General features: G+C 46.5%; 1 protein-coding gene and 2 long non-coding RNA genes across 13 annotated transcripts; 2 read left to right on the top strand and 1 right to left on the bottom strand.

Annotated features, from left to right (window-relative positions):
• Positions 1 to 4,766: 4,766 nt before the first annotated feature.
• Positions 4,767 to 97,193, bottom strand: SEPTIN11 (septin 11). 11 transcript variants are annotated; one of them, XR_014775144.1, is made up of 11 exons: positions 97,010 to 97,193; positions 49,290 to 49,404; positions 39,130 to 39,325; positions 32,064 to 32,250; positions 29,930 to 30,091; positions 25,624 to 25,720; positions 24,691 to 24,859; positions 15,602 to 15,734; positions 13,490 to 13,671; positions 7,758 to 10,055; positions 4,767 to 5,176 (listed from the first exon to the last, which is right to left on the bottom strand). XR_014775144.1 is itself a non-coding variant. In XM_084760179.1 (11 exons), the coding sequence occupies exons 1-10, from the start codon at positions 97,034 to 97,036 to the stop codon at positions 7,801 to 7,803; spliced, it is 1,293 nt and encodes a 430-aa protein (XP_084616305.1). In that variant the 5' UTR covers positions 97,037 to 97,193; the 3' UTR covers positions 4,767 to 5,176; positions 7,758 to 7,800. The 11 variants fall into 11 exon arrangements, 10 of the variants coding, with proteins under 10 accessions (XP_084616305.1, XP_084616308.1, XP_084616303.1 ...); XM_084760179.1 differs by having other exon boundaries at positions 7,758 to 7,825; XM_084760182.1 differs by having other exon boundaries at positions 7,758 to 7,822.
• LOC311585232 lies at positions 82,847 to 86,046 on the top strand. Its single transcript, XR_014775154.1, has 2 exons — positions 82,847 to 84,705; positions 85,293 to 86,046. It is a non-coding gene; the product is annotated as an uncharacterized lncRNA (long non-coding RNA).
• A 203-nt stretch (positions 97,194 to 97,396) lies between the features above and the next one.
• LOC311585228 lies at positions 97,397 to 106,318 on the top strand. The gene is made up of 2 exons (XR_014775148.1): positions 97,397 to 98,287; positions 105,833 to 106,318. It is a non-coding gene; the product is annotated as an uncharacterized lncRNA (long non-coding RNA).
• Positions 106,319 to 108,582: the final 2,264 nt, after the last annotated feature.

Raw genomic sequence — 108,582 nt, 5'->3', positions numbered from 1 at the left:
GACACAGTTCCATGTTCATAAGGTGTATGATATGAATGGGACCTCCCTTCCACACACTTAGATGCGTATAAAGCTGGAGTCTGCATAACTAATCTATAATCCAGAAGCTGCAAACTGCAGAAGTGGGAGGAAATAGGACTTTAGCTACTGATCTTCAGGTTTCCTAATGCTGATAGCAAACTGCTGCATGTGTGGTCCTTACTGCTTAAGTGGCTGAGAAGAGAGTACTGCTGTAGTCTGGGCAGCCCAGGCAATAGTGAGACCTTAAAAACCAGTAGAGCCCCGTACATACATGTAACCAAGGGGCAGTTTGGTCTTCATGTGGGTCCCCTAGTAAGTTGAACTGGCTGCTGTGACATGGGTTGTTGCCTGGTTTTGATCACTTCCCCCTAGTGGAGCTGCCTTGCCTGGCCTCAGTGGATCAGGATGAACAAAGTCCTGGTGCGACTTGACGTGCTGGGTAGGTTGGTGGGGGGGAGGGGTCCTTTTTTCTGAGGAGATGGGGAAGAGGGAGGGGGCTACGATCAGGATGCAAAGTGACTATAAAATTCAAAACAGTGGGGCTGAAGTGGCTCAGTGGTTTAGTTTACAGCACTTACCTTGCAGATAACCTAGGTTCAAATCCCAGCACCCACATGGTGGCTCACAACCATGACTCCAGTTCCAGGGAACCCAGTACCTCTTCTGGCTTCTCTGGGCATATACATACATGCAAGCAATACACCTGTATCCATATTTTTTTTTTTAATTAAAAACCAGGACAGTGAGTTTGGAGTATTGTTTTCATGGGGCACTGAATTTGAGCTGCTCTCCTTTCAGCAAAACCTAGTAACTATCTAGAGCCCTCTCTGCCATTCTCCAAAACCCGCTCTTTAGAACTTCAGCCCCAGACTGAAACAGCAATGGTAGCCCTGTGTTAAGAATGTTCCTGCTGTACTCTTAGTTCCTGAGGCGTTGCTTAGCAGACTACCACAGGTGGGATGCTTGAAGTCCGTGTGTTAAAATTGTTGCCTCCTGGTGGTTAAAAGATGCACTGTCCTTGTGAGGACCACTCTACTGCTTGCCCGCCCAGGAGTACTGCAGTGACTGCTCTCTGTGCTCTTCTCATCTCTGCTTTGCTCAAGATCCTGAAGTGAAACTGGCTGTCCTTGAGCATCACTGCCCAAAGCAATGTGATGGCCCTTCTCCCTTGAGGAAAGGTGGTTAAGCTGTTGGTGCTCCTCCAACATGTTCTCCAGGGGAAAGGGAGTTACTGTGCCAAATGGTCTCAGTCATGGGGGTAAATATCCTCAGATCATAACAAATTTGAGGGTTGGGGATTGTTTTCTAAATGAACTTTATCTTCCAAGTCATCTTAGATCTTCACCTTTTCTCTGGCAGGAAGTTCTAACAGGGCTACTACCCCTGAAAGTGCCCAGATTCTTGAACCTATGCTGATGAGATCTATGCCCGTTATGCTCGAGTTCTGGCCACTAGGTGGTGCTCCCAGGAAGAACCTTAACATTGTGGAGAAATTGAGTTGTTTGTGCTGACTATGGTACTAAGCAAATGACGTGGTTACCAGGTCAAAGGACAACTTAGAGCATTGGGGTCCCAAGCTAGTGCTCAGATCTGCCAGAACACTCACTGAGCCACCTCATTGGCCTTTGTGGTTTCAGTTGTACATGGCTTAGGGCGTACATGGTGTGGGAAATTAGCAAGGGGCACATAGATGGCTGCATACTAAGTCTCAGGCAAACAAAAAACCCAGAACCACTTGTCATCCAGTGTCCTGCTGAGTGAACCGTGTGTAGTCCCACAGAGGAGACTAGAAATAATTAGACTGAAAAGGTGTGAAGGTGGCCAGATCCCAGAACCTTGCTGTTATTGGTTTGAGTTGGATTTAACCAATCATTGAGACATGAGAGATGACACATAACTATCCTTAAGGAACTAGACGGGAGAATTTCTATTCCTGCTAGGTTTGTTTCCCTGGGTTTGGGGTATACTAATGCGTAAGATGCAGGAATAGGACAGAGATTATAAACTCCTCCTTGACCAACTGTTACTCTTTCATTGAGAAGGTGTAAGAGGTAACCGAGAATGTTTTATCTGCTATGGAAGCTTTTGGGTTAAGGGTAAAAAGAACACCTTACCTTGACTCATTATAACCTTCACAGTCCATCAAATACCAGAATTGCTCAGCTTACTGTGTTCCATGTAGCTGAGCAGAAGAGAAAACACTAATGCCTCTATAATACACAGTGAACTTGCTCTTCAGTGGTAACAGCTTACCTTGTTAACAGTAGGCTATTCCCGAATGAAAAACCATGTTAGCAAACAGCCGTGAAATGTGCTGGAGGGTGGATGGAGCCTTGTTGCTTTTCAGAGCAAGATTTGTCTTTGATAGAAGAGTAAGGGACATGGCATTCCACTTTCCTTTGCTCCACACTTGCTGTGTTCAGGAACAGTGTGGGTAAGTACAAGGAAGTGTGTGGCTGCTCACATGGCACTGAGTAAAGTATCAGAACGGGGTGGGGGGTGAAGAGTAAATACAGCTACGAGAGCTGCTCCTGCTACTCTGCTGAATCCAGCTTTTTTTTTTTTTTTTTTTTTTTGAATGTTACTCCACCCCGCTCATACACTTAAGTTGTGATTTGTAGGAAAGGGACAAGCTCATGGTGACTGCTTCTGCTCCACACGTTTGGGGGCCACAATTTTCACTTTCCACAGTGGACTGAAAGGCACCGCCAACAGTGGGGCAAACATGGATATTTTGCATCTCGTGTTCTGCCCACATCCATAAGATTGCACTTAAGAGTTGCCAGTCTATACAGTGGTGAGGCTGGAGAAGGGGGACTTGGGCATTTAGGCTCACAGCCTTCTCAAATGAACATACATTCCTTCCTTCCCCTAGTCTGGGTCTGGCAGCTGCTTGCTAGCGACTGATGGGAACAGACTACATGTCACCATAGGCATTCAAGCACATGGATCTTAGAAGCAGCCACGGTGCCCTGTCATCCACAGCAGAAAGATGGCTATCTGCAAAGCAAAGGGCTTTTTGTGTAGGTCATTAAATGTAGTCGTAGTTTGGTACTTCTTAGACGTCCAGAAATGTTTGCCCTGAAGCCTGTGTCAATCATAAACAAAAACAACTCAAAAGAAAGTTTCTTACGATTGGTACCTTGATGGTGAAATGTTTGGTCAAACATAATGAAATGAGATAAGGGTGGTTTTTTTTGTTTGTTTCCTTTTTAAAACACTCCAGCTCAGCTCACTAATTCAGGACATTTCTCTGTCATAATGGACTGTGCTGGTCTCAAGTAGAACAGCCAGACTACACCTGGATAAGCAAGAACTAGAAACTGCGTAATTTTTTTAAGTTTGAGTGAAAAATAAAAAGGCTGTTGCCAGCAGAAGCAGGTTCTAGTGGCTCAACTCCCTGCTTTTCTTTCCCACAGTTTAGATTAGGACAAGAAGCCCGTGCATTTATTATTGCCAGTAATTGTCCTCGGCATAATTTCACAGGAGGATCCAAGGACCCGCAGCTTTGTCAACATTTGAGAAAAGTAACCACGTGAAGCAAAATGCTGGGCCAATGGCAGTCAGTCTTAGGAGACAGACCACAAGGTACTTGGCCAGTGATGTCAGCAACCAGGTTCCCTATGGCCAATGAATGGAAGCTAGCCTGCCTGGAACTTCCTGATCCCATGACGATGTCTCCACCCACTTCTCACCTAGGGTCTTAAGAACAAAGGGAAGAACAATGAGACTACACGCTCTTCTTAGGCAAAAATCCTGCTATCTGGCTGGATTTTTAAACATTGCTCAAACTATGAAACAGAATGCTTTTTAAAACAAATGAACAATGGTATAAAGTTGATATTAAATGATAATAAAAAGTGAATAATAAAGTGAATCATACATAGTGGTTTCAACATGGCCTCATGTTTAACGTAGCAAAATATATTCTGGCATCAGAGTTGGTACCCATATCCCTTCCATTAGTCACAGCACTTAATGTCTGCCACTGTATACTGTGAAGGGATGTTTGCGTCACTTCCTAGCTCCAGTAAGACTAACTTTACTTACATTTAGAAATACTTTCTAGGAACACAAGCTGCTTGCCAACAAATTCATGCTCTAAGGGACTTCTTCCCAGGAATAAGAGTGGCAAAGGACTAGTGTGTCTTCACTGTCCCACAGAAGCACTGTACCCTTCTCAGAGGGGACAGCTCAAAAGGATCCTGCCCCCAGTGGCATGAGCTACCTCCTATGGAGATGGAAATATTTTAAGATGCAAACAAGCAAAGCTATAGACAAGCAGTGAATTTGGAAGGTAACGTCAACCATTCTTTACAGACAGGAATTCAGGTAGTTCGATTAGACAGACACAGGAGTCTGGAAGTTGTTCTCTGACTGTGTCTGAGAGGTGACCATGATTTAAGTGTTCTAGCCCCGAGCCTGACTGGGCACAGACAGGTTAGCATGAGAAATCACAAGCTCGCTGAACTGGCACAGGTGTTTCTAGATGTGGGTGGGTTGTAAGCGGTCTTGTGCAAACACTGATGCCTGGCAGGCCTTTTTCAGACACTGTGAAGAAAGCCATGTGAGTCCCTCGGAGAAGACAGGAACTGAACCTTTGTGACCAATGCAGCTTCCGGGAAGGGGCTATGTGCACATTTAGTGTTCATTCCATGGTTTAAAAAAGAAAGAAGAAGGAAAAAAAAAAAAAAGCCCTGAGCGGAAGGCAAAGTGGAGCTCCACAACAAATATAAAGGCAGGGATGGGCCAGAAAGTATTTTAAGATATCTTTAAATATAAATTGAGCCCCAGAGGCAGAAAAGTCATTTACCCAACACTGGCACAATTCAAACATAATTAAGACTTGTAGATCAAAACTTGAGTAACAAAATGGAGCATTTTAAAATTGCATCTAAGATAAGAACATATTAAACAGAACTTCCCCTTGTAGTGAGCTTAGCACTGGCATAATTTGATACCAAAAGTAAGTTTGAATGACAAATACAAAAAAGCAGGACTGGCTAGTTGGGAGTCCCCCACCCCCAAAACAAGCAAAACCCCCTCCCCAAACAAGTTATGGAAGGGATGCAGGTAACAGAGTCAAGTGGAAAAATGGCTCCTGACTTTAAAAGGTAGGATGCCCACTTCTTTCTCTCAAGAGGCAGATGGTCAGCTGAAAAATAAAAACACCGTATCAATAGGACGTTCCAGAGGAAAAACCGCAGCCACCTCTGCGCATGCAATAGCAAATTTTTTTTTTTTAAACCCCAAACCAAAACAACCCACAAAACTAGCAGAAGGCAGCACAGGTTGCCCACTCTGAGGACCTGCTGATGGCTAAGGATCCTGCTGGGGCTGGTGGGAGTTGCCCACAGGATGGAGACCAGGGGGTACCATGTGCTATGTTTGCCACACAGGTGGTAACAACCTCAAGTAGAGGCCCATGCTCTCTTCAGCCCGTAGGTCTTAGCTTAGGATGTTCGAGAAAATGGCAGCTAAGCAAGAGGATTCCAGCCCAAGTCCCCAGGGTTTGGGCCTAAGTGGTCTACTTCACTCTTTTAATTAGTTAATATGACCGTTACTGGTTTTGGTAGTTGAAGTCACTTCGGTAGCCACCGAGGGCGGTGGTTGTAAACAGACATTGACAGACACAAACAGCAGTGCAATATTTGACCCAGACTTTAAAGAACGGGAGGCGATGGTGGAAATGAGGTAACTCTTCCCCAACTCGGGTGGACAGACAGCTCCTGCTCTTCTAATGCTGTCCATTAAGAGAGAGTAGGGCTTGGCAACGGGATGGCTACATAAAGAAGAAGCTACAGAAGAGAAAAAAGAAAGGTTCAGATTCAAATTGATTCTTAAAGCCAAAAAAAAAAAAAAAAGAGTGCTTCTCTACAACCAGCTGTGAAAGCAGCAGTGTGTCAACAAAAGAGCCAGTGTCACCATGGTTGGGGTGGGGTAGGGTGGGGTAGCAATGTGGGTACCTGGGGGCCAAGGGAAGGGAGGATGCCTCTGCTGGATACTGAGTCATGGATGCACTGGGTAGGCAGGGACAGGAGGCCGAGTGTGGTGAGGAACATGTGAGCTAGGGTACACCACAGGGCAAGTGTCTTGGAGATGCTGGGCCATCCGGACAGCATCAGTGAAGCCCACCACACAAGGCAAGGAAAGCAGGAGACAGCGGCCATCCCCATTTCATTATGTGACACTAACAAGCACATGTGTGTGTACATAGGCGTGTCAGGCAGGGACTGGAAAGAACTCACAAATGGGCACACACAGAACAACGGTTGGGTAAAAATATATTTCCCCCCTTTAAGTCTTGGCACTAGTGATATATGCATAGGTCACCTGTCACCACACTACGTTAACAGACACCAGGTTACTCAGTGCGCAGCTGAGCCAGCACTTCCGTACTGTAGGAACAATATTCTTCACATCAATACAGTTATTTTAGTTCTTAAAAAAAGACAAGGGTCTAACATGCAGCTTACATATATGACAATCTGCATTAACACTGAGATTACACAACAGTTTAGAAAACATTGGTTATCCTCAAACAGGAAAAAAAAAAAAAAAAGACAGTTCTGCAACTACAGTTTAAGGCATTATCAGCATATTTTATGATCAAGAAATTGACAGTTCTAATGCTGCTCACAGCTTAAATTTCAATTTATTAAAAAAAAATTCCCTTCATACCTACCTACATACAAACTAGACTCTGTAGGTCACGATTCAGCTAATGACTCCACAATAAATGCCCTGGTGATAGAATTAGGACGTTTGGAAACGGATACCTGGCAACTCCAGACACTTGTGAACGGCAAAGCCAAGGGGTTCAAATGGATGGTTCTGGTAGGACCACACAGAGACAGTAATGATGCGGGTGGGGGACGCCTGAACACTGACTCTGCAGAACGCTTAGGGGTGTGTCAGGAACGTGAGGCAGCCAGTTCGTCCATTAGAGGCGCACAGGATGGAGAGGAAGCGGGAGGTGCTGCTGGTGAGTGGCATAGTGAGGGAAGAGAACAAGAAACCCACGCCCAACAGCAGGGAGAAGAGGTCCCCTGGCCGAGAGATGCCCACGCTGGGAAAACAATCCTGAACTGGCACTCAGCTCGCATGCTGGCCATTCCCTCGTCGTCCGTCGTCCCCCCCCCCCCCCCCCCCCCCCGCCGCTCGTATGACAGTCACAGGGGAGTACAGTCCAGACGGAGCAAAAGATGCTCACTGTGCTTGGGGCCCAAGATACAGAGAAAGAGGCCAGCCAAAGCGGTCCGACAAAAAAAATAAATAAAAAGAATGACCACTGGGCATTTAGTACAAAGGAGAGGCCACCAGCCTAAGTTTATCACACGTAAGGGACCAGACAGGTAGCCCGGCAGAGGCGTCATTTTCTGCATTTGTGTCCAGTGGATGGTGGGGTTTTCTCTCCCAGCTTTATCCCGTGCCACATTCAAAGGCCCACTACGTGACCTGCACGATGCTACACAGAGCAATGGCTGCAATCACCAAGCATTCCCCACTTTCTCTGACATTAAGAGGAAGCATACATTGTGGGGCAAAAGATAAAACATGGCTGGGATTGATGCGTTTAGGTTAAAAAAAAAAAGAAAGAAAGAAAGAGAGAAAGAAAAAGCAACTACTCAAGACTGTTAACCCCGGGACACTTTCCAAAAGAAAAACTCCTCTGGGCCATTTGTTTTCCCTCGTCGGAAACAGAAAGGTCTCAGAGTTCTTGCTCCTGTACTTACATGCAAAGGCGAAAGCACGTCCAATTACATTGGAGAGTATCGCTTATTCCGTGCAGAGCCAGGGACTACTGTGAAGAAAGGCATAGATAGGGAAAGGAAAGAGCACGCAGTAACAAGCTACGGGAGGCTTGGGAGCAGTGGGAGTAAATAATTTCAGAAACAATACTTTAAAAATTAAAAAAAAAAATAACTTTTTTAAAGGATTCTGTTAGCTTTTTATTCCCTGACTCTCCGTAGAATTTGTTTGACTGTGAAAAAAAAAGTAATGCAAAAAAAAAAAAATCTCAAATCAATAATCTTCGCATCAAGAAGTTAATTGGATTTTTTTTTTTTAAATCTCATCTTAAAAGGCTTTTAGGGATGCAAGAAATTGAATGCAAAGGGGTACTTTCTATTACAAGGCACAAAAAACGCTCGCACAAGCCGTGGCTCACACACAAGCATGCAACATAAATGCTCAAGCTCTTGTGTGGTGCCCGGTGAGGAAGCAAAGGTGGCCACAGTTAGCCCACATGCCGTTAGTACCTGCTGCTCCTCAGCTAGCTGCGAAGACGGGAGCAAAGCCAGTGTCTACATAGGAGCTCTTCCTACACCCATGAAGACGGCTGCTGCGGCTGCTCTGTGGCTTCTGGGCCACCCTGGTTTGCACCCCAGTGAAGCCAATGTCCATACTTAGCTTAAGGAAGCCTAAGCCAGTTTATGAAAGGGCTCTGTCTGTTTTCTTATGACCGGGAGATAAAGAAAAAGATAACAGAAAAAAAACCTGCCTGGGATCAGATAGCAACTGGCTGGACTTTTTTTTTTTTTTAAGTGTGTGTCACAGAGGGGGAAAGGCAGCATGTTTTATCCCATTTGTGTGTAGCTGGTGACATTAGGGAAATGCAAAGGCATAAAAGACTGGGTTCGTGAGAACCGTTATGACAGAGGGGAAAGCTGGGGATCTGGTTAGAAGCGGGCAGCCAAGCAGATGACAGGATGAGCACCAGAAGGGAAAAAAAAAAAAAAAAAAGGACGCGATAGACAATGTGCCCTTTTCCCTTCTTACACAGCAAGTAGGCAGGGCATGTCCTGACCCAGGGTGAGGTGACACAACCCATGGCCCCAGAGATAAAGCAGGAGGAACTTGTCCACAGTGAGGGGACAAGTGAGGATGATTCCTTAGGGGCAACTGAACCTCAACGTCAGCAGGGAGCAGGAACTGAAGCCGGCCTCGGCCTTGTCTGTCTCTACTTTGAGTAAGGGCTGCACTGTGTTCACTGCCACCCGACCTTAACCTGAGGTCATCGGTTCAGACTCGTGCTACAGGCGGTACAATGTATAGTCGGTTTTCTAGTTGAAGCTGTGGCAGTTTTCTCATTATGATTCATTCAAATTTCTATTACAAGTAGCCGTATCCTGGAATCCGCCTCCAGGCCTCCCCTCAGCAAATGCAGGTGTGTGGGGAGGGGGGCTGGAGGGTACGGGCGGGGAGTACCCCCTCCCTGTATGTGGGAATCCAGCATCCTTAACAGCAGGTACCCTAGCTAAGCAACACCTTACAGTGCCAGGCAGGGAGACGCTAGTGGAGGTGAACACAAGCATGTTTCTTCTGCAAGTCCACAGCAGCTTTGGCCAGGCTCTGAAGTGGGCATTCAGATGCAGACTCCATCCCTAAGGCAGTGTAAGCAAGACCACAGGGTCGGGCCAAATAACCGAGTGGTTAAATGAAAAAAAAAAAAAAAAATCACACAGGCAAAAGGCTATCTACAATGCCTGCTCACCTCTCTGCCTCCTTTCCCGTCCACCTTTGGTGCGTGGCAAAGCGTGAAGAAAAGACAATGGATTCAGGGGCTGTGCAGGCATGAGACGCGCATAACCAAGAAAAGGCAAGTGGTTGCCATGGCTACCCAGCGTCCTAGTTCAGCGGCTGAGGCGGTGCTGTTTTCACGTCAGACGTACAGGGAGCATTTTACACCCCACTTTCCTTGGTCCAAAGCGACATACAAGTGACAGCCTCGCCTCCTGCTGCCACTTGGAACAGGCGTACAAGGCAAATCATTGACTTTCCAGAAACAACGGGTCAGCCACACGAGCGTCTGCTGTTATCCCCTTGGTCTATGGTTTTTCCACCACCTGACAACATTCAGCAAAGATGAGCTAAGAGCTACTGGTATTTGGGGGGTGGGGGGTGGGGGGTAGGGAGGGGAGTAAAACAACGAAACCAAACAGGACACAGATGACAGAGGTACACTATTACTGCAAAAGCAGGTGAATGCGGGAGCGTCCTTTGGCTTGCCAGGCCTTTATGCGAAGCTTGCACTGCAAGTTAAAAAACAAAACAAAACAAAAAAAAGTTAGAAATGATAACAAATTAACTGAAAGGAAAAAAATCAGGAGCGCCAGCACCAGCATTCAGTGATGGCGAACGCTCATGCAATGATTATGGGACTGACGGAAATTAAACGGCAGAAATCCAAGTAGGCTCTTCTACGGGAAAAGCAAAAGCGGACCGTGAAAACACTGAACAACAGTTCCCTTTTGCATGGAATTTATGTTCACGGGTGACTGCTTGAAACCAAGGCATGGTCCAGTGGAAGGAGCCACTGTTTAGTTTGTCTCCTCAAGTAATACAAAACTAGTGTCTGTGAGGAGCGGAGATCACACTGGGACTGAGCAGAAACCTCATCTTCTGCTTCCGGGCTGTGGGAGTCAGAGAATAAACATATAGTAGGTGTCTCGTATAGACGACTTGGAGAAGAGATCTAAAGCAGCTTGCAGACTGGAATACAGTGGATGGAGGGCATGTTATTACTGGCCTGGCTGGGCGGGGCTGAAAAGGAACACAGTTAGAGCTACAGCGATGCCACGGGCTTTCCCCGCCTTATGACCAAAGCAATGCCAAACCTGAGCTCTGCACAGCTTAATTTTAGGTAACTCCAAAACATGCAACCTTATTACTTAGCAAAACCAAACCAATTAAAAAAAATTGTTTAAAAAAAAAAGGGGGGGTGGGGGGAGGTGAGTAGCTAGCGGTAGAAAGTGCAGTCATTGGGTGCCGGTTTACGACAACGACACTGATAGGTTTCTTTGGGGTCAGACGCAATCCAGCAAATGCCTCCTGGCAACTCTGTAAATCGTTTTCAGGAGAGAGAGGGACACTGTCCACTAGGCAGTCCTACCACAGCAGTGCAGCCCCGAGCGAGGAAAGTGGCTTGGTGGCCAGGGATGACAGAAAGTAGGGTCCAGCTAATGGCAGTGCCAGGGCTAGTTCAACTTTTGTAACCTTAGGGAATGTTACATACTCTCATGCCACTTACAGGACAAGGAGAGGTATAAAGCCTTACCTATGTTTTAAAAAAAGGAGTGAGTTGTTAGATTAGGGAAAAGGAGTTTAAAACTATTAGAACGTGAACTAAGGCTGGCAGTGGGGTGCACGGCGGGTGGAAGAGCGCCCCCTTTGAAGCCTTCTGCTCAGCACAGGCAGCTCTTAAGAGGCTTAGGGTAACGCTTGCACCTGCTGCAGCCACGACCAGGATGAACAACCCTCCTCTCTCTGTTCAAAGCGCTGCTCTGGTTGCCCTGGTAACTGTCTTTCTGTGGTCCTCTCTGGCCAAAACCTTCCACTGCCGCTGATAATAAGAGGGCCAAGTTTCTTATTTCTTTTTTTTTTACTTTTTCTTTAAAAAATAAAAATAAAAAATAAAAACTCAGCCCTCCAACCAGCCTTTGTTTTCATTATGTAAAGCATAAGTATGGAAAAGGGTAAGAAGCAAGAAGTGACACAAAAACATATGTGCCACTGTCAGTCACTGAACCTGGTGACTATTGTGACCCAAGTGAAACACCATCCATAATGAACGAGAATATATAAATAAAGCTAAAATAGATTTTAACACGGTCGTCATGTAAACTATAAAAGCACTGTACATTGGTAAAGGCTAGAGTGGGAAGGAACAGGCCAGTGTATTCCAGCACTACTAAGTGGAGGGGTCTAATGGGGGTACAATAACCATCGCTTCTTGCAACTTTTATTGCTAAAAGGCACATCCAGTATACATGAAATATTCTTTTAACATTGCTGGTCTTTTATAAACGTTTTTTAGTCTAAGACTTGTACCTCTACCTACACTTTAGTGCATCAGGGTAAGAAAGCCTACCCTTTGGGCTTCCTAAGCTGTGAATCAGCAGTCTGCCCCCTCTCGTGTATGCACACAGACAAACACACGCGTACACAAGTGCATACAACATTTCTGTGGGTTTTTTTTCCCCCCAGATAAAGGATTTGGATCAGAGTTCAGTGCCGAATGGCTTTGACTCCGGCTTACCGTGTGGGGCGCCACTATCATTGTTAGAAGCTTTCTAACACAGAGCAAGAAAGAGGTGTATTGAACTAGCCCATCGGGGCAGTGGCTTCTCTCCGACTTAACCCACTCTAGCCAGAGAGCGGGCAGCTGCACTCCCTTGATGACCTGGGCCTAATACCCACCTCAGTTAAAGCCATTTGCTATCTACACAGGTCATTTCTGTTACTGCTTGGACCAGTTTCCTGTCTCTCTTTTCTCTGGACATGCCCTACGGTAGCCTCAGAGCTTGCAGAAGCAGCATGTGCAGAGCATGGTTTACTAGTCTTTCAATGTCACCATATAGTGCAAAGGCCACAGTTCATTCGGGGCAAGCCCACTGCACGCGAGCCAGGACCAAGTGGCAATAGCGCTGGGCTGGCTTGCCTTCTCTTAGACAGTCTCAATCAGGGTTGCTCAGAGACTCAATCCTAAGGGCTACATTTTTTTTCAAAGAAGGAAATTCCTTGCTTGCATCAGTCCCACCATTTTTGTTGTAACTTAGCTGCCAGCTTTCCTTCCAGCACCTTAGCATCTAAGAACCAGAACCCGAAAGTAGGCCCCTTGCCCGTACAGCTACACTAGCTCAGCAGGTTCTGGGAAGGACGGTGGTACCCCAGGGCTTGCTCTGGGGCCATGGAAAAGGTCTCCAAGTGCTTTCTCATCAAACCCACAGCTCCTGTCACAACCCTGCCCCCTCTGCTCTTTAAGGTGACTTGATGGATAGCTACAAATCACAGAAGTTCAAAGAAGTGCACCTCGCCTCTAGTTTCCAAGAGCTGCTACTGGGGTGCCACAGGAGGTGATGACTCAAGAGCGGCCTCTGGCCCTTTGGCACCTGAAATCAAGGCTATATGGAAACTGCTCGATGCTGGGGTGACAGGACTCTGCTAAATGGAGCGGGGGCAAGGGGCGGAGAGGAGCATTCTGGTTGAATTTCACAATACGATAATCCTCCAGAAAAACTAGCACCCACTAGCTGCAGTTAGGAATATAAAAAATTCAGTAGCTGGCTTGCCACATAGTCTAACAGAGCAGAGAACCCACACGGACAGTGCCAATTTTAGAATGCTCTTTTACCAAGAGTCATGAGAAATCCTCCAGCGGCACTACGAGAAAACTGCCTGTCTTTGAGCCTCCTAGCACTGCTACAGAAGCTACGGGTAGCTCACAGGCTACTCCGGGCCTGAGTGCTTGCGGTCACCATAGTGACGGCTATAAGTTAATCCTTTGTACCCTTAAAAAAAAAACCTCTAAAACCTCTGTCTTCTTCCCCGCACCGTAGAGAAAAATACTCGCTTTTCATTTTTTTTTCTGGCGACAGACCAGTTCCCAGTCTGTAAGTAGGAAAGGCAGACATGCAGGAGGAAGAGACTGTTAGCGGTCCCCAGGAGGCGGGCGACACCGGCTTACTTTTTCTTGTCCTTCTTGGTTTGCTGGGCCCCAGACTGCTGGGCCTGGGACTGCAGGAGCTGTGCCGCCGCCTTCTTCTTCTGGAAGTTGTTCACCTCCTCTTCAAGCTCCTTCTTCTTGTCCTCCACCTTTTTCTTCTCCTCCTGGTGTGTCCGCTTCAGGAGGTCAAACTTTTCGTGAAGCTGAGAGGGATAAAGGAATAGAAATCTGAGCGGCGTGGCCTGTATGCGCCTGCGCAAACTCAGGATGAGCAGCCCATGGCCGCTCTTGCCTTGTGGTGCTTTGAACAGCAATGGCCCCCATAGACTCACATAGCTGAATGTTTTTGTTGTTGTTGTTTTGTTTTATTTTTGGTTTTTCGAGACAGGGTTTCTCTGTGTAGCCTTGCCTGTCTTGGACTCTCTTTGTACACCAGGCTGGCCTCGAACTCACAGTGATCCACCTGCCTCTGCCTCCTGAGTGCTGGGATTAAAGGTGTGCGTCACCACACGCACGCGGCGATCCATCAGTTTTGAAAGCACAAAGATGACCGGCAAGGTGGCTTAGTGGGTAACGGTGCTTTGATGCCAAGCCTGACTGAGTTTAATCTCTGGAATTGACATGGTAGGAGAAAACCAATTTCTGCAAGTTGTCTTCTGACCTACCCGTGCACACATACATACACATATATTTTAAATAATGTAATTATTTTAAAACACGAAGAAGGTAAAAAATTAACCATGATCCTAGTAAGAGAGTCACCCTTGTGACAAAAGTGGTTCTTGTTCCTGGGCCGTAGATAACACAGTGTTCATATATGGATGTTATTCCCTCTCTCTCTATACATTTGCACACATATATGTTTTAGCTATATACATATTAACTGTTTAAATGATAAGATGAAGAACTTTCAGCTTTTGGCCAAAAAAAGATCACAGTCACGGGCACCACTCAGTGGTAGAATGCCAACCATGTAGGAATGATGCTCTGGTTTCATTTTCAGAACCAAACAACACCACCAGTCAGAAACAAAACCAGAAGGGGGCGGCATGTCACCAAACTCTGAATTTTGTCTCCTCATCCACTTGGTTGAGGTCAGCTAATAACGCCTCGATTTTCCTTTCTCCACAGCAAAACCATCTTAAGCACTTATCTGCGTAAATGGCTTCTGTTTTACAAGCCTCTTAAAAACTATTTATTTTTAATGCACGTATGTGCTTTGCCTCCATGTATGTCTGGGCATCACTGTGCCTGGTACCCATAGAAGGCACTGGCTCCTCTGCAACTGGAGTTCCAGATGGTTGTGAGCCACCAGGTGTGTGCTGGGAACTGGTGACCGGTCCTTGGGAAGACCAGTCAGTGTAAGCTTCACTAGTCTTTAAAAAAAAAACAAACAAAAAAAAAACAAAACAAAAAAACAAAATAAGATGCAAACGTTATTTTTGAAGAGTATTGAGCCATAGGGAAGTGCTGTAGTAAAATCCGTATTAACAGTGAGGCTGGCCTGGGTGGGGAACCAGGCGGACTTGGAGCATGTCATAACAGAAAATGTTCTGGCACAGGAGCAGTGGGCATGAGTGGGGAGTGTGGCCGAGACCATAATGCAAAGCGCCTCTACTGTTTAGCTCTCTTAGTTGGCTGAATCTCAAATCTCACATTAGAAGACTTACAAACTGAGGAAACTCAAAGCTGAAAAGACCACATGATCAGAGTTAGAGACCTATGGTCTGGTTTTAGCTTTGTCGACTGCAAAACTCACTCAACTTTATGTCTCTCACTTTACCATCTGCTAAATGGGGAAAAGAATATCTGGTCAGCTGGGCGTGGTGGCACACACCTTCAATCCCAGCACTCGAGAGGCAGAGGCAGGCGGATTGCTGTGAGTTCGAGGCCAGCCTGGTCTACAAAGTGACTCCAGGATAGTCAAGGCTACACAGAGAGACCCTGTCTCAAAAACAAACAAGCAAACAAACAAACAAAAAAAAACAAAAAAAAAATCTGGTCAGTAATCCTTGCCTGGAAATAGCTCTTGTGATAAAGGGGATCCGCTTTGTACCAGTGCAAAGTCTCATTAATTGCAATGTACCGACAAAATAATGCCAGTTGCAGCCTCCTGGAGGACAGACAGCTCACCTCTTTCTCGGCCTCCTTAAGTTCCGCCTCTTTCTCCTTCACTCTCAAGACAAACATCTGTCTCATCTCCTCCTCCTTCTTCTGCAGTTCTCCCAGGAATTCGTTCCTTTTTGCTTCATACGTCTCCTGAAGACTATCAAAAAATCCACAAACCCAAGACAGGGCGTAAGACCGCGTCACACAGTTCAGTTCATGCCATCTCGCCCTCCCTCGTTCCAAAAGAGATAGCTGCTGCTTTACCACACGAAAGCTCATATAAAACGCTTTAAACGCTTTCTTCCTATTCATGCTGAAACCGCAGAGACAAGCACGCCCAAAAGCACAATGCTGTGTCAAAGGCCCGCAGCTAACCGGGCAGCTACCGCGCAGGCGGGGCCTAGTATCACTGGTGAAATGACAGGAATTGCAGCCACACAGAGTGGCCTCACCAGGTCCAGCTCTCTAGGCCCCTTCCCAGGGGTTATAGACACAGTGTACTTACCTCCATGGGGTAAGACCGCAGATGAGTGGGAAAGATCTTAAGAAAAGCACTGGACATACAAGCAGTGCTTGAGAACACCCACACCCCCCACACCCCGTGCCCCCTGTGGCCCCCCTACCCCCATGCCAGTCAGCCCCCTCTAACCTCCAAAGGTAAAGAGACTTAGTGAGAGGAGGACCCTCTAAAGGTGAGGGTGGGAAACCGCCCCTCTCAAACCACAGCACAGTTTCAAGTGGTTATAAGGAGGTCTTGTTTTCACTTTGACTCCTGGACTTCCCTTCTGAGGAACTCAAGAGTTTCATACTGCATACGGTGACTCAACTACAGTGCCCTTGGTAACACAAAGGACACGCCCCCGCCCCCACCTCACAGACTACAAAGAAACAGTGGCTGGTGTTTTCAGGCACTTCCTTCTCTCTGCAGTCTCTCTAGATCAGCCGGATGGTTAAGAGCCTGCAGGTAGAGTCCATCTTTATGTAACACAGACCAAATTTACTTCAAGGGCGCACTATGGACTACATAGCAACTGTGGATCCCCCCAGGCACTGTGTAGTGCCACCCACAGAATTCACACCGGTCCGTCCACTCGGGTGCAGGAACACAGTAACAGTCACACACTCATAATGAACAGTACAGTGAGGTAGGACGGTCACATTTCTATAACTGATAACCTCACTGACTCACAGAAAATAAATTCTTCCTCCTCCACACCCTCTCTGCTGATAATCAAGTGTTTTGGGTTTCAGAAGTTCTTTTTCCTTTATGAGACAAAAACAAGTTGGATACATTAATATTGGCTAATATTAATAACAATGTTTAGATTTCAAATTTAAGAGCTATACTCAGAGACCTAGGATTGTATCAACAGCTGACCTTTAAAATGACTCCATCAGAAATAATAAAAAAATAAAAATAAAATAAAATTCTGAATGTAAAAAAAAAAAGACTCCATCAGGGGCCTGGAGAGATGGCTCAGTGGTTAAGAGCACTGGCTGTTCTTTTTTGTTTGTTTGTTTTTTGTTTTTTGTTTTTTGGGATAGGGTCTCTCTGTGTTAGCTTTGGCTGTCCCAGACTCTCTTTGTAGACTAGGCTGGCCTTGAACTCACAGCAATCCACTTGCCTCTGCCTCTCGAGTGCTGGGATTAAAGGCTTGCACCACCAGCCTGGCTTGACCGTTCTTCCAGAGGTCATGAGTTCAATTCCCAGCAACCACATGGTGGCTCACAATGATCTATAATGGGATCTGATGCCCTCTTCTGGCCTGCAGGTGTACATGAAGGTAGAAGCACTGTATGCATAATAATAAATAAATAAATCTTTTTAAAAATTACTCCATCAGCTTGTAATAAATTCTTTATCACCTTTATTTATGCATCAGACTTGCACAAGGCAGCGGGTAACCTGGCTCTATTACAAAAATCTTATAGGAAGCTCAGCTTCAATTCAGTACAACGGATGGACCGCTCTCTTTAAGCAATAAACCTTATACAGAAACAACCCCAACTTGTGTTCAGAGATCATGACCTAGCTTCCAGAGAAGATCCTCAGAAGTTGTGGAGTTGAAATAGTAAGGAGGGGCGTTGCACGTTACTCCTTCAGGGGATTGGTCATGCACAGTGGTCCTCACCCTGGCAGCACCCCAGGGCCACATCTTAGTGCAGTTTCTGAATACTGATACACATCTAGCTCTACTCCTGAGGATGCTGGTTCTGAACAACTGGCCACAGCCAAGCCATCTGCTTTGGAATGACTTCCAGGTGATGACCTGCAACCAGGTTGATGACCGATGCTTTTCTTCAGTAAAAAAGAACCTTGATTCTGTGCGTGGCCCCTAAGGGTGCCCGGGAGTATCCATACCTGCTATGTATTACCTTGGAGCTCCTCGAGCTGGCTGGGCATGGACTCTGAAGTAATTCAGACAAGAACCCGCTTCACGTGAGGAGAGTTTTCAGAATGCCCCGGCCACATCCTGTACAAGCGCAGCCTTATGCGGGCCTTAGAATCTGAACCTATTCTTAAACTGTGGATCATGACCCAGTTGTGGGTTTCTTGTTTTGTTTTGGTCTTGGTTTTTCGAGATTGGGTTTCTCTGTGTAGCCCTGGATGTCTTGAAACAACTCACTCTATAGGCTAGGTTGGCCTTGAACTCAAGAGGTCCATCCGCCTGCCTCTGCGTCCTGACTGCTGGGATGAAAGACACCACACCCAGCCAATCATAGGCTTTAACCAGTGTTACAAGACCAGGTTTAAGAGGCGTGGGTAAGAAAATAGCTGAGTGTACTACAGATAAGAGGAGCCAGCATTCTGCCTAAACAGTGGACACTGGATCACACGGCAAAGTGTTTTGTATGTGGAAAGTTCAATCCAAACTTGGAATGCCTCGGTCCTAGACAAAGCCGGAGGGCCACACTGGCCCCAGGCAAGACTAGCCCCAGCCTTGAGTCTGTTAAATGCTGCCATCCTGGGACAAAGGATGAAAATGGGTTCAGCCAACGCCGCTGAGTTGTATCGCTGTATCCTAGGATACGAACCAGCTTTCGGATGCTAACATAGGAAACGATCATAGCAGCTGATGAGACAAATGCCCAAAGCCTAAACCCAGAGACTCAAAACTGCTGTAAGTCACTTAGGAATAACACAGAATCATACTCCCCACACACCGCTGCCTACTGAGCCATGAACCGGAAACACCATAACCCTCCAATGGATGTCTCCGGGCATGGACCCTACCAGCTCAGGAGAAGTTGCCTTTCCCCACTCATGGGCACTACAGTAACAGCATCCTTGGCAGTTTCCAGCGGCAACCACTGACTGCCTTTGCTGAGTGAGACACTGTGACTATTTCACAAGGTTTTCAGCTGGTCTCAGGGATCTACCTTTCCTTTCAGCAACCCTTAGGGCAAGGTCTTCTTTGCTGGCATCAAGGAAAGAATACAAATGTAGTGATTACAGGTATATACAAGGGTAGTAATGTAGACACCTGACCTCATCCTCAATCTTAGAGGTTCATACAGAATGATTTTCTCCCTGTCTGACTCTCCGGGAACATGATGGAAGGCATGCGGGGGTCTGATCATTCCTACCAGGACTTATGAAGGCTTTATACACACGCATGCATTAATCCTTATAATAAGGCAACAGAATAAATATCTTCCATTCCTCGTCTTACAGATGGAGGGATGTGGACACGGTGGTAGCCTGTAGGCATAAGGTCACTGTGTAAACCTGGCTCCCCATTGCTCCCCAGTTATGTCAATAAGGCAGCTTACAGCCAATCGATGCGCGGGGGAGAGAATAGGGCTGGACTTCCTGCCAGCCAGGGGAGGAGGAGTTAGGGGAGAAAGCGAGGATTGAGCCATGGGTAGAGGTCCAAGGAAGATCAAGAGGAAGGAGCTGGAGCCGATGAAAGCAACAAGTACAAGTATGGCTGGGATGTTTGCTGGGAGCAGGACAGGGTAGCATAGAGGGTTAAGAACAGGCTTAAACTGCTCAGATTGCGCTGTGGAGCCTTGTATTGTAAGTCTCAATTGTTTGTGTGATAGCCAAGTTAAGAGAGAAACTAAAGCCGGGCATGGTGGCGTACGCCTTTAATCCCAGCACTTGGGAGGCAGAGGCAGGTGGATCTCTGTGAGTTCGAGGCCGGCCTGGTCTACAAAACTGAGTCCAGGGCAGCCAGGACTTTTACACAGAGAAACTGTCTTAACAAACCTAAACAAACAAACAAACTATATCTATATCTATATCTATCTATCTATCTATATATATATAGAGAGAGAGAGAGAGAAACTAAGAGAAACAACACTGTCATATAAAAATAACATCACTAGCAGTCGCTTGCTTCGGCTGCACTACGAGGATGTCAAGGATTGAACCTAGGCCATTCAGTGAGATGGGTGCCCCGCCCACTTTCCACTTGGCTGGTGAGCCAAGGCCTGTGCACTCCTAAAAATAGGCCGGGGGCTTTCTGAGTCCAGAGAGAAGGGTGGTCCTCAAACATTTTCTGTGAGTCAGAGAGAAGATGCTACTTAGATAGGAGGGGTGAACAATTTGGACAGGGGGTATATCATAAAGGGCAACGGTGTCTCAGGAAAAAGCTCAGAGATGCAATGACTAGTCTCCATGGTAACCTTTGTCCCTCTAACTTATCCTAATATCCAGCCAGAAAGAGGAGAGGAGGGGGCAGAGGGGGACAGAGACCTTGGTCCAGAGAAGAAATAGGTGCCCTGGCTGGTGGAACTGAGTCCCAATGCTACAGACACACACATACACACACACACACACACACACACACACACACACACACACACACACACACGCAAATGGGAAAGGTGGGCACAGGAAAGAGTGGCTGGTGCCCAGGTACCCAGGTAACCTTCTAGAGGACAAGAAAGGCAGCCGTCTAACTCTAGGTGGGGTCAAGGACAGTTCCAGGGTCACAGGCAAGCTCTGGTAGTCAAGTGCTGCCTGGCCCCATGCAGCCCTACTGTGTGGTCTCCCACTGGCTCGCCACGGCTTCTACTACTAGACTCGGTGGCTCCGATACATACACATTGGAAGGCCATAGCATGCTTAGAGAGAGGACTAACTTCACTGTACTGCCTTGTAGGAGACCTCTGCTTAAAGAATTTGAAATAGTGTTCAGCCCTTCACTCACGCTGCTCTAAGTCACGCCAAGTTCACCCGGGGAGGGGAATTCCCAAGCACATCTGGGAGTATTTTCATCTTGAGTGTCTGAGCTAATGAAAGCTAGTAGTAATTAGTTTAAGGTTTTAGCTTCAATGAGTGCTCCTCCCCCCACCCCCCCACCCCTGAGACAGGGTTTCTCTGTGTAGCCTTGGCTGTCCTGGACTCGCTTTGTAGACCAGGCTGGCCTCAAACTCACAGCAATCCTCCTGCCTCTGCCTCCCGAGTGCTGGGATTAAAGATGCGCGCCACTATGCCCGGCCTTTAAGGTTTTAACTTCAGTGGATGATTTGCTGTGAAAGAATCAACACTGAATTACTAAACAAAGACAGTGTGACAGCTCTGATTGTGCTGTTGTTCTCTTTCTGTTTGTTTCTTTATTTTTGTTTTTGTTTTTGTTTTCCTAGTAAAAAACGGCTGGAGACCAATCCAACAGAAGCATCTCAATTTACCTGAATGAAAAAAGCCTGAAAAGGCCAGACCTGGTAGCGCACACCTTTAATCCTAGCCCGGGGAAGGCAGGGGAAGGTGAATCTCTGTGAGTTCAAGCCCAGCCTGGTCTATATGGCAAGTTACAGGCCAGTTAGGATTACACAGTGAGACCATGTTTAGAGAAAAGAGCCTGCCAAGACCCTGGTGTGACGTTGGCCAGTTACTGGGCACTTGAAGTGTGGTGAAAACATTGACATTTGAAGAGGGGAGAACCAGACCATCCAGGAATGGTGCTGTCGTAGGTCAGCTGTGGCTTCTGCCTATCTTTAGCTCTGCTCCCCTTGCTACAGGGTCACCCACCTCCTCTCACCCTTCAGTGCCATCCCAAGGGCACAGGGACTTCTGCAGGCCCAATACTCCCCCAAGGATAGAGACTGAGCTCCTAAAGCAGTGTTTCCAAGAAAGGGTGTCACACTCATGTCACCCTGTACCAGCATCAGGTTCCTGTGGTGATTCTTCCCACAGCAAGAGGGACATCTAAGTGAGCAAGGGACTGTACAAAGAGGAACCATCTCCATTAAATGGAAACCTCTATCCTAGTTACTGAGGTAATGGAATTAATAGTTTTAATTAAATAATAATAATAATAATAACAACAACAACTAACACAGAACACAGAGAGACCTTGTCTCGGAAAACCAAAATAATAATAATAATAATAATAATAATAATAATAATAATAATAATAATAATAATTTTTTGAGGTAGGGTCTCTCTGTGTAACAGTCCTGGCTGTCCTGGAGCTTGCTCTGTAGATCAGGCTGGCCTTGATCCGCCTACCTCTGCCTCCCAAGTACTGGGATTAAAGGAATGCGCCCAGCCATGAATTTACTTTTAAAAGCTCTATTTTTTTCTTTGGGGGAAAAAAAAAAGTACAGGCTTTGGTAATAACGTATAGGTATAAATATTTTCCCATTTCAACATCTAAGAAGAAATAAATGTAAGGCCTGTAGGAATGGAACTAAATGGGAAGAGGGGACATGTCCACGGCGTGAGTGTCCTCGCCAGTTCTGAAGCCCGGAAGATGAGGCGCCCTGAGTGGCAGGCTGACTGAACCCTACTGGACCTACCCCACCGCACATCCTCCAGGCAGACCCTTTCCCAAGGCTTGTAGGAGCTGCCTCCATAAAAAATGCCAGCGACAGAGCCCGCAGGGGGGGGCTTGATGGCAGGAAGGCAGCCCTGGCCATCTTGGTGAAGGGGCTGGTCTTTTTGATGAAAGGCGGACAGGCCACCAAGCCCTTCCTAGTGGTAGTGGGCAAGAGCAGCATCCCAGAGCTTAAAAGAACGCAGGTGTATGGAATGGTTCTTAACACAATGAGAAACAAATCACCTCTAACAACCTGGCACGCAAGGAGTCTAGGCCATGACCCCGGTCCCAGGGTTGGGAGATCACAGCCCAGGAAACAAGTCCTGCCCTCTCCATCCTGTCTTTGTTACTGAGGCTTGACTGGCTGGCACGCAGATGTGCCCATTCACTTGTTATGGTCTCAGCTGCTTTCCGTGGAGACGGGCGGAACTGAATAGCTGTGATAAAACTGAACCAGTAACGAAAGTCCCCTTGCCAAGTCTAGTCTGTTCCCCGATCTGGCCCAGGTAAGTTAAGGACATGAGTGAGAACAGAGTCAAGACTCGAACTCAGGCTCCTGAAGCACAGTGTTCCTCCACACTGTCCGCCCGTGAGCCTCTGTGAGACTTGCCTCTGTTCTCAGCGAACACAGACATGTGTACGGGAGCGCACAGTTGCACTGTGTGGTGGGGCTGAACTTTCTCCAAAGTGTTCCCAAGAGATAACGCCTCCACCAAAGGGCTGCTTTTGTGCATGGTAACAAATACTCTGTATAAAGAGCATGTTTTGCTGGGTGTGGTGGCACATGCCTTTAATCCCAGCACCCGGGAGGCAGAGGCAGGTGGATCACTGTGAGTTCCAGACCAGCTTGGTCTACAAAGTGAGTCTAGGACAGGCAAGGCTACCAAAAAAAAAAAAAAAAAAAAAGGCATGTTTTTCATCAGACCTAATAAGCCAGGATAGGCTTTATTTTATGGGGTTATGTCTGGTAAATACACTGTAAGTGCAGAGAGGACTTGCTCCACTCGCCTTCACAGAGCCTGGCCCTATCTGGTTGAAGATAGTTTCCCAAACCTGCAGGACTTGGATTAAGTGATACAAACTTGGTTGGAAGTTAACTTCCTGGCTAGCCGGCCTCTGTGAGACTTGCCTCTGTTCTCAGCGAACACAGACATGTGTACGGGAGTGCACAGTTGCACTGTGTGGTGGGGCTGACCTTTCTCCAAAGTGTTCCCAAGAGATAACGCCTCCACCAAAGGGCTGCTCTCAAGCACTGGCGGCCTCAGGTTCTTTGGCCGGCAGTCACTTCTAGGGCTTGTAGAGTTCAGAGTGTGTTCTAGGAATAGCCACTAATGGTGGGGAAACAGGTCGCTCAAAGGCACTGTGGCTTCATCAGAGGAGGCTCAGAGCGCAGGCAAACCTCATGCTGGCTCCACTGAGATCCCTAATAGGAAACAGTTTGGGCTCAAACTAGACAATCCCTTCCTCTACCAGGAGGTGGCGACCTACCCTGAGCCTCACCATCCCACAATGGCAATTGCTAGGGCGCTGAGCCTACGTCCTTTTAAGTTTTCAAAATTGTATCTTTATGTGTATGGGCCTTTTGTCAATGGACCGCATGTGTGCCTGGCACCCAGAGAGGCCAGAAGAGAATGTCACATCCCTTGGAATTGAAGCTACAGACAGCCATGAGCCACCACATGGGTGTTGGGAATCTCTAACCATTGAGCGACCCTCTCCTGCCACATTAACCCTTTCTCCCTTTCACACTTTACACATCCACCCATCTGTGATGTGGGAAATACATACATTTTCTAAGCTTTTTCCCCCCCTTTCCTACCCTCTGTCAAAATGGTGCCTCGCTTACTTTTGTTTGTTTGCTTGTTTGTTTGTTTTAAAGAGTACTTGAAGAGCCAAGAGCCTTAGGAAGTTGACTCTGTCCAGCAAAAATGAAAGAGGGCAAATGTTAGCCCACAGCTGCATCCTGGGAGGGTGTGGGGGCAGTCACTACACCCCACAAACATAATTAGGAGGCAGGGCGCAGGGGCCAAGGAGGCAAGGGTTCAGAACACCAAACTCCTTTCCCTAACTACGAGGACTTCAGGCGGGTCGCTCACACTTTCGGCGCTTTGAATGTTAGCGCCTGTAGCTGTGGGCAGCCAGGGCAGCAGGCACCGCATCGCTCAGCTGAGGCGACGGCGCGAAGCGGTTATGGCGGCGCCTCACGATTTGCCCTTTATTTCCGCCATTCACCAAGCTACCGTAGCGCAAAGCCTCAGGGCCACACTTCTTCCTGCGGAGCACTGATCGTCACCCGGCCACTACCCGAGCCACCACCCCCTCGTCGGCCGTGTCCGCTCCTACCTGAAGGGCTTGCTGTCCGGGTCGGTGTCCTTGAAGCCCATCTCCTCCAGCTTGCAGCGACGGTACAGCTCGTAGTGACGAGTGTGCGTCTGCTCTCGCAGGTCCTCCATGTTCACTCGGATCAGCATCTCCCTGAGCTTCACGAAGTCACAGTGGTTTTCATTCTCCACTACGGGGGGGGGGGGGGGACAAAGGCGAGGAAGGACCGTCAGCAGTGAGGTGTCACTGTCCCTCCTGAGGCCCCCCCCCCCAGGTCTCAAAGGCATGGAGGGTGCCTTGCTGACTCCTCCTTGCATTCCTAAGGGTCGTGGAAAGAGGGTGCTGAGGGAGGGAGGGGCTTCAAGAATCTTTCCTTTACCTTTCAACCATTCTGCCTCACAAATTGTGACCCCGCAGAGGCAGAAGTCTGGGTCTGGGGTGGCAGCTGATGGCCCAGCAGGGCTGTAACATCTGGCTCCAAGGTCAGACCCGTAACGCCCTCGCCATGCTGCCCCAACCCAGCAGGGCAGCGTTTAAATGCCACTGTCCTTCCTGATTGCCAGACGGTTGCTGAGACAACTAACTTCCTTGGAAAACGACTTTCCCGGAGATGAGGAAGAAACAAGACTTCCTCAGTCTCTCAGCTTCCTGGCGCTTTGCTGATGCGACTGGTTCACACTCCTGTGAAGGGCTCTTTCCTCTTTTAGGAGTTTTTACTAATTTCCTAAAGAGCCCGACAGCCTGTGGGGCTGACCATTTCTTTCTTCCTCACGTGGCTAAGCACGTGCAGGGGGCGGGGTGTGGGATGACATGCCCAACACACGCAGCCCCTCGAACTCCCACATGCCCCATGTTGACATTTTCCCACACAACTCAAGGAGGGAAGAAAATGTGGCCATCTTTTCTTCATCACAGGCACCGACATGAGAGTCCCTCTCCCATGACAACACATACCCTGCACCACACCCCAGGGGTACTGCCTGGCCTTGGCCATTTTGTTGCCAATCTTCACCTCTTCGGTGCTGCCAACCACTGCAAACGGGAGATGGACCTGCCAGGCGACAGAAGAGGTAAAGGGTCATCTTCCACAGCTCCGATCACAGCCCTGACCCCATCTCTCTCCCAGCCAGGGAGGGGCCTCTTTCCTCAGAGGCAAGAGGAAAGGTGGTAACCTGAAGAACGGCTAGAGGGTGACTACAGGGGGATGCCCTTCATGAAGCATACTCTCCTCAGGCAAATGCACACTAGATTTAGGGAGCAACTTGAGTTTGAGCTGGGTGCCAGAGCTGACACTCTGAGACACAGTGTCCATAAAACTTAAAACTTGGCTTGTGGAGGACAGGAGAGATGGCTCAGTGGTTAAGAGCACTGGCTGCTCTGCCAGAGGATCTGGGTTCAATTCCCAGCACCCACATGGTGGTGGTTCACAGCCATCTGTAACTCTCGTTCTAGTTACCCTAGTGCCCTCTTCTGGCCTAAGTGGGCACTGCACATAAAATAAACCTAAGTGAATCATTTAAAATATATATGGCTTGTGGCATCAAGATGCCCACTTTTATTTTTTTTATTTTTTGGTTTTTTGAGACAGGGTCTCTCTGTGTAGCCTTCGCTGTCCTGGACTCACTTTGAAGACCAGGTTGGCCTCAAACTCACAGTGATCCACCTGCCTCTGCCTCCCAAGTGCTGGGACTAAAGGCGTGCACCACCACGCCCGGCTAAGACACCCACTTTTAAATTTCATTTGCTTTTCACTGACTCACAGTTCAAGTTAAAAATGAAAGCAATGCAAAATGTCTTCCCATTAAATATTAAATTTATTCGTTGGTAGGAGTTTGTATTTCATTTAGCTTTGAACTCAAATCAAATCTTGCAAAAAATAAAAAACCAACAGTTTTATGAAGACAATGGAAATTTTAAGAAAAATTATCATAGGTAACTGTCTTCATATTTAAAAGCTCTCAAGCACGTTAGAAACAACCAATACATGGCTCTGCTTCTTGACTATAATTTCATGACATCATGCAGATCAGTTGTTTCTGATGAATATGACATCTAACTTGAGGTTGGGGGTCATTAAAAGGACACACTGGGTTCCAAAGGCCTGGCCCAGAAGCCCCACACTGGTGAGCTCTAACTGTACTGTGCCCAGCTTTCACTGTATTTCCACTGGATAAGGCTATTTCACTTCCTGGCTTTGCAGGGCTGAGGAGAGACCCAAAGCCTCGCACATGCCAGGTGAGGACTGCCCACTGAGTTGAGCCCCCGGCTCCAGAATTACTTCAGATGGCCCATCGGTACACAAATGTCAAGTCAGAAGTACACTTCAGCCCAAAATACTGGCTCGAGCCTTGCGCCCAAGCTCAGCTTGAGCAGAAATGGTATGGTGTCCAAGACAACGGAAACTTCCACACTGGGTTATCTGGTAGTTATGACTACGTCCTGAGCGTGGGAGAGAAAGCGGCTTTCTATCAGCACACAGGAGATCTTCAGAGCTGCTCTGAGAATTACTGTTTCTGGTTGCCTAACCACTGTTGAGAAGACAGAGAATGTCTTCAGGATAAGTCTTCCTCCACACAGAATCTGGCAGAATCCACGTCTCCAGCAGCACACAGGGCATTTTGGGTGATACACAAGATATTTGAGTTTCCTAGTAGAGGGGTCTCTGACCGGGCAGTTACGAATGAGTTTGGTACTCTTACCAAGGACCAGAGCTCTGTTCCCAGCACTTATTCTTTGAGGCAACTTATAACCATAGTCCGGATCTAAAGCCTCTGGTCTCATGTGTATATACTCATATTCAGATACACATCCATACACAAAATTAAAAGTAGCCAGGCGTGGTGGCGCACGCTTTTAATCCCACCACTCGGGAGGCAGAAGCAGGCAGATCTCTGTGAGTTAGAGGCCAGCCTGGTCTACAAAGCAAATCCAGGATAGCCAAGGCTACACAAGGAAACCCTGTCTCAGAAAAAAAATAAAAATAAAAGTAATTGTTTTGTTTTCAGACAGGACATGACTACGTAGCCTTGGCTCATCTGGTATTTGCTATAAAGACCAGATTGGCATCAAAGGTGTGTGCCAACCACCCTCAGCTAAAAATAAAATCTTTAAAACTTTTTCCTAATCTATCTCCACACTACAGGAAAGAGAATGCATTCTTTCTTTTCTCAATTCTCAAATCTGAAAACAAAATATACTTCCTCCCTGGTGGTAAGGAGAAAGGGACCTTTCCAGACAATATTCTGGCACAACAACCTAGAAAAAGTTTCTGCTCACTGTGACAGGGTCAAGTGCCACATCTAGATTTAATAATAAGTGTATGTGACATGAAAGTGGCAGGGGCCCTATAAATGGGAAGAAATTGGTCAAAAGGAAGAGGAGATTATAGCAAGAGAAGAAAGAAAACTGCAAAGTTGGCACCATGTTCAACATGGCATTTTGTCCTAACTAGGGCAACAAGAGAATTAAGAAGGGACAGACACACAGACACACACACAGAAAAGTGGGGTCAGGTAGGCTGTGCACAGTGACGGAACACACCTACCACTACGCAGTGCCTGGCTCTTCTGCCCACTGCTTATGTCCTGCACGGGAAGGGGTGAGCCTGTCCAGGAGAGGGTTTCTGTAGGTGAGCTTGGTATCCTCATAGAAGAAGCTGCAGTGGCTAGTTTTTGCACAAACTCTTCAATTGCTGGGTATATACTCAGACTTGTACATGCTGTCAACACTGACACTAAGACTAGAGAAAGGCTTTGGCGTCCCTCTGAGCCTCATGGTGAGGGGCGCGCGTGCACGTGTGTGTGTGTGTGTGTGTGTGTGTGTGTGTGTGTGTGTGTGTGTGTGTGTATCTGAGGCATCGGTTTTTAATAGTGCCATGCCCGTGTCAAACAATCCAATTCCCTCAGGACATCAATAGCTCCTTACACACTTATGGCTTCCTTGGTGCCCCACAAGTAGGGGGATAATGAGCAAAGTCCAATGACATATACTTTTGAAAACCATTATTTTGTAAAGATTAATTTTAAAAATACAGCCAGGTGTAGTGGCACACGCCTTTCATCCCAGCACTTGGGAGGTGGATCGCTGTGAGTTTGAGGCCAGCCTGGTCTACAAAGCAAGTCTAGGACAGCCAAGGCTAACACAGAGAAACACTGTCTTGAAAAACAAACAAACAAATAAATAAATAAATATACTTATAATGGGCTGAGAGATGGCTCAGAGGTTAAGAGCACTGCCTGTTCTTCCAAAGGTCCTGAGTTCAATTCCCAACAACCACATGGTGGCTCACAACTATCCATAATAAGATTTGGTGCCCTCTTCTGGCGTGCAGGCATATATACAGGCAGAATATTTACTGTGCAAAAAAACAAAAACAAAAACAAAAAAACAAAACAAAACAAAAACTTGTAACAGCTGGGCATAGTGATGCATGCCTATAACCCCAGAACTCAGGGAGGCACAGGCAGGTGGATTTCTGTGGGTTTGTAGCCAGCCTGGTCTTCACATTCAGTTCAGGACAGCCAAGGCTACACAGGGAAAGCTTGTCTAAAAAACAAACAAACAAACAAACAAAAAACAACGACAACAACACAAAACAAAACAAAAACCCCCATATACCCAAAATAGGTAAACAATCCATGCATGGTGATTTATGCCTATAATCCTAGCACTCAGGAGGCTGAGGCAGGAGGATCAAGAATTAAAAGCCAGCCTTGGCTATACTTTGAGTTTGAGGCCAGTTTGGGCAAGTGGAGACCTGGTCGTGAAAACAATGAAATGGCCAGTCAGGCAGCTCGCTTGTCTCCCGATAGCTACCTCCCTCTGCTGTGGATGGCATCCCCTCACTTTTTGGTGTACCTTCAGATTGAGGAAAGTACAGTGAAATAGCATGGAGAGGAAGGCAGCTCTGAGGCAAACAGCCGTATTTCTGGCAACTCTGACAGAGGAGGGCGCTTGTTCTTTGAGCTGCTTTGTGTAAGGTCCTGCTCTTGTGTCACATTCCTAGAAGACTCCCCATGGATATCAGAGTGGGCAGAAAGCCAAAATGATCCTAACTTTCCCACTTGACAGTGAGGGAAACTGAGATACCGGTCATTTCAATGACTCACAGCAGCAGCAGCAGTAGCAGCAGCAGCAGCAGCAGCGCCAGAGTCAGGGCAGCTGGGCCTTGGTGCAGGCTTTGCCAACCCCTCTGCAGCGCTGCCACCACCCAAGCTTTCTGGACGGCCTCCCGCCTGTCCCCGCTTGACTGAAGACTTACACTCATTGTTGCGTTAATCTCGGCCACGGTCTCCTCATCTGTGGGGAACTGGTATATCTGCACCCCGTTGCTGACTAGTTCACTCATGATCTTACTCTTGAATTTGTGCAGCTCGTTCTTGGCAATGGTGTCAGCCTTTGCAATTATTGGAATGATGTTTACCTGCAAAGCAAGCACGCCCATGTTCACACAACCCCACTGCAAGAAAGAGACCCAGACAATGAGACCGACTCGGCAATGCAATCCAAGCTGCAGGGCAGCACCACGAGACCCAGGCGATGCTGATGCTGACAGCTGACTTCCTTCCAGATGTGAAGTTCAGACACAGAATCATCTCAGCTCCCCCTCTGAACGATGACTTCCTTGCATCCCACGCTGATGTTTATTTTGTAATTTCCTCTCCTGTACCACCTTCCACTTTACAGAGTAAAAGGAAGTGTTTTTACGCTGTGACAAACAGTGACAACAAAGAAGTGAGCCCACTCTTGGAATAAACAGCCACTCCTCCTAGGAGCATGATTTCTGGATGCCATGCAGTGCTGGTCAAAGCAGGGCATTATCAGTTCCATGCGGCATTGCCTTTCTTCTGATGACCTGAAAATTTCTGGAGGATGTTCAGTATTAAGCCAAAAACTAAGATAATAATAATAAATAAATAAAATAAAAATACCTATTTTTACAAATTTCAAACCCAGAGTCAATTCTTTTGAAACCATTTTTTTTCTTTCTTTTTGGGTTTTTTATTTGTTGTTTTGTTTTGTTTTATTGAGACAAGATTTCTCTGGATAACTCTGGTAGATCTGGAACTCACTCTGTAGGCCAGGCTAGCCTCGAACTCACAAAGATCTACCTACCTCTGCCTCCGAGTGCTGGGATTAAAGGCGTTTAAGATGACCTTTCTCCCTGTCCCTCAGAGGCATAGAGGTTTTAGTATGGACTACTCTGGGTAACTGTAATCTAGACTACACTCTCCACCCAGCTCAGGAGCTCACGGCCTTTCAGGTTTTCAGCTAGGTTTGAATTTTTTGCTTTTCTTCTCCAAGGGCCAAATCAGAAACCCCTGACGGACCAGAACAAGAGACAGTGCTGACAAAAAGTCTTTGCTCACACTCTCTCAAACCTCGTGGGCTCAGGCTCCCTCCCATCAAGGGGAGCATCCCTGACAGCCAAGAAACTGACTGCCTGATCAGAACCTGACAGGCAAAGCCCTCTGCTATGCTTGGTGACTGCCTTGCGCATACACCCCGGACTGAGACGGTGCCAACAACAACATCCAGTCATGGGTCTTGGCCAAACAGATCAGGGTAGTCAGAGAAATCGAGTATGACATGACTGTTAAATACAATGATTTAAGGCCAGTAGAGTGTCTTTCTATAAAGCTCTGCGCCTGTGGATGCTGGAAGCCAAAAGAGCTGGTTGGTGCAGAAAGGAGCCTTGAGGACAGGTTAGCTCTCTAAAGAGACAGAATCTTTTAAGCAGTATTTTTTGGGGGAGGTACACCCAATAACACACCCTAGGGGCTTTGACTATCCAGTAAGAATCTCCACTGAGTACAAAGGGGACGTAAGAGTCCAGGAGATAGTGGCGCGGCTTAGCTGGTGGTGGTCTTGTTGCCCTTTGTATCATTTCAGAATAGAAAACTGAATTAATCATAAAACTGGACATCAGATTTTATTACACTGAACAGCCTCTTCCTTCAAGAGCTGTGAAAGCAGAGGCCACCAACATGGCAGGCCCAGGGCTGAAAAATGAAAGGTAGACTTTACTTTCCACGGAGACACGTGTAGTTCTGAAATCTAAAAGGCAGGTAAAACACTAAAACCTGATGCTACTCTAAACTCCACATTAAAGCCAGCATCCAGGAGGGGAAATAAACGTCCCGTTTAAACTTCAGTCTCCATTGAGGAACTAAGTGTAGTTTCGTGTGCTACGAAGAGAAGGCTTCGTCTTCTCTTGCCTAACATCCAGAAGAGGTTTTTAGGCCCCTATCTCATGTGGCCAAACTCTAAGGCTCTATAATCCAAGGAAAAAGAAAGCAACAGCAAAACCCCGCTACACTCAGGCATTACAGAAAACAACTTGCGCCTTGGAGAAACGGTGGCGCAAAGGAGTGTGGATGTAGTGCATCCCATACCTTGCTGTCCAGTTTCTTCATGGTGACCAGGTCCAAGGACTTCAGAGAATGTCCCGTGGGGGCAATGAAGTAAAGGCAGGCGTGAATCCGGGTGTCATGGTAGTTGAAGAGAGAACGTTTGATTTTCAATTCCTCTTGCAAGTATGCCTCAAACTGGGCGTCGATATATTCCACGATAGGCTTATAGCTGGAATGCACAACAACATTTAATTTAATTTAATTTAATTTTTTTTTTTTTTTTGGTTTTTCAAGACAAGGTCTCTCTGTGCAGCCTTGGCTATCCTGGACTTGCGTTGTAGACCAGGCTGGCCTTGAACTCATAGCGATCCGCCTGCCTCTGCCTTCCAAGCGCTGGGATTAAAGACGTGTACCACCATGCCCAGACAGAAGAACATTTTAAAAACACATTTTGAAGTTCTGTTTTATTCTCAAAGCTCTTGCAGGTTGGTGAACAGCCTTTCACTAACCGTTACAGGCAATACTCTGCCCTAGGAGCTAGGACCCAGGTTCCTCACCTCTCCTGCGCTGGCCCCTTCTCTGTTCCAGTGGCAGATAATCAGTTAGACCAGCCCTAGATGGCACTCCCCGCTGGCCTCCGGCCTCTGCTTACCATGTGTCCTTTAGCTAGAACCTCTAAGAGATCAGTAAAGTGGGTCTGACAGCTTCTAATGCCTGCGTGGCAATGGTGCACGGACGAAATCAGCTTGTGTCAGAATGGACCGGACATCATTGCCCCAGGAGCTCTCCCTGGTCCTCAGCACATCCACCCCCCAGAGGTAAGCAGACTGAACTCTCTGTACACTGAAAAACCTGGGCAACTATGATTTAAGACTCTATCCAGGGGCTGGAGAGATGGCTCAGAGGTTAAGGGCATTGATTGCTCCTCCAGAGGTCCTGAGTTCAAGTCCCAGCCACCACATGACCATCTATAATGTGATCGGGTGCCCTCTTCTGGCCTGTGGGTATACATGCAGGCAGAGAGTACTGTCTACATAATAATAAATAACTCTTTAAAAAAAAGGACTCTTCCCAATATTAGAAATGTTGTCCTTTGATCACAAACCTCATGTCCTCCTCTTCTTCACCCAGCCAGAGTTAACTCTGCTTTCCATAACTATGCATGATTCTATTAAATGGGTGTGAGATTCATTAACAGTGCTATCAGAGACACATTCTCCAGGAAGTAAGCAGTGTGTTGATTACTGTGGGGAAATCCATTAACCCTTTCGGTCTCCATGGGAACCAATTAGAGGGACTCCATTTTAGCAGCAAAGAGACAGATCTATTAGAAACACAAGGCGTTGCTTCTCTCTCCAAACTTACTCTCTGGTGACCAATTCAGCTGTAAGAAAACAAAAGTTTTTGAACAGCTGTAATCCAGACTCATAAATTAACTGAAAGCCCCATCGGGGTTCTACAAATCCTAACAATAAGGATGGCAGCAGGCGTCCTAAGGAGGGTGGCAGACAACACGACTGAGAAGAAGCTTTTGTTCTGCTGGGGGGGGGGGGGGGGGCAGGGGCGGCAGCACTGTGGGTGTCTGTGTGCATGGAAGCTAGAGGTCAACCGCAGGCACTGTCCCTCAGGAGTCTTGAGACAGGGTCTCTTAGTGGTTTGAGACTTACTGAGGAGACTGGGTTAGCTGGCCACTGAGGCCTAGGGATCCCCCACTCTCTGCCTCCCCACAGCTGGAATTAGAGGCTTGTACCACCACACCTCGCTTTTTGATAAGTGTTTTTTGTTTGTTTGGTTGGTTGGTTAGTTGGTTTTTCAAGACAGTGTTTCTCTGTGTAGCCTGGGCTGTCCTGGACTCGCTTTGTAGACCAGGCTGGCTTCGAACTCACAGACATCCACCTGCCTCTGCCTCCGGAGTGCTGGGATTAAGGTGTGTGCCACCTCGCCTGGCATTGATATGTGTTTTAATACTGAATGAGTATTGCCCCAGCCCCTTGCTTAGGTATTTTGAGGCAGAGTCTTGATCTGTAGCCAGCCTTGAACTTGCTATACAGCCTAGGCTAGCCTCTGCTCAAATGTGTGGCATTCCTGCCTCAGCCTCCCAAGTGCGGGGACCATGTGCATGCGTCCCTACACCCAGCTACTAAGCAGGGCTCACTGGCTTCCTTCTTTGATGCTGTGATCATAAATCACTGGCAGAATGTAAAGTCTCTACAGGTTTAAAAAAAAAAAAAGGTAGAATATGTCTCAGCAATTAAAACTAGAATTGTAAAATTCTAATGCAAAAGACAGCGATTGCCAAGATTCTCCTGTTTCCCAATTTTGAAATATAGGCACAAATTACATAACAATATTCATAGCTGTTATTTTGAGATAGTTGGGTAAGAGAATCATGGATTCAGGCCAAAGTGCCTGAGACCAAAAGCAAGCATCCCTGTCACTAAGCCACTAGCTCCATGGCCTTCACTTTCCCCATAAAATAAAGCAGGTGCAAAAATAATACCTTGAATAGAGCCTGCTACACACTTGCAATCCCAGCACTAGAAGGTAGAAGGAGGAAGATCAAAAGTTCAAGACCAGCCTCAGCTACACAACACGTTCCAGACAAGCCTGGGCTACAAGAGACCTTGTCTTTTAAAAAAGGTAAAATGAAATAAAATAAAATACCATTTTGCTTTTTTTTTTTTTTAAATCAGAGAACTACAGTGAACAGAGAATGAACTAGTGGATGTAAAGTGTGTGCACAGTAGGGATATTTTAGTTCATAGTATCATAAACACAGGATGCAGTAAACATAAGGAAAGTGGCTGGAATTTTTTTTTTGTTTTTAAAGGAGGGAGTGAGAGACACAAGGACTCCACACCCTCTTCAGTACCCACTTCCCTAGTGCTGAGCCCCATCCTGTGGGGGAGAGGGTGGTCCGAGGAGGCCCACCCATCATGTCTTGGGGCTGACACTGTGGCGGATTGGGGGTTTAGGCTCTCCCTGGCAACCTCTCATCCCATGGGGAGAAAAAGCCACTCCCAGTGTGTCCTTGTCGTCTTGTTTCTGAGTCAGCGCTGTCCCTGCCTCAGGAGCAGCCCAAGCTTGTTTCTGGTTTTCCTTCTTGCCTCTTGTCTTGATGAGCCTCCATGCTGGGGAGGAGGGGGTGATGGGGAGGGAGGGCAGAGGGAGGGCAGAGAGGTGGGAGGGGGACAGGATCCTTTCAGAGCTGGGTTTTTGAGTCCTCTCTTCTCTTTGCACCCTACGCCTCCTTTGCTGCCTCTGTGGTCTCCCTGGGAAACCACAGTTCCTCTGAGTTTCCTTTCCCATCTCTTCCATGTCAAGTATCAGGTCTCCACCTCCAGCCCCACCCAGTCTTCCCGCTGAGTGTCAGATCCACACACTCAACTGCCTATGGAGTATTTCCAACTGATCTCCTGTGCTCCTTAGGAGCCCTTCCTTCCCGCCTTGTCATCTTCGGGCTGTGGGTGCCAGGACCCTGGAGTTCTACATGGAGATCCCCTCCCCTTCACAGCCAAGAATAAAACCTCCTCCATCCATCCAGCATCCCTGAAGGCCTAGTGCATGAAAAATGTTAACTATCCCCCACCAACATCACTAGCCAAGTAAACATCCAATCGCTAAAAGGAAAGTGGTATGAGGTTTGTTTTGTTTTGTTTTGTTTTTAAAGTAAAGATGAGGAGGAGGAGGAAGAGGAAGAAAAAGGACCTAAAAGAAGAAAAGGAGAGAGGAAATGACATCATTATAAACAAACAAAAGACTTGTACTCTTGGAGAACTGCTTCCTTAGGCTAAAGTTTCATTATGGGAATGAAACAATGAAACATCTTCCTGTGGGGAAACCAGTCGGCCAGCTGCTTTGGCCTCAGTATCCTTGAAACAAGTCCCACTGCCCCTCGATGGCTTTCACTTCCGCATTCACAGTCAGAACTTTTTGTTAATTTCCATTGCTAAGAAAGTTCACCTGTTTATGCTGGGTGGCGATTCAACCCTCCCTGACTTGCAGGAGGTGGGGGAGAACAAAGCAGTTGCTAAGCTTTATTTAACAGTTTGCTTCTAAGGGGAGCATTCCTGATCACTGCACCTTTATTCATATACTTCTAGCCATTAAAAAAAAAAATGCAGTGAAGCCCAGCTTGGTGGCGCTCGCCTTTATTCCCAGCACTTGGGAGGCAGAGGCAGGCGGATCACCGTGAGCTCAAGGCCAGCCTGGTCTACAAAGCGAGTCCAGGACAGCCAAGGCTAACACAGAGAGACCCTGTCTCGAAAAACCAAAAAACAAAAAACAAAACAAAACAAAAAAATGCAGTGAAGTGAAATGGGTTTGACCTCAAATTTCAGGGAAAAGCTATTTGGTGTGGTTTTCCTCCAGGATTATTCCTGCACAGTAGCCAATGGTATTACTTGGACACTGACTCCATTTTCCAGGATTAAAGTGTCAGTGTGCTTTTCCTCTTCTCTTGCTCACTGTTCACCAAACACCATTCTCCTGACCTCTGAACTCCTCTGCCAGGAAGCGGAGAAGTCAAACACTGCACTTTACTGCTGTTGTATAACTGTGGGAGAACCCAGGGTTCTCTCGGTGGAGTGGACTATAAGGCTGGTTACCAAAGAGCTCATGGCCCTTCCCAAAGGCGGGCAAACTATTCTGGTTCTGGTTAGGCGGCAAGACTTCGCTGGTCCTTGCCTCTCCAGACCACTTTCCCTCATCCATGAATACAGAAAGTCAGACAAGGAAGCTCTTAACCAGAGCTTAAACATAACAGGAAGCTCTCCCAGACCCCTCTTCCTGCCTCCTTCTAGAGAGCCAAGTCAGAAGCAGATAACGTATCAAGAATGCCGACGTGTCCCAAGTCTATAAACACAGGGGGACATTCTTGATGTCCTGAATCTATAGTAGAAAAGCTTGCCTAATGGAAAAAAGATAATCCTGGCTTTCAGAAAGGTTACACATCCCTTCTTATATGGCTACACTCTGATGCAAAAATGCATATCCTACCTTCAATATACTGATGGAAACAGACTGTGCAGCACCTATTTTTAGCTAAATCACCTAATTGTACAGTCAACTGGCAGCAGTGGCTTTTGAGGCACAGGTCTAGAGCTCCCAAGCCATTCAAAGAGGTTATGCAAGAGTTGTCGAGAAATTCTAAAGAAGAAGAAAAAATATTTGGTATCTAGGTTAGGTTAATATCACACTTCCTCTCTCTCGAGTGTCGCCTTGGAAACTATTATTTGACCCAAATGAGTCAGATCACGTCTTAAAGAGGACTCCAGATGCAGACGTGAGCATCTGCGCTGTGCTAGCTTTGCTATTTTGCAGCTTGTTGCTTGGCCAGTGAAAACCTACCAAACTGAGAGGCCCTCTCAGCTAGGGGTGAGCAAAACAGGGCAGTGGCGAGGTCGTAAGTGCAAGCTGCGGCCAGATGCTAGAGAAAGGCCAGTTCTCAGTCCTGTGGGAAGCCAAGAATCCAGCCAGGGAATGCATCAACATGAAATTCCCTAACTCCCAGAAGAAATCTATCCAGCAGAGAGCTGACAGACAAGCTCTGTTCTGTGCGTGGTCCTCTCTCCAGCTCCCACGATGTACCTGTGCCCTCCTCCTGGTCCCCAACGTTTTCGTGTTTGTTCCATTTGGCATTAAAATGGCCTTCAGCTGCCACCTCGCCATCACACCCTGGCATTGAGGGTCAGAAGAGGGTCAGAGCTTAGTAGTCCCTTCCCCAGAGTGGTACAGATGGCCCCACTTTGATCGTATGCAAATCAAGTCCTTTTCACTAAAGTAACCGTTGCCTGTGTTACCATGGGACGACATCTAAGGTAGAGTGCTTAACGTACCCTGCACATAAAAAAGACCTCAGTGCTCAGTTAAGAATGGAATACATATTCCTGCCATGAAACTATAGGACTCATTTCTATCAGCTACGCTAAAACATTTCTAGATGACACACATTCCTACATAAAAAGGTTTCAAACTCCTCTTTACAGAATACACTTTCAGAAACACACACACACACACACACACACACACACACACCCCATTTTGAGGAAAGGATTTCTGAAAACTGATACTATTTACAAACAAAACGTCCCTCAACTTATTTGCACATATTAATCACTGTAAGGGACGAGGCAGTCTTATAATGTTGTCAGTATCCAAAAATGTCTCCAGGATCATCTTTGGGTCTGAGATGGTTTTAACCTTCTTAAATCTCTTTTTGTAGTCTAGCAGGCCTCCATACCGAGAATGCAGGCAGCCTGCTAGTGATGGAGCCGAGAGAGGCATCCTGGGGTTCAGTCCCCATGTCTGCCCGCCACCCACAGAAGGACCATGAAATCTACATGATCCAGCCTTGGCCTCGGGGTAGACATTTGGTTTTCTTTCTCCTCTTGGTTTGTCCAAACTGTAAAGAAACCCATTCCCTTTAAACTACCAGGAAACTAAGGCAGGGGTTATGGATCGGAGGTTCAGATAACAGATGGAGAACAAATGAAGTATTTTAAATAGTCAAGACATCTGAAGTTAAGATTGAAGAGCAGGTTCACTGACCCCGAGAGGAGTGAGGGTGCAATCCTGAGAGCGGAGTTAGCATGCACATTACAGCCTGGCAGGTTGTGAGGAATAACAGCTCCCCTGAGGCAGAGGCGACCAGGCGCTCACAGCGAAGACTCGCATTTCTGTGGCTTTATAAACGGGCTATGTGTCTTACAAACTAAGAACTCACTGCAGTATTTTACACTATAGAGTCATGCGATGAATCAGAGCCAGCTTTTATGAGTCTACAAGAAACCACTGGTAACGAGCAACCTCCACACAAAAACCACTGGGCCCAAACGATTTAAAACATTTCGCTTCTTAATTAAGAGTTATTTTCCCATGCATACACAGGATTTTGTAGCACAAATTACCTAATTAGGTAATCTTTCTGTGTAGCTAAATTCCTCATTCAGCTCAACTAACCCTCCTAGTTGCTGTTCCCACACACTATTTGGTAATTCTGAGCCCGGAGTCTTCTAGGCCTTTGAATTTACCTGGGATGAAGCCTCACTGAGGTAAAGCCTCCAATATCCTAACTCATTTCCATAGCGTCAATGCTGTTAAGACATACCTGTCATCTTTATTAATCTGGTCTCCAAATCCCACCGTGTCGACGATGGTTAGCTTCAGCCGTACATTGCTTTCCTGTAGTTCGTAACTTCTGGCTTTTAACCGGACACCTGGCTCGTTGTGAGTTGCTGGGTCACTTTCAAATTTGGTGTTGAATAGAGTGTCCATCAGCGTGGATTTGCCAATACCTGTCTCACCTATATAACCACAAGAGGAAAGAAAATCAAAACTGGGTTAAAAGGTGGTGAAGGTAATATGGCCAGAAATTCCACCATTCTGGATGCCCTAGAGGAATACTTCCTTCGAAAAGCCTCTAAACCCATAAACTATTCAGTAGAAGGGGCCCTGAACTTCCAGATCAGGATATTTTCTAATAGCCAGGCCTGATGGTGTAGTAGGGTGACCCTGCCGCAGGAGGGTTACACATTGAACAACTTAGTGAGACTGTCTCAAAATAAAAAGTAAAACCAAATAGCTGGAGATACAGCTCCGTGGCAGAACATCTGCCTGGCACACAGAGGCCCTGGATTCGTTCCCTAGTATGGAAAAAACAAAACAAAACATTTTTAACCCTTAGATATTAGTACCCGTGAATCTGCCTATAGCTACTTTGTATACCACAAAGATAAACACTATCTCTTTTTTTCCCCAAAAATTGTCCTGTAAAGTATATTTCTTAAAGAAAAATACATTAGTGGATTTAATGTTAAAAAAATTTATATATTTTAAAGCAACTTTTTGGTAAAAATAACCACTAACGCTGCTAAGTGCTTACTTTGTGCCCGCCCCAGGATGGGAGGTTTCACATACTCCCTGGTCCCTCATCACCCAGGCACTGTAGTTACTACACTTGGCAGACAGAGCTGAGGCTCCTAAGCATCTTGCTTAAAGTCACAATGTAAAGTGGTGGAGGCATGGTTTTAACCTGGTTTATATGGTCCTGGACTTCCCATTAATCCTGACTCTCTGTTACAGCTATGGCTGGGTAACATCCCTCCCTCCCTCATTCCCTCCCTCCCTCCCTCTCCCTCTCCTCTGCTGAGCTGAAGTCAAGATAATAAACACTTATTAGTTCATGAATTTCACGGTCACAATTGTGATGACATTTTAAACATGACTTGAAGTGACGATGACTTTATTGATTTATAGTGACATTTCAAGTCAAGATACAGACTCCTTGTATGCACAAAGCAGAGAAAGGTCACCAAAACAACTATGTCAATCAAACAAGGAGGCCCAATGCAGGATGCGCTGAAGATTCTAAGTCTTCAGTTTAGTACAAGCAAAAGTCTCGCATGCCTGCGGCTCATCTGCTGAGTCGGAGAGAACCGAGCCTTGTCGCTGGCGAAGAGGCTGAATGTAGGCATGGGAGGTCAAGGGAGGTAGGTACAACAAGTAGCACTAGCCATGGATGCTTTTTAAAAATGTAATCAGCAAGATGTCCTCTTAGACTCAATTACATGTGTCAACATCCATCAGCCCCCTTCAGCAAAGCCCCGCCCTGAGAGCCATCCTGGGCATCCATCCTTCATCTGGAGGAAAGCAGCAATCACTGTCCACGTGGCCCAAGGGACAGGAGAGATCCTAGAACCTTGTGGAGAGCTGCGAGGTGCCGTGCCTTAACAAGGCGCAGGTTTCCGCCATCCCGACGGCGAGCGCTCTCTAAAATAAACAAGTCCTTATATGACAAAAGGCTGTGCAAGGGTAACAGGTGATCTGATGACGAGCAGTCCTGCTCTGACGCGGACCTATGAGGAGGTGACACCTGGCATGAGCTGATTGGCCCTTGAGTTGTACTTAAGTTTGGCCCTTCTCTTCTTCGGGGCCATTCTCACTGAGCTTAATCCTGAGTAAAGATCTCGAGAAGAAGTCTGGTTGTTGGTGTCTTATTTCCGCTGGACGGTGCGGCGCCGACAGACCCTTAAGGCGACTCTCTCACTAGGTGGACAAAGGAGTGATTGGGCATTGATTCCTTTCTTCGAATAAAAGGTTGTTCAACTACATTTTCCTCACCCTTTAACCTTTCCCATCGTGTCCCGATAGATCTAAAATCATAGAATTTCCTCCCTCAACAGCCCTCAGCCAGCCAGTATTTTTCCAGTGCCTACTACGAACCCAGCCCTGTGCCGAGTTCTAGGAACACAACAATGGACTGGTTGATATGGTGTTCTCGAATATCCTAGAATCTGGTCTAGAACATAACTGAGTATGAATCATGAATCAGACTGCAGTCAAGGGGAACACTATGGGAAGCAAGCTCCAGGTGCTGGCCACAGGCACTTTCCTCTTATGAGCAAGACCACACCTTCTCTCCCAGGACCTTGGGAGTCCAAACTAGCCTATAGCTGCACCTCTGACCCACAGGCAACCAGAGGCCTGGCTGCTACAAGGCTACTGCATACAGAGGCCCATCCAAGTAGAACGTCTATGACTGAGCGACAGGAAAGGCGTATAGAGAGAGTAAACGCATGGAAATGACGAGGGAGGGAGGGAAGGGTGTGAGCACACGGAAGCCATGGTGAAGACAGAGCGTTAGCTGGGAATATGGGAGAACAGATAGACGGGGAGGGCAAAATACTGGCACACAAAGGGTAGTCTTTGAGTGCTTACAATGTATAGGGAGGACAGGGTGAATGAAAACACCTCAGTTATTGCCTGAGCATCATCTCAGCCGGCTCTAAAGCGCCAGGCCGGATAGTATCTGAGGCTGCGTTTGAGCTCTCTTACTTTTTGAGTATGCATTTGTGTGTGTAACACATGCGCACACACACGCACACACACACACACAAGCGCGCACACAGCAGTATAAAAATAAGCCAGTCCGCTTCTTAGGAAGCAGCCCTTCCCAAACCCACAGCCGTAATTCATGGCCTCAGAAATGAGCTATGAGCAAAACAAAATTACTGTGTGATGGACACGGATAAGGAGGAGGATGCCTCCCCTTGAGAGGCTCGAGGTCCAGTAGGAGCCTGCGGATGACAGTGTCCCCACTGCTGCGGGCACGTGTTGCGTATTTGGTTCCCAGAAAACTGTATTGCAGGACACTGTCGAGGAGGCAAGCAGTGTCCCCCCCCCCCCCCAGAAGTTTCCACTGTGACAAAGGTTGTCAGGAGAGTGACCCACTTCTCTCTCATCTTTCCCCAAGGACAGCAATAAAAAACTCCCATTTGCAAGGCAAGGATTCTAGGCTACCTGAGACTCAAACTACTATCTCCTTTTCCCAGCTGAGAATTACTTAAGCCCCTGGGAATCAGGAACCATCATCTTTTTAAAAGACTCGGCATGCTTAGTGATTGCTTACACTAAGGTGGAAATGGCGAACAATTAGCATTCTGGACCTGCTTACGGCGCAGAGTGAATCAAGTGGTGGAAAAAACAACCCACTTTCCTCTGGATTTCCATGTTCTGCTTTCTAGGCCTAGGCTCTGTGCCTTTAAGAGCTGTAATGAGCCGCACAGCTAGCAGCTGGTGTGATTCACCAAACACGGTCAGTGGGAAAACAGCAGCTGGGAGTAAAAGGGGCCACAGAACTAAGGGGGTTTTGTCTTTTTGCAGGTCTGGGGCATTGTTCAGGCTACACAAGGGCCCTATCACTCAGCTGCGTGCCAAACCTTCGGCTGTCCTCTGTTTGTCTTTACTTTTGAGACAGGGTCTTGCTGTGTAGCCCTGACTGACCTTGAACTCACAGAGGTTTACTGAGCTTTGCCTTCCAGAGCGCTAGGACCCAAAGTCACATGCCACCACACCTGGCTATCCCTTTCCTTTGGTTGGTCGGTTTGACAAGGTCTTGCTTTATAGCCTTGGCTGGTCTTGAACTAGCCATGTAGCCCCCAGGCAAGCCTCAAACTTGCAACCTTGTGCCTCTGGGTCCCAAGTGTAAGGCTGAGGAGGCCCACACCATCATGCCGGGCATAATTTCAATGCACTGGCTTTTGAATCTTCTGTCTAAACCAGCGGGGCTCTACGTTCCTGATGCTGACACACTTCAATACAGTTCCTCATGTTGTGGTGACCCCAACCACAAAATTATTTTTGTTGCTACTTTATAACTGTAATTTTGCTGCTGTGACTTGGGTTGTAAATATATATGGCGTGCAGGATATCTGACATGCAACCCCCAGTGGGGTCACAACCCACAGGTTGAGAACCTCGCAGGGCTCTGTCTATACCTTGACATTCCCCCAAAGGGAAAGCTTTTCCATGTGTCACTGTTCTGTTGTCCCTTCATCTGCCTGAGTCCACGGTTGCAGGAGCAACTGAAGCCACTGGTGGGGCACTCTGCTGCTTCAGTTTCTGTGCCTCCTGCCAATGATGGTGAACATGACGCCCAGGTCCCCAGGGAAGTAGCCCACCCGTCCGCTTACTCACAGGCTCACTTCAGCCACCAGCTCTCGGGTGGACATGAAGAACAGCCAGAGCTTGGCAAGCTTGGATACAGGCAGAGTTGATGGCCAAACTCTGCCAAGACAGGGTAAGCAAGTCCTCAGTAGTTCCTGCCTCATGAATATGTCTGTCAGACATATTGGGCCAGAACGCTGAAGAAGATGCTCCCACATTTTAGAGAGTTATAGGTGACTGTTCAGGCAGCAAACTGTCTCTGTCATTTTAAAAAAATTATTATTAAATTAGGAAGCCAAACTTCCAGTTTACTCAGGTAATTAATTTTACTCCTTCTCAAGTCTCTGATTGGGTTGAAGACCAAAGAGTTGAGTTTCACAATTAAACTTAGTTGTTTAGGGATTAAGATGTCTTTAGGTCTAGATAGACGTTTTAAGTTGATAGAGATAAGATATGATAGATATTGAGTTATATTCAGATTTTTAGACTTACCAAGATAAGAAAGTTGTTTTCTTCAGGGTTGCCAAATACAAACAGCCAAAACACTATGAATGTAACATGAATGTAATTCCTGAATGTTCTACTTTATATAGGTGTAACAATATAAATGTATATGGAAAAATAATAAAGCCAATAAAAAGAAAATAAATAAATAGAGCAGCCAGAGCTGCAGTACTTCTGGAATGCTCCCAAACCCTGACCAAAACATACATTTTCTGAAAAATCCATACGAAAAAATTTTAGGTGTTTTTTTGTCTGAAGCAATTATTTCTGCTTGTACTTAATAAATCTGTCACACATTACACATTTAACTTGTGTTGGGCGTGTAACTGTTGCAGACGAGCCTGGCGATAGGCCTTGAGCTCTGATTCTAACCTGGGCTTCCCCTTATTTTCTGGAGTCAGCTTTGTCTTCACTTGTTTTTATCTTATGAGCTGTTACAGGGCCTTTCCTGGGGAAGGGGGGGGGCGACCAAGATGTATCAGATCTGATGTATTCTGACACCGTAGACTTGGTTGAAGCAACTGTAAACTTGTGTGTGCTCTATTCCTCTCCTCTCATGCCCTCGAAACAATGATGTTAGAGGTTTTTTTATTTCTATTTTTTTGTTTTGTTTTTTTGAGACAGGGTCTCTCTGTGTAGCCTCGGCTGTCCTGGATTTGCTTTGTAGACCAGGCTGGCCTCGAACTCACAACGATCCACCTGCCTCTGCCTCCCAAGTGCTGGGATTAAAGGCATGTGACCACCATACCCAGCCTAGCCTTTTTTTTTTTTTTAAATCCACTTTCAAAATATATTACTGACTGATTCTTCTTTTGAACCGGCTTCTCTTCAGGCAGGGATGGGACAGCATCTCACTCACCTTTGTATGTTCATAGCAAGCGACACTTAGCCAGATGGTGTGGCTGGAACCTCTGAGAGGATCAGCATCGTTTGGGAGAATGAATGACAGTTATAAAAACCTAAACTAGGGCTGGAGAGACGGCTCACAGGATAGGAGCACTGGCTGCTCTTCCAGAGGTCCTGAGTTCAGTTCCCAACAACCACATGGTGCCTCATAACCATCTACAGTGAGATCTGGTGCCCTCTTCTGGCATGCAGGTGTACACGCAGCCAGAATACTATATAAATAATAAATAAATAAATCTTTTTTAAAAACAAAATCTAAACTGGTGACAAAAGGTTGAATGAGAACGGAAGAATGTTTGCTAAAATGTCTCCTGCATAAAATGCAAGGCTATATTTAAAGGAAAGTGCAGTTGGAGGTGGGGAAGGGCGTTGGGGGTGCTGATGCAGTAGGGAGCCAGTAACTCGGGGTCTCATCTTGGTTATGCAAACTGTTCCCTCTTCCTTGCACTTTTTCCAGGACTCAGCACCAATGGCTCTAATGGCAGCCAGCTAACACAGCAGCTCTGAAACCAGGCTTGGGTTCATGCTGAGATCAGCTTCTGCCCTGATTCATTTTCTCTGCTTTCAACTCACAAAAGAAAATTACGATTCAATAGCCTTTTGGTTTAAAAAAAAAAAAATCAAACTTAATAGCATCGTAACTTTTACCGAACCCTTAATGACAAGAAAGTAAAACGAGAAGGGTGTGGTGGCACGCATCTCTAATGCTAGCACCCAGGAGGCAGGGGCAGCAGATCTCTGAGTGTGGCCAACCTGGTCTAGGCCAGCCAAGGCTACATAGTGAGATCTTGTCTCCAGAAATCAAGGAAAGAAAAGAAGAAAAAGAAAAAGGGAAATGATGCTTCAAATATCATTGGTGGGTATAGTGTGTAAAAAGTCCAATAGACAGGGCTGGATGAAATGCTGCAGAGGACTGGGCGTGGTGGCGCACGCCTTTAATCCCAGCACTCAGGAGGCAGAGGCAGGCAGACTTCTATGAGTTCAAGGCCAGCCTGGTCTACAAAGTGAGTCCAGGACAGCCAAGGCCACACAGAGAAACCTTGTCTCAAACAAAACAAAACAGAACAAACAAACAAAAACAAAGCAAACAAACAAAAAAAGGAAAGCAGCAAAGGAACTCCAGGCACTCAGTCAAATAAGGCTCCTCCTCCACTTGTTCTCCAAACATACTGATTTGCCAGAGCACATTCTAATAAACTTTAACGGGAGTTCCCCCCGCCCCCCCCCCCCCCCCGCCCACCCGATGTTGTTGCTATGAAATACCTCTGAGAAAGAGCTTAAATGTGCCTCACTTCTGATGTGCTAGTGTTTTAATGCTGACATTCCAGCTTCCAAATAAGTTATGTTGCTTCTTAGCCAAGAGCCCCGTATCTGTCAGTTTCCTGTTACTATAATAAAAGGCCGGAGACAGGGTAATTTTATAGAGAGGAAGTTTTGTTTAGTTTACATCTGTGGAGGTTTGAAAGCATGGTGCCAGCCTCAGCGTGGTGCTACTGAGAACCCAATGGCAGACGGCACGATGGCAAACGAGGATGAGGGGCACACGTGGGAGAGCTCGTGGCCAGGCAGGAGGCCGGAGGCTGGGGAGCGCCCCCTCAGAAGATCAGCCTCGGGGACCCAGGAGAACCACTTTAATCCCTCCTGAAGGCAAAACCTAAGCTCCTCTCACAGATGCCCCATCCTTAAAGGCCCCACAGTGTCTCAGCACGCCAGGTCCCCAGCACATGAACTCTTGGGGTGACAGACTCAAACCACAGCCAAATTGTGGAGATTTGCAAAGGAAACCTGGAAAATCTGGAGAGCTGCAGACCTTGTCTTGGAAGTATAGACAAGGTATTTATTATGGAGTAAAACAAAAAACCAAAAACAAAAAACCAAAAACAAAACACATTTTTTTTTCAAAGCACAGAAACAGCATGATCCTTTGTGTGAACCACAAATACCTAAGCACCCACGAGGGGTCCTTATCTGTCCAGTGTGTGGGGGCCCCACTCGATTTCCTTCTGATAAAATTTTCTTTCCTGGAGGGAGCCGCTTCTGTTTTGGAGCACACTGGCCTCCACTCTTGGCCAGGACGGGCACTACACTCAGAAAAAAATCTGTGATGCTCAGTGATCTGTGTCAGGGTAGGGCTTGTTTCTTCCCTGCAGTTGTTAAGCTTGTAATTGCTGGAGGCCAGACTGCTGGGAAGAAATGGTCCAAACTGCAAATAAGCCAGCAGTAGCAGCCAGCAACACCAAGGAGTAGACAGTGTTCTGACCATATGTTTCCATCCTAAGAGCCGTGTGTGTATGTGTGTGTGTGTGTGTGTGTGTGTGTGTGTGTGTGTATGTGTGTGTGTGTGTGTGTGTGTGTGTGTGTGAGAGAGAGAGAGAGAGAGAGAGAGAGAGAGAGAGAGAGAAAGAGAGAGAGAGAGAGAGAGAGAGAGAGCGAGCACCTGTGTGTGTACTGAGACAGGGAGGGCTTCTGTTGTTTTCTGACTGTGTGCGCCAGACCAGCTGCCATGACCTTCTGCCTCCATCTCACGCAGGTGCACCTAGGTTCCGGAAGCCTACCTGATGCTCCCAGATCATACAAGGACTCTAGAGATTTGAACTCAGGTCCACACACTTGGATAGCAAGTGTGCTTGCTCGCTGAGCCGTGTCCCCAGCTCTGGGGCCAGTTGCTCTTACATCTATTATTGAATATAGTAGTTTTGGAGACTATACTGGACGAAGGCGCTTCTTGCTATATTCAAACTGAACCTCTCCAATTCTTTGTGAAACAGAATTCTCCATTATAAGAAGGACAATGAAAGAAAGGCTTGGCTTGCACGGAAGATGATGAAAAGGGTCCAAGCGCTAAGGATGCAGGCATCTGCTGAAGTTATAAAAAGTAAGGGATGCATTCTCCCTAAGGGTCCTGTAAGTGGTGCCAGGCACAGATGCAGTCTGAGCCCTCCCTACACAACTGGAAGGTAATACAGTGGTTGGGTTACAAACCACCAGACTTAATTTCTCATTAGAGAAAGGGGTGGAAAGCTCCTAGAAGCATCCCAGGGCTACCTGTGAGGAACACGAATTCAGGTGGGAGGTTTGTAACTTTTCTATAATAAGCCCGTGTTATGTTAAATACTTTGAAAAGCTACATTTATGGATGAAAGCAAACTGCCTGTGTCATTACTATTTATCTAGGAAAGGCAGCATGGCAGACGCTAAATCTAATAGGAGAGCATTAACATAAGGAAATCCAACCTGCATCAAAATTGTGCTGTTTACCATGAGGATCTGGTCCAGCCTCTGAGCCAGTGCATGCCATGTACCCAGTTAGATCCTGCCCTACAGCAAGCCCAACCTCATGCAGCTCTCCACTAGTAGGCAAAGCGCAGCTCTCACATCGATTCATGAAGCCAATTTTGGAAGGGGAGCTAGGGAGGCTTGGAAGAGAACTCAGAATAGCAATTGGCCCGGAATTATAATTTAGCACACTTTGCAATACAAAGCCAACAAATTGCTACACTAGTGAACAACTGCCCTGCTCCACAGTAAGCGCACACCAAAGGATAACTAAATTCCTTTATGCCATGCTGTAGGACTAGCTGTAACTAAGGAGGGCCCTGTTCGCTACCAAGAGGCTTGCACACCGGGAGATGGGGCAGCTCGAGCCAGCTGCCCTGGCCAGGTCTTTCCTGTCATACTCTTTTTTGTTTGTTTGTTTTTCAAGACAGGGTGGCACACACCTTCAATCCCAGCACTTGGGAGGCAAAGGCAAGTGGATCGCTGTGAGTTCGAGGCCAGCCTGGTCTACAAAGTGAGTCCAGGATAGCCAAGACTACACAGAGAGACCCTGTCTTGAAAAACCAAAAAAAGAACATATATATTGCTTAAAGCAGCGATCTCAACCTTCCTAACACTGCAACCCTTTAATACAGCTCCTCATGATGTGGTGGCCTCCTAGCATAAAATTACTTTTTTTGCTACTTCATAACTGTAATTTTGCTACTGTTATGAATCATAATAAATATCTGATATTTCCAATGACCTTGGTTGACCCCTGTGAAAGGGTCAGATGGCCCCGCCCCCCAGAGGCTTAAAGGCTTTTGTATGCTTTTTACACTATATATCTGAGCTCCTTCAACTTCATAGAGCCTAATTAGGGGCTAGCTCCTCTTCTCCATGAAAAATTAAGATAAATGCTTTCATAACAATGTAAGACTGGCCAGTTGCATGGCCACAGGACAGAAATAGACAATTTGAGTTGTGCCACAACATTACATAGCGCTTATCAGATATAACCCTGAATCTTCACAATGGAGCCGCACAGAGAGAGCAGATATTATACCCTTGCTACACTGAAGGAAAATGGAATAAACTATGGTCACCCTTTCCCACAACCATGTCCCCTTCTGTGCAACAGGTGACAGCTTCACTTACCCACGCACAGGATGTTGAAACAGAACCCTTGGGATGTGGACTTGTTGACCAGCTGGTCAGGGAGACTGTCAAATCCGACATGGCCAGAAAGCGATAAGTTACGAAGTTCTTCATTCTGGAATTTAAGACAAGAAATGCTTGAGGGACCATGAACTATATCACCAGACATTACTTCTGCGACCCTTGTGACGTAAGCAGATGTCCTGATGATGCTTGAGGGACCATGAACTGCATCCCCAGACATTACTTCCGCGATCCTTGTGACGTAAGCAGATGTCCTGGTGTCCATGTCTTACCTGGCTTCCTCACTATCAGCTTCAGAACCTCCTCCTTCTATAGCCTTCCTCTAAAGGCAGACCACCTCCCTGGGGCGCTCTCCTTGCATTAAGTGTACATTTCCAGGAAATACCAGTTTAAAAGTGACTAGTACCGATATGTGCTAGGTGGCATTAAAAAAAAAAATTTAATAGCTTCCATCAAGAAAAACTTCCCGGCCGGGCATAGTAGCACGTGCCTGTAATCACAGCACTTGGGAGGCAGAGGCAGGCGGATCACTGTGAGTTCAAGGCCAGCCTGGCCTACAAAGCAAGTTCAGGACAGTCAAGGCTACACAGAGAAACCCTGTCTCAAAAGAGAAAAGAAAGAAAGAAAAGAAAAACTGCATTTATTTTCTACACATGCAAACAGAAACTCTTCCAGACACACAACAGGGCGCTGAGATATCTGAGATACTCACAGTGGAGGATACAAAGGACTATGATGGAGAGATGGCTCAGAGGTTAAGAGCACTGCCTGTTCTTCCAAAGGTCCTGAGTTCAATTCCCAGCAACCACATGTTGGCTCATAACCATCTATAATGAAATCTGGTGCCCTCTTCTGGTCTACTGGCTCACATGCAGGCCAAATACTGTATAAATAATAAGTAAATCTTAAAACAACAACAACATCAACAAAGGGCCAGGATGAAGGAACGTTGCTGCAACTACCATAATGCAACATAGTTAAAACTTCTCAACACACAAAGCAGGCCCACCTTTATTATTCATTGTCCAGGCTTAGTGGTGCTTCTCCACCCAGGCTCTGCACACACAGAGTCCGCAGGGTGAAGACTGGGGCAGAGGCAGTCAGGCATTGGAGTTGAGAGACTCATCACGTGTTACATGACAGTGCTGACCAGCTCCACAACTTTGAGCACATCTCATGGACATTAGAGATCACCTGTGAAGCTTTTTCTTCCTAAGCAACAACCACAAGCATCCAAGATATGCTTTCAGGAAGATGAGCATGGAAAGTCTCCGGGAGACAAGACTGCTGGTGCTCTGGCTATGTCACCAACTGACTTTGGGTTCAAATACTGAATTTGGATGAAGAAACAAACCTCATGTGTGTGGAGGCCTGGGGTCTGTTTTGATTGGCTTTCTCAATCACTCTCCACATTATTTTTTTGAGACAAGGCCTCTTGCTGAACCTGGAACACATCCAATAGGCTGCATTTTTTTACATGGGTGCTGAGGGTCTGAACTCAGGCCCTATGTTTGTGCGACAGGCACTTTGCCAGATAAGCTATTTCCCCAACCTCACAGTTCTGTTTTTTAGGTTAAAAAAAAAGAGAGAGAAAAGGCTTTGCACAATAACTTAGTCAATGATTTGCAAAGACTTTTTAAAATTCTCCTATGTCTGTATCTGGGATTATGAGTGTGTCTTCATAACCAAAGCTGGCTCCATTCTCAAATTTCTACGGTTGCTATATCGGCATAGAAATGTGACTTCGTAAATGCTAAGACTGATAGATTTTAGTGGTTTTGTGAACACTAGACTGAGTACATACCAGCTCTAAAATTCTGATTTTTATGAAATAAAGCGAAAACTCGAGGCCTTGCCTGTGTGGCGGCAGCTGCAGGTCTGAAGTCAATGGGACAGAGAACAGATGCCCAGTCTATGAATAGTCCCCTTGAGACCTGCCAACAGTAGCTACAAGACTAGAGAGCGAGCACTGAGCCTTGAGTGGAGCAGCATGGGCCACAGCACACCAAACAGATTCCCTCACAGACAGGCCCCGTGGGCAACGGCCCTGGATGACGAGTGAGCCTCGGCAACAGTGCCGGACTTCTAGCTCCAGCCCGTGGGCCTGCCTTTTCCTTTCAGATACCTCAAGAGTTCATTCAGACCATAGGTATTTTTAGGGTGTTTACCACATCCGCTGAGGCGTGGGGAGGAGGAGCAATGTGAAGCCGGCCCTGGATTATATTTAGCAATGTTTCCATAGCAGCTGTGTGGTGACTAGTGGGCACTAGGCTTGGAGAAGCCATCACACCAGCCTTCACTTCAGTTCTGTCCCACGTGCGTGTGGTCTCACACAGCAGAGAAAAATGGCTATGTCCTTATACTGCCAATCATGATTTTAACTTTCGGGGGGGAAAGAGAGATTGATGCTATGGACTCTGGCTTGCTTGGTTCCCAAATACCCGATATCCACCCATAAACCAAGTCTCAGGAAGGCGTCGGAGAGTAATTATAGCTCTCAGCCCAGAGCCCAAAGCTTAGCATCTCATATTCTCACCGTTACCCAAAACACGAGAAGCTACCCACACGCCCACTGGGTATTTTTATACCCACTGGAAACCACACATGTCGAGTTACACAACATTTTGGCCTTGAGATTTTTGACATTTAAAGCCCCGTCCTTTGCCCTTAGATTGTCTTATGAGATACCTGATTTTTAAGGTGCCTTTAAATTTTATCATGTAAGTCAGATCCTTCCCTGTGTTAAAAAAAAAGAGCCGCTGCTATCTCTGTGTGTGTGGTGGGTAAAGAGGAACCAGGTAGCTGCTCTTCACCCAGCTTAAGAACTGGAGACATCGGACGGACCACAGGACCACTCCCCTGCTAACTCCTACAACAGCGGAATGAAGTCCTTCTCCCCCGCACTCCATGACACTCATCGTAGAAGTTACTACCCAAGAAACCCACAGTCTAGAGGGCCAAGCCTCAATGGACTGCATGCATTCCCACATCATGGACACTATCCGGAAACGACTCCTACGTTTCCCCCGCATTACTCCGGTGTCCGCCTGACTTCCAGTGGTTCTCTTGAATTTCCCGATGTGTGCTGCAAACTGACACAACATTGAAATCTTACCCTCCCGTCCTAACTCCCCTTTCCCCAGAGTTTCTTGTTTCTATTAGTGGGATTTACCTGCGACGAGACTTCCGCTCTCACCTCAACTCTGAAGTCTTATCAATGCTAGCCACTTCCTCTTTCATGGCCTCCCCTGGCTTCTGTGCCTTGATTCTAACCCTCTCTACCCCTTCCTCTCTACCGTGATTCTAAAGCGGACTCGGTAGCCAGAGGTTCCCTCCAAATTCCCTGCCACCTCAAGGCTGTCCAGGCTTCAGAGCTGGAGACAAACCCAGGTATCTTCCCACTAGACGCTAGTAATTCCCGTTTGCTCTGATCTGCAAGGGCCTTGTAGCCATAGCTATACCTTACAGACCCCACTCAAACATTACCACCAAATTCATCTTTATTATGAAATCTTTTGAAGCTGGGGCGGGGGGTGGGGGAGGGAGGACACAGAAATTTGAATACGAGGAGTCAGCATCTCCAGCCGGAGGCCTTGCATTTAGCCATCACCAGTGCAGGCAGAGTGATCTGTGATGCTGCCAGACAGCCTTGGACACTAGAACGCTTTCAACTACTATGGATGTCCAATATGTTCAGGGAGGGGGGAAAAAAAAACACCTCGAAAACCTTAGTTCTTTGGCAGTCGTAAAGGGTGGAAATTGAGAATCAGGGTAGGCAATGTGTCCCTGGGATATTTTCACTGCCTTGGCAATGCCAACACGTTTTGACTTCTATAGCCATGGTACATGAAGCCTGTAAGAGAAGGCCGAGTTTTCACCATTTTCAAAACAAAAGTTGCAACATGAAGCCATTAAGGGAGCAAGTAGAAGACCTTAATTGATGAGGCTCGCCCTGTTAATCAGTCTGCTGAAGATCTGATACTAAACGAACCCCAGAGCCCACTTTCATCTTGAATGGAACTCGATTGACAAAACGGCCAGTTTGAAATTTGACTACTTCAATTTTCTCTTTTCAGAATGTATCTTCTTGGGTATAACCCTTTGTTCCCCTAAACATGCTACTAAGTTCGCTAAAGTACAAGTATGTTGTTTTTGTTATTCATTGATAAACATTGTTCCCAGCCCTAAATCGTTTTACAATGTAGCAGTAAAGTCAAGCCATATTACATAGAATACTACTGAAGAGAAAAGTGATACATACCATTTTAACAGAAGGACAAGGGAAAAGGCAAGTAGCTTTTGGCTATAGAAATCTGGGGCACCATTGGAGCACCCCTGAATACATTAGTGAGACAAGGGTGGGACTTGCAGGGGCCTTTCTAGGTGACAGTCACACGTGTCCAAGAGCTCTCTTGGCAATGAGTGTACGCTCTGAAGTTTCTAATCTGAAAGTTGTTAGAAGACGCCCAGCCGACTTCATTGCTGAGACAGTTACAAGACAACTGATATAAGGATGCCTGCCTGTCAACACCCAGTTCGGAATGCCTCTCTAGACTGTTCCATGGGTCCGCATCATACTGAAGCAGAGTAGGATGACAAAAAGCCCTGAGTCTGCAGACGTGGGTTTGAATCCCAGCTTTGTTTCCTACTTGCTTTCTGTCTTTATTCTGTCACCAAAAAAAAAAAAAAAAAAAAAAGCACAGCAATTGGCAGGGCTGTGTTTAATGGTCCTCAGGAAACACGGTTTCCTTTCCCCAAGGGAGGCGGGAGGAAGAGACAGCTCCAATTCTAAAATCTGATATGAATTAGTTCCGTGACGGCTGCTGGACATTGCAGGAGAAAAGGATCCGCAAAGCTCACGGACTAAACAATAAATTAAAACCACCCTGAGGAGGGCAGAGTGAACAAAAAGAAGGTAGGGGAGAGACTGAGGGCTCAGGCACGGAGGAAACAACCCCCTTCAGAGAATAGGCTCGGCTAAAAAGTTGGAGGAACACAGAGAATGCATTCCTGTTTGCAGGCTCAATGTTTTAACAGCATCAGCAGCCTCCGAGGCCGGACGCCGTTCTGCATTCCCCACCCGCACTCCCGCTTCTATTTTAATCCATCCCAGACTCTGGAAATTAACAAACTCAATGCGCCCAGATGGACTCTACTGTCTACGTTCCAAGTGGTACCCCCCTATTTTACTTTGAAAAACCACTCTGTTCGGCATCAGATGTGGTTAGCAAAGTAGCCTGTGCTCTTTGATCTTTATCAGGGGGCGGGAGCAAGAGAGAGCGTTGCCAAGGTAATGTTTTGTTATCATTAAAATAAAACTGTGAGGCCGGACGTGTGCCGGACGTGGTGGTGCACGCCTTTAATCCCAGCACTCGGGAGCCAGTGTGTGAGTTTGAGGCCAGCCTGGTCTACAAAGCGAGTCTAGGATAGCCAGGGCTACACAGAGAAACCCTGTCTCAAAAAAAAAAAAATTATGAAAGCAAGATAATTTTCACCTTTAAGGTGAAGAAGAGTTTCCTCCTCTTACATATACTTTTTTATTTAATTAATTTATTCAGTACATCTCAATTGTTATCCCATCCCTTGTATCCTCCCGTTCCTCCCTCCCTCCCCCTTTCATCCTATTCCCCTCCCCTATGTCTGTGACTGAGGGGGACCTCCTCCCCCTCTATATGATCATAGGTTATCAAGTCTCATCTTGGTAGCCTGCTATCCTTCCTTTGAGTTTACATATATTTTTTTATTTGACATATAATTTATGTGTGCAGATAGAACACTGGAGATGTTTGTGTACAAGATATGGTGATTAAATTATTGTCATAGCCTCAGTTTGTGTACAGTAAATCATAGTGCTCCAGTGTGCTGCATCCTGAGGCTTAGATTTTTATATCTGTGAAGCCAAAGGACCCACCCACCCCCCTCCCCACCGTCCCACCATCCCACCCCCTCCCCTCTAAAGTCTCTGGTCCTATCACCAATTCTAAGATTTCCTTAGTCTGGACATCAGAGATGCCTCAGTCCACAGCTGTCGCTTGCTTAAGGAATGGCAAAACGGGAGAAACTCCGGGTGGCAGAGTTCTGATTGCCAGATCAAGACAGCTTCATTACAAGAGACGATGGCTGGCAACCAGTAGAGATTGTGTGTGTGTGTGTGTGTGTGTGTGTGTGTGTGTGCGCGCGCGCGCGCGCACATGCCCTTGTGCACCTGAACTTTTCATTTCTGCTTTTCCTGCAATAATTATCAATTAGTCAAAATTGTGTGGTCGGACCCCAGGTGCAGTGGAAGAAGAGGAAAGAAAGATAAGGAGGGGAGAAGGGAGGGGGGAGGAGGAGGAGGGGCGTGGAGAAGGGAGAAAGGAAGGGAGGAGTGGGGAGGAAGGGGAGAGAATGTTCTGTCCTCGTTCTTCACAACTGTCCTGCTGCAACTGTCCTTTCTAACCTCCCCTGTGTCTGCAGTCTTCCCGAAAAGTTGAGAAGAACCCCAGTAGCTCGTGTGTGTGTGTGTGTGTGTGTGTGTGTGTGTGTGTGTGTGTGTGTGTCAGGGATCAAAGAGAATCTTTACCAATGTTTTTATTCCCCTTGTACTATTTACCCTGAGTAGCAATGTTCACTAGACACCGTGCTAAATACAAACGAGTGAAAACGCGAAGCGCCTCCACCCCCGTGCAATGATTCAGGCAAGTGGATGCTGGTCAGATGGCCACAGAGGTGTCATACACTTCCTGAGTCCGACCACGTGCACACGCCATTGTGAGTCAAGTGCCCGAGGATCTGCCGGTGAGAAAACAGCGTCTGTGACTGTGGAACAGTACGGTGGCAGAGGGGGGGAACCCTGTGTTGAAAATAAGGAAGCGATGCTTTGCAGCTCTGTAACTCACGTAACCACTCAGACTTCAGGTAAGTTCGCCAGCCTACCTACCATATGTGGAAGCATATAGAAGCACGCAAGTATTTCTGAGTACTAATTAAGCAGTTAACTCCAACGGAGGCAGATGCAGGCTCTATACTCAGGCCATATTGTCAGTGAAAACCGGGAGTGAGAGGAGGCAGAAATGACTGGCTAAGTGGACAGACGGACAACTCCAAGCGAAGCACAGACGGACCCATGGGACAGCATCAACGGAAAGAGCAAGGGCATACCCCCTTTGCTGTCTCTCCTTCCCAGGAAGACAGCCCTGTGGGGAAGAGGAGAGGCACTTTTCACCTTAGTGAGTTTCTGTTGGGTGGTCCTCTTTCAGGAGTACAGGTGCAACCAGCTGAAGAGAAAAGGCAAAATTCTCATGCAAAACCTGACTAAGCCACCTGAAGAAATCCTGACCTCACAAACTTACCCAAGAGCGAAGCTCCTGCCCCCCCCCCCCCCCCCCGCACCAGTACTCTACACATTCCCTTATCAAACTGTGATCTAGAGAGAACTAAATTGATCTCAGACCCTCTTTTTAAAAAGATTGGTGTGGAGATGAAAATGGCCCTCAGTTCCCAAACGAAAGGGAAAGCAGTGGAATGTGAGTCACAGACCGAAGCCACAGCTATGACGCCCACCCGGAGTCACTGCCGGGGCGACCTTCATAATATGACTGGTCTCAAGCATTCCCATTACCGCTGAGGGTCACATTCTTTAAGGATGAGTTGAACATCTGGGAGTCTGTCATGTATACCATGAAATCCAAAGGCTGGAGCCAAGAAAGCCCCTGGGGACGCTTCTGCATGCACATGTGTGTGCACACACAGCAGAACAGAGCCAGAGAGAAGGGGGGTAAGTTGGGAAGAAAAGGATGCTGGTTTCCCTCTGAGGCCCAGCTAGAGCTCGGACTGAGAAAAGGGGCATCCAGGGACAGCTCCCAGGTTACAGAGTAAATGCCAGCGCTGCCCACCCCACCCACCCTGGACACCATAGAAAGCCCTGACCAATGGACCCCACTACAAATGCTACTTCCTAGTAATTGTTTCCTTTAAAAGACTTTCAGGAGGGGCTGGAGAGATGGCTCAGAAGTTAAGAGCACTAACTGTTCTTCAAGAGGTCCCGTGTTCAATTCCTAGCAACCACATGGTGGCTCACAACCATCTATAATGTGATCTGATGCCCTCTTCTGGCCTGCAGGTGTACATGCAGCTAGAGTACTGTATACATAATAGATAAATAAATCTTTAAAAATAATCATTAAAAAAACTTTCAGGAAAGGTACTAATTCTACTTTTCTAGATCTTGGGGGGGCGGGGGGATACGCATCTGATGAAATCTGTACAAAGCTGTAGGTCTTGTAGAGAAAAGCGAAGAGTCCATCCACATTCAGACCCTTCCAGAGGGTCCCCTATGCTCTGACTTGGTCAGTAGGGGCTTAAGTCCTCCCTGCCAAGTTAGCTTCTCCCATCTGTGTCCACATGCAATAACCTGCTGCCTCACTGGATCGGTGCCATCAGTCCACCAGCTAGAGTCTATTTCTACACCGTTGAAAAGCCAGGCATTTGCAGGCATTGCCTTTCCCTGCGCCTCTCCATCTAGATGACAGCAAAGCCTGCCTCCGATGTGGTAGTTGCCATCTCTCAGATGAGAACTTGGGTACCACTGGCTCCCTTCCACAGGGCCAAGGAAACAGAGGCAGACCTTTCAGAGAACGAATGCCCTGGACCATGGCTTCCCCTTCACCACACACAGACTGGTTAAGGAGGTCAGTTTGGTTGCTGGTAAAGGCCTATCTAATATAAAGGGTCTGCAAACACCACACCAGTCTCCGGCTCTTTCTGTTTTCTGTACAACGAATATTTATCTTTCCTAAAACCCGTCTGCTTTGTCTGGGGCTAGCATTTCTCACCTTCATTCCGTCCAAAATTAGATTTTTCCAGGCAGCAGCTAGAAAAGACACCACTGAAGTGTCCTGAGCCCCAGCTGTGGCTCCCAACCCTAGATCCAAGATTCAGAAGTGTTAACAAAACATCCCATGGGCAAATAGCCACCAAGTGTGATGACCCAAGAAACATCCAAGTGGGAGCAAAATTCCCCTTACAGACACCATGCTTTCAAAAAGTCTGTTTAAACTCAAGAGGCCCAAGCTCACTGGAAGCCAAGAGTTAACAACAACAAAAGGCCATTTCTTACATTTCCAGAGACCACAGCCTTTCTACTGGAGTCGGGTGACTAATGCCTGCAAGAGCCTCACAGATCCCCAAAGTGCTGACCAGAGCCAAGTCCCACGCTTAGGAATGACAGGATCCATGTGTGCATTCCAGGAATGCGTACACACTTTATAGCGCTCAGAGGAAGAAGGGTGGGAGGGAAGCAAACAGATGCAAAGTATTTACATGGGTACAGTGGCTTAGGGGCAGATGCTGCAGCTGTCCCAACCCCCCCCCCCCATCACAGTCACCTCAGAAAGCTAATACATAGAGCACCCATCATTTCAGACGCCTCAGGCTTTCTAGTGGGACCCCATACTACCCAACTCCATTTTTTGTTGTTGTTGTTGGGTTTTGTTTTGAGAGACAAGGTTACTCTGTGTAGCCTTGGCTGTCCAGGACTCGCTTTGTAGACCAGGCTGGCCTCGAACTCACAGCGATCTTCCTGCCTCTGCCTCCCGAGTGCTGAGATTAAAGAGGTGTGGCACCACCGCCCGGCTACCCAACTCCATTTAAGACATACCAGGTGTCTACCCCACAACTGCTGTTTAATCCCTCACGGGGATCACGTTGGGCCTTTCAGGCCAGTTTTCTAAAAACATAGGTGAATTCACCGTCAAGAGAACTGCACGGTCGGAGTGCGCTGGAAGTCTTCCCCCTCAACTTTGTATGCATCATTCTATTCCTCGTGTTCATGAATCCATTCCCCGGCACTTCCTGTTTCAAAACCCCTGTGGCTTAGTCTATGTATTTTATTCACTGAATGCATTAGTCAGCAAATGATAAGGCGTGGATGGGACACTTCCTTCCCCAGGCCACCATTTCTATCACCGGACATAAATTAGCACTTCCTTTTTCAAAGACATCATTTATTTCTGTCCATTTCTGAAAAGGTGAAAGGGGGGGGGGGTTGGGGCTGGTGGCGGGACAGGGACACACACACACACACACACTGGTTATGGCAATGAACACAGACTGGCCAGCAAGTGAAGCAATACTAAAACAGTCAGGGCTTGGGGTAAAAGTACCAGGGTTCATCCTCAGTCACAACCTGGCCATTTTCTCCTCCTGAGATGATTCAAATCCTTAAGCGAAGCTGACCCAGTCACCTCTGACATACCTGAAAAGCGAAGGACTATCTCTGCATATAATAAATATGTTCTTAAGAAATAAAGACACAAAAAAAAGCCAGGCATAGTGGCGCACGCCTTTCATCTCAGCACTTGGGAGGCAGAGGCAGGCAGATCACTGTGAGTTCGAAGCCAGCCTGGTCTACAAGGCAAATCCAGGACAGGCAAGGCTACACAGAGAAACCCTGTCTCGAAAAACCAAGAGAGAGATGCGGTGGAGGGGGGGGGCAGGCAAGCAGACAGACATCTGACCTTATTCTACAAATAGCCCTCAATGATTATGGCCCAAATTCGCAAGCCCTTGTAAAGGATTTCATGGTGTCTCAGGGTCAGCTCTGGAGGAAACACTACCCAGACAGAACAGAGGTTGTTCGCATAAATTTAGGGTGTGTACTCATTCCTATAGCTTCGTAACACATTACCAGAAACCTAGATGCTTAGAACACACTTGCTTTTAGCTCTCTTAGTTTCATAGGTCATGAGTCGGGGGAGGGGGGTGTCACAGGGCTGGGGTCTCCGCTCAGGAGAAGCCAAGTCTGGCACCACAGGCTAGCTGAGCTGAGCCAAGCCGAGCCTAGGCAAAGTCCACACACAAGCGTCCAGGTGGTTGAAAGACTCAATTCCTTGAAGCTATGAGACTAAAGCCTGCCTCTCCTTGCTGGCTGCTGGAGGGTAAGCTTAGCTCCAAAGGTCATGACAGTTTCTAGCCATGTACTTCCCCACACACTTCAGAGCCAGCAATGGAAAGTCCCTTTGAGCACCTCTCTTGTTTGGGATAACCTTCATCAGGAAAGGTCCAGCCCCTTATAAAGAACAGCCTGGCCACACCAAGTCCACCTGGGATAACCCCCCACTTTTAACTGAATTGCTTCATCGCTAAACCACTGTGGTGACCAGTCCTGGAAGACAAACCAAGTGTGTGGTGTATGCCAGGCAGCTGGGGTTGAAGGCCACCTCAGGATTCTGAGAATGCATTAGGATAGGACAAAATCAAGAATATTATTTCCTCAATTCAGGAAAGACTACAGCTAAGATGCTGGGGAGGGGACAGAAATTAGCACTGACATAGCAAACTAGATGGCCCCAGGTCAGCATGGTGTCCCCTCTTGCTTACGCTGAATCTGACAATCCTGCACGGCCACTGCCTGCCTGCCTGGAGTTTTCCTCCTTGTGGAAGAATCTAGTACAAGAGAATTTTGCAAATTGATAGGTGTTGGTCATGTGACAGGGACCCCAGGGATGGAGTGATTACTTGGGAGATAAGTCAGCAAGATAAAAGAGAACAGGACTTCCAAGTGTTTCCTGATGAAATATAGTAGGAAGGTTACGGGGTTAGGTGATGAAAGTTCACACAGCCAAGGCCTCCCTTACAGGCTGTGATCGGAGTGGTTGCCGAAAAATGACTGGAGATTACAGGAGAGAAAGACACTAAATCCGACCATGAAGGCAGCAAAAAGCAACTCCAAAGGCACAGAAAGAATGAACTAGAAAAGACCAACCACCGAGAGCCGAAGCCCTGGGACTTGTGAGCCACTTCACAGTTCAGTTTGCTAAATGCTTCTCGTAAGAAAACATCACAAAGACACGCCCAAGTGGTGGCCTTTATACCTCCCCAACCTGCCACCGCACGCTCCAGAGATCCAGACACAAGCAGTGGGTGAGCAGGCATTCTGGGAAGATTCTTCCGTTTCTTTCCACCCAGTGAGCTATGATCTTATCTTCCCTTCTCGCCAGCAGAACACAGTACAGAACCGTCTTCTGTCCAAGGCTCTAGCCCACGTTACCAGACTGGGAAAACCTATCCACACAGTTTGCTATTCCGTGCAAACTTTCTCGGGGCAGGAGCACAGCTTGCAGAGACCTGACAGCGTGACAGCAGTCTGTTAGTTACAGCTATAACCCCTGTCCTTCTAGACACACTGAAGGCTTCCATTTCTTTATTTCCTTTTTTTTTTTTTTTAAGTACCCTAGAGAATCAACGCCCTCTGTAGCAGAAGGGGACTCTTTCTACCTTGCAAGGTTAACTGCACATCCCAGAAGCATCTGTCTAGCTGGGAAAACAAACTGGTTGAAGGGTTTTCCTTGACCAGACCCAAGAGGCTGCACTGTATTTTAAGTGTCCTCTGGCTGGGTGATTTTAAATGCTGGCTTTCTTGTCTCATTCAGCTGAGGCAAAACAAGCCTTCTTTTCCCAGGCTGCCTGCTTGCATTGCAAGAATGTTTCCCACAGTCCCCTCCGCCCTCTATTGTTGCCTAAACTTAGAGGCTTTTTAATTTTTTTTTTCATTATTATCGGGTTCATGTGCCTGAATAATCACAGAGGACCCAAGTAGATCATGGGGAAATGCTTCTCTATAGACAGTAACTCTATATAAACCCTATCAACCTCAAAAAAAAACAAAAAACAAAAAAAAAACCAGTTGCTGAACTACATGAGACGTCACAGGCTCCGAGTCCGAGCAGGTTATCGCACAAAGCACTAAGGGCTGGGTCAGCAACCCAGGTGCTCAGCAAATGAGGCGGCGTCTAGTTAGTTCCCCTGGAAGGCTCAGACTCAGATTAATTGATTAAAAGTGTCAGGGGATCTATGACGAGGACTATTCCTGACAGCCTCTGATCACATGATTACAGAGAAGGATCCCGCTGAAATCAAACCCCAAAAGATTAGAGAGCTCCGCAGGAGACCCTTGCTGTAATTCACACACTCTGAGGAGACAGAAAGAGAGAAAGTTAGCCCCGAGACCCACAGCGAACAAAAGACCAGAATTAGCATAAGGCTTGGGCACTGGTCCAAGGAGCTGCCATTAAACACTCCCAACGCCAAGTGGTTTTATCAGAATATTATCCAAGGAGTGAAAGTGAAAGGCAAGCAGGGTTGCAATTGACAATTAACACTGGCAAAAGAAAAAAAAAATCCTGGCTGTCTGAATTTGAGAAAAGTCCAAGCTTCAAATCCTTATCCAGACGGACAGTCTCAAAGCGCCTACCTTCCTGTAACCCTAGCTCCCCAGTTAAAACCTCCTCTGCCACGACTGTGCCTAACACACACACTTGTGACCAGGAGCAGGGTTGGCACAATGCGGTGGTGGCAGCTGCAACCGCGAGGTAAGGCAATGAGACTTGGCAGTTCATCCTCGGGTCCGTCTCACTCCAACTTCCCGCCCACTCGAACCACATGCTAATTCATGAGGCATATTCACAGGCACCTGAGGATCACACAGTAAAACCGGATGTATTTGCACGGAGAAAACTGGTGACGCCCCGGTCACTGTAGAGAGTAGAACAACAGTCAAGTTGTCTTACAGTTTTGTCTGTTGCTCTGGCACCAGGGCGGGAAAACATAGGGAAACCCATCCAGAGCAGAAAGAGGCTCTATAGTGAGCGCCCGACACTCAGAAAAGAACAAATGAAATCCTCCACTTGTTAAAAAGGTTGTTGTTATTGTTGTTTTTGTTTTGTTTTTACTATTATGAGTCTGAGCATTTGTCTGCATGTATGTATGTGTATTATATATGTGCCTGATTCTCAAAGCCACCAAAGAGGTCGTTGGCTCCCCCTGGAAATGGAGTTACAGATGATTGTGAACTGCCATGTGGCTGGTGGCAACTGAACCCATCAACTTTCTCTAAGAGTAGCCAGGGCTCTTAACAGTTGAGCCATCTTTCCAGCCTCAAGCTCTACTATGTTTTTGTTTGTTGTTGTTTTTTTAACCACCCAAAGAAGAAAAAAAAAGAGAGAGAGAGAGAGAGAGAGGGTCTAACATTTCCCTTAAACAACCAACAGAAAGCCATGGACCATTCTCTACCGAACCAGGACTTACAACAGGCACTAGCAACAGGGAAAAGGCTCGAGGCTGCCCTGCCATCCACCCTTCAGGTTACCAGCGGACTCGTCCCCACCACCGCCAACCAGCAGTAGTAACAGCTATACGCGAGCACCAGATCCAACCCTGAAGAAAATCCCACTCCGGAACCCTGTGAAGCAGATGGAGTTTTGCCACTTTTTCACAGACGGGGAAACCAAACTCGATTAAATGGCCAGAGCTTGAACCAGTTCTACCAGATTCCAGGTCTGTCTCTGCTCACACCTTGCACTGCACAGTTAAAACCAGATCTCTCAAAGGATGCCCAATCTGCACCACGCCACACGTCAACTCCTGTGCATCCTCAACTTGTAAGCAAACACTACATTCTTCAGTGAAGAGTCCCTCACTTCCTTCTATTTTTACAGATGTCCACCGTATCTGGACCATTCGTCACATCTTACAACTAGCAGTACACTCAGTTTCCATACTTGTTGGGGTCCCAGAAGAGTGTTTCTTGTTTTTTGTTTGTTTGTTTGTTTGTTTTCAAGAGGGGGCGTTTCTCTGTATAGTCCTGGCTGCCCCAGAACTCACTCTGGCTGGCCTCAAACTCACAAAGATCTACCTGCCCCAGTCTCTTGAATGCTAAGATTACAAATGTGTGCCACCACCCAGTGTTTCTTTGTTTGTTTTCGAGACAGGGTTTCTCTGTGTAGCCTTGGCTGTCCTGGACTCACTTTGTAGACCAGGCTGGCCTCAAACTCACAGCGATCTGCCTGCCTCTGCCTCCCGAATGCTGGAATTAAAGGCGTGCGCTGCCACGCCCGACCAGAAGAGTGTTTCTTAAGAGCGCCTTACTTTGAACTTTACCCACTATAATAGAAACCATCTACAACAAAGGCTGTATGTTTACAGACAATGAATGTAGACACTGAATTGTCATAAAGTCTATTATGACCTGCCTTTCCCCCCATCCCCCCATCCCACGACCCCTCAAAAAACCCAAAGAAACAAAGGCGACTGAGTAGCAATACAAGGAGAAAACCTACAGCGCTCAGTATGGGCTGAAATGCCTCTGGCACATTTGATGGAGGTCAGGTTTAAATGGGACTTTGACCATCGGAAAAAAACGAGACGTGAGCGCTCTAGACGTGTGCTCCAGTATGGACTCTTCCAGTGCTTAACCCCCAGCAGTTGTAAGGATCCGGTGACAAGCAGGCTGCAGTAAAAGTCCTTGTCACCATGGTATTAGCCGCCCTAGGGAGTGTATAAAGCCAGTTCCTGGTAGCCTTTTATAAGCAAGAGTGACATGGCCACACTCGACCACAGTAGAGTACCCGAAGCCGGTCTCGGGGTGTCACGCCATCTTCTGAGATGGAGAACTGTAAAGGCTCTCAGTTGCGATCCACAGTCCCCAGGTCCCCCACGTGGGAGCTTATATGGCGAGAACAATAGGTCAGGGTCACAGCAGGAAGAAGAAGGGGGTCCCCAGCCACTGCTGGGACAGAGTCTGTACCACACCCACACAGAAGAGGAGAAAGAAAGCATTGGAATTACAGTGCGTGCATATGATTCCAGACCTCCAGCGGCTGAGGCCAGAGGAATGCGACTTCAAGGCCAACCTGGGCTACACAGGGCCCCCTCTCCAAAACCAAACAAAACAAAACGAAGGAGTAAAAATTCCAATCTAAGGACCCTGGGTCAAGGTTAAGCAGCCTGCAGCGACCACTCACATAAGATCACCAAGCGAGCCTCTCTGGAGGGAAGCAGGAACAGGCAACGGGCGGAGAAGGGCAGAAGAAGGCGGGATGCAGTAAGCTGTCCCAACTGATTCAAACCACATGCCCAAGCCTGGAAATTCCTGGCCTCCCCCTCAGGGAGGAACTGCACACAGATGTGGCCAAACCCCCTCTAGGCCGTAAGGGAGAACAACTGTTCTCCATCCTCCCACACGCAAGAAGTCACCCACCCCCATCGAGTTAATACTAAAGAAAGAAACGATGAACCTTTGGGGGAAAGAAGGCGGGTCCAGATTCATTCCCACATCCTGTTAGAGGAAAAGTGAAGGATGTTGGGTATTTGGGTATTTAAAATTATATGCGTGTGCACATGAGCACGCACACGGGCGCAAACACACACACACACACACACGCAGAGGTTTCCTGATGAAACAGTATTATATGATCCTGAGCTTATATAAAAAACAAACCTATAAGGCTGGCAAGATGGCTCAGTGGATAAAGTTACTTGCCACAAAAGCCTGGTGACCTAAGCTCAATCCCCAGGAAGGAAAGGACCAGAGCCATTAAATTGTCCTTAACTACATGTGTGTTCTCCCATAAAGTACACACATATGATAACAATAAGTTTAAAACTTAAAAACCTTTAATAACTAGTAATATTTTACCCTCACTGGCTAACACTTATGTTCTTGCAGAGCGGGCTAGCCTGGGCTTAGATGGAATTTCACTTCAGTTGTTTCAGTTACTTATTTTATTACTCAGACTCCCATTTCGGAAGACATTTTTAACTCCTTTGACATGTACTTTTCTGTGGCTCACACTTGGGAACAAAGTTCAAGTCGCCAGCCACAATGGCACCAATACAAACACCCACTGGGCTGACTGTCTGGTGATCGCCAGAACCCTTACAATTTCCCCAGGCCTTGGAAATCGCATCCAGGTGTCGTTTACTTAGGCACTAATATTCTTCCATAAGTACAGTGTAACAAGTGGAAACACATTTTAAAACCAAGCTTAAATAAACTTCAAATCACATCTTATGTAATATCATATTTGCTTGCCAGTGAAAATCAGCAGTCATTTTCTCTGGAGCCTTTTGCTACACTTTAAATTCCTCTCCTACCAAACCCACTTCCTGTAGAATGCTGGACCCTTCTCTCCACCTCATCCCACACAATAGTGTGCAACTGGACTTACCTCAAGACAGACAAACAGGCACAAGAACAAAGCTATGTTCACCACTAAACCCCACAGCTAAAAATTCCCTCAAGGCTTTCCCATGCTCCGCCTGCAGAGTCAGCTTCATCGCCATCATCACCACCATCATGTGCGCACTACTGCAGACTGGATCCAGGGCCTCACGAATAGCAATGAAGCACCCACCCACCTCTGTGATGCGGTCTACTCAAAGACATTCAATAGCATCCCTCTGGCCTTTAGTCTCATCATCTATAACAGGGATGGGAGGCAAGAAAGGAAATTGTACTTTGTTCTTTTTTTTTTAAGATTTATTTATTAATGCATTCTATGTGTGAGTGCTCTGTCTTCATGCACACCAGAAGAGGCAATCAGATCCCATTGCAATGGCTGTGAGCCACCATGTGGTTGCTGGGAATTGAACTCAGGACCTCTGGAAGAGCAGACAGTGCTCTTAACCACTGAGCTATCTCTCCAGCCCTGTACTTTGTTTTTACGTTACTACTTCCTGTGGTCTATAGGAGATGCTGTCTCCAAAAAGCCAAGTCATGAAATCAGTACATAAAACCACGTTCTGCTCTTCTTTACAATGTTACTTCCCATGGGCTATACAGGAGACCTTGCCTCAAAGAGCCAAAATTGGAGCTGGAGAGACAGCCGAGTTTGGGCACTTGCTGCTCTTGCCAAGGACCCAGGTGCAGTTCCCAGCATTCAAATGGCCTCTCAGACTCCAGATCCAAGAGATCTGGCCACCTCTTCTGGCCTTTGTGGGCCCTTGCACTTATGTGGTACACACAAACTCACTCAGGCTGCACACACAGACACATAAATCAAAGATATATCGTGCTGGGTGTGGCAGCGTATGTCTTTAATCCCATAACTTGGGAGGTGGGAGCAGGTGGATCTCTGTGAGTTCAAGGCCAGCCGGGATGATATAATGACTTCCAGGACAGCCAGAGCAAAATAAAAGCCTGGATAGACAGATAGACAGACAAACAGACAGACAGACAGACAGACAGACATAGATAGATGATAGATATTTTGTTTTTCTTTAGAGTGTTATTTTACAGGCCACTCCACTCATGTAGTCACCAGAAGTCCTAACTTTGAAGTCACAGAACCCACACCTCCTTCCTCAAGGGAAAGGCCTCTCCCACCCAGAGCAGAGTGAACTGGAACACAAAGGCCAGGGGTTACTTCATGAGTGTCCCTCCGAATAGAGTCAGAAGATCCCTGGGGAACACTAGCTCATTTTTTTTCCAACCCCCACAGCCTAGCAGATGTGGCTGAGTTACAGAGATCTTGCCTAGCATGTGTGAGGCCCTGGGTTCGATCCCCTACACTGCTGAGCCAGCCTCACATCCACTGGGGATGGCAGCTTCACGTACTTTAGCTAAAACAACATATGGCATTAGAGCCAATGGTAAATTGATCCAAAGACCAGCTGCCTTCCATTAAACCGGCCACTGAAAAGATTTACAAAAATGTGACATTATGAATCAACTCTACATTCTTAGTTTGAAAAAATGGTTATTTTTTTTCTCATAGAAAAAATGTTATTTATGTCAGCGTGTGATAAGTTTATTATTGTTACTTTCAATGAATTTAGCAAATGCTTTTAAATGTGGTTTACAGTAGACTGGAGTTGCAGCAAGAAGCCCTGGGAATGCCGAAAAGAAAGGCTTTGTTTTAGCATAAAGTATACCAACTAGCCCAAAATGTTCTAAGCTAACACTATCACAGCACATGCACTGAATGGCAGAGTGCTTACAAACATGCCATGTACTATGTGTAAGGTGTTCACTGCCCTTCAATGCCTATGCTGAGGGGGTCACAAGAGCAACCCAATTTACCCAGGCTGCATTACACAGCCCTGGCAAGCGCCAGCATTGTTTACCAAGAGTGGCTCCCATGAGCACTCAACCTCTCTGAGAACCTGAGTTAAACCTGACCCATCCCACCTGCAGCCAGCTCCACAGTGCAGACATTGAACAGGCCCCTGAACAGGATCAATACCAGCGAGAAAAACTTGCCTCCAGACTATCTAGAACGCCTTTCCTTCTACAGTCCCTGAATTTTCAGTGTAAGCAAGTCAGGGGATTTGGCTCAGTTCTGGGTCTGTGGGCCGTAAGCAGGTCATTTATTCTCCTGGGTCTCGGCTTCCTTCTCTGCACAAGAAAAGAACTGGAGGACTGAGTTCTTTAAAAGTCCTTCCTGCCCCAGCACACTATAAAACCCCAGAAAAACAGCAGCCCGAGGGGCGTTCACTTGCCCCTCCCCCACCCCCACAGCAGCTCACACAGGCACTGGCAGAGCGACAATGCGCACCTAACCAGTCAACAGCGCCAGGGCTGAGTGGAAGTAAAAAAAAAAAAAGCCAAGAGAAAGAGGCAGAAGAGAAAGCCAGCGCAGGGACATCCTGGCTGCTTTCATCTGAACACCGGCCCCTGGATAGAAAATTTGCAAACTCCACACCAAAGGGAAGAGGTCCTGACAGGCCACACTTAAATGAGAGGGCAACGTCTGAGTGAGCAAGAACGATGAAAAAGAAAAATGTCCAGGCTCAGAAATAACATTTCTCATACAGAATCTGGGTTTAAATTAACACACACACACACACACACACACACACACACACACACACACACACACACAGGAAGAAGAGGCTTAAAGGGAAAGGAAAGGAAAAAAAAGACAAGGCTGTAGAATAGATGTGATATAAAGGCAGGAGAGAGGCAAATAACAATATAAATAACAAGTGTAATCATTTAATGTATAAGGATATCTGTATGCAAGAAAAATGCCATCAGGAAACCAATCACTTTGTATCCTAACCAAAATAAGTTAAGGAAAGAATGACAAACAGTGGCCCACAACTCTCATCCAAGCAGGACAACCAGCAGTTCAAGGCCACCCTCAGCTACCAGTGAACTGAAGTCCAGAGCGTGCTACATGAGACTCTCTCAAAAATAAATAAAATAAAAATATGGAAAGTCACAACAAAAATTAGAAAAGTCTTGAAATTACTAATAAAACTGATGAATACTCAACAAACTTGGCAATTAAAAAATGAGTGAAGCCGGGCGTGGTGGCGCATGCCTTTCATCTTAGCACCCGGGAGGCAGAGGCAGGTGAATTGCTGTGAGTTCTAGGCCAGCCTGGTCTACAAAGCGGAGTTCAGGACAACTAAGGCTACACAGAGAAACCCTGCCTCAAAACACCCCCACAAAAAAGTGAAAATAGAAAATAATTTTTTTAAAAATTTTTTAAAGAACTGGTGAAAATGGCAGGCAGGAAGCCAGGGCTATCATCTGGGGCTCAAATGATGCTGTAGATGCCACGAAGACGTCTTGACACACAAACAGAAGCATCAGCTCCCCAGAGGGACCACCTTAGTCCAGCCTAAGGTCCTATCTCAAACCAGCAAAGCTCACAAGCTATGAAGAAGCCATAGGCAAATAGTACGCCACTTTGCAAAGGGACTTGGGGATCTTCCCTCTGAGAAGACGCGCTAGGATTTTTATTTTAAAAACATCCAACCATCAATCAGGCACGGTGACACACACCTTTGATCCCAACGCTCAAAAGCTAGACCTGGTGGAGCTCTGTGAGTTCAAAACTACCCTTGGCTCTTCATAGTAAGTTCCAGAACAGCCTGGGCTACATAGTAAAATGTAGTCTTAAAATAGTTAACACCAAACGAGCATGCAACAACCCCTGACCTACATCTGTAGATTTATTTCTTTGTAAACAAAACCTGAGTTTAAAGGCCTGAGGCATTTGTTTGCCGAACAGGCAAGTTGATGGCCCTTCGTGGGCTTTTCTCCTGATGGTACCACACAAGGGCAGCTGAGGAAGACGGGTGGTAATCAGTGGTTCTCGGTGTTCTTAATGCCGAGACCCTTTAATACAATTCCTCCCGTTGTGGAGACCCACAATCATAAAAGTATTTTCGTTGCTATGTCACAACTGTAATTTTGTTATTGTTATGAATTGTAATATAAATACCTGTGCTTTCCAACGGTCTCAGGTGACCCCTGTAAAAGGGGCATTAGATACCTAAAGGGGTCTCGACGCACAGGTTGAGAAGCCCTGGTACAGCTGCACCACTTGGCTTGTCCGAGTAGAATTAGTGTTAATTACTCCTGCTACTGATGACGCCATTTCCATAGAAACCATCTGAAAGGTGTTCAAAGCTGCCCCAAACAGCTAAGACCCTCTTGAAAGACCCTCTAGCTACCTTCCCTGTTCTCTTCCATTCAGCTCAGCCTCTACCCAACGGCTAATTAGGAGTTACATGCTAATTATCTATCTAGTAAAGGTTTTCTCAAATTACAGAGCTTAAGTGCCTGCCCCTGTAGCCTGGCTGGGCTCTGGAGTGTCTTCCTTTCATGTCCTGAGATCCAGGCTCTTCCCTTTCTGGCCTCTTTGACTTGTTTCTAACTTACTAGTTCAGGGCGTCTCCCACACGAGTGAATACTCGGGTCGTAACAGTCGCTGAGACAGACAGTTAAGTACAGTTCAATAAACCGGTGAAAAGTGAACTAGATTCCAAAAGAAGACAGCAAAAGGCCAAGCCAAGGAGAAAAAGATGGCATGCTTTAGGCTTCTATGTGAGACACCAGAGAGAAAAGTAAAGGGATGTGTGGGTAAATATATATTTAGACTTAACAAAGAATGGGTGTCAACAGACAAAGAGAAAACCTAATGGTGGGGGCTTGGGGAGACCATATGGATAGAAACAGGTCATTCACAAAAATAATAAATAAATAAATAAATAAATAAATAAGCAAGCCCAGTCTGACTACTAGAGTGTAGGAATTGGGGATCACATTCTCCAGGGTAAGAGGCATGGGCCACATCTTGCTTAACCTAAAGACTATAAGGGAGAGGGGAAGAGCAAAGCTCTGATGCCACCACACATAGCTCGGCCTTCCATATGACACAGTGCATTCAGGACTCTCCACCTTCCTTTTTAAGCTATATGCATGGTGAATAGCATATGTACGTGTCTACGTAAGTGCATCCACCTTGAGTCTGCATGTACACAGAGGCCGGAGGTCAACACCTGTGTGTTCTTCCATCCCCGGCTGCCATACTTTCCGGAGCTTGTCTACTCCTGTTAAGTTGGTTGGTCAAGGAGCTCAGGATGTCTTCCCGACTTGGCCTCCCGAGGAGTGGGGGTTTGTCTTTTTATAGCAAGGTGCTGGGGATCCGTGCACAGTTTCCCATGCATGGTTCAGTCAGGCAGGTGGGTCACACACAGGCAGTGTCAGTTTAGGGTAACTCTGACTTTGGGGGAGGCTGCCTCAGCAAAGGGGAGGGGTATACCTGGGACCTCACAACAGGACCGTCTTCCTTGCTTGGTCTTCTTTCATTAGACAGTGCATCACTGATTACCTCCAAAGTTGCGCTCATTTTAAAGTGGTTTTCTTTCCCACTCTCGCAAGTGAATATTACCGTATTATGAGACTCATAAAAGCCCTGGCCTATTCCTAATGATGGTGCCACACCTACACAAACTCAAAGATCATAATTAGGAAGCACCTCACTAACCCTTCTTAACATCATGTTCCAGAAAAACATGTAAAATTATGTCAATTTTTAAAATAACCAATGTTTCCTTTTACCAATATACACCCAGACTGCTCTGCATCAAACACGTTATTATGGAAACTAATATCTGGGGTTTTTTTTTCCTTTTCCTTTTTTTTTTTGTTGTGTTTTTTTGTTTTTGTTGTTGTTGTTGTTTTGTTTTGTTTTGTTTTTTTAGACAGGATTTCTCTGTGTAGCCTTGGCTGTCCTGGACTCACTTTGTAGACCAGGCTGGCCTCGAACTCACAGAGATCCGCCTGCCTCTGCCTCCTGAGTGCTGGGATTAAAGGCATGTGCCACCACACCCGGCCTGGAATCTAGTATCTAAACTGAATATGTTAAATAACATGCAAGCTTAAAAACTAGGAAACTCATATTAAAAAAAGGAGGAGAGGAAGAGGAGGAGAGGAAGAGGAAGAGGAAGAAGAAGAGGAAGGAGGAGGAGAGGAAGAGGAAGAGAGGGATAGGAAGAGGAGGGAGAGGAGGAGGGAGGGGTGGAGAAGGAGGAAGCAGTGTGTATAGTGCTGTAGCATTGGCTGGGAGTCAACGAGCGATTAAAAACTCCGTCTCTAGTACCTTTTAGTTGGATGGCTTGGCGGTAAGTCTCTCTAATTGTTGAGCTGGGCTAACAACTGAATGCTGTAAGTTTGCTATTAACTCAACTGAGAGAAAGCGCATCACCAAGCAGTCTTAGCCAGCTGTAAGCAATTCAAAAGGAAACGAGGTTCTCTCTCAACCTTGACAGGCACTGACGTTTCTATATAAGGCACACGTGACACCTAGGCTTGCAAAATGGGAATAGGGTTCTTTCCTTGAAGCCCGTGGTCCATAGTTCTGAGGACCACAGGCATCTGTTAATAGCCACCTCTGACTCTATTATTTCTAGAACTTTCACTGTTTGTGTTGGCAGTTCTCTGGAAGGTAATTAAATGGCAAAAATGAAGATCCCAAAAGCAACCTGCTAATTTCCATGCAAAACAGCATCAGGGTTGGTTGCTGTACATATAATTTCAATTATTAGGAAAAAATAAGCCTAAGGGAAGGCCCTGGATACAGCATCAAAGAGAACTGAGTTGTCATACCATTTGCAGTGGCTGCCCCACCCAGGCAAGGTGGTGTTTTCTGAATCTCAGGAGTAAATTTCACTAAAATGTCACCCAATCGGTGCAGCCTGGGCAACCCAGCCCTGACAAAAGTTATCCTGAGATGACAGAGAGTTGAAGTGAGGCAGGGTTTCTCTGTGTGGCCCTGCCTATGCTGGAACTGCATCTGTAGACCAGGCTGGCCTCGAACTCACAAAGATCCACCTGCCTCTGCTTCCTGAGTGCTGAGATTAAAGGTGTGCACCACCACTGCCTGATGCACAGGCTCCTTTCTCAGTCCTCAGTACTTCCTGCTGAGACCCTGTCTCAGCCTCTGAGCACTGGTGGCCTTGTGAGGATTCCTGGGGGAAACAGCAGATTGTCAAACAAAGTCTTACTTCCAGAACATTCTCCAAGCACGTCATGCCACAGTTAATTCCTCCAAACCTACCATATTTTTCAGACCATAAGACACACTTTGCCCCCCCCCAAAAAGTAGGGAGGGGGGAATTAAGGTGTGCCTTATGGTCTGATTGCTGTTTTTCTTGTTTTACCGCTCTAAAAATTGAGTGTGTCTTATGGTCAGGTGCGTCTTATGGTCAGAAAAGTACGGTAACTCTTCACAAGAAGGGATGTGAGCTTGGAGTGGCAGTTCATTTTGAAGCATTCACCAAGTAATTCCTTTGTGCCAGCCATTCGGCACCGAATTTAAAATCCAGAAGTGAGTAAGACAGGGAAACTACTACAGTATAACAAGATGTCTGCTAATTACAGGCGCCTAAGCTAAACAAGAATTCAGAGTGAACCTGTCTCCGCCTGGGTGAGGGAAAGCTCGGAAGCTAGCCTAGAAGGATGGGAACCCACAGAAGAGGGAAGAAGGTAGAGAAGAGACGAGCGGACAGAAAAGCGTGAGGAGGCGGACACAGGCTGGGCCCAGAGAGCACAGAAGGGCAAGCATGCCGCCCGGGGAGATGAGCCCTTGTGTATCCTGAAGGGCATTTTTGCAGAAATAATTTAAGATGGTTAAAAATAGAATTCTGCCTCTCTGACAACTGGAATTCCTTTGGGGAGTTTTTAGTCCTAACAAAAAGACCCCTTAGTTCTACAGTTTATGTGACAGAATTACAAGGTGGATGGTTTTTTTGTTTGTTTGTTTGTTTGTTTGTTTGTTTAAAGAACTGTGAAAGCTGTTATGGTGGGCTAAGTCTGGAATCTACTTGAGAGCCTGAAGCAAGAGGATTCCAAGGCCAAGAGAAGTCTGGGATGCAACAGTATAATTAGTTCCTGACCTGTCTCAAAACCACCCACCACCACCACAGTCAACACACACACACACACACCACAGCAACAACAACAACAACAATAAAAACCACGCTAGCTAGGCAAGGTGGCTCACACCTGTACTTCCCACACTTGTGAGGCTAAGGCTCAAGGACATTAAGACAGCCTGGGCTACAGTGTGAGTCCCTGCTTTAAAAACTCACACCATTTGAAGCCTTAACTAATCACCAAAGGGCCTAGAAATGTCAGGAGTGGTTCCCTTAATAAGCCCGTGGCTAAAGGCAATAAAACCAACTCCACGTCCAAGGCGCTGACCATGAAGGCCACACTTGTGTTTGTTCAGCTGTGGTGCATTCTGAGCTTACGAGCCACGGACTTCATAGAACATGGCTCCTATCTACTAAATGAGTTTGGGTGGGTCTCTCTGCTCTAATTTCTTGAGGGGGAAAAAATGAACATGCATGCATTTATTAATTCCCTTGAATGCCTAAAGTCAGAGATTTGTTTTGTTTGGTTGGGGGCCTGAAATATGACTCGAAGGTCACACCATCTCATGTTTTCCATAGCTTTCAGTGTTGAGCACTCAAGATGTTGCCCACGCAAATATTCAGCAGAAAAAAAGCTCCTCTCTCTGGGCCAATTCATCCCCAAATGCAACATAAAGGGGAACAGTTACAATAACAAGAGACACTTCTGGGAGCACCAGACCTCAGGGCGGAGTTGTGGCGTCGGTAACTACTAAAGCCACTGTGCTGTTGACCGATGCTGAACATTGCCATTCCGTTTGCCTGAAAAATGAGGCAGAAATCCAGCACCTGACTCTTAATTAGAGTCTTTCCTTCGAGGCCAGGGAGCTGCCTCAGCCAAACATAACTGGAGAGCAGCGGACAGCTCCACACATCCAGAGAGCCTTTGACTCAGCGCCATGTTCCATGCTCCAGAGGAGGCTTCCAGGGGCAGAGGGGTCCAAGGCATTTACAAGCAAGATGTCCTGACACTGCCTATTTCTTTTCACTCATGCTGACATCTGGAGTCTCAAAAAAAAAAACCAAACACTTACCATTTTTGTGGTTACGGCGTGGCTGAATATCAACTATTTCACGAAACTCAATCTTCTACTAGGATGTTTTGCCATTTCTTTTTAAAGTCCTTATTATACAAGGACCAAGCGGGCCTCAATCCTGGTCCAGTCTCTGTAGCCCATGCTTAGGTACTGCCCGTGTTATTACTATTGATGATCTGGTGTTTTGTTTTGTTTTTCATCACAGAAATGTAAGAAAGTGGGCTTTGGGAAGAGTATATCAAAACTCATATAAAGACAACAGAAATTTGGTAAGCGAAGTCAACCTCCTAGGAAAACATCTTAAAAATAACCTTCTAAGCCGGGCATGGTGGTGCATACCTTTAATCCCAGCACTCGGGAGGCAGAGGCAGGTGGATCTCTGTGAGTTCAAGGCCAGCCTGGTCTATAAAGCGAGTCCAGGATGGCCAGGGCTACAAAGAGAGACCCTGTCTCAAAAAACAAAAAACAAAAAACAAAAACAAAAAAACTTTCTAAACAATTGCCTTTCTCATCCATCCTAGACTCTGTTATTGGCATCAACAGTAGTACATGGATAGTACATTTTTCTACAGAAAAACAGAAAATGTTGGCTCCTACTGGAAGGGAAGGGAGAGTGAACAGTTTACAACACAGCTCAACTCCCAGCCTTCAGCATCCTCATGGAAGGGACAGTCCTGGATAAGGTGGCCTCTTACTCCTCTTCTGGCCCCAGCCCTAACAGTTTATTGGAATTTGGCAACGGACTTTCTTTTTTCCTATATCCACTTGCATTTTATATCATCATCTTGCCAGATTCATAAATAATTTATACTCTGTAGGAACAGCCATTAACTGTCATTGGACCTAGCTGGGGCTGCGGGGGAGAGGAGATCCAACCCTTCCCTATATATAGCGCATGCTTCGCAGAATGTGCACTTGCTTACCTCCCACACACCCTAGACTCGCTCTCTGGCTCTCTCAACTGCCACGACACTCAACCATACCTGAACTCTACTCCTCTTCTCCAATTGGATATCGGATTACGGTCCAAGCACTTGTTTCATTTCTATTGAAAACAAACGCACATTAAACAAACACGTGTGTGCATGCTCGCGCACACACAGCAAAAAAGGCTTTAGTTCTTCAAGTTTGTTTTTTTTTTTTTGTACTCTAAAAGGCATCTCAGGGCTGAGGATGTAACTCAGCAGGCCGGATGCCTGCCTAGAGCGGAAGGAGCTCTGGTACAGTGACACCTGCGTCCCTGAAGCCGAAGCACGTGTCAGAGCATGGGAGGCATCCGCAGTCTCCCATCCTTGACTACATAGTGAGTTCAAGATGCTCCTGGGCCACAGGAGACCTTATCTACATAAACAGACAAATAAGGCATGTCAATTTTTTTTTCAAAAATTCATTTATTTATTATTATGCATACAGTACTCTGGCTGCATGTACACCTGCAGGCCAGAAGAGGGCATCAGATCACATTATAGATAGCTATGAGCCACCATGTGCTTGCTGGGAATTGAACTCAGGACCGAAGAACAGCCAGTGCTCTTAACTACTGAGCCATCCTTCTAGCCCAGGATTTTTGTTTTGTTTTTGTTTGTTTTATGAGACAGGGTTTCTCCGTGTCACCTTGGATGTCCTGGACTCACTATGCAGACCAGGCTGGCCTCAACTCACAGTGATCCACCTGCCTCTGCCTCCTGAGTGCTGGGATTAAAGGCGTGCACCACCGCAACTGGCCAAGGAATGTCAATTTTTAATGGTCTCTTTATTTACAAGGAAAACAAATGAGTTTCCTCCAATGGAAATCAGATTTCAAACTACCAGAGTCAGATTACAAATGTGTTTATGTGTCCCACACATTGTTTTCCAAATATGTGGGCTTAACGTTGCCAAAATTTAAGGAAGAATTTTCACTTCAAATCTAGTTGTCTGTTTTGTTTTCCAACACAGAATCTAAGCTTCAGTAGCCCTCACTCGTCTCTTCAGAGCAGTGTATTGTGTGCTTGTGTGGTGACAGAATCTGAGTGTTGTCCTTGCTGGTACTCTTTCTGCCTCCAACAATGGCACTCGCCTGAGTCAATGATGGTGCGAGGCCAGATCTCCCCTCACTGACTCCTTACCATCTTGCATGTGTAGTGGTTGGGGGAGGGGTGCTGCTTGTGTACCATGTGTGCAGGGCCTTGGGAGGGCAGTTATATTCCCCCTGGGACTGGAGTTACAGATGGTTTTGAGACACCATGTGGGTGCTGGGGAATCAAACCCGGGTCCCCTGGGCCAGTGCCCTTGACCACTGAGCCAAGGCTCCAGCCCCTCCTCTATAACTTTAGCATATATGCCATCTGTGATGCAATTCAAAAATTATGTAAATGCACCAGAACCACATGATAAACCATTGAGATGAACTACTTAAAAGAATAAGCAAACATTTCTTATTAATGCTATGGTAATATTAAGTTGAGCATTTTACTAACTGTAATCATGTATAAGCACTAGATTTAGATTATGCAAATGTATCTCCTTTTTAAAGATGTGCTACTGCTGGTTTAAATCAGGACTATTATAAAAGTGTTTGAAAATCTAGAAAATCAACATTAGAAAGTCTACTTGTACTGGCCTTGTGGCCTCTTTGCTGAAAATAGTTGCTGCATTTGTCTCATCAGGCCACAGTCCTGTTAAAAGCCTTAAGGAAAGGCTTTTGAGGAAAGGACAGCATAGCTGATATGAGGAGGCTTCATCCTAAATCTCGGGGCTTAGCTCTACCATGGATTCCAAGGCCTCCTGTCAAATAAGGGTAAGATTTGATTCACGGAGTATAACACATAAAACGGCAGAGATCATGATTAAGAAGGCATATATTAAAATATAGAGCAGGGCTGAGCATTGGTGGTGCATGCCTTTAATCCCAGCACTTAGGAGGCAGAGGCAGGGGGATCACTGTGAGTTTGAGGCCAGCCTGGTCTACAAAGCGAGTCCAGGATAGCCAGGACTACACAGAGAAATCCTGTCTCAAAAAACAAAAAACAAAACAAAACAAACAAACAAACAAAAAGCAGCCTGAGGTGGTCAATGATTTGCCAGGTGTGGTGGCGCACTCCTTTAATCCCAGCACTTGGAAGGCAGAGGCTGGTGGATCTCTGTGAGTTCAAGGCCAGCCTAGTCTACAAAATCGAGTCCAGGACAGCCAGGACTGTTACACAGAGAAACCCTGTCTCGAAAGACCTAAAAAAGAGCAGGCTACCCTTTGAGCCTTAAATGTGCCACAAATACACACACAATGACCAGTGTTAAAACTTAGATCCCATCTTGCTGCTATTGTGACATGGCAGAAACTTTAAGAGACAGATAGAACCTTCAGGGAGGTCTTATGTCAGATCACAACTTGGTCTCACCCAGCAACTCCCCACGATGTGCTCCCTCAGTGCAGACCCCATCAATGCCTCACAGATGGGGACCTCCAGAGCTGAGAACTAAAACTGCTCATTTTTTGTAGGCTGACTGTGACAGCAGTGGAGGGTGACGAGCACAGGGCATTCACTACCCGAGAGTCCACTACGGCCATAAAGCGTGGAACAAGAAATGATGACACAACACAGTCCCATCCTATCTCCCAGGAACATTTCCCAGAGGCAAGAGAACCCAATGTGTGGGGTCTGCAGGAGAGATGGACCTGGAAAAGGACCACATCCTGCTGCAGCTGAAGGAGTGCGGTGGTCCACAAAGAGCTGACAGTTTCACACAGCCCTTCCCCTAATGTAATATCTTCTATCAATAGAACCGCTTAGCCAAGGCCTGGGAGTGTGTCAGATGACACAAGATTCCCCGGCCATCACAAATCCATCTCCCCTAAGTCCTGAGATCGAGGTACAGGCTTCCAAATTTAGCATACCCATATTCTGCATCCTATCGCAAAGAGAAAGCCATTTTTAGCTCTGAAATTCAGCATCAACTGCTCAGCTATAAGCCTTGCTTTACGCTTCAGGGGAAAGACACTTCCAATGTCCTCGAAGCAGGCACTCTGTCCTTCACTGTGTCCACACGGCTCCAAGGCCCTTGCTACAAAGGGTGCCTTTTATTAATGGCACTTGCCACAATTACTCTACCAGTAATAGACATAAATGCTCAACCTCACAGAGACAGTTTCACAAAAGACCCCGTGTTACAGCTCGTCAATGGTAGAAACATGTCTTCCCCTGTCCCCACCAAAGGCTCTGCAATGCTGCAAGTAGGCTGGGGTGTGGTGTCTCTGCCCTCCAGAGGTCACGCCTGTCTAAAGCCTAGGTGACGATGACTGAGCACTGCAACTTTAGGCCAGCAAGTGAGTCACAGAGCAGTGGACCACCCCGGCACAACACCAGGTCAGGCTGCTTCGCTCTGGAGCGAAGTTTTCCAAGGAGTCTTGTCTAAAAATGACCCTCCTCAGCCTTTTTGCTCTTTCCAAAGTTTCCCTGCTTCAGCACTGCTGCCCGTCAATAAATATTGCATATGGATAGCATTTTGTTTCAATGCTTTAAATTATGCATAAGCCCCAACGTTCAATATAAGGACAGGTAAGAGAGGCCTGGCACAAGTGACGGTGCCACTGGGGTTCAGTTTGCTTTTGATTATGATGCGGGTGCTGGTGCTGATGACCATGTTTGGTAGTGGTGGTGGTGATGGACGGTAGTGGTGGAGGAAAAATAGTTCAAGTGCAAAGATGGTCACACGTCGGGCCTGGCGTGGTGGCACACGCCTGTCATCCCAGCACTCGAGAGGCAGGGGCAGGTGGATCACTATGAGTTCCAGGCCAGCCTGGTCTACAGAGTGAGTCTACAGCCAAGGCTACACAGAGAAACCCTGTCTCAAAAACAAATAAAAACAAAACAAAAAAAACAACAACAAAAACAACAAAGATGGTCACACGTCTTTGGGCTCTGTCACAGGATAACCTTCACTATCTATATACTTTTATTGTTACATCACCAAATCCTCTGGAGAGCACCCAGGACGTCTCTTCGATGTCACCCATTTCCCTCTCTCTCCCAGACCGCTAGCTCGGCTCTTTAAGAGATTGGGCAGCGCCTCGGATCATCCCAAACCCTTTGGGGAAGGGAGGTGATCAGACCCACTGGAAAACAGATGACAGGAGACCGCTCAGCGACTAGGAACTACTAGGTAACAGGACAGAAGGTTTTATCACACCATTCTCAACTTTGATTTTTTTTTTTTAATTTTTGTTGTTGTCGTCATGGCAACTCATGCTTGTAATCCTAACACTCGGGTGACAGACACAGGAGGCAGGCTCTGCCAGTGGCCAGCCTGTATATAGCAAGCTCGGGCCGACATGGACTAAGCAGTGAGCCCCTGCTTCAGAGTTTTTCTTAAAAATAAAAAATAAATAAAACATAAAAAGCAGAGAGAAAGATCAGATCATAATTATTTCCATGCTGTACTAACAACGTTGTGTTATACAATAGGGGAGCAAGTAGCCCCACGTGGCTGCTTTAGTGTAAATTAATGAAAACGAAGCTAGATGACAGGGAAGAGATGAATCAGCAACAAGAGCCCTGTTGCTCTTTGTGGAGGACCTGGAGACCGTTCCCAGCACCCACAACCACCGGTAACGGCAGTTTCAGGGGATCCAATGCCGTCTTCTACCCTCCACTGGTACCAAGCATGCACACAATGCATGTATGTACATGCGGGCAAAACTATCAGTTGTAAATTTTATTATACGCATCTAATAATAATTTTATTTTTTTTAAGACTTATTTATTTTTTGGTGTTTTTTTTTTTTGTTTTGGTTTTTGGTTTTTCGAGACAGGGTTTCTCTGTGTAGCCTTGGCTATCCTGGACTCACTTTGTAGACCAGGCTGGCCTTGAACTCACAGCGATCCGCCTGCCTCTGCTCCCGAGTGCTGGGATTAAGAGCGCCACCACGCCCAGCCGACTTATTTATTTTTTTTATTTATTGCATATGAGTGCTTTATCTGCAGAAGAGGGTATCAGATTACATTATAGATGGTTGTGAGCCACCATGTGGTTGCTGGGAATTGAACTCAGGACCTCTGGAAGAGCAGGCGGTGCTCTTAACCATGGAGCCACCTCTCTAGCCCTAATAATAATTTTAACATTACCTAAATTGAATTTTCAGCTCTGCAGCTATATACCAGACCTATTTTAAGGTACAATAGCCATCCATACATGACTAGTGACTGTCATATTTGACTGCAGTAGAATACTTCCATTGTCACTAAAAATCCTATCTGCCGGAAGTATTCTGTACTTGAGGCTGATATCAGTAACCACCACAATTAGAAGGGGGCTGAACCAATACTGAGGACTTGGCCTTTGTTCGCTGCTGGCTACCGTGAGCAGATCTCAGTCCCGATGCATCACGTAGCAGCTGCAGGCACCAGGCTGAGAATAACAGCTAATGGCCCCACTCACAAAGCTGTTGTTAAGGAAAACATTTACCTACTGAACCCTAAGCACAGGAGAAATCTGTGGAGTTACACAACTTCAATTAGGAAAGCGCTAGGATGTGTACAATGAGTCTAGTGGCAAGGCCCAACCCCCACCCCGCCCCCACCCCCCCACCCCAGTGCAAGGTACCGTAAACATTCTCTGAGTACATGTACAGACAAAAAGGAAGGTCAAAGCGGCTCCAGCTCAGAAGTGAGGGTGTCACACATTTCAACTTCCAATTTTCTCCATCTACCGTCTTTATTTTAGAAAATAACTTCCTACTTGTCTTTTTTTTTTTTTTTTTTTTTTTTAAGCTCAGGCTGGCCTCAAACTCACTACATACCTGAGGATAACCTTGAACCCCTGACGCTCCTGTCCTCCTGCCCTCCTTTTCCCGGTGCCTGGACCTTTCCATACTCCAGGATCCTACTTGTTTGCACTGGTGCCTGTTGAGTTTGTTGTGTAGTGTACGCATACTGTGCACATACATATGTTTTACACAAGGGCATTTTCATACAAGCATGCACTATATATACATGGAGCTACTTGCTTTTTTAACACCTAATTTTCTTATGGCTACAGTGGTTCAAGCTGAGTACAACTATCCATACAGAGGAGCAGATTTCCGTTCCCAGCACCTACATAGGATGGTTGAAAGAGCCCCTAATTCCAGCTGCAGGGGATCTGAGGTCTTCTTCTGAGAACCTACACATATCTACATGCATGCGCACATACACACACACACAGTAAATAATTTTTTTTAACAGATTAAGAAGTAAATAACGGAAGACTAGCTTGGGCTGATATTCAGGAAATCAAAGTATTTGAATGAATGCAAAAGCACAAGAAGATTGTCAGCTCAGACTGTGGTCCTAGCCTTTCACCTACACATGATGATGAAACAGCTTCCCCTTCCCAGACAAGGCAGACCACAGAGCATCTCAAAGAAAGAACTGACGGGACTTAGCTAAGCATGGTCCTGGAAGCCTGTTGTTCCAGCACTTGCAGGTAGCGGAGCACATGAAGACAGGAGAGTCAGGAGTTCAAGACCAGCCTGGCCTACATGACACTCTATCTCAAAAACAAAACAAAACAAAACAAAATAAAAATAACACCCTTTAAAGTTGCCTTTACAGGATGAGGGCTTTTTTTTTTTTTTTTTTTTTTAATCTATACTCTCAGTCCCTCTGTTCTGGGCTATTATAAAAGAAGTCTATCAAATAGGATCTTCTTATATCTAAATCTCATATCAAAGAAATGCAGCAACAATAAAACAAAAAGCCTGATTATTGCATTAGGACATAATAATCTAAGTGCATCTGATCCCAGGGCAGACCATTCAAAAGCAAGCATTTTCCCCTTTGACGCATTTGAGGGGAACGGTGCACAGTGCAGGCCAGAACAGCAGACAGGGCAGAAGCTGAAAAGGATAGTTACTTAAGTACAAGTTCCCTTGTCCAAAGCTGTGAGGATCAGGACTTGGACAATTTATCTCAAAAGGTACTTAAAGACTGAGATATTACAAAAAAATAGTCACAGCCGAAATATTTCATTTTACCTCAAAACATCTAAACATGCATTCATTTGTGGGGTTTTGTTTGTTTGTTTGTTTTGACAAAGGGCAAAGGGCCAAGGCTTTTTTTTTTTTTTTTAGTCACAGGAATCTGAAAAAATTTGCCCAGGTTACACTTGCAATACAGACACACACATCTTTTGTGATTTCATTTATTTTGCTTTTTAGAAAAAGGTATTTTAAGCTGGGTACAGTGGCGCATGCCTGTAATCCCCAGGACCTGGAAGCAGAGAGGGAGGGGATCTCTGTGAGTTCTAAGCCAGCCTGGTGGTCTACAAAGCAAGTCCAGGCCAGCTGGGGGTGGGGTGGGGGGAGTATTCTATTTGGTGGCTCATTTTTTTATTGGCAGCACTAGGGAGGCAAAAGCAGGTGAATCTCTGTGAGTTCAAGGCCAACCTGGTCTACATTGTCAGTTCCAAGACAGTCAGGGCTACGTAGAGAGGTCCTGTCTCCAAGTGCATATGTGTGTGTGTGTGTGTGTGTGTGTGTGTGTGTGTGTGTGTGTAGATGATTGATTAATAGATAGACAGACAGACAGACAGACGGATGGACAGACAGCATGCGCACAAGTGCTATTAACCACTAAGCCACCTCTCTAGCTCCTAGCTCTACATAAACCCGATCTTTTGCTCTCTTTTTATAAATACTTTGCCTATATTAAACTCACAAGTTTTATTTTAGCAAAATCCTTACCCTTACCAAATCTTTCCAACACGTCTAATTTAAGAGCAAGTCGATTCGCACTTATATTTCATAGATTTACTGAACATGAAACTAAGCCATGCATGTACGGTGGCTTGTACACGTCAAAAGCAGACAACTGTGAAGACAGAGCCACACACCTGTTGCCTCAGCTACACAACTGTCACTGTCACTAGTGTGCTGGTCAAAACCAGTTGGTGTGTGGTGGGCGGGCTGCCAGAGCATCCTGCGGAAAGGACGGACAGTGCAGAACAGAGTCAGAAAATGTCCCCTCCAGATTCTGAGACACTCAACTCCTCGCCCCTGCCTTAAAGCTAAAGCATGCTCATACAAAAGGGCGGCCCAAGAGAAAAAGAAGCTGGTGGTTAGCTGTCAAGCACTTCAAATTCCTAGTAAAATAGGGGAAATAAAATAAGCCCCCCTTTCTGATTATAGGAGCCCAGTTCCTACATTTATCCAAGAGAAAGACAAGAACTGGACGGCGGTGACCACAGTAGAAGGCCCTCCCAGTCACAGAGGCTGGGCATGCGTTGTGAGTCTCAGCCGTCTCTTGCCACAACCGGCCAGAACTCAGGAGGATCTCAGACCCCATACTGGTTGAGGAAGCCTGTGAGAACCAGTTAAGACAGGAGGGAGATAACTCAGCCAGTCCCGAAGCCAAAGACAGATCGTGGATCTGGTAAGGACGTAGCAGGAGAGCGAGAAGGAATCCGACTTGGGCTTCTTTCTTTCTTTCTGCCTGGTGCCAGCTGGAGTACAGTGCTTGTTGACTCAAAGAACAGGAAACAGGAAAAAGCCAGTGAAGAATAAGAACAGCTCCTGAGAAGGAGCGAGCAGGGTGTCCAGCGTGGATGAGCAAGGGACTCCCGAGGCCCCGCCACTGGTCGGCGGCTGCTGAAGAAGCCGAGCCACCGTCTAGCTGCGCGTGCTCCAGTAAAATAGCTTCGTCACACCCACGCTCACGCAGGCAACCTTAACTAAACTCAGGGGGGATTTTTTTTTTTAAAAGACATGAAAGTAGGAGGGAGACTTGGTGAAAAAAAGTAGGGGGAGTCCACAGGGAGTAAGTAGGAGGGAATAAGACACAGTAAGGAGAAGGGGGCGAATGAATGTGATCAAAATACAGATGTATGAAATTACCAATTTTTTAAAAGAGGGAGATCTGCCAACTCCCCCCCCCCCATGAACCCCACTGTAGAATGTCAAAGGGCCACTATCCCCCACTTTGGTTGGGATATAAAACCCGGCTTACTGTTCACTGCTCAGTCACAAGGGAGTGATCTATTTCAACCACTGGAAGGTTCAGAAAACATGGCAGAAACGGGGATGGACCGACTAAGAGCCAGAAGCCGGGAGGTGCTGTGGACCGCAGTCCTGCAAGCATGCATGGCCATCGCAAGGAAGACCTCACAGCAGCTGTGACCACCCCGTCACAGACTGCATACAATGGGGTTCCCCCCCACCCCCGCCCCAGAACCTCTGTCGTGTAAGGAGGAAGGGCTCAGGAGGCGGTACCTCTGTGGAGTTATACCAGTTCATTGTTGATGGGAGAGGGAGGGAATTTCCTTCAATAATGTAGACACGGGTAAGGTGCCCAGGCTGCTGTTAATAAATCTTTATCCACGTCTCTATGCTCAATTTTAATGAAAGCCATTGAGTCACCAGACACAAAAACAAAAAATAGAATTTGTTGTCCAATACAAAGTGGCCAGTCCTAAAACTATATGCACACAAACAACAAAAATGGACCTAGCGGGTCGTCGTCATTTTATTTTTGTGCATATGTAAATACATGTGTGTAACAATACTAACCGGGGAAGAGGAGGCTATCAAGTTGTGGGAAGGCATTTGGAAGGAGATGGATGAAAGGAGGGGAAAGTGATGTAATCGTTTTTTAATTAACAGTGATATAAAAATAAAATTTTTTTAAGACTGAAAAAGAACTTTTGAAAAAGTAAAAAAAAAAAAAAAGACATGAAAGTGGAAGAGAGTAGGTGAGATGAAAAATGGGATTGCCACGTGGCTGGAGGAGGGCAGAAGGGCACATACATGCGTGAAAATGTCACAATTCAGCACATCACTATGTATAATTAACATATGCTAAATAAAACATCTTAAAAACCCAGATTAGTCGTCACAGATCCTCAACCATACAGCCTAAAAACCAGCTTTAAGCTGCAGCTCCTCCAGATAGCAAACTAATTACTCATTTCAATGCCTGTAACCTCAATTGTCTGCCTTAAAACCATAAAAAGACCTAAGAATTTTAGTTTCACGGTGAGGCAAATCTGACTACCAACAATTACAAAACTCCCTTAGAGGGCTCAAAGATGAATATATGTTTCAACTACAAACTATGCAAACAGCATCCCTCAGGGAGGGCTAACTAAGAGGTTGGTGTGAGGCGGGGAGAGACTGAAAACAAGGCAGTGTATAACTAACAGATTAAGCAAGCTCATCCAAGGTGCTGGCTAGTCGCAGACGGCTGGAGCACTTGGTTTATGACCTTTCTAAGAATCTCTCCGGGATTTCAAAAACAGCCTCTGGCCGAGTAAAGAGATCATTTGAGCAATTACCCTAAAAACTCTTGGGCAAACAAACTAATCCAGAGCCTCAAAACTGCCCAGTATTGAGGCCTGCCCCACAGCGAGGAATTCGGGACTGGTACTTGTGCACCTGGTTAAAAAGCTCATGACTGAGAGGTCGCAGGCCTTCGGGGCGCGCCTGCTACTGCTGCTTTGCTCAATGGACAGTATCAAACAACTGCCTTGCAAATGTTTCCGTCCAGACCCACAGATCAGTGCTGTTCTCGGTCAAAGCAAGCTGGTCAGAGCATCTTCTGTAAACATGGAGACTTGTGATTCTTGGACGTGCTGAGAGTTAAGCATTTGTTGAGAGCTCAGCCTAGAGTGAGACATCTCTGTGACCCACTTCAAATCCTGGGAAGGATGGAAGAAGGTGTGGCAGAAAGATGGAAAGAAAGAGAGTGCTGGAGATGAGAAATTCTGAAAGACTGTTTTCTAAACCAGCCCCGGCTGCTGCATCTATGAGCTCACAGGATAAGAGGCCCTGCTGCAAGTCGCACAGAGAAAGCCCATGGATCGGATCTTTGAGCTGGGTTTTAGTCAGAGAGCTGGCAATCTGAGTGGACTGGATTAGAGTCGAAAGATCTGTTTGCCTCCCATCTCGCCGTTAGCAAGCAATTATACAGAGGAAGACAAAGGCGCTCAATCATTCTAAATTCGACTAGTAAAAAAAAAAAAAAAAGTGATGTCCCTGAAATAGGTAAATCCAGGTTTGGTTTTGGGGTTTTTGTTTTTGTTTGTTTGTTTTTTCAAAACAAGGTTTCTCTGTGTAGCCTTGGATGTCCTAGACTCACTTTATAGACCAGGCTGACCTCGAACTCACAGCGATCTGCCTGCCTCTGCCTCCCGAAGGCTGGGATTAAAGGTGTGCACCACCATGCCCGCCGGTAAATCCAGTTTTAAATGAATGTTATCCATTCAAAAGTAAGCACATGAGAGTTCCATTCCAAAGATCTACCCATGGAAATTACAGGAGTTTCCGTCTACACTCACTTCATTTCAGACTCTACTTTTTCTAAGTTTGACATCCGGCTCTGTTGCTTTTTACCATTCACACCAATATTTGATGACCCTTGTTATTTATTTACAGATTTATTTGTTTATGTGGTTTTGGAGGGATGGTCTCATTCTGTAGCTCAGGCTGGCCTCTAACTCACAACAATCCCCCTGCCTCATTCTCCACAGAGCTAGGAATACATGTACACTACCATGCCCAACTATTTGCTAGTATCTTTAAAAAGACAAAGGAATCTAAGAGTATGCACAGACACTGTGACATATTCCTGAGAACTGTAAGTGAGATGCCAAAGTGTTGCAGTCAGCCACTATTGTGGAAATTCAAAGAAAGAAACTGGCCAAAGCTTCACAATGATGCTTTGGAGCAAGAATGTTTAATACTCTGGGCTGGAGAGATGGCTCAGTGGTTAAGAGCTCTGTCTGCTCTTCCAAAGGACCCAGGTTCAATTCCCAGCACCCACAGGGCAGCTCACAACTGTCTGTAATTCCAGTTCCAATGGCTCTGACACCCTCACGCTAAAATAAAATTAAATAAATTATTTTTTAAAATGTTTAATACTCAAGTCAAAGGTGTGATAACTAGAAACTGAGGCCTACACACTTCCAGGCCTCAGTTCTCTCTGGAGTGAGTGGGGCAGCAGTCTAAGTCTGAAGCCAGCCTTCAGCACAAAGCTGTTAATACATCAGCATTTACTGGCCCCCCACCCCCAACTTTGTTTCATAGTATCACTGTATCCAAGTATCAACTGTTTCACCTGTAAGTCTGTTGCTACTCTACAAAGGAAACAAGTAGCCGGCCTAAGGTCACAGGGTTTGGTGAGCCCTGCTGCAGCATCCTGGCTTCAGAGGCTGCGTTCTTCCCCAAACTGCTCGGATGGAGGGGGCGGGAGGGGGGGCTCACCCCTCTCCGCAGAGGGAGAAGCAAGGGGAGGAAGTGGGACATCTGCATTTAGGACAGACCAGCTGGGAAAGGCCAGCTTGGGAAGCTTCCCAAGGGAAGAAATTCTGTCGAGCAGCTGGAAATCCTAACGGTCCCACAGACATTTCCCATAGAGTAAAGCCCCACGCTGGGGCCCGCCAGCAAGGAGTACACTAGGTCTTTCAGAAGGTCGCCACATCACTTGGTGATGATACCACTGGAAGCTCATCATGAGAGGACAACAGGGGTGGTCACACGCTGTGCCCTCACCTCACTCTTTCTTTAGCTCTCTTTACTACTCTGCTATCATATCACCTCGGCCAGCTGCAACCAGAACAGGCCTAAGAACGTGAGGAAAATCACTACAGACCAATCATTAAAGCAAATATAAAGGGCCCTGGATTTCAATCCAAGAGTCTTGAATGAGGAATGAACCTTTGCTGAGTAAATCAATCCTACCCCACACACAATAATAATATTAATATTAATATTATTATTATTAATAATAATAATAATGACGACCCTTGGCTTCATAGAGGAATCAGAAGATGCAATGGTATAGGACAGTATGGTCAATTCGTCATTGGAAATACTAGCTGCCTCTCCCTGGAGGATTGACCTCCCATCCCATGGCTTTCCAGCTTGGCCAAGTAACTTACAGGGCTCCCCTTTACCAGAAGCTTACCCGTCCATATTCCGATGAGTTTGCGGAGGACCCTTTTCTTTAGCCAATAAAACTCATGGGGAAGTGATCAGCAAATCAGCTCTGGATCCAGCATGTCTTTCTCTTTGGCCACCAGAAACAAAAGTCTCGGCCGGGTGCTGGGATCAACGTAAAACAGGCCAGTCCTCACAGACAGACCAGATAAGAACCTTCAATGAGAAGTAACTTTTCGCTGTGTAAGCTACCAAATCTCGGGGTCAATTTACTACCTCAACACACTTCAACCTAATGGACACAGATGGCAGGCCAGTGCGCATGTTGATCTTAAAAGCTTTGGTTCCTCTTATGGCTCGAATGTCGCCCACAGGATTACGTATTTGAACACCTGTTCTCTCAAGGATAGAGAATTGGCAGCACCTGGTCTGGAACTGGTAGCATTCTTTTGGGAGGCGGGGCAAGCTTTGGGAGGCGGGGCAAGCTGTGAGAGGTGGGGCAAGTGTTGGGAGGTGGAGCAAGCTTTGGGAGGCGGGGCAAGCTTTGAGAGGCGGGGCCTAACTGGAGGAAGCAGCCTTGAGGGCTATCTACTCCCAGGCTCAGAATCTGAGTCCTGGTCCTCCGAGATGCGATGTGAACAAGATGTCATGGAGCTGGCCACCACCATTCCTTCTGCAACAGGATGGTCTCTATGTCTCCTCAGATCTTTAGCAAGAAGAAATCCTTCCTACCTTACGTTACTTTTTGTCCATGGCAATAGGAAAAGCAACTGTCACCGTTCTAATGCTTCACCCACCAATGGGCCGACTCCAACTAGGTGAGTGATAAGCTCGCATCTCACTTTCCTGCGTCCATTACTTCTCACCTGCGTATCGCACACATACTCTGTGTACTGTATGTTGTGAGACTAGAGGCATAATTGTCGCAACAGAAATTTGAATAGAATAAACAAGTTGCTACCAGGCATGGTGACACATACCTGTAATGCCAGTACAAGGAGGGAGAAGCAGAAGGACCAGGAATTTCGAGAACATGCTAGGCCACTTAGCAGTTACATTGGTAGTTCATATAGTAAGACCCTGCTCAAAAAAAAAAAATCCTCATGCACAAAGACTTTCTTTTTCTTTTCTTTTTTTATTAATTTATTCTTGTTACATCTCAATGGTTATCCCATCCCTTGTATCCTCCCATTCTTCCCTCCCTCCCATTTTCCCCTTATTCCCCTCCTCTATGACTGTTCCTGAGGGGGATTACCTCCCCCTGTATATGCTCATAGGGTATCAAGTCTCTTCTTGGTAACCTGCTGTCCTTCCTCTGAGTGCCACCAGGCCTCCCCCTCCAGGAGACATGGTCAAATATGAGGCACCAGATTATGTGAGAAAGTCATATCCATGGCTCTTTTTTTTTTTTTAAGTTTCAAAATTAGGTCGAAATAAATTCAGTGGACACTCTTAATGAGATTCACATACGTATATGGCACAAAAGCACAAAAAGGAGATGAGTGGAAACTCTGGTCTTTAATACATCTTATGATTCTTATAGGACCCAGGGGGCTCTGAATTCCCTTTCCTGATAATCCAGTCCTCCTCTCAGGGCTCACCAGGAAAGGCGTCTCCTCTCCTAGTGCGTCCTCGTGTCTCCTCTGCAGGCCTTAAACCTGAAGAATTCATAGTCTACACACTTTCCATGTCTTCCCTCAGACAAGGTGTGAATAGGATACAAGGTATTTAGTGAGTAACAACAGCGAAGACTTGGCTATATAAAAAGTCTGCGCGAGGGGCTGGAGCGATGGCTCAGAGGTTGAGAGCACTGGTTGTTCTTGCAAAGGTCCTAAGTTCAATTCCCAGCGACCACATGGTGGCTCACAGCCATCTATAATGAGATCTGGTGCTCTTTTCTGGTGGCCAGGTATACAGGCAGAACACTATGTAATAAATAAATAAATAAGTAAATAAATAAATACTTTTTAAATGTCTGCATGATTTGTACCTCTTGCCTCAAGTTGATCCACTTCCCTCCACCAGCCCTGAATGCTAACAGGCTGGCTTCAGCCACCTGGACCAATACCTCAATGAAGGACACAAATCTGGGGAGCATGTGTGGAAGCTCACCGTCACCACCTCTGCACCCACACACAGACAGTGATTGAGCAACACACGTTAAAATAACATATTACAGAAAAGAATGGCTGTTTTCAATTTCTAAGAAAATTACAAATTCTTCCAAGTGATGCTACTTATCAAAAGAAAGAACGTAAATTTCATATTAATTAATTTCCTTTTGCACAACAGAAAAAAAAAGAAAGTTTTATCTGTTTTGAACAGAAGTCCAACTTGTAGGGTCCAGAGAGTTACCTCCTTGGAGGATGACTCCTTCCGGCTTCTCCAGCCTGCTCCCTCTCTCAACACCACCACTTCCCATCCCACAGAGGCACAGTTCCACAGGTGGACAGTGTCTGCACAGCTGTGTCACTGGACTTGAGGGCGTGCTCTCATTCACTGGCACTGACACGAAAAAACGAGTTAGGGTTTGACTTTAGTCACATCAGGGAACACACTCCTGATTTCTAACTCAGGCAACGCAAATTTTATTTCTGATCACCCGGCAAATTCTTTTTAGAATCCTGCCTGTATCACCTACACCCATGGACCGATCTTTACATTCAACAGAAGCTGCACTAATGGACAGTCAGCAGGGCTGAGTGGGTTTGGGGGAGGTGTTGCTTAGTTGGAAGAGAGTTTTCTGTCAGTCTAGATTTAAAAGATGTGAGGGAGGGGATCAGTCATAGTATAAAGTAGGTCCCCTTGGGAAAAAGGATAGAAGCCGTAGATTCTCTGAGTCTTAAATAATGGTTCAGTGTTGCTGACCCCAAGGACACCAGGCATAGCCAAGGCCTCACAAGACAAATCCCAGTGAAGGAGAAGCAGCCTCCTTCCTTGCCCCAACCAAATTAAGATCCCATAAAGAGAAAACACAGGAGCTCCCTCCCAGCGGTAGCCTGGACGGGCGGAAACACTTAGTGCTCTGGCAATCAATCAAAGCCGGCTTTCCAAACTGTGGCAATGTAGAGTCTCACCAGCATTCATCCCTTTGTCCCCATGCCCAACACTAAAGTGTCTGGATGGCCCGGCAGGGCCAGCCAGGCAGTTTGGTTTCTAATTAGCAGTTTAAGCAGGATGGGATATGCTTGCTGAAGTAAACCTCTTTTTGATGGAAATAGGGATCTGGCCACCAGCACCCCACAATGGTGGGGTATGCTCCAGAGTTCTTGAGTCTGACCTCCACTACACTACAGACTCATTGCTAAAGGTCATTTAAAATATTTTTTTTAATTAATTGGTTTTCAAACAGTTTTAAAAGAAGCATTACTGCACTTTAAACTGCTCTAGCGGTTCTTCATGGTGACTTTTTGCTCCTCAACATATGTAGTTCATATTACTCGCTCAAGAGTTAGGACCTTTTAGAACACACCCCAGCCACAGGGTCCACATACTGTTTAGATGGCTCCTCCCTGAACGTTCTGCAGCTCCCTCAACCTTTCACCAGACACACCAATCTGGTTTCCTCCATCACATTTTCCAATCACAGAAACATCAATTTAGGACAAAAGAAAACAATACTTTGTTGCTACTAACTCCTCACACAGCCCCCACCTCTTGAAAAGTCGATCTTTAATGAAAACTGTCTGAAAGGATTCGGAAAAAATGCTACCTGACTCCTAACTGTTGGTAGCAATCGGCACACACTTACTTTCTCCCTAGTTCACAGATTCTTCCACAGAAGTCTGTGACCTTTAATACTTGGAGATTTTACACATTTTAAAAAATGAATATTGGGGCTGGAGAGATGGCTCAGCGGTTAAGAGCACTGACTGTTCGTCCAGAGGTCCTGAGTACAATTCCCAGCAACCACATGGTGGCTAACAGCCATCTATATTGTGATCTGATGCCCTCCTCTGGCCTACAGATGTACATGCAGGCAGAGCTCTGTATACATAATAATAAATAATAAATCTTTTTTTAAAAAATGAATAAACACAGAAGTGAATAATTGCTGCAAGGCAGGAGGGGGCTTTTTGTCCACAGCTATCTCTCACACTGAGGACTGAAACTGACGCAAAGCAGGTACTCAGTCGTGGTATTAAGTGGGCAAACAGGTGACTTTTCCATTTCTTTTAGTTGAATGGAAGAAAAGGCAATTAAACAAATTTCTTGAAGGATATCATCTGCCGTTTCCACCACCGGAAGCGTTGAAACAGTCCTTTTGTTGGGGGGAGGTGGGGGGAGTAGGAAATGCCTCTGCGCTGGGAAAGTAACTCAACCATAGCACTTTTGAGGTTCTTCTCCATTCCTAGACTCTGTGACATAAACACCACGCCCAAAGAGGGCGCACGCCATCTACCTAAGGTCTGGTGCCCACGCAGAGCAACTAACACGCTTTGTTCAGAATCAACAATGGGATATGGAAGCAAAAATACTAAGCCATTGAAAATGGAGGCATATACATAGGAGAGAAGCACTCTTGCTAAACTGGATATACCCCAGAAACCGGACCTGTGCTTCGGGTCTTCTCAGGGCCCAGGCCTGAGGCCATCGGGGAAATGGGCGAGCTGGGGATGCAGATTAAAAACCAAATACACAACACCACAGTAAACTACAGCTTCTGCTTGGTCACCAACAACATACCTATACTTGAACTTTAAGCAACTTGTAAACTGAGTATATACATTTATATAGAAAACACAGCACTTGATGGACCTGGCTGGGTAGCTCAGTGGTAGACCAAGCAGAAAGCCCTGCACTCAATCCTTAGCATGGTAAAGGACCACAAAACCCAGGCATTTACACACAAGCATTCTGTTTGTTAAAAACTGAATCGTTATTCACTGCAAACGTCGCACTAAAATGTCTAAAATTGAGAGCAATTTACTCAGATTGCATTCCTCTTCTCTCTGGACAGGAACAGAGGTTTGTACAGACAGGAGAAAGATTTATGGTTTCCTCAACAACTATCTAAAATTTTTGTTTAAACAAATTCTAAAGAACTAAGGCAACTCCGTTCATGAATAAGTCCACTCCCATGGCTCTTTCCCTTCCCACCCCTTTTTCTTTCTTTTGTCCAAACCATGGGACAGATAAAGGGGCTGAAGAGATAGAAAATTTCAACATTAAAGATTTGGCCCAGACTTCTAGGAGCTGGGTTTGGAGAATCTTCTGCACAGACTGGGGTTGTTCTGAACCAACCAACTTACAGAGATATGCTTAAAAAGATCGCATTCTGGGGGCTGGAGAGATGGCTCAGAGGTTAAGAATACTGACTGCTCTTCCAGAGGTCCTGAGTTCAATTCCCAGCAACCACATGGTGGCTCACAGCCATCTATAATGAGATCTAGTGCCCTCTCCTGTCATGTAGGCAGAGCACTGTATACATAATGAATAAATAAATCTTTTTTTAAAAAGAGGGGGAGCTGGGCGATGGTGGTACACACCTTTAATCCCAGCACACGCCTTTAATCTCAGCACTCTGGAGGCAGAGGCAGGTGAATCGCTGTGAGTTCGAGGCCAGCCAGGTCTCCAAAGCAAGTCCAGGACAGCCAAGGCTACACAGAGAAACCCTGTCTCAAAAAAAAAATTGCATTCTGACCATCCTATGCAAATGTGATCACACACTCACCCTCAACTTTGTAGTCCATTTCTGATCACTCCTACAATTGTGTGTGTATGTGTGTGTTAGGGTGTCTTGTTTTCAAGCTTTAAGAAATGTGATCTTAATTCCAGGGAAGCAATCTCCTCTGTACACACATACTTTCAAAATCTCCCTATTATTTGAATGAGAGGTCTGCCACAGGGTCTGCAGGATTAAGCTCACATATGGCTGGCAGACCCTGAGTTGGATATGATCACAGCCACACAGCTAAATCTCAAACCGACATATTGTTCGTATTTAACTGGCACATAGGAACTTACTAATTTATTGGAAATGTGCAGCAAATTATTTCTTCCACCTCCCCCAGCCCTCAAGAATTCACTGGCAGTGGATGTTACCAAAAAAGACACCCCCTACACAAGACACTTACATTCCCAGACGCTTGCTGAGGAATCTAAAACATACATTGTTGCTTTAGCTCTCTGAACCTGTGCCCTTAAAATAAGTGAGGGGAGGGCAGAGATTTAACCTTGGCTTTCTTACCATAGTAATAAAGAGATCAACCCAGGGACTATGCAAATTCCCTCAGTAATGACAGCCTCCAACCAATTAACAAGAGCGTAATTTGTGTCAAGAGGAAGACAAAGTTCTTAAGAATGTGTCACTTAACAGCATTTGGAAGGCCGAAAAGACCCATGGTAACACCTTAAGGGATGACCTGGGCTCATTTTCTGACCGTCGGAAAAAAGTTTTTCAGAGCACCTCAAACAGCAAAAAAAGCAACGGAACCACCAAATTGAGATAAATGTTGCAAAGGGTGACCCCATGGACTTCCTGCTGGGCTGAGACTCCTCAGGTTACAGAACGTGTGTGTGTGTGTGTGTGTGTGTGTGTGTGTGTGTGTGTGTGTGTGTGTGAGAGAGAGAGAGAGAGGGGGGGGGGGACGGAGAAAGAAAGAGGGAAAAGCAAAGATTCTGAGTATCTGGGGTTTCGCAGCTTTCAGCATCTACCTAAGACTTTTCTCTATATCTGTAAAATGTCAGGCTACCACCTGAAGCTAGCTGCAAAGTTCGAAAGGGAAGGAAAAGATGAGGTACTAGCCAGGGAAGGACTCTACTGGAGGCGCCCCAAGGGCAGAAAACGCAAAAGCGGGCTATGAAAGTCGACAAAGAAACTGAGAAAGAGAAAAGAGGACTCCGCCTTTCCCACTGGGCTGGGCTCCTTTCAATAAAAAGAAAAAGCTGCCGCCACCGCCCCTTCCCTCCTTTTCACCCAAGGCTGGGGAGCAGACCCTGAGCTACAGCCTCGAAGTCCTACTCGATCTGGCTGGCTCCGGAGTTGCGAACCCAGAGTCCGTCTACTCCCAGAGGCGCAGTCGGGTAGCGCGTGCCCCGGCCTAGACAGAGTCCGGACAGGAGCATCCCGTCCCAGCCCTCGGGTGCTGAAGCACTTCTCCAGGCCCCCTCCCGCCCGCCCCGCATTCAGTACCGCCGCCCCCGGCTGGTAGCCACAGAGTATTTCAGGACTTCCACCCACCCCGAAAGAGAGCCCTTTGAAAACTTTGTGTGTATGCCTAGGGCTTTGTCCACATCCTGGGCAGGGCCGGGTCACTCGGGTGGGCGCCTGAGGGTGTCCGGAATTTCACAATGCACCGGGGGTAAGCCACCACGGTTATCCTACCCCTTGAATCTGCTTCCACAGCCGTGTGACACAGCGCTTCAGCACCCAATTCTCAAGCCCGATAGCCCCCGGAGCTCGAGAGAACCGCGAGGAAACCCTCCGCAGCCGGCGCTTTCTTCCACTGTCACCGGCCAAACGTTGTGCGCTGGTAGAGGGAGGTAGCTGGGGAAGGCAGCAGCTCAAGCAACCCCATCTAAGGACGCCTCAAAGAGGAATCCTTTTTCTCCCACATCCCCGAAATAGGGGCGCGCCAAGGCGACCCAATGTTGCATTAGGTAGGCTCTGAGCCTGCGGGCTCCCCAAGCTCCCCTCTGCCACAGACGCGCGCCCAAATGCATGCACACACCCACAGCCCCAGCAGCCACCACCCAGAGCCCCCTCTTGGTCCCCACAAGTCTCCACCCGCATGCTCCCCGAAGTGGAGCCCACTCGGCACCCCGGGATCAGCACGCTGGGGAAACGAGGCCCCGGTACTCACGCTCGGTCTCCCCACAGCCACGGCCATCACGACTGCGGCTCCGGCTGCGCCCGGCTGCTCTTTGCCGACACAAGCTGCTGCTAGCGCCCTTGCTCCTGCTGGTCTCCCCCGCGCCTCCCTCGCGGCAGCGCCCTGCTCGCGCCCGACACCCGCGCGCCTCCAGCCGCATCTGCTCGCCCGCGCCGCCCCGCCCGCTTTATTCCAGCAACATGGCCTCCCGCCTGGACTCGACCATTAGTGGCCCCGGGACGGGGGTGTAGAGAGCGCCCCGGCCCCAGCCGACCAACCGAACGCGGTGGGTGGACCATGATCCTAGTCAGCTGTCAGGATGATATATTCTGAAATCAGCCACCTTCCCCTCTGTAACTTTCTTTCGTGCCACTAAGGTGTCCCGAGACTGGGCTCTTCTTGACTCCCCCCTGCTGTAACACGTGCTGGAATCCGCGTAAAAGCCTAGGCGCGGAGGTCCCAACCCGGAGCTGCCACGCGCTGCGCGGAGCCGGCACCTGGAGCTGCTATGGGGTGGGGCAGGGAAGCTAGGGGACTACTGGGTGAAGGGTCTGCATCTCGAAAAGTTGCCCTGGTGACACGCCCACACCGCAAGGAACCTGGTTAGAGAGTGTGATGGGTAACCCACTAGGGCAGAGCGCGCCCCACGAGGAAATAATTACCGGTCTGCTGGGCTTCCTATCAGAAAGGGGACTAAACAAGCTACTGCAAGCCGTCGCTGTGGCGTGTGGCCGGGCTGGAGACCGCTTTTGGAGAGGAAGAGGTCACAGTAGTTGATCGGTGGAGGACCCTAACCCCCGGCTGCTGGGAACAGAAGAGAAAAACTCCCATCCTTGCTGGAGAATTTAGGCCCTTTGAGGGCTTGCTCGAGAGCGTTTCCCACCGCATCACCGGAGAGGTCAGTGGACTTTATTGGATCCCCAGAGACAGACCAGATGGCCCAGGGACCAGAGGCGTGCACGCTCAACCCTGGTTGCGGGATGTGGGGAATGCGCAAAGCGGTTGACAAGTGGGTGCGACTCATGGTGCGTGGGACTGGGGAGCTCCTCCGCTATAAGGAAGGATTTTTCCAGCAGATATTGGAAGATTACTGTATCTGGATGGCAGGCGAAATGGCAACAAACAAACCCCTCAAAAACAAGAGGGGTCCTTGCGCATGCATCTGACGAAAGCTGAACGGTGAGGGGTGTCGCGCGCTGTGGGTGTCCACCCACGTGGGGGACCCACGACCACAAGAGGATTGCTATTTGAGTGAGTTGAGGAAACCAGGTGGGTTGAAGAGCAGGGAAAGTGGTACTAAAGGGTTGTATTCAGCCCACGTGAATGCGCCCTCAGGGCAACTGGGGGACCTTAGAGTCTGACCTGAGATTTCAAACATCCAAGTTAATGGGGGCCCTAAATGTGCCTTTCCTGTACCACCCACTGTGGGCCACAGGATTCCAACGCCCTGCCTAGCCTTTGGCTGAGGGTAAGTGGCCCCGGCAACACTGGTTCACCACGGGGTAAGTGAGGAGCTAGTAGCCTCCGAAATGCATCCCCACCCTTGGCGGTAGAACCTAGAGAATAGTGTGTTGAGGGAAAAGTGAGAGGCTCTGACATAAAGCCTGATTCTGGCTCACTCAGAGTTGAACAGCACTGACTTCTGTTTTGATTGCTTTGTGTTCTATAGCTATCAGGTCTTTGAGAACCGGGGACCTCATTAATGTCAAGACAAAGTAAGCAAAACCCTGCCAAGCTTTTAAGATTGTCACATGAGTGAGTGCTGTGCAAAAGCTCTCAAAAACAAGGATTCTTTTCTTCTGGGACTCCAACAGGATGCCCTCTTGCCCTTTGGTTGGGGAGGGGTGCTCATCAGGAGGGGTGGAGAAGAGGATTGTGTATAATTTCTTATCCAAACTTAAAACGTTTAAGATGAAAAGAGAGGCTGGCGCCATCTATAAGGTCAGATGACAACACGCAGGAGCTATGATTTAGTCACCCCAGCCGTTCCTTGTTGCTGATGAACTAGGCAGTTGAGAGGTTGTCATGGTAATCACATCCCTCAGAGGACTGTGAACTCAAGAGTGCTTATCTGTCTATTGGCATCCAGCACAGAATGTACATATTGCACAGGACTACCCTCAGAGCCAAACAACTGCCATCTTGGGGGGGCCTTCAGCTGTGCCTGTTTGTGAACAACCATCCCAGCTGTGCTTGCTGACTGTTTGCACCCCCTCATAGAGGGGCAGTGAGACCCAGGGGACCCTCGCTGAGTATCCAGCACCACAGGTTTGTTTTTGTTTTTAATGTATATCTGCCTTAACTGCACGTGGCCTCCAGGAAGGGATAGAGTACAGGCTAGGAAGACTAGGACAGAGAGCATCCATCCATGAAACTGTTGGAAAGCCCTCATCCCTGCTGGGTGATGTCGGTTTTCAGAGTGACCTCTAGAAAGGGAGCGCTTAACCCTCCAGTACATAAGCCCTCACCGGTGCTCTAAGGAAGCCCAAGAAACTCAACTGGCTTCCAGGGTGAACTTCGGTTGCATGGTGCCTCAGTTTGTCTCTGGACCTTGGGAGGAAGGCTAGATGTTCCTTAAGCCGCTGCCTCCCCTCCTGTCCCAGGAAGGAACTTGAGAAACGTTGCAGTATCAATAAAGTTGAATGATCAATAAATATTTACTAATTCGATAAATGTTGAGTCACATTTGAACAGAGATGAAACTAGGGACTAAGGCTGCAAACAAACAATTATTGTCATAGGCAGAATTTAGTAGTTAGTCCTGAGGGCAGTGAAGAGCCCAGGGGGTGTAAGCATAAACATGACCTCAAATTTTCATTTTAGAAAAGATATATAGTGCAGGTTTAACATTGTTATTTATGTAGAATCCTTGCCTCTTTTCAGTGGGACCCCCTGATTATTTGAGATTTTTAAGAATGGTGAACCTTGGTAGAAAGTGGTGCCCCTTAGTGCCCTAAAGAGATAACGTGATCTAAACTGTTTAGTAGCCACTGTTACATTTGACTCTGGAGTTAAGTGACTTGAAGACAGACCGAACTTTTGCGTTCTATAGTTGGTTCTTAGGTTGTTGTTCTTTTTTGTTTGGTTGGGTGTTTTTTGTTTTGTTTTGGTTTTTTTTGTATTGTATTGTTTTTTCCCAGATAGGGTTTCTCTGTGTAACCTTGGCTGTCCTGGACTCACTTTGTAGACCAGGCTGTCCTCGAACTCACAGCAATCTGCCTGGGAGTGCTGGAATTAAAGGCGAGTGCCACCACACCCAGCGTTCTTAGTTTGTTTCCTCCCCCACCCCCCAGTGCTGGGATTACAGGCATCACCACACCCAGTTTATTCTTATTTTTTAGTTAAATTATCTCCCTTGTTTCTATAGCTTTCCCCTTTCCTTTTTTTTTTTTTATTTATTTTTTATTTTTTTGTGCTTGTTGTTTGTTTGTTTTTGGTTTTTGAGACAAGGTTTCTCTGTGTAGCCTTGGCTGTCCTGAACTCACTTTGTAGACCAGGCTGGCCTCGACCTCACAGTGATCTGCCTGCCTCTGCCTCCCAAGTGCTGGGATTAAAGGCCTGCGCCACCACAGCCTGGCTCCCCTTTCCTTTTAAAAATGTAATGTAAGAGCCCTTTGACTGCAGTACAAAAAAAGAGATACATTAAGGAAGCACAAAACATACAGTGAGAACAATATCACAGATACAATTTAAAAAAGATACAATAAGAAACAGTACAGATACAATGAGATAGGAGAAGATAGAATAAGACACAGGGAGGCTCCTCATGGTGACAGGCCTTTAATCCCAGCCTCGTATGCAGCCAGTCTCAAGGTAACCAGGGCTACATAGTGAGATCTTGTCAAAAAATTAAGAAAGGGAGGGAGAGGAGGAAGAAGGAAAAGGAGAGTTAGAAACCATCACCACATTCCATTTAGAGAGGAAAGCAATAGGTCAGGACTCTTTCTGAAACATTCTGTGAAGATGCTCAATGAAACATTTTAAATACATGCAAATTAGAAAAGAAATTATTTAACTATTTCTATTCAAAGATGACATGAACTTTATAGAGAAGATCTTAAGGATACTAGGACACCATTAAAACTAATAGGTGTACTCAGAAGATTATATAGGATACAAGATCAATACTCAAAAATCAATTGTAGCCAGGCGGTGGTGGCACACGCCTTTAATCGCAGTACTTGAAAGGCAGAGGCGGGTGGGTCTCTGTGAGTTCGGAGCCAGCCTGGTCCAGGAGAGCCAAGGCTACACAGAGAAACCCTGTCTCTTTTGAAATGAAATTTTTTTTGTTTGTTTTTTGAGACAGAGTTTCTCTGTGTAGCCTTTTTTAGTTTTTGAGACAAGGTTTCTCTATATAGCCTTGGCTGTCCTAGACTCCCTTTGTAGACCAGGCTGGCCTTGAACTCACAGCGATCCACTTGCCTCTGCCTCCCAAGTGCTAGGATTAAAGGCGTGGGCCACCACGCCCACCCAAAACAAAAGACTTAAATCATTTTCTTCTACACATTTGCAATGATCAATACAAAAATAAATTTTAGAAAACAATTTCATTTATATTCACAGCAAAACGAAGACCTTAGGGGAATGGCTTTAAAGACATGGAAAAATATTTCTGAAAACAAATTTTAGATACTGGGAATTGAACCCAAGATCATGCATAGGGATTTCCAGGCAAGCACTCTATCATGAGCTAAACACCCCCAGCCCCGCCACCCAAAGTTTTAAATCCAAATAAATCAAAAACTCTTCATGTGCATGAATTTAAAAACATGGCATTGTTAAGCTGACAGACTCTCCAAACTGGACTGTAGATTCAGCACAGTCCTTTCAGCAACTCAGCTAACCTGTTGCTAAAAAGTGGTGATTGGGTCCCACCATTCCTGTGGAAGTTGAGGGACCCAAAGAGCCACAAATGCCAAGACTCACACTCCAGGTTTCAAACTTGACCTCAAAACCACAGGAGCCTGAGTAGCACAGATACAAGACAGCCCTGTTACTGACGGCCTAGAGCTAAGATCCAAACCAGATCCCTGTCTGCTGTCAATTGATTTTTCAACAAGGGTGGTAAGACCAGTCAGTGGGGAAAGAGTCACCTTCCAAGCAGGTGGGAATCAACCGAGGACATAACAGTTCACATCCACTAGGACAGCTGTAACTCGAAGGCTACTGGGCATGGTGACAGACACTTTTAAGCCCAGTACTGGGGTGACAGAAGTAGGTGGGTCTCTATGAGTTCGAGGCTAGCCTGGTCTACATGAGTTCCGAGACCTCCAGGGCTATTGAGAGAGCCCCTATCTCAAAAACAAACAAACGAAAACAACAGCAACAAAAACCTCGAAGGGCTTAAATAATAGTGTTTGGAAAGCTTGGGGAACACTAAAAAGCTTCACACACTGTTGGTAGGGATGACATCCCAGCCATGGGAAAGGCAGTTTGACAGTCCTCACATAGTTAAGCACAGTTATGCTATGCCCTAGAAATGTCACTTCTGGGTAGAACCCCAAGGGAAATGAAAACACAGTCCACATAGCAGTGTGCACAGTGACAGTCACAGGGTTCAACATTATAGCCAAACAGTGGAAATAACCCCGTCAACTGATGAACAGATAATATATGCTATATCCATACAGCAGGGTATTTATTTTTCCATAAAAGGGGTAAGTACTGATAACATGGTACATGAATGGGTCTTTCAAGAATTATGTTATGTGAAAGGGGAACGTCTCAAAAGAGCGCTCATGGTATGACTCCACTTATATGCCTGGGTCTAAACACAGACAGCTCATTGTTAGAGGGGCGGAGGCAGGGTTTGCTTCTGAGGTGGCTAGGACAGAACCCGCTATGATACATAAAGCAAGCATGACCCCGCTCTCCAGCCACAGTGCAGTCAGTATATTTTAAGTTGTAGCCATCTGGGTAGGTTGGCACCGTTCCCTTGGGTGGCTTTAATTTACCAGAGATTCATGTTCAGCAGTTCCTTGCCAACCACACGCTTTCTTTGATGAGGTTATCTTTTACCTCTTGTTGGGTTTTGGGTTTTGCTTGGTTGGTTGGTTGGTTGGTTGGTTTTGTTTGGGTTTTTTTGAGACAAGGTTTCACTGTGGAGCCTTGACTGGCCCAACAGATAGACCAGGCCTTGAAATCATGAAATCCTTGCCCTCTCTAGCTCAAGTGCTGAAATTGTAATCACGTGCCACCATGTTGGCTTTCCCTTGGGTTTTGTTTTTGGTTTTTTTTGACTTTGCGTAATCTTTTTTTTTCTTTTTGTTTATTCAGATTGCATCTCAATTTTTATCCTCCTTGAGTTTTTAAGTTGAGTTTTCCTGTTAGCTTTGAGAATCATCATAGATGCTTGGTACAAACCCTCTAGCAGGTGTGTGCTGTCCATGACATGGCGTTTCCTTTTTTTAGTAGTCAAAAGCAGAGATTTTTGTTTTTTGTTTTTTTGGTTTTTCTTTATGGATTATGTTTTGGCTTGGGTTTTATATTTAAGGAGTCTGACACATTTATTGATGTTCTCTAGACCTTTCATGGTTCTCGGAGTTCTGTGTTGTTTGGTTACTGCTGTTCGATTGTTGAGGCTGGCCTGGAACTCGAAAACCTCCTGCGTCTACCTCCTGTCTGCTGGGATTATAGGCATGGGCCTATATTTCCTGTTAGTTTTAAGTCTAGGGCTGGGGGTGGGGGCGGCTCAACAGATGAAGGCTCTTGCTGTGAGGCCTGCCAACTGGAGTTTATTCCTTAGGACTCATGTGGAAGGAGAGAACCAACTCCTGCAGGTTGTCTTATGATTTCTACATGTGTGCTCTGGCACGCATGCACACACTCGCGCGCACACACACATACACATGAGACATAAATGAAAAAAATTAAATATAATTTTAAAAATTATTTTGTGTATGGGGTAAGAAGAGGGTTTAGCCTTTTCATTTCTTTCATCATCATCTGTAGCAAAGTCTCTCCCTCCCCTGCCCCTGTACCCCGTTCCCTCCACTGAATTCCTTCCTCAGAGGCAAAGGAAGGAGTTAGTCGGTAGCTCGCTGCTCAAGAGGAAGGACCAGGGTTGTGGGCCTCTGCCTGTGCGCCACTGATCTGTGTGCTTTTCATTTTGCCAAGACTACCCTACCTTAGTCAGGGTAGCTTTAGGCGGTGAACACACGAAAAATGAGTTCTCCGACTCCATAATGCTCTTTCTTTGCATGCCCTAGTTCCCTTCTCTTGCCACGTACATCCTATAGCAAGCTTCTGAAATTGTGCCCCAACACGTTGCAGTTCTAACTGGAGCTGCATTAGATCTATAGTGTAAGGAGAACTGGCTTTTAAAGATTTATTTATTTATCATTAGGTATACAGTGCTCTACCTGCATGTACACCTGCAGGCCAGAAGAGGGCACCAGATCACATTATATATGGTTGTGAGCCACCATGTGGTTGCTAGGGATTGAACTCAGAACTTCTGAAAGAGCAGTCAGTGCTCTTAACCTCTGAGCTGGCTCGCCAGCCCAAGAACTGACTTTTAGCAGTATCAAATATTCCAGTCATAGTACATACTCTCTGTTGCTTTAAAAAAAAAAAAAAAAGAGCCGGGCATGGTGGTGCACGCCTTTAATCCCAGCACTCAGGAGCTAGAGGCAGGCGGATTGCTGTGATTTTGAGGCCAGCCTGGTCTACAAAGCGAGTCCAGGACAGCCAAGGCTACACAGAGAGACCTTGTCTCGAAACCAACCCCCCCAGCACCCCCCTCCCCACAAAAAAACCCAAGTGGTTGCTTGCCTACCATACTGGACTTCAGGGGCCCTTTAGCCAGGCTTATTATTGAGACATTCACTTCCTGAGAAGGTTACCTTACATGCTGTCCTATTCTCAAGTCATCGTCAGCATCCTAGCTCGACCTTCGTCCTTAGTCACCCTGGTCTGGCCAAGTATGACTTGAAAAAGAAAAGGCAACATTTTAAAACTTCTTTGCATTCTTTTAAAGATGAAAACCATCCAGTCCTGTGGAGAAATGTCTGTCTTTGTGGGCTTGTGCTGCTCTTTCCTGCCTGTGCTTTCTTAACATCTCATAAAGAATTGCCCTGTGACGCAGCAGGGCGTTCCCTGGGGTCTGATGACAGCCTGCTGGCCACTGTTCCTGGCAGCCAGCCCTGGAGCTCAATCAGGGACCCTTAGCTCTGGCGTCTCTCTCTCCTAGGTAATTCCTTTCTTACTGGGACCAGTAGTCATGTACTTGCTGTTGTTTTTATGGGCCTTGAAACTTCATGTAGTCCCTGTAAATACTAAATACTGATTCTAAATGAAGATGATCATACTTGCCTATACATTTTGACAGCAACCACTTAAATCTTTTTTTTTTTTCTGTAAAGTTCCTTTTATTTCTTAGATTATATAATTTACAAATAAAACCATCAAAATAAGTCAAGGGTCTAATGTTTGCACAGACACGCCCAAATGAAGCCAAGTACAGCTTTAGTTTTTGTTTGTTTGCTTCTTCTCTGTTACACTATTGCTTGCTGGCTTTATCGGGCACATCATATCAGGCTGCTGTCTTATTAATTAGGTGGTCTCTACACCATTTCCTGAATTATTTCTTTTTTAAAAATATATTTTATTAATTTATTCATATTACATCTCAATTGTTATCCCATCCCTTGTATCCTCCCATTCCTCCCTCCCTCCCATTTTCCCCTTACTCCCCTCCCCTATGACTGTGACTGAGGGGGACCTCCTCCCCCTGTATATGCTCATAGGGAATCAAGAACCACTTCAATCTTACTGCATATACATTGCTATAACCCTCTGTTCCACCCTCCTCAGTCTCACCAGCTGATGAGCTCCGATGCGTGGAGACCTCTGGAATCTCATCTCTCTCACTGATGGCCTGATCCTCTGATTGAGTGGTGCAAGATGTCCTCAATTTACTTCACTCATGACTTCTGGCTCCCTCATCTACCGGTGCCTGTGGATTGTGTTTGTATTGTGTTCATTTTTCCAAATTCATTTCCTTTTGCCAATAATTCTTTTTTTTTTTTTTTTTTTTTTTTTTTTTTTTTTTGGTTTTTCGAGACAAGGTTTCTCTGTGTAGCCTTGGCTCTCCTGGACTCACTCTGTAGACCAGGCTGGCCTTGAACTCACAGCAATCCACCTCCCTCTGCCTCCCGAGTGCTGGGATTAAAGGCTCTTAACCACTGAGCCATCTCTCCAGGTCCTGCCAATAATTCTTACACCCCACCCCCCTAAATCCTAGATCTTGTGGGCACTGTAACCTGGAATTATAAGCTAAATAAATCTTTTCTCTCCTAACGTGACTTTGGTCAGAGTGTTTGCCACAACCACCAAAATGCACCTAGGACAATGGGAGAAGAATTAAAGAAGCAAACAACAGACTGGGGGACGGGGTGGGGGGGATACAAACTCAATGTGCAAACTACGTGAGCATAGGCATCACGAAGGTGGTACGTGTTCAGCCTAGTGCACATGAGATGAAGGTCACATCATTAGTCTTGGTAGAACCGGAAAGTTAGGAAGACTGGCCGCGTCAATGTTCCTCAGGATACAATGCAGCACTGATGTGCTGTTGATGAGACTATAAAGTGTACCAGGCTTTGGAACACAGATTGGCAACTTCTTAAAAAGTTAAAAATATATTTCCATATGACTCAACAATTACACTCAAAGGTAATTATATAAGAGAAAGAACAACATGTGTCTACCCTCTTCCCCCCCCCCAAAAAAATCCATCAAAATGATAGCTTTATTCATTGAGTACTCATAATAGTTAAACAATGGGAATTGTCTGGAGTTCCTCCCTAGATAAACAAGTTATGTGGTTGTTGTGCCCAGCCGCTCCTCAGCAATGAAATACAACTATGGATTCCCTTAAAATGTGGATAAATCTCAAAATATAGAGTATGATCCTGCTTATATGAAACTGTAAGAAACACGAAACTGATCGATAGTTGCAGAAGGCAGACAGTGGTGATCCTGGGTCTTGGGTTGAGGATTGACTTGGAAAGAACCCTCAGGAAGCCCCCTTAGAAGCCGGGCGGTGGTGGCACACGCCTTTAATCCCAGCACTTGGGAGGCAGAGGCCAGAGGATCACTGTGAGTTCGAGACCAGCCTGGTCTACAAAGCGAGTCAAGGCTACACAGAGAAACCCTGTCTTGGGGGGTGGGGGGAAGAAGGCCCCTTAGAATGTACTGAGCTAGCCTGGTGGTGCCTGCGGGGAATGAATCTGACAACAACGTTTATCTTAAAAATGGGTGTGGAATGTTGTATACAAATTATATAAAATAAAAATTGTAGGTAAAATTGTTTGATTTTTGTTGTTGTTGTTGTTGTTGTTGTTTTATTTGGTTTGGTTTGGTTTTTTGATTTTGTTTTTTCAGGACAGGGTTTCTCTGTATAATATCCCTGTCTGTCCTGGACTCATTCTGTAGACCAGGCTGACCTTGAACTCACAGAGCTCCGCCTGCCTCTGCCTCCCCAGTGCTGGAATTAAAGGCATGTGCCACCATGCCTGGGAAAATTGGGTTTTTAAAATTGCTTTACTGATGTTTGGTTTGTCTACTTGTTTGCAGTTTCACTCTGCAAGAATCACGTGTTTCACTAAAACATTAGGAGTGTGTCAGGGAGAATCTTCAGCTGTGTGAAGAAATGGCTGCGCAAGCAAACTTAACTAGGTTGGTTTTGTTTTCCCCCGGGGAGCGGGTGCCACTCATGATGTAATCAGGGTTACCTTCAAACTCAAAACTCCTGCCTCAGCCTCCTGAGTGCCGAGTTACAGATGTGTGCCCCCATGCCTGGCCGAACACACATCCGGCAATGTGTGTGTATGTAGGCACATGTATAAAATAAATATGTATGAATGAAAAAATATATAAAATGGCATCTATTGTTATTGCTACTGTTTGTATGGCTTGGTCTTGGGATTCTGTTTCTTTATACTGCCATTGCCAGGGGCCAGCCAACAGAAATTGCTGGAGGATAAATAAATAAATAAATAAATAAATAAATAAATAAATTAAAAAGTCGAGGCTGGAGAGATGTCTCAGAGGTTAAGAGCACTGGCTGCTGCTCTTCCAGAGGTCCTGAGTTCAGTTCCCAGCAACCACATGATGGCTCACGACCATCTATAATGATATTAGGTACCCTCTTCTGGAGGTCAGGCACACATGTAGGCAGAGCATTGTAAATAATAAAATAAATCTTTGAAAAGAAAAAAAGACTACCACTAGTTGGGCACATAATACAAGTAGACAAGGTGCATAGTTAGATCATAAACCTACTCTAACAAAATACACATGTCTACTCATATCTTTTTCTAAGAACTTAACAACAGTGTCCCAATGGAAGCCGTGTAAGGTGACGTGTACTCTATGCCATCCTTCCTATACAAAAGAGAAGATTCTTCTAGAATACTGTCTGTAGTGTACACAGGAAGCTGGGAACAGTGCTTGCCCCAGTGAAGGGTGCACAGGCAGGTGCCTCAGCCATCTCCACTTCACCCAGAGTTGCTTCGGCAACTGACCGTTTCCTCCAGGGATGGCTCTGATGGACTGGTACA

The sequence above is a fragment of the Acomys minous genome (assembly GCF_964271855.1).
Source record: "Acomys minous genome assembly, chromosome: 15".
In the NCBI taxonomy this organism is placed as follows: domain Eukaryota; kingdom Metazoa; phylum Chordata; class Mammalia; order Rodentia; family Muridae; genus Acomys; species Acomys minous.
The sequence above is the reverse complement of the archived record's forward strand: the minus strand, read 5'-3'. Positions and strand labels throughout refer to the sequence as shown.

Bases quoted from the DNA above. Each gene is read 5' to 3' on its own strand.
- SEPTIN11 (XM_084760179.1), bottom strand. From the start codon at position 97,036: ATGGCCGTGGCTGTGGGGAGACCGAGC. The intron at 25,721-29,929 runs GTAAGTCTTCAG...GTCGCCTGGCAG, and splicing joins AGATTAACGCAACAATGAGT to GTCCATCTCCCGTTTGCAGT. The intron at 15,735-24,690 runs GTAGGAGCGGAC...ATTTTTTGATAG, and splicing joins CCGGACAGCAAGCCCTTCAG to TCTTCAGGAGACGTATGAAG.